Source organism: Triturus cristatus, chromosome 7 (assembly GCF_964204655.1).
Source record: "Triturus cristatus chromosome 7, aTriCri1.1, whole genome shotgun sequence".
Taxonomy (NCBI): Eukaryota; Metazoa; Chordata; class Amphibia; order Caudata; family Salamandridae; genus Triturus; species Triturus cristatus.
Genome location: NC_140590.1, coordinates 1,877,326,857 through 1,877,471,035, shown reverse-complemented (window position 1 = coordinate 1,877,471,035; position 144,179 = coordinate 1,877,326,857). Strand labels below are relative to the sequence as shown.

The 144,179-nt window shown below is 51.2% G+C and overlaps 1 protein-coding gene across 1 annotated transcript; it reads right to left on the bottom strand.

The window, feature by feature from the left end:
* Positions 1-68,410: 68,410 nt before the first annotated feature.
* On the bottom strand, positions 68,411-125,163 carry LOC146813588 (zinc-binding protein A33-like). The gene is made up of 5 exons (XM_085614779.1): positions 125,047-125,163; positions 121,987-122,082; positions 115,752-115,878; positions 112,954-113,123; positions 68,411-68,910 (listed from the first exon to the last, which is right to left on the bottom strand). The coding sequence occupies exons 1-5, from the start codon at positions 125,102-125,104 to the stop codon at positions 68,411-68,413; spliced, it is 951 nt and encodes a 316-aa protein (XP_085470905.1). The 5' UTR covers positions 125,105-125,163.
* Between the last annotated feature and the right edge of the window lie 19,016 nt (positions 125,164-144,179).

The window sequence follows — 144,179 nt, the reverse complement described above, 5'->3', positions numbered from 1 at the left end:
ATTATTGGTACACCTTACAATTTGATCACGAATTAAGGCCTCAGACACATTTTGAAACTCGCATGATACTGCCAAGCCCCTTAAAGCAGCAACATATGTCATAATGTCTTCATCGTGGCTTTTTGTACAACAGAAAAATGTATGTCTTTCAACGACTACACTTACTTTAGGAGAAAAATGTTTTTCCAACATCTACAGAGACATTTCATACAAATTTATGGGTTGTCCATCCCCTGTACCAAGAGAAACTTCTGGTAAGTCATCGTAAATCCTCCTCCCTTCAGTACCTAAATGATGAAGCAAAATTGCTTGTCTCCTTAGTGGTCAATATTGATCTCCACCATTCGCCAACATATAGGTAAAGAAGATATTTTTCCAGCGTTTCCATGGTATGAGAGGCTCCCCAGGTGAAACCAAAAAAACTAGGCGGAGCAGCATGCCTTGATCACCCATTCCAAAAAAGGAAGAGAAAATAACAAATTACCACAATATACTAAATAGCAAACTAAAAACTAAATTAACAATCTAAAATAATTATCTTAAATATTTATTGAAGAAGATGTATGCTCAAGTAGAGTCTTTCTTCCACTGTAAATTCAGTCAAATACTTTCTTAGCAGTCCTATCTCTATTTTTCTTCCCAGGCAGAGTGTGTATTGTGGCAGTCCTATCTCTATGCTGATTGCCCTCCTCTCTTCACGAAACCGGTGGTGCCAGCAGGAGAAATGAGTTTACTCAATAGTCTCTGCCCCTGCGCAGAGTAGGTGGACGCTCATTGCCAAAACCTGTAGTAATCAGTTACACAAATGTAGATTTCTTCAACTTTCTTTTTTATTAAGTATGCATCTTCACATCTTCATAACCTCCAGCATAAAGACCCACTAATAGTATTTCCTAGAACATAGATAAACATCCCATTCTAATGACATCACAAATTCCAGCTACCATCTTGCACCACAGTGCATTACGACAGATTGCCCCATCTAGCACCATTGGGATCTTGTATTTTGAGGTCCTGAAGAATTCCGACGACATATCCAGGTGCAAGTAGGCTGAAACATGTCAACCATATTGAAAGATGTGAAGGACATATATCCCCTCTCCAACACATCTCACTGTTTTTTAACCTCACACCACCCTAGTTTTAATAAATTGCATTGCTATGGCAAAGGAGGTAATTTTATTTCACTGCCCTTTTTACAGACCCCACCACGTCTCTACACCTAGAGACTCTTCCTCCTGGTGGAGGCAAGACTCAAAGTGAAAGCTATCGGCTACTAGTGCATCAATGGAGATAACATACCATTGATGGAAACTAGCTGTTGAGGGTCTCAATACAATTTGCTAAGAAACTCCGGTCCCGAGAATGGTGTGGCTTCACTCCCCTTGATATTCTCGGTATGTCTTAATGAATTTCGCCGTTAGCCCTTCTGAATTGGGGGCTTCCTCTCCTGGAAAACTCTTTGCAGCCTTACTTACCTCCTCACCACTCAATATTGCAATCAGCTGTTCTCTCCATTCATTCCCTCTCCACGTCAAAGTGACATCTTCTGAATATATTCAGAGATGTTCTTTGGCCTCCAGATCATCATCAAAACATATATTCATTGTTTGGCCTGGACCCACCCTGCAAGGTCACTCCCAAACCTTTTGCCTTCACTCCTTCTGTTTTTTCAGAATTTATTTTTGCTGGCATTAGGACTCTATGCACTTTACCACTGCTGACCAGCGACAAAGTGCTTGTGCCCACTCCCTAAAACATGTCAACATTGGTTTAAACCTGTGTGGCACATTTAATTTACTTATACTTCCCTAGTATATGGTAGTATATGTACCCAGGGCCTGTAAATTAAATACAGCTAGTGGGCCTGAAGCACTCAATGTACACCTTCTGAAGTAGCTCTTTAAAACATGTCTCAGGTCTGCCATTACAGTCTGTTAGGCAGTTTTAAGCTTCCATTTCGACAAAATAAACCTTTTCCCAGACCAAAACCTTCCTTTTCAAAACTTATAAGTTTCCTCTAGGCCAGGCCCTAATAGCTCATAGAGAAAAGAACGTGGTATTTAAAACATAGGGCACGTCATTTTGCGTTTTACATGTCCTGGTAGTGGAAAAATCCTAAAGTTGTTTTTCAAATAGAATAAAATTGGTTTACCTTATTACATTTATTAAGTGCTACCTTTGGACTCAAATAAATTGTAATTTAAATCCCTATTTAATGGTAAAGTCAGATTTTAAGTCACAGTTCTGAAAATGCCACTTTAGGGAGTTCACATTTTCTTGTCCTAACCATTTGTGCCTCCTGCCACAATTCTGGGTCACGTGACTGTGAATGTTGGGGTTCCTCCCAGAGAATGAGACAAAGAGAAGTAGGTTTGGGCAGAATGAGCTATTCTGCCAGGATGACTGGGGTCAGAGTTGTTCCCTGCCCCACTTACACTTCAAAGGGCTTGCCTCCAGCACACAGAAAGGAACCTGACACTTGCTTTTTGTCAGTCCAGACTATTTGGGCCCTGGCAGGGGAAGGGAAGAACTTTTCAGAACCATATGTGGAGGTAGGACAGGGTGTTCCCACACATACACAAAGGCTACATCCTAGGTCCAGGAATGACAGCAGCCAGTGATCTGGAATCTGCCTTCTCTCTGGGCAGCTCAGGGACAAGGAACTATCTAACCTGAATGGTCAAAGCTCAGTGTTTATACAATAAACTGACCACTGCATAATCTAACTGATTAGAGATGACAAGCAGGGCAGAAAGGCGGTGGAAATATCCAGCCAGATCCAGAATTCTTTAGATGTGTCACCTCTGTGCACACATCATTGTCATATCCTACATATGTACCTGATGACTCTGAAATGTATATATTCTAGGGTACCCTGGCCAGATTTATGTCTCACGTGCTGCTGATAAATTAAGAGGGAAAGCGTTTTAAGCTGAATGTGCCCTTGTGTCATGAAAACTTGTAAAATAACTCATAAACATGGCCAAAGGGAAATCAATAAAACCAGGTTCATACTAAGTAACTCTCAAAAATGGAGTCTGGTGCATAAATCTATATCAGGAAGTCCGTGACCTACCGGCCAGCCATACCGCCTGAGGTGCACACCTGTCAGACTGACCTACCGGCCAGCCAATCCACCTGAGGTGCACGCCTGTCGGACTGACCTACCGGCCAGCCAATCCACCTAAGGTGCACGCCTGTCAGCCTGACCTACTGGCCAGCCAATCCACCTGAGGTGCACGCCTGTCGGACTGACCTACCGGCCAGCCAATCCACCTGAGGTGCACGCCTGTCAGCCTGACTTACTGGCCAGCCAATCCACCTAAGGTGCACGCCTGTCAGCCTGACCTACTGGCCAGCCAATCCACCTGAGGTGCACACCTGTCAGACTGACCTACCGGCCAGCCAATCCACCTGAGGTGCACGCCTGTCGGACTGACCTACCGGCCAGCCATTCCACCTGAGGTGCACGCCTGTCAGCCTGACCTACTGGCCAGCCAATCCACCTGAGGTGTACGCCTGTCAGCCTGACCTACCGGCCAGCCAATCCACCTGAGGCCAACCAATCCACCTGTCAGTCTGACTTACTGGCCAGCCGATCTGCCCGAGATGCGCGCTTGTCGGCCTGAGTCTGAAGAAGCTCCAGTAACGTTCTTCTCTGCAGCAGCAAATCCTGCTCAGAGGGACATCGAGGGAAAGGTATCCGGCCTCGTGCAGCCTTCTTCAGCTACAGACTACAGCTTCATCTGGGTGCGGATTTTCAACTCTCAAAAAGTTGTCTTATTCTAAAGGTAAAAATCTTCACTGAGACCTTGTTCAGCTGTGTTCCGACGATGACGACTCCTCCTCGGACACAGTCTGCTGCCTTGCCCCCCTGGACTCTACCTTCTTTTCAGCTCCCCATCATGGTCGACCTTAACTTTAGACTTTGCCCTGGTCTTGCACCACTAGATACCTGTGACAGGGGCTTTGTGCTTTAGTAGTGCTGATTGGATGTTTGGCATTCTGGTATCATTTTATTTATTGAAAGGTACTCTATTTTTTAAATATTTTTTTCTTTTGTTGTATTGTGTTTTCACTTTATTACTGTTTGTGTGCTGCATACATACTTCACACTTTGACTCTAAGCTAAGCCTAATTGCTTTTTTGCTAAACTACCAGAGGGTGAAGCACAAGTTAATGTAGTGACTTTTGTGGTTCCCCCTGCCAAGGATTGTAGCTGTTGTTGGAGTGCGGCTTCCACCCCCCTCAACCAATAACCACATTTCTTACAGTCGAGTCCAGAAGAAGACAAATGCCAGAATAATCTCCTCCCTAGTGAAAAGTCGGTCTCATCCCGTGTTAGAATATTGGTAACTGTGGAGGCTTTTGTCAAGTGGTCCTAGGTACTCCAGCTGGCATTGCACCCGGGAGTTTACCCTCCGCATATCTACACACCACTTCATATGTCCCCAAGTACGTAACTTCCCATTCAGTCAGTTCTTTATATTCAGACAATGGTTTGCTTGTGGCAGCCCAGATATTGCCATTAGGGTTAGATAGATGTTGACTTTATAGAACTGCTAATTCCCCTTCTCGCTTGGCTATTTGTGTTTTGGGGACGCTAAGGACACCTGTCTGTTTTGACATCACCATTCCATGAATATAGACCTAAAAAGGCCTCCCATACTTTGGAATGCAGCTTGACTGAGCCAAAGTCTTTATCAAAATATTCAGTAATCTTGTCGCAAAGTCCCTTATTAAACAGTCTGTCTTGTAATGTCAGTGATGGAAATCGCCAGCTGGCAGAATCGCGAAGTGTAGTGGGGGTTTCAAGCTCTACGATCACTGGCGAGTGATTCGATAAGGGGCGTGGCCTGTACTTAATGTCCACTATCCAGTTTGCCAGGCGGGCGCTAATCCGCCAGTAATCCACCCATGAGTGGCTGTCATGTGCAGTGGAGTAATAAGAGTATACCCTGTCCTAGCCATGTTCGTGTCTCGATGCATCAACTGCGTTGAAATCTTCTTGTACATGAAGAAGTGACGTACCTATCTAGCGTGATACACGGATACCAGGTCTCTTCCTTCCAGACAGGCATGAACAGCAAACTGACACCCCTCTCACACAAAGTGGACGAGGACCCATATCGCTCCTTAAACACTGCTAGGTCTAGAAAGAACTGTTGAGTTTTCACAAGTGGGGTATATATATTAATTATTGTACAAAGCTACTCACACACTGTCCTATTGAGCAGCAAGATCCTACCTTGGAGGTCTGAATATGTGCCTTTCAGAGAGAAGTCTCAGATTTTTATAATAGAATTGCCCTTCCCCCCACGGGCATATGATCTGAATAAAGCAGAATATCTAACTGGATCCAGCACCTTGAGACCCTCGCGGGTGAGTAGCCATGCTTTATAAGCCCCTGATTGATTGATTGATCCCATTTAGCTGCAAAGGAGGGTTGTCGCTTAGAGTCTAGGTGCTCTCCTGCAACAAGGCCATGTCTGCTTTCATTCCCTGTAGATAGGCCAGCACTAGTCTTACTTTTTCCCAAAATTTAGCCCACGGACACTGAAACTGATATTTTGTGTTGTGTGTCTTGTCACCTACCAGTAGCCTGCAATAACTTTCATGTCTGACAATCGTGATTTTCTGTGCCTTTTCCAGCAAGTGGATTGAGTTTGATTGCCTTTGAAATTAAACGATAAAACAACATTCACCATAAATGCAGGCTTTCCCCCACATGCTCACACTGTAACCCCCAAATACCAGTATGGGTACCCAAAACATGTGAACCACACACATTTACAAACATAGCTCAGGGGCATACACATGTATGCATCTACTGCCCCCTACCACCTGCAGCTACCCGTTACTAGCCATAATGGCATAGAGGAGGCATGTTTTCAACTGCAAGATAAAACGAATAGAGCATTTAACGAACATATCAACAAGCATTGCATATACTCAGAAACCCACTAACAAAGAGACATTGCACACTAATCGTAATGGATGTATGTGTGGACCTCTGCTGAGAGCTTGCAGGTGCAGTGTGGTGCTTTTTTTTATACCATTTTTTTCAGACTTTAAAGATGTCATCTAGGTTTAAAAAGCAGTGGACTCGCCTTTCAAAGTTTACTTTAAGTTTGTACAGCACGGCATAGTCAAACCCAGCATTGTAAAGGACCGTATTTGGTTCAGTAAGGCCTTACTCGTCTCCCAAACTTCTTTCATGAAATCCAGGAAAAATGACATCCTGGAGCATTAATTTTCAAGTGAGCTCCGATCCATGGCCATATTCAGGACTAAGGGCTTAATTTAGAGGTAGGTAGACGGGACATCCCGTCCGCCTTATTACAAGTGCCATAGGGTATAAATCACCTGCACATTTGTGATGGTGTAACCCATCAGATATCTATGTATATTTCCACAGTAAAACACAGGATCTCCGCCACATGTGTGAGGGTGTAACCCATCAGATATCTATGAATATTTCCCAGTAAAACATTGCTAGAAGCAGTCCCTGCCATTGAGGTTGGAGAACAAAGATGTAACAAAAGGTGCAGTTTTGTCTATCGAGGTGGACTCAGCTATGCCCAGGATGCACACATTGTTACACCAAGATCGCACTTCAAGATCTTCACACCTGGCACTAAATTGAACCACTGACTTTTCAAAGTTGGCTTTTAAGGTTTGGGATCCATCTTCGAGGTTGGCTATTCATGGATCCAGTCTGGTCGCCTGCAGGTCCATTCTCGCCTTCATGTAGTCGAGGAGCTGTGTCAGTGTCAGTCTTCTGGCAGAAAGGTTAAGTTTTAGATTAAGCAGTAGCGATTTCATTCCTTCCATGAAACCCAGGACTGCCTTGTGTTGTATTGTTGCTACTGTCACTACCAGCAAGTCCCATCACTTTTGTGCACCACTCACTCTCAAGTGCTTGCTTTCCCCCATGACATTCACGAGCACCTCTCAGGATTTCTGCCAAATGCTGTAGCGTGATAACAGCCTGAGGTGCTGCCAGATCAGCACGCATGGATTACATCTCAGGTGTGAGAAGGCAGCATAAAAGCCGAGCAGGGGGAGGCACAGACAGGCCCACATGGACTCACCATAGGTTGCGGTCAGTTTGTATCTTACTCCTAAATACATGTTTCCATGTAGTAAGGAAACGCAAAGAGAAGCACTGTTATTGTATATCACACAGCACCTGAGCACACGTCCCAGCACCACCCTGTCACTTCACATGATAATACCTAAGCACACGTCTCAGCACCACCCTGTCACTTCACATGATGATACCTGAGCACATGTCCCAGTGCTGCCCTGTCACTTCACATGATGATACCTGCGCACACGTCCTAGCACCACCCTGTCACTTCACATGATGATACCTGAGCACACGTCTCAGCACTGCCCTGTCACTTCACATGATGATAACTGAGCATACATCCCAGCACCGCGCTGTCACTTCACATGATGGCACCTGCGCACACGTCCTAGCCCCACCCTGTCACTTCACATGATGATACCTGCGCACACGCCCCAGCACCGCCCTGTCACTTCACATGATGATACCTGGGCACACGTCCCAGCACTGCCCTGTCACTTCACATGATGATACCTGAGCATACATCCCAGCACCGCGCTGTCACTTCACATTATTAGGATGCAAACCCGTCCATCACCTCACTCCCAAAAAGAGCTCCTGGGCAGCTCCTGATATGGGTGCGATAGCCACGTCCGTTCCAGTATTGAAAATCAAGTGAGCTATCTCAGTGCAAGCCCCATGTCTCCATCACCAGTTTACTTCTTGGTCCCACACCACAGTAGATGTACGCATGGGTCCCACAGGGCCACCACAAAGGCCTGCACCCCCAAGCACTCATGGTCCCCATTCCCTCCTCCTTGGCATGCCATTGCAGGACAAGCAGCTCAGCGAGGCTTCCGACAGGAACAGGGGGGCAGATTTACAAAGCAGTTTTCCATTTGCAAATGGCCCATCAGTCCGTTTGCAACAACAAAAATGCTTTTTACCCTGTACCAAAGGCAAAATGCAACTTGGTAACTTGCTACCGAATCACATTTTGCTTTTGCGATTTGGTATTAGGAAGGGGCATGTGTAGGGCATCCCTTCCTAATACCAAATCGCACTGAACAGACCACCACTGTGTACACTTCGGCATCGACAAACTCACCGCCCCAAACCTACACCCTGCCTGCCTTGAAAAAACTTGATCAAGGTCACGGAGGAGCACCTCAATTCCACCCTCAACCGCAATGCCCCCCACCTCGACCGATGCCAACCTCGCAGCCAAAGAACTTCACAGATGGATCACCAACTGCGCAGATGAGCTCACCCCCCTCTGCAACCCCGGCAGACAGTGACCCAGGAAGGCCACCGGGTTCACCGCCGACCTCCAAAAATCTAGACACACCTGCAGAAGTCTCGCGAAGAATTGGAGAAAAAGAAAAACTACAGAAGACCGCACCACATACAGGAACGCAATGACAGAATACCACCATCTCATCAGATCCACCAAAAGGACCTTCATCTAGAACAAGATCCTCGCCCACTCGAGCAACTCGAAGGAACTCTTCAGCATCATCCAGCAATTCACCAAAGTCCCCAGCGAAACCTCGGACATCACTCTATCCCAGGACGTCTGCAAGAAACTCGGCTCCTACTTCCATCTCAAAATCAAGTCCCTCTAAGACAACTTCAACGATCTGACACCTGACTCCGAAACCACTCCCTTCTCCAGCAACACCAGACAGTCCACCATCTCCTCCTGGACCCCAGTCACTGCCGAAGACACCGCATGAACCATGAAAGGCATTCACTCAGCAGTCCCCACGGACCCCTGCCCTCCGCACATCTCCCACAGAGCGGTCGGCGCCATCGCACTGGAGCTACAATGCACCATCAACGCCACATTCGAAACCGGCACATTCCCCGACAACTGGAAACGCTCAGAAGTCAAGCGCCGACTCAAGAAGCCCTCAGCAGATCCAAAATAGCTCAAGAACTACGACCCATCTCTTTCCTCCCTTTTGCGGCCAAAGTCACTGATAAGACCGCCAACGTCCAACTAACAAATTTCATCGAAGAGAACTCCATCCTCGATCCCTCCCAATCCGGATTCCGCAGCAACCACAGCACCGAGACTGCTCTACTCGCCTCTACAGATGACATCCGCACTCTCCTCGACCAAGGCCACACCACAGCCCTGATCCTACTCAACCTCTCTGCAGCCTTCAACACCGTCTTCCACCACCCACTAACCCCAGACTCCACAACGCCAGCATACAGGGAACCGCCGTCGACTGGCTCCGCTCCTTCCTCACCGGCAGAACCAACACAATCAGACTCCCACCCTTCCTCTCCGAACCCACAGAGGTCAACTGCGGAGTACCTCAAGGATCGTCGCTCAGCCCTATGCTCTTCAACATTTACATGGCCCCCCTCGCTGCCATCGTCAGACAGCATGGACTCAGCATAGTATCCTACGCCGACAACACCCTGCTCATCCTCTCCCTCACCAAGGACCCCATCACCACCAGACTCTGCTTCCAGTAAGGAATGAAGGACGTCGCATCCTGGATGAGCAGCAGCTGCACAAAGCTCAACTCGGAGAAGACAGAAGTCCTCGTCCTTGGACCCTCCCCTCTGCATGGGGCATCACCTGCTGGCCCACCGCCCTCGGCAGCCCTCCACCCCCACAGAACACGCACAGAACCTCAGCATCATACTTGACTCCTCCCTCTCCATGACCCGAAAGATCAACGCCATCGCCTCCACCTGTTTCAACACCCTCTGCAAGACCTTCAAATGGATCCCTCTGAATCAAGAAAGACTGGCACCCACACACTCATAACCAACAGACTGGACTATGGAAACGCCCTCTATGCTGGGATCAACAAATATCTGCTCCACAAACTCCAGACCATACAGAACACCACAGCCAAACTCATCCTCGGCATCCCTCGACACAAACACATCACCCATCACCTGCGAGACCTCCACTGGCTCCCTGTTGAGAAGAGAGTAAATTTCAATATACTCACCCACGCCTACAAATGCCTCCTCAACACCGGACCCCAATATCTCAATGAAAGAATCTCCTTCTACATACCCAAGAGAAACCTCCGATCCGCCGACCTCACCTTTGCTGAAACCCCGAGCATCCACAGAGCAACAGGTGGAAGAGCCTTCTCCTACATCACGGCTAAGACTTAGGACAAGCTCCCGATCGACATCAGACATGCCCCCACTCTGCACATCTTCAGGAAGACCCTCGAGACCTGGCTCTTTGACTGACTGAAGCTGCTCCACCTCCTCCCCCGCCAGCACCTTGAGACCCTCAAGTGTGAGTAGCGCACATCTCTATTACTGATTGATTGATTGTATGTCTGAATGTTTTGCGTCTGAAATGCAGTCAAAAACATTCACACTTTACCAACTCCTTGAAGGAGGTGGTAACTCATTCGCAAACGGGACCCCTTCCCTTTCGTGAATGGTAGCAAAAATGTTTTTAAGAGCATAAACACTATATTCACTCTTGGGTGAGGCGCTAAGTGCCAAATCTGACTGATAATGGATTTAGTGCTCCATGGCCCCTCGATACCTAAAAGAAGATGGCGCTGGGTCAAGCTCCTCCCCTTCTGGGAGCAAGACCATCTCATGTTCTCTTCTGCACATGGCACAGCCCAACTCTGTGGGTAAATCTGGCTCGGTTTATTTCTTTAGCATGATGTTTTGTTACTTAAAAAGCACTCAGTCTCTCCCTCCCCTTCCCCTGATTTCCCCCTTAACCTTCACCTTATTTTGCTTGGTTTTTGGTTGGTGTTCTTGTTAGCTTATTTTACACATGCAGTTAATGCCCGGTTACTCACCAGTAATCTTCATTACTCTGGGTCCAGGTGTTCCAGTTCCATTTCTCACACATGCAGTTAATGCCCGGTTACTCACCGGTAATCTTCATTACTCCAAGTCCAGGTCTTCCCGTTCCATTCCTTGCACATGAGCAGTCAAACCTCGGTTACTTACCAGTAATCTCCATAACTCCAAGTCCAGGTCTTCCCGTTCCATTCCTTACATATGAGCAGTTAAACCTCAGTTACATACCAGTAATCTTCATTACTCCGAGTCCAGGTGTTCCTGTTCCATTCCTCACACATGCAGTTAATGCCCGGTTATTTACCGGTAATCTTCCTTACTGAGTCCAAGTCTTCCCGTTCCATTCCTTATACATGAGCAGTTCACCTGCTCCACAGAAACCATCACCTAGCTGAGGTCAAAATACTTCCCCCAATATGGCGCTACCTACCCAGCATGCATAAAGGGGGAAGCACGTCACCAGGACAGTCTGAGAATACCAAAGAAAACACTGAACAATCACCATACACAGAAACCTGGGAGGGAGGGACGGGCTCAAGAATGGAACTTAGCCTTGGAGTAATGAAGATTACCAGTGAGTAACTGAGCATTACCTCCTCGCCCGTCTTCCTGTCCCATTCCTTGCACACGAGCAGTTAATGCCCCCTTACTCACCAGTAATCTTCATTACTCCAAGGTTAGGTCCTCCCGCCCCATTCCTTACACGTGAGCCCATACCCAAGCGCATGGTGATTGATCCACACAGAAACCAAGGATGATGCAACCGTCTTGAAATATTTAATCCAAAACAACAGCACAAATCACAGATTTTGTACGGCTGATAAAGCACGAGCAACAAACTCTGCAGACGAAGCCATCCCCAACTGTAGTCAGTAGTGGGAAACAAAAGTGTTGGGAGGGGCCCATGTAGCAGCATTACAAATGTCACGCAGTGATGCACCAATAAACATGGTCCAGGACAAGGAAATACCCCGAGTTGACCGCTCTTCGATAGAAGAGGAAAGAGGACGGTGGCAGCCTCGTAAGACAAGACAATAGCACACTTCACCCATCGAGTCAGAGTGGACAAAGAAGGCTTCAGACCCTTCCCAGAGAGACCAAAGGTGACAAAGAAAGAATCCACCTGCCTCAAAGCACTAGTGCGGTCCAGGTAGATGTGAAGGGCTCTCAACACATCCAGAGAATGGAGTATATCCGCCTCCGGAGAAGACGGGTCAGGACAAATACCGGAAGGACAATATCTTCATGACAGTGAAACTAGGGCAGGAAAAACAGACCAGGATGCAAGTTCGCATGGTCCGCCCAGAAACATAAAAAAGTGGGAGAAGCCAGCAAATCTCCAATCTCATCAACCCTGTGACCAGAAGAAACCACCACCAAAAATAGAACCTTAGCTGAAAGAAACCCAAGGTCAACTGAAATACGGAGTTCAAATGGAGGACCAGTCAATGCCAGAAGCACCAACGGGCCATCCCAGGGGGACCAGAGAGCAGGAGACAGGATGCTGAAGAATAAAACTCTCTAAGAGGCCACTAAGGGAGAGACGGGAGATATCTGAGCCTCTAAAGACCAAAATAGCGGCCCATTGGACCCAACACAAAACCATCCCTTAAAAAGTCTAAAGCCCTGACAGGCTCACAGAAAGCAGGAGACAGACACTTCCCCTTGCACCAAGATTCAAAGGGCCATATTATCAAGAACGGCGATAACATTATCGCCGTTTTAGAGGCAGGAAACTGCCGCTAAAGCGGCGATAAGGGGCCCTAGAGAATTCCAATAGAAGCCCAGGTTTGATGTCCGTCACAACAGAACCTGGGCTTCTATTGGAATTCTCTAGGGCATACCCCTTTGCCAGTTCACACAGGTATGAAGGACCTAGTTGTCGGACTTGCTTCACGGGATTCTGGGGCAGAGAAGTCTCCTTGAACACCTGGGCTGGGCGAGATGAAAATTCAATCCGGTAAACAGAGGTCACCGTCTGTACTGCCCAGGTATCTGAAATTCCCCGCCACAAAAGAAGCAAAGCCAACCTCCAAGCAAAAATGGTGGATAGTCACTGCTTTGAAGGAGTGGAGGAGGCAACAGCTGACTGAGGCCAGGATTTGTCCCCACCAGGTGCCCCCAAGCCATGACCCCTGCCCCGAAACCTCTTCCCCTGGAGGGAGGGCGAACGGGTGCCACCAACTTCCTGTGCTTAGCTGCTGCTTCACCATCTCCTCGAGCTGTGGTCCAACCACCGATGAACCCTCAAATGGCTGCTTTAAGAGGACAGACTTCTGTGAGGCATCCGTCTTCCACGCCCTCATCCGTATATGGTGACGTGCAGCAATGGAAGACCCTGATGCAGCTTCCATTGAATACAACTTATCGAATGAGGTTTAGCAGACCTGAAGTTCCATCAGAGCCAGCAGAGAGGACGTAACCCCTCCCTCATCATCTGCTGCGCCAGAAACTGGAAATCCTTCAATGGTGATTGAACCATATAATTCGTAAAGACCGTTGCCCTGATGGAAAAATTGGAAGCGGCGTAAGACCTCTTCACTGCCCCTTCCATCTTCTTATCCACCGGGTCAGAAGGAAGGGCGCCCTGTGAAAGCCCCATGCCCTGTGAAAGCATCATGCCCTGTGAAGACAGGCCAACCATTGGGTTATCCACCTTGACTGATTGCGGGAATTCCTTGCAAAATCCCTCCAAAACATACTGCTTGATGAGAAATCAAGTGAACGCAGCCTTGTCAATCTCCTTCCACTCACGGGAAAGCACTTTGCGAACAGCAGTGTGAAAGGGCCAAGAGGCAGTGTCAGGGCGCTGGTTTTGTGTAAGAAAATAATCCCCCAACTCTGACCCCACAGGCATAGAAAACCCAGAAAGGCCAGAGAGCTCAGTTCCCTGCACAAAGCAACCCCATCTCCCCTCCTCCTCATCAGGGTCTTCTATGTCCACAGTGGGGTTTACCCATGGAACCTTTGCAGGAGGCCCCTTGGATTCCCAGGCTTGAAAAGCAGCCTCAGCCACCTCATTAATCAGGCGACGTAGCGCTGCCAAAGTTGACAACCCCACAGAGCTGTCAGACGTGGCCCCCATTTCCGGCATGAAAATCCACAATATGGGTGCTTCCTGCATCTCTCCCGTTTCTATGCAACCAACTCTCGCAGCCCCCCGAAAACTTGTGGGACCCGCAAGATGCAGGAAGAATCCTTGAGCATAGAACACTGACTCTGAACACGGGCTGTTGTGGATTTTGGAAGGGGAGAAAACAAGAAGCCAAAGTAGACGCTCATGTAACCACGGGCCACCCGAGGCCAAAAGTGATGAACATGCAAAGCGGCAGCCGTGCGGGGCAAAAATCGATGTGAGAGAGATTGCAAAGTCCCATTTCTGGACCAACGCCCTCTGAGCAGAGCTGTAAGGTCCCCTAAGAGAAAACAAGACTGCTCGTGCAAGTCCGGTAAGGAAAACAACAGTAACACATAATGCGTGCAAAACTTACCTGTGACTTCGCCAGGTATCGTTCTGCAGCACAGAATAACAAGCATTTGCAATGCAATAGGTCTCGCATTATAAAAGTGTGAGCAGTTGGCAGTGCTAATAATAATGCAACACTGGCTATTGGCATTGTAAATGATAATGGCATTTATTTATGTGTTTGCTTTATATAATAGATCAAAAAGGCATTGTCATGAACAATGCCAATAGCTTAAACTTTTGCAAATGCGAGACCTATTGCATTGCAAATGCTTGTTTCAGTACTGCAGGCTTTTTTAAAGTTTTAGTCACTACTCAAAATGAAATCCATTTTATCAGCGTTGCCAGTGCTCCTTTATGTTTAATGCCAAAAATGAAACACAATGTTCTAAGCAGATTGCGAAATAGCATCTCCGGCCCGATCACAATATCTCACTTCATGCTGGACAGTGGGCACCCTGTTTTCATGCAGCGCCAAGACGGGGTGAACTAATGCACAGAATGAGGTTTGTCAGCCTCCGAGGCTCAAAGCATTCCTTGCAATAGTCCACTGTGTCAAGGTATTGCCATGTGTACAGCACACACTCTGCAACAGCAAGTGGTTTCAAAGTTGGGGGTGACTTCCCAAACTTTCCCGAGGTATTCATAGTGTTTGGTGACAGCGTATTTATTTTGATAGCCCAAACAACTGTTTGTGGTTGTGTGTGTGTGTGTTGTGTGTGTGTGTGTGTGGTTGTGTGTGTGTGTGTTAGACCTGGCACCATTGGCGTGGGTCCACCTTTCATTTTTTGCTGTTGCCTCATGTGTTTTTGCTGGTGTTTGATGCTTTGGGCACTGTGGCACTGCTGTCCAGTGCCACAGTGCAAGTGCTCCCTATTGTAAATTGTTGTATGGATTAGTGATTCCATGATTGGCTTGTTTGGTTTACTTGTCAGACCCTAGTACAGTGCACTGAGTGTGCCCAGGGATTGTAAATCCAAATGCTGCTGGGGGGCTTGCAGCACCGGTTGTGCCACCCACAGAAGCAGCCTTGCAAAATGTGTCTAAGGCCTACCATTGCAGAGCCTGTGTGCAGTCTGCTACTGCCATGTTGACCGGGCAAGTGCACCCACTTGCCAGTCCCTAAACCTTCCCTTTTCTTCATATCAGACACCCCTATAGTAGGCCCAAGGGCAGGGTGCATTGTAGGTATAAGGTAGGACATGCCCTGGTGTATGTGGCATGTCCTAATAGTGAATTACAGCCATTTTTGTTTTTCACTATTGCAAGGCTACCTGTTCTCCATAGGCCAGAATGGGCAGTTAGATTATTACATTTTATAATCCTAACTGACTCAGGGAACATGGTGGAAATTCGAGTTTAGTATGCCTGAACTCAGAATGATAAAATACATCTTTTAGTGAAGTTGGTTTTAACTTTCTGTGTTTGAAAATACCACTTTTGGAAAGTAGGTATTTTCTTGTCTAACTATCCAGGCCTGCCTTTGCTAGGCTGTGTATTCCTTGAGTGACAGGGGCTGGTGAATTCCAGGGGGCTGGGGAATTCCCGGAGACAGGGTGAGTCAGCACAGGGCAGAATAGAGAGATCTGCATCTAGAAGGGAGGGAGGAGTTGCACCTGGGACCTGAATAGGACAGTGCCTGCCCCCAACAGTGCTGGCTCCACCCCTGTGGTGCGCCTGATGTCTCTGCCCTGCACTGTGAAAGGAGAAAGGGAATCATGTCAACAGAGTGCTCCAGAACTGGTTTGGACTGGGCAAAGGCCCCTCTGCCCTAAGAGGACAAAGGATTTTGGGGTATAAATATTGGAACCCTGATCCCAAGAAATTAGATCACTTTTGGACTACAAGAAGAAACCTTTGCTGAGGAGAGGAACCTGAAGAAACCGAGGAGAGACTATCCCTAAGCTGAAGTGCTGCTTGGGGGATTGGCCTGCAGTGGTTGCCTGACTGCCAAGGGAAGAAGAAAGGAACTTTGTGTGCTTTATTTCAACTTGTGAAGGATCTCCAAGGGCTTGGAAAAGAGCTGAAGTCTCAGGACCAGTAGACTTCACCAGCCTTTGTGGATTACTGCTGGAAACGCTGTTTCAGTGGCTACAGAGGCAGGGAGCTGTGACCGACTCTCACGACTGGCCCGGTGTCCTGTAGGCACCGCATCGAACAACGTCCGCATCGACCAACGCAAGCTCTGAGCTCACCGACTCCGTCCTGACGCCGTCACCGAGCCGTTGCCTGCACCGTGACTTGTGGACACCGCAACGTGCAACGTCTCGCTACACCAAATCGAAGTGGTCTGACCGACACGATCACTGTTGCTGATTTCGAGTCCTGTGAAAGCATCGGAGTTGGGCACCGCTCGCACCCTTTGCGATGCATTGCCTGACTCGTACCGCTGTCCAGACTGATCGACGTCAGCTCCCGCCATCCCGCCATCCGGCTCTGTCGCCGCAAGCTGCAAGCACCACATCGAAGCACTGTCTCGCCCTGCAACGTACGCCTCGGACCCACCGACTCCGTCAACGGGACGTTGCCTGCACCACATCGAGGGACAACGCGTCCTGCAACGCTTTCTTTTCTGCACCACGACAAAGGCCTCAAGTAAAAGGTACTGTGACCGAGTCTGTCACCATTTGAGTGGGCCCGGACCGATGCGGTCCACTGAATTTGTTCGACTCTGTGTTATTTCAGCAACACTGTAGCCGGACAGGGCTACCGATTCGCACAGAACTTTGATTTAAGCCTTTTTAACAAGAACTCTTGATTTCTAAAAGTATTGTGGATTATTTCTGTTGTTTATGGTCTTGTGGTAACTCTATATAAAAGATACTTATTTTTATAAATATACAACCTGTGTGGTGTCCATTTGTAGTGTTGTCACTTGATTACTGTATGTGTTCACAAATGCTTTACACACTGCCTCTGAGATAAGCCTGTCTGCTCGTGCCAAGCTACCAAGGGGGTGAGCAGGGGTTATTTTAGGAGTGTACCCCCTTACCCTGACTAGAGGAGAGGGTCCCTATTTGTCACAAGTACCTACCTGTGCCAACTAGAGACCCCCAATTCTAACAGTGTGGTTGTGTGGTTGTGTGTGTGTGGGGTTGTCTGTGAGTGTGTGTGGTTGTGTGTGTGTGTGGTTGTGTGTGTTTAGTTGTGCTTGTTTGTGTGGTTGTGTGTGTGGTTGTGGTTGTGTGTATGGTTTTGTGTGTGTGTGGTTGTGTGTGTGTGTGTGGTTGTGTGTGTGGTTGTGTGTGTGGTTGTGTGTGTGTGTTTGTGTGGGTGTGGTTGTGTGTGTTATTGTGGTTGTGTGTGTTTGTGTGTTGTTGTGGTTGTGTATGTAGTTGTGGTTGTGTGTGGTTGTGTGTGTGGATGTGTGTGTGTTATTGTGTGTGTGTGTGTGGTTGTGTATGTGTGTGTGGGTGTGTGTGTGGTTCTGTGGGTGTGTGTGTGGTTGTGGTTCTGTGTTGTTGTGGTTCTGTATGTAGTTGTGGTTGTGTGTGGTTGTGTGTTTGTGTTATTGTGTGTGTGTGTGGTTGTGTGTTTGTTTATGTGTGTGGTGTTGTGTGTGTGTTTGTGGTTGTGTGGTTGTGTGTGTGTGTGGTTGTGTGTGTGGCTGTGTGTACTTGTGGTTTTGTGTGTGTGGTTGTGTGTGTGGTTGTGTGTGTGTGGTTGTGTGTGTGTGGGAGTGTGTGTGTGTGGGTGTGTGTGCGTGTGGTTGTGTGTGTGTGTGGTTGTGTGTGATTATGGTTGTGTGTGTGTGGTTGTGTGTGTGTGATTGTGTGTGTGGTTGTGTGTGCTTGTGGTTGTGTGTGTGATTGTGTGTGTGGTTGTGTGTGCTTGTGGCTGTGTGTGTGGTTGTGTGATGTGGTTGTGTGTGTAGTTGTGGTTGTGTGTGTGGTTGTGTGTGTGTGCTTGTGTGTTTGTGTGTGTGTGTGTGGTTGTGTGTGTGGTTGTGTGTGTGTGGTTGTGTGTGTGGCTGTTTGTGCTTGTGATTGTGTGTGTGTGTGTGTGGTTGTGTATTTGTGGCTGTAGTTGTGTGTGTGTGTGGTTGTGTGTGTGTGTGGGAGTGTGTGTGTGGGGGGTTGTGTGTGTGTGGGTGATTGTGTGTGTGGTTGTTGTTGTGGTTGTGTATGTAGTTGTGGCTGTGTGTTGTTGTGTGTGTGGATGTGTGTTTGTGTTATTGTGTGTGTGTGTGGGTGTGTGTGTGTGGTTCTGTGTGTGTGTGGTTGTGGTTGTGTGTTGCGGTTCTGTGTGTAGTTGTGGTTGTGTGTGGTTGTGTGTTTGTGTTATAGTGTGTGTGTGTGGTTGTGTGTTTGTGTGTGTGTGTGTGTTAGACGGACCGGGAGGGTCGGCCGAGGACAAGGGGAGAGGTCTCCGGGGAGAGCCGTCTCCAGCGACCGTACAGATAAATAACTTCCCCCCCCACAGACAGACACCACACAAGGAGAAGATTTAGCGTTCTTTATATGCACTTCTTAAGGTACGATGAAATAGTACAAGGAGGTCTGGACTCAGAGGTCCCCTCGACTTAGGTCTCTCAGGATAGGGAAAGGGTAGCGGGACAGTCTGTTTACCAGTCTGGTAGTTCGGATGAAATGATGATTAGCTCACAATCCTCGAGCTTGGTGGTTTAGCTGGTACGGGCCGCGGCAGCGCCAGCAGGCCCCGGTAGAGATGGTCGGTACACGGTCCGCGGCAGCGCCAGCAGGTCCCGGTGAGGATGGTCGTTACAACGGGCCGCGGCAGCGCCAGCAGGTCCCGGTGAGGATGGTCGATACAACGGGCCGCGGCAGCGCCAGCAGGTCCCGACGAGGATGGATGTTGCAGAAGGCCGCGGCAGCGCCAGCAGGCAGGACGATAGTTCGCAAGATAGGGCTACGGCAGCGCCAGTAGTCCGTCAAGGCTGAGTTCTCTCGGTGTCTCTCGACTCCAGGATACAACTGCCTTCCTGCTCCGGAGCTGCCCCAGTTATAGGGCAGGCGCCCTTTGATGTCCGGACCCTCGCGCTTGGAGGTCGGAGGGCCCGGGATGAAGGTGTCCAGACACCCAGCAGGGGGTGGAGCCAGCGCCTGGGGGAGCTGGAGGCGATCGGCACCTGGCGGGGGAAGAGTCCTTGACGCTTCGTTCTCCCATTGACCTGCCAAGTGGTCCGCTCACCTCCTGGGTGGATGGTGGTGCCGGGATGTCGGGGCCGGCCAGGCCCAGGGTTAGGGTCGGGTGGAGGCCACGCGGCCTCGTGGTGCAGGGCCCAAGATGGCGGCTTGACCCGGCCGGGGGAGCCGGTGGGGGCTGGGGCCCTGTCATGCGGGGAGGGAGCGAGCCCTTCGTGTGGCCTGTCCAACATGCTTCCCCCCCAGCTGAAGGCGGGGAGAGTCACCCATCTTCTTGGGGACTCTCCTCGTCGAGGCGGAAAAAGCGTGACAGGCCATCTGCGTTGGCGTGGTCTTGGCCCGGTCGGTGCTCCACGGTGAAGTCCATTCCCTGCAGGGAAATGGACCAGCGCAACAGTTTTGGGTTCTCCCCCCGCATCTGCATCAGCCACTGCAGGGGTCGATGGTCGGTTTGTACCCGGAAGTGGGTACCGAAGAGATAGGGCCGGAGCTTTTTGAGGGCCCACACCACTGCGAAGGCCTCCCTCTCGATGGTGCTCCAGCGCTGTTCTCGGGCCAGGAGACGTCGACTGATGAAGGCCACCGGCTGGTCATGACCTTCGGGGTTCAATTGGGACAGAACCGCTCCGATGCCGTGGTCGGAGGCGTCTGTCTGCACCACGAATTCCCGACCGTAATCGGGGGCCTGGAGCACAGGGGCGGTGCACAGGGCGGCCTTCAGCTTCTCGAAGGCCGCTTGACAATCGGGGGTCCAGTTAATCCGCTTTGGTTGGTTTTTGGACGTGAGACCCGTGAGGGGCCCCACGATGCTGCCGTAGTCCTTCACGAACCGCCGGTAGTAGCCGGTGAGCCCTAAGAAGGCTCGGACCTCGGTCTGGGTGACGGGGGGCTGCCAGGACTGGATGGCAGCAATCTTAAGTTGCAGCGGGGCCACCAGCCCGCTTCCCACTTGGTGCCCAAGGTAGGTCACGGACCCTTGGCCAATTTGGCATTTGCCGGCCTTAATTGTGAGTCCGGCCCGCTGGAGGGCCTGTAGGACTTCTTGGAGGTGGAGGAGGTGGTCGGACCAGTGGCGGCTGTATACAGCGATATCGTCCAGGTAGGCAGCGCTGAACTCTTCGAGCCCCGCCAGGACCTGGTTCACAAGGCGTTGAAACGTGGCGGGGGCGTTCTTCATGCCGAAGGGCATGACCCTGAATTGGTAGTGGCCATCGGGGGTAGAGAAGGCTGACCGTTCCTGAGCCCGGGGTGTGAGACCGATCTGCCAGTAGCCCGCTGTTAGGTCGAAGATACTGAGGTAGCGGGCGGCCCCCAGCCGGTCGATCAATTCGTCCGCTCGGGGGATAGGATGAGCGTCGGTCCGGGTGACAGCGTTCAAGCCCCGGTAGTCGACGCAGAATCTCAGTTCAGGTGTGGTGCCGGGGGCAGCGGCCTTGGGGACTAATACAACCGGACTGGCCCAGGGACTGTCCGAGGGCTCGATGACCCCGATCGTGAGCATTTTGGCCACTTCCTCTTGTATGCAGGCCCGTACCCGATCTGGTACGCGGTAGGCCCGGTGTCGGATAGGGGGACTGTCCCCGGTGTCCACGTCGTGCAAACACCAAGGGGTGACCCCGGGGGTGAGGGAGAACAGGGTAGCGAACCGCAGCAGGAGGTTCCGGCAGCCCTGGCGTTGCTCCGGGGTGAGGGCATCGGAGAGCCGGACCCCGTCCACGGAACCGTCATTCTCCTGAGTCTTCAGGAGATCCGGGAGGGGTTCGGAGTCTTCCTCTGCCCCACTGTCCGTAGCCATCAGGAGGCTGAGTTCTGAGCGTACAAAGTGTGGTTTGAGTCTGTTGGTGTGGAGGACCCGAAGGGGGTTCCGGGAGGTCCCCATGTCGATGAGGTAAGTGACGGGGCTTTTGCGCTCGACCACCTTGAAGGGCCCCGTCCACTTATCTTGCAAGGCACATGGTTCGGTGGGGGACATCACCCACACTTGTTGACCAGGCTCGAACTCGACGGAGGAGGCATTGTGATCATACCATCTCTTCATGTCTTCCTGGCTGGCCTAGAGGTTCGCCTTGGCCATCTCCCTGAAGCGCCGGGTCTGATTGCGTAGGGCCAGGAGGTATTTGAAGACGTCTGGAGGGGTCTTTAGGGGGGCCAACTCCCAACCTTCCCTGACTAGGCTGAGGGGCCCTCGCACAGGGTGCCCGTACAGGAGTTCGAAAGGGCTAAAGCCGAGGGACTTCTGGGGAACTTCTCGGTAGGCGAAGAGGAGGCACGGGAGTAGTACATCCCACTGGCGACGGAGGGGCTCTTCCAATCCCCCAATCATCCCCTTGAGAGTGCGGTTGAAACGCTCCACTAGTCCGTTCCCTTGGGGGTGATAGGGGGTCGTGAATCTGTAGGTGACCCCGCATTGTTGCCAGAGGGACTTCATGTATTTGGAGATGAAGTTCGTGCCTCGGTCGCTGACGACTTCCCGGGGGAAGCCCACCCGGGAGAAGATCCCCATTAGGGCCCGGCCAACCACCGGAGCGGTCACGGTTCGTAGGGGCACCGCCTCGGGGTAGCGGGTGGCGTGGTCCACCAGTACCAGGATGAACCTGTGTCCTTGTGCCGTGCGGGGGTCCAGGGGCCCCACAATGTCTATTCCTACCCTCTCGAACGGGGTGGTGACCACAGGGAAGGGTTGCAGAGGGGCTTTCAGCTTACGGCCACTCTTCCCGCTGGCTTGGCACGTGGGGCAGGACCGGCAGTGGTTCAGGACGTCGTTCCTCATTTTCGGCCAGAAAAAGTGGGTCACTAGGCGACTGTAAGTCTTGTCCTGGCCCAGGTGTCCAGCCAGGGGGACATCGTGGGCCAGGTTGAGTAGGAAGTCTCTGAAGCGGAGAGGTACCACCAGCACCCGACCGGCCCCTAGCTCCGCGATTCTCTGTTCGCTGTATAGCAGGTCGTTATCCCAATAGACCCAATGAGTTCCGGTGGCGTCCCCTGCGCTCTGGGCGCTGGCTTGCTGTCGGAGTCCCTCGAGGGCGGGGCAGGTCTTTTGTTCCTGGCGGAACTGTTCTTGGGTGGGCCCCCCTTCTTGACGCCACTGAGCCAGGCCGGGAAGGTCCTGGGGTTGCGCGACTCCTTCGGCCGTTGGTTCTGGGGGGTTGGCCTCGTCGTTGTCCTCTACTGGGGCGACCGGGGGTGGAGGTGCTGGCCATTCCGGTTCTTCTGATCGGGGGACAGCACGGGCGGCCATGGACCGGGTGGTTATGCAGGCCCAGTCCGGGAGGCCCAGCATCCCCAGGTGTTCTCTTCTCTCGACGGTGGCCCACGGGGAACTCTCGAGGTCATTCCCCAGGAGGCAGTCCACGGGGGCATCATCCCGGACCGCCACCTTCAACAGGCCGGAGACCCCTCCCCATTCGAATGGGACGCAGGCCATTTGACACAGACTTTCGGAATTGTCGGCTGAGCGGACGGGGCAGAGAATGTTCGGCAGGATCTGCTCGGGCTTCACCAGGTGACAGCGGACGGCCGTCACACTGGCGCCCGTGTCACGTAAGGCCTCGGCCCGACGCCCATTAATGGTCACCCACTGACCGTATTTCCGGGTGTTGGCGGGTAGGGGCGCCCGCGGGACCATGTCTTTTCCCCCGAGGCACGCTAGAACCATGGCGGCCGGTTCCCACTCTGGCCGGGCCGGCTCATATTCTTCCTGTTCCTCTGATAGTCGTTCTTCCCCCAGGGCGGCGGCAGCTACCTGGCGGGGCCTTGGTGTTTGGTTCTGCGGGCAGCTCGGGTCATTGGCGTAGTGGCCGACTCGCTGGCATCGGTGGCACGTGACGTTGGCTCGGAACCCAGGACGCATCGGGGGGTTGCCCCGGCCGGCCGGGGGCGGGGTGCTGGCCACGGGCGTTGCTGGGATGGTGTCTCTCCCGCGGCCCTGGCCTCCTCCTCCTCGAGGACGGTGCTGGCCTTGGTTGCTTCGGTTCTGCTCGTGTGGCCCTCTCCGGCCCACTCGGGTGCTTTCCCATCGGTCAGCTTCGGCGGCGAGCTGCCGGGGGTCAGTCAATTTACTGTCGAGGAGGTGCTGCCTGAGCTCGACGAAACAGTTGTTCGACAGGTGCTCCCATACCATAAGGTTAAAGAGTTGTTCGTAGGTCGTGACATGGCTCCCCTTGATCCAACCCTCGAAGGCTCGGCTGAAATAGTTAACGTACTCCACCCAAGTTGTACCCGGGATCCGGGTGCAATCTCTGAACCTCTGGCGGTACATCTCGGGTGTGAGGCCGTAGCGGGTGAGGAGGGCAGCCTTCATGTGGTCGTAGGACGACATTTGGTGATCTGGGAGCTGCAGCAGGGCATCGCGACCTTCGTTGACGAACCTCCCCCATAGTCCGGCTCCCCAATCACTCCGGTCGATCCGGTGGGAGGTCATGGCGATCTCGTAGGCTTTGAACCACTGTTGTATGTCGTCTTCTCGGACATACTCTCGGACAACATCCTTGGGGATGTGGACTTTTTTCTCGGTTGGCCCCGGGGTGTGCGGTCGCTCAGGCACCCCCGGTTCTTTATTCTGTTTCCGAAGTTCTATTTCCGCCAGTTTGCGCTCGTGTTCGAGTGTTATTCTCTTTTCCTCAAGCTCTCTCTGTCTCTGCTTTTCTTCTCGTTCTTCTCGGAGCCGCATATGCTCTAGATTTAGTTTCTGCTCGGCTAACTTGAGTTCACCGTCCATCTTGAGTCGTGCCATTTCCAACTCGTGTAATCTGGTTCTTTCTCTTTCCTGGATCTCCTCCTGCGAGAGTTCCGTTCCCCGCTCCTCGGGAGCCGTGGCGTTCCCCTCCGGTGTGACACTGTTTCGGTCGGAGGGCCCGGCGATCCCAGTTTCTGTCCATGACTCAAGGGCGCGCTTCAAATCATCTTTTGTACTCAGGCCGGTGGTAGCAATGCCTAGTTCCATGCAGAATTCTTTTAGTTCGCGGTGGCTGTATTCTTCCAACTTATCCATTTGGAATCTTTCAGTGGAACCGCTATCTTTGGCTGACATCGTGGTTTTGTCGTGGGGTGAGCTACTCTCTGTACGATTACGCGTTGATTCGGATCGCGCCGCTGGCCACCAATGTTAGACGGACCGGGAGGGTCGGCCGAGGACAAGGGGAGAGGTCTCCGGGGAGAGCCGTCTCCAGCGACCGTACAGATAAATAACTTCCCCCCCCCACAGACAGACACCACACAAGGAGAAGATTTAGCGTTCTTTATATGCACTTCTTAAGGTACGATGAAATAGTACAAGGAGGTCTGGACTCAGAGGTCCCCTCGACTTAGGTCTCTCAGGATAGGGAAAGGGTAGCGGGACAGTCTGTTTACCAGTCTGGTAGTTCGGATGAAATGATGATTAGCTCACAATCCTCGAGCTTGGTGGTTTAGCTGGTACGGGCCGCGGCAGCGCCAGCAGGCCCCGGTAGAGATGGTCGGTACACGGTCCGCGGCAGCGCCAGCAGGTCCCGGTGAGGATGGTCGTTACAACGGGCCGCGGCAGCGCCAGCAGGTCCCGGTGAGGATGGTCGATACAACGGGCCGCGGCAGCGCCAGCAGGTCCCGACGAGGATGGATGTTGCAGAAGGCCGCGGCAGCGCCAGCAGGCAGGACGATAGTTCGCAAGATAGGGCTACGGCAGCGCCAGTAGTCCGTCAAGGCTGAGTTCTCTCGGTGTCTCTCGACTCCAGGATACAACTGCCTTCCTGCTCCGGAGCTGCCCCAGTTATAGGGCAGGCGCCCTTTGATGTCCGGACCCTCGCGCTTGGAGGTCGGAGGGCCCGGGATGAAGGTGTCCAGACACCCAGCAGGGGGTGGAGCCAGCGCCTGGGGGAGCTGGAGGCGATCGGCACCTGGCGGGGAAGAGTCCTTGACGCTTCGTTCTCCCATTGACCTGCCAAGTGGTCCGCTCACCTCCTGGGTGGATGGTGGTGCCGGGATGTCGGGGCCGGCCAGGCCCAGGGTTAGGGTCGGGTGGAGGCCACGCGGCCTCGTGGTGCAGGGCCCAAGATGGCGGCTTGACCCGGCCGGGGGAGCCGGTGGGGGCTGGGGCCCTGTCATGCGGGGAGGGAGCGAGCCCTTCGTGTGGCCTGTCCAACAGTGTGGTTGTGTGTGTGTGGTTGTGTGTGTGTGTGTGTGGTTGTGTGTGTGGCTGTGTGTGCTTGTGGTTGTGTATGTGTGTGTGTGGGTGTGGGTGTGATTGTGTGTGTGTGTTTGTGGTTGTGTGTGTGGTTGTGTGTGAGAGGTTGTGTGTGTGGTTGTGGTTGTGTGTGTGTATTGGTGTGTGTGTGTTGGTGTGTGTGTGTGGTTGTGTGTGTGTGTGTGGTTGTGGTTGTGTGTGTGTTTGTTGGTGTGGTTGTGGGTTGTTGTGGTTGTGTGGGTTGTTGTGGTTGTGTGATGTGGTTGTGTGTGTGTGGTTGTGTGTTTGTGTGGTTGTGTGTGTGTGGTTGTGTGTGTGTGTGGTTGTGTATGTGGCTGTTTTTGCTTGTGGTTGAGTGTGTGTGGTTGTGTGTCTGTGTGGTTGTGTGTGTGTGGTTGTGTGTGTGTGGTTGTGTGTGTGTGGGAGCGTGGGTGTGTGTGATTGTGTGTGTGGGGGTGATTGTGTGTGTGGTTGTGTGTGTGGTTCTTTGTGCTTGTGGTTGTGTGTGTGGTTGTGGGTGTGCTTGTGTGTTGTTGTGGTTGTGTGCGTGCTTGTGTTATTGTGTGTGTGGTTGTGTGTGTGTGTGGTTGTGTGTGGTTATGGGTGTGGTTGTGTGTTGTTGTGGTTGTGTGTGTAGTTGTGGTTGTGTGTGGTTGTGTGTTTGTGTTATTGTGTGTGTGGTTGTGTGTGTGTTCATGGGGTTGTGTGTGTGTGTGTGGTTGTGTGTGGTTGTGGTTGTGTGTGATTTTGGTTACATTCGATTTGATGAGAGTTAAGCAGATTTCTGCATTCAAACCACTAGCGAGTAATTGTAACTCTGCAGCTACACATATCCCTCGTAATAAATACAAGAGGAACATTTCCGAGGCTGGTAAATAAGATATACTTCCGACAGTAAGATACTGTCATTTCTTTCCCAGTTAAATAAAAGATGAGTACAAATATGCGCATGTTATAAGGCAAAAGTTAAAGGCCAGAGACAATTGGGAAGCAATCTGGTATATTTTGGGAACCAATGGAATTGTCAGAGTATTCCCCTTTTCCTTGAATGGACAAAATAGATGCACCATTTTTCTCACGATTGGATTTAAAAACCATTATGCTTGCGACTTTGAATCTAGATGACCGTTGTTTTTTTCTTAATTGCAACAAATTGTAAGATGTTATTAAGGAAGCTTTTACGGAGAGGTCAGGGGTTCGAGAGTAAATCCACATGCAAACAAGCATTGGCCGCGCGGCTCTCTAAGAACATCAAATCGGCCGAAAGGGGAGAAAGGAGAGGGGAGAAAGGAGGGGTGAGTGCAAGCCGAGGTGACAAGACGGGCTGGGCGAGAAGGGAGGGGGGAATGCCAGCAGCAGAGGAGCCTGATTAAAGCTGATGAAAAGGGAGGGGGAGAAGGGAGAAGGGAGTGCGAGCAGCAGCTGTGTACGTGTACGCCATTGTGCACTCAAGCTTTAGGCCTGGGTGGCACTTTGAAAACCTGTATACTAAATGCTCTCCGACAGCGCATGCGCGCTGGCTCAGCGAGACCTAAAAAGCACTGGCATAGCCAATAGGTCTCACCTTTGGGACCTTCCAAGTAAAAAAACTAACACTGAAGATATAAGAGTTTACATTTACCACTCGTATGATAGTGTTCGGATGCAACTGGCAGGAAACGGGAGGTAAACTGGTCAGTCTGGAAAGGAACCTCTAAAGAGGTTTAGAAGACAGTGTGCGGTGCAACTGAATAATTTCTAACAGATTTGATTAAAGCCTGCATGTGAGGTGAGGTGGTATTGTTACTTTTAGTCCCGAATGTTTCTTTTTGTTAACTGCTGTTGACGGCTGCCCTGACAGTGCTCTGTGGATGACTCAGGCTTCCTGCACTCAGCAGATAATTAGCTAGGAAGTTACCAGCTCTGCCGGAGGCCCGGTGATTAGAGCTTCCTCAAAAACTTTCCAGAGGCAGACCGGCTGGCTGATAACCGAGTCCGTTTCATTCTGCAACATTTCTTTTGTCAGCCTGTTAATTCTTAAATGCATTTATGAATTAACAGGCTGACAGAAGAAATGTTGCAAAATGAAAGGGACTCGCTGACTAACCAAGAGTGTCTCAGCCAGCCGGTCTGCCCTGAAGCCTCTGGAAAGAAAATGAAGGGATTAGGAGATACAGCGACCCCGGCTCCACCCCTGCCCCCTCCTCCAATGGCCACGCCACAGAGCCCGAGAGGCAGCAATGAAGTAGCAGGAACTTAGTGCCAATATCGGCAACACTCCCCATCCCCCCACAGGAATATCCCGGAGAAATAAACAGACAAAACACCTTTTTTGTGAAGAAAAGTTCTGCAGGTTTATTTGCATAGCAAATATGCCAACATGGTGGGTTATCTTACGGGCGATCCCAGGGCAGGCAGCCCCTCGCCGCCTGCCCACTTGAGCCAAAATTTGCCGTGGCCCTAGCCAACCGGTGTTTGTTAGATTTGGGGGAGGGGATAGCCCCTCCCTCCGGTGGACCGCCAGTCCACCCCATTACTCACGCCCCTCAGAAGGGGGGGTGGAGCGTTGCAGGCAACCCCCGGTTGCTCAGCGCCACAACCGCCCGTAGGACTAACGGGGCACCATCGCTCCTCCAGGGTCCAACACGAGGACCTCCCTGGGGATATTTGGCTGTACCACCTTTACTGTGCTCCTGCAGAGGATACCTTTCTGTACCTTACAGCCTCTAGATCGCCCTGTAACTCTGCCTGCAACACAAAATAATAAGTTAGACAAACTCACCCCCCTGTCCCCTGCCTGAACGCCGGGTAAGCGGTAGGGAGGGAAGCGGCGTCAGGACAGCAGGAAAAGAGGGCGCACAGTTGGCAGGAGAGGTATATGTACCTCGACCCCCGCCCACTCCTGCCCGAAAGTGACATGGGCATGTGGACCCTTAGGGGGTAGTAATCACAGGGCGGCTGCCTTGTGTGCCATCCTATGGCACTAAGGGGGGTTGCCCTCTTAGGAGGGTTCCCTTCGTGGACCCGGGGCAGCCTGAATAGTGCCAATATCGCCAACACTCCCCATCCCCCCACAGGAATATCCTGGAGAAATAAACAGACAAAACACCTTTTTTGTGGAGAAAATTGCTGCAGGTTTATTTGCATAACAAATATGCCAACATGGTGGGTTATCTTACAGGCGATCCCAAGGCAGACAGCCCCTCGCCACCTGCCACCTGATGAGCCAAATTACACAGTGGCCAATCCAATCGGTGTTTGTCAGATTTGGGGAGGGGATAACCCCTTGCACCGGTGGACCACCAGTCCACCCCATTACTCACGCCCCCCTGAAGCGGGGGGCAGAGCGTTGCAGGCAACCCCCAGTTGCTCAGGTCCACAACCGCCCGTAGGACTAACGGGGCGCCGATGCTCCTCCAGGGTCTGACGCTAGGACCTCCCTGGGGGATATTTGGCTTTAGCACCCTTACTGTGCTCCTGCAGCCCTCTGTACCTTACAGCCTCTGGATCGCCCTGTAACTCTGACACAGCACTGGGTGCGGCCACCATCACCCCAGCTCCCCCACCACGATAGGCCTAGTTACATACACCCTGCTGATTCCAAGGCCCCCCCAGATCAAGCAAGAACAGGTCCATTCCCACTCTGGACAGGTGTACCCCATCTTCATCAAACACCCTATGGACTTTGCATGCAGCAAACCATGCCTGATGAAGCCAAATCCCCTTTACTCTGTGAATTTACGCTTGGTGCTGTTAACCCTCCTGCGAGAGGCTTCTACGGCCTCCCCTGACCGGAGGCCTCTAAACGTGGGGTTATCTCCGATCACCATAACTCACCTGCCCCCAATTGGTTGCTTAACTTCCACATGGAGATTTCACTTTTAGCAGCAGTGCCTTCCTACCCATGAAAGTCAAATCATTGCCTCGCAGGTGTATGACCACAATGTAGGGAGAGGAGAAACCCCCTCCCCCCAGTCTATGCTGCAGCTTCTTAAAGTAAAGCAATGCAAGGACGCTAAACACAATTATAGAGCACTGCACACCCTTCTATACAACTAACCAAGCTACTACATAAACCACCATAACACTGCACCCCACCAAACATCCGGTGCCACACCTCGGTGCCTTCGGTATACTCACAATTCGCCTGTACCTAATACGCTTAACCTGTCTTCCGGCCACTCCCCTGGCTGGCTTACGGTCGGATGTACCTATTAAAACCATGGGATTCCCATCATCCCATCTGCAAGCTGTGATCCGCTGACAAGCCAGCCCTGCCCGCTGTGGTTGCTGTCCCTATCCTAACCGAGTGACTGCACCAGCGCTTGCCTGGACACGCATTGCCTGACATATTTAAGCATGCCTACATTACCTGTACAACCTGAAAATCGGAAAGGGACATGCCAAGTATTCTTAATCCATTGTAGCCCCTCTGTGCTTTCACCCCTTGTTACCAGAGCGCCGGGGGAGGAAGCAAATGCTGTGGATTTGAGGATGGAGAACATAAAGCAAATGTACTCGCCCCATCTAACTATGACGGCAAATGTGTTCTGCGAGTAGTGTTCTTGGTGCTTCAAAAACATATTTTCAACACTTGCAGCAACGGCACCTATCTTTGGCGTGACAATCTAAATCAACCCCCTTGGCTGACGGTGGATCTAACGAATGTAGCCCATAAGCCAGCGCTCGCTAGAGGTATACAAGTGTGTCCCACAGGGACAGTGCTCTCGGCTAGTGGAGCCCTGAAGTAAATCATACGCATTACTTGCCTGCCCTATTTGTTTGATTGCCTGCAAGTCCATCACCGCCTAAAAGCGATCTAAAGATGCGAAGTCACCTTGCTACTGTCCCCACCCTGGCGTGAGTAGTCCTGTGCCAAACTTCTGGTAATGTAAACCAGGAAACAGACAAGTGGATGGTGAGAAAGGGAGGACAGTCTGCCCCGAATCCAAACCCAATCTGACTGCGGACTTTGACGGATGTTGTGTAGCCGTGCCGGTGCACCCACCCTGGTGTGGATTACCCAGCCCCCGGGTTGTACTATCGCTGGGATGCAGGAGAGGACATGTAGGATCTTTAATACACTTAGTCAGCCAGAGTCCTCCAACAAGTGCACCCCATACCTTGAGGCCCCCTCTAAGCGCAACCATTCCTACCCTCCTGGCTGGGCCATCTTTGGGGCAGGCAGTCACATAACCATAAGTGAAGTGTCCTGTGGTACCCACGGCTTATGCTGAGGGACATCCCCGTTACTGGCCACTTCATAACATGGCCACTGCACGCTAGCCCCACACCTTCTGCCTGTGAATATAAGAGCTGGGATTCCAGGCTGCTGTCTCCACCTAGCGCAAGTCATTCACATAAAAAACTTCTGCCAGAGTTAAACCATGGCGCAGTCAAGTGGATGGAGGAGGGGCACAACAAGACAGCTAGACTAATGGGCATGCCAACGTTTCTTAATCCCTTGAAGCCTTTTAATGCTCTACTACCCTGTTTCTCCAAGAATAATAACTGTGCATAGCACACCCCGTACAATCGTAATTATTTCTTGATATTTAATAAAGCTGTTAATTGCAATGCAACTTACTGTTACTAATTTTATCGCACTCAAAGAGTGAAAGATTGAGCTAGCTACTCATGCGCTGCACATTACAGATGGGGTTAGCAGCAGGCACATACCCTAGTGAGCTATCTTGTTTAGAAAGGATCTTTGACCTGGGGATTACACCTCGATCTCTATGCCAAATGCAAAAACACCCTAAGAAATGGATTTGTATTCAAATCTGAGACCTATAGATGTATATACCTATAGACCTGCTACATAACATGGTCATAATGCGTACTACCCCCTCTCCTTCTGCCTGCGAATATACCTGCTGTGATTCCAGGCTGATATCCCTTCCTCGTGCAAGTCATGCACTTTAAAACTTCTGGCAGTAAGAACCCTGTCGCGGAGCAGTAGGTGAGGACAGGGGGGCACTATACTTCCAGCTACCTAACTTTGCTGGAAAAATGGCCTTGCCACCATTTCTTCAACATTGTAGCCATTAGTGCTTTAAACACTTGGTTTCCCCCACTGGGGGCAGCAGCCCCCCTGCTAGAAGTCAGATTCCTCCCCCACCTATCTCTATGGTTGTCCGGGCAGGGAATGTTGTTTAACTGAAGCATCCTGTAACATGGCGAACACATGAATGGAGTCAATCTGGATTAAGGGAAGGTTCTTAAAGTGCCCACTATTGCAGTCACTGCACCACATGTGGGGAGACCCTTACACAGCCCATCCTGCTTACTTGCTGTAGTCCTATCACAGTAACCCTACCTGATGACCAACAGTGACCCTTGGTGCTGAACCAACAATATCCCTGGTTCGCTTTGTATCCCCCGGAATTGCTAACCCTCCACAGGAAGTGCCCTTTCTGATGATCCGTGGCCATATCTTTCTCTGAACCTAAACCTCCCTAGTATGCCAATTCATGATTATTCGTGAATACCTTATATGAACCTACCTCTTGTAGCGTTAACTATGATGTTAAATCCAACCTCACTCATGGAAGGGCAACCCACTTTCAACAATCCTTCCGTTAGCCACCAGCAAGGAGCAAGGACTTTTCCAGATGTTTAAAACTTTCCTCGCATCTGTGATTGGTGCGACTTGGCCCTCACATTGTGTGAAGAGCACATTATTCTCAAGAACAAATCCCAAACAGGTAACGCGTGAGCTACTTGTAGCTCCTGAACGCCCATGAAGTGGCTCTCAAATGAATTTTAAACCTGTCCCGCTTACAAAAGATTTATGTATATTGAAGAAGTCCGCACTGTCCACTTCCGGACCCTTCAAGTAGAAACCAGACGGACCAATCGCCAGCCCTCATGCTAAGGAAGAAACACTACATAGCCATGAAAGTGCCACCAAGTGGTCCTGCGAGTTGGCATAGGTGGGCCATTACGTCACTTTTGGAAGTCCAGGGTTTACTTTCTCACCGAGGGATTTCAACTAAACAGGCTGGACTAAGACCGAAAAACACATGACCATAAACGTGCCACCATGTGTCCTTTGAGATTAAACAAGTAAAAAGCTTTATTGCGTCAGCCAGACCAAAAGTGGAGTCAGAGCAGAATGGTCTTTGCGTCGGCCAGAATGTAGGAGGTATATGTGTGGCTAATGCAGGCTCAAAGGTCTGTGCAGATTGGTGTCTTTAAGAAATGAAAACAATAACTGGCCTGCAATGAACCAAGAACTGATAGTGACTTGTGTTGTCCACTTAGGAACACAGCAGCAGCTCACTAACATTACTGCAAATAATATCTGTGACACCCACCAATTCTCATTCTTGAGGTCCTGTTTTGATCTAAGAGATACTTTATATGGACGTTGCGTGGAACCAACACAAACATTTCTGCAAATTAACTAATATTTCTCACACACCGACAGCCTTAAGATTGCACTTGAGGCAAACGGTAATTAATACAATCCACTAAAAAAGTATATAAGCTATCAGGGGGCCCCTTCGGAGGCTGGGGCCCTGGGCCATGTTCCACTTTGCCCATTCCTAAATGTCTCTGACCCAACGCTCCCTGAGATGCAGGTGGTCACCCTTGGCACTGATGCCTCGGAAGGTGCCAGCAAGGCTTGGGTAGGTTTAGTCATGCGCAAGTGCGACACTTCTCTAAACCAGGCCCCCAAATCTGTAAGAATGGCTTGGGCAGCAGGCACTGCAACGCAGAAGATAACCGATGGTGAACTGAATGACCCCTGTGCGGTAAAGCCACGTGAATGATTCCCCGCCTGACACCAACCCCAGAGCCGCTCGAGAACAGCCCACCACACCGTTGGGGTTGTGCCCCAAAATCCCTACAGCCCAATACACTGAGGGTCATTGCACAATGCCCACTACCACCACCAAGCAAGGCTATGCAGACACCCTGAGACGCAGGTTTCCTGATTCATCAGTTCAAAGGCTAGAACATGCAAATGCCATTCTTCCACCTCAGATGTGCCGTGATGTCATAACCCCTAGCCACGGGAGGCCAGTGTCTGACGCATTAGGCCTCTGGGATCACATATGAAACTCCTCTCAAATGGCATACAATTGGCATGGAGTACCCTCGCTAACACATGCAATGCACCGTTTAGAAATTATTTACATTTATAATCCACTTTCCAACAAAAACAAAACAAGGGACATCCCTTCAAACGCTGGGGCACAGTTTGCAAGCAGGCCGCTAAACATACGATGCCACTGCTGCTGAAAACCTGAGCAGGGAAACCCGAACGCCTACCACACATGCACCTCAACTGTTCTGGGCCATGAGTTTTCAGCCCTGTGTGGGCTCAGATTTTCCCAGACGCTTTGTGGGCTGACCGACGACGTCCCCGCAGGGGACCCTCATAAGAGGGCGGCCCCTTTAGTGCCACAGGATGGCACACTGGACAGCCTAGTGTCCGGAGACCTCTTCGGGGTCACGTTCGTCACTTCCGGCTGAGGTGGGGGTAGGGGAGAGGTATAAGTTCCTCCCCCGCCCACCTGGTGGCCTCTTTGTTCCTCACCCTGACGCCGTTACTATGTTTGCCAGGGATCAATCGAAAAGAACTATGAAATTGTCTGGTCAATGTGGCGAAGTAATGCACCCTAGAATAAGACCACAAGGTGCCTATTAGCAATCAGTTGGGGACAGGTGAACTTTAGTGATCTGAATTCACCCCCCGGCTCCCGGGGTCATGGAGCTCGGTCGGGGGAGGCGATGAAGCCTGCACACAAGAGGTTTATCTGCGCTATGCGTAAAATCACTGAGCAGAGGGGATTTGGCTTCATTAGACATGGGTACTACACGTCAAATTCACAGGGTGCTTTGAGGACGATGGGGTACATTTGTCCAGTATAAGCATGGACCTGTTCTTGCTCGATAGGGGAGAGGCCCTAGAAATAGCAGGATGCAAGTAGGAATGCCGGCCTTGGTGGGGGTCCCTGGCTGCGACGGTCGCCACACCCAGGGCTGTGGCGGAGTTACAGGGTGATCCAGAGGTGGAAAGGTACTCAGGGGTACCCTCTTCAGGAGCACAAAGGGTGCTGAGGCCTAATATCCCCAGGAAGTCTTTGCGGTGACCCTGAGGTGCGACGGCCCCCGTCTGTCCTACGGGTGGATGGAAACCTGTACAACCGGGGGTCGCTTGAACGCTCTGCCCCTCGGTTCACCGGAAGTGGGAGGGGCTATCCCCTCACCACAACCGCTAAGCACCGATTGGCTAAGGCCACGATACAAGTTGGCCCATGAGGTGGTAGGCCGCGAGGGGCTGCTTGCCTTTGGATCGCCTGTAAGATAACCCACCATGTTGGCATATTTGGTATGCTAATAAACCTGCAGCAATTTTCTCCACCAAAAAGTTGTCTTGGCTGATCATTTATGTTACCTGTATGTTCCTACGTGAGGGCTGGTGAGTGTGGCCGATATTGGCACTAACCCAGCGGCCATAGCCACCAGCTCGGCCCCACTCGACAGGATGACCGTCCCGCGCTGAAAAAATGCCGCAGACACACCCCTTCACAACCAAGTCAGGACCTGGTACAGCCCGAGCCCCAAGGCTTGGAACAAGCAGGAGGTTGGAGCCACCGGATTCTTTTATTAAAAATAAGGGAAAGAGGAGGGGTGTCGGGGGGGCTGAAATTGGCCAGCACTCACCGCAACAAGAGCGACACAAGTTGTATCCCCAGACCAAGGGACGCAACACGCCTGGTAAGGGGGGGCGCACCCAGCACTTCCGCCCCCTCCCCCCCGCATATTTACCATGGCCTGCTCTAAAACCCACCCGCGTACTGTGCGGCCAGGAGTTGTCCTTGAGTGCGTGGGAACGCCGCACCACACACTTGCATCACTAGGCAGCAACAGGCCCCCACAGGCGAAGGCCCAGGCCATGGCCTGGACAGAAGAAGAAGGCCGGGGGGGCCTCGCGGCGCTCACCCCCCTTATCCCCCATGGTGCACCTGGCCAGCGAGGGCTGGGCCCCCGGAGTCGGGTAAGCTGCATTAGACTGCCTGGAGCCTCCGACCCCCATACACTCCTCTACGGTCTGCAGAAAGCGAAGCGAGCAGGGGAAGGGGCAGCTGACCAAAGCCCCCCTGGAGCTGTTGTGCCCCCCCCCCAAGGTGACCGCAGCGACGGCAATGGGCAGACTTAGCAGCCTTGTCCCCGAAGGGGATGGGGGAGGTGAAAGACACTCACCGCATTACACAGAACAGCTCCAGGAGATTCCATATCCCACGTCCCAAACGGCGTCAGGGCAGCAAGACAAAACCCTAAATTTACTACTTTTGGTATTCACAGAAGGCATTTAGTAGAAGTAAAGTTAGGAGTCCTAACTTTACTACTACTAAATGCCTTCTGTGAATACCAAAAGTAGTAAATTCAAGATTTTATCTCAGATTAGTTCTGTGAATCGGCCCCAATGTAAACAAGCATTGGCATAGCCAATAGGTCTCGCTTTTAGGACCTTATAAGTATTTAGTTATGCAACTGATGCATGGCTAAACACTTATAAGGTCCCATAAGCGAGAGCTATTGGCTATGCCAATGCTTGTTTTTAATCTAACTAACCTTTCAGCCTCATGCCCTGAAGTGTTGAGGTTTCAGATGATGGGTTGGTAACCAGTTGTGCTCGTTTTGCATGCTGAGCTAGCTCTTGTTGATTTCCGCTGCATTTTGTTTTTAAACCTGAACGTTTCTGCAGCAAGCTTCCTGCTGTTGCAGTGTCAGTGTGTGATTCCCCATGAGACTCACTCGGGTCATGCAGCTCTACCGTCTATGGATGTAGAAGAATTTTAGTAAAAGCTGCTCATTTTTATTTTCTGCAAACGTAAGCGCGGTCAGTACCGACAAATGAATGCGCTTGCGTTAGTCAAAGTATTGAAAAGTAATGAGTCGGAATGGAGTCACATAAGCAAAAATGTCCCCTGCTGTCTGTTTAAAGCTCAGGTTTAGAGAGTGGGGTCCGCCTGGTAACTGTATTCAGAGTGGGTGCGGCGTCAGCACGGCTGTACAAATTAGGTGGGTAACAGCAGAGAAACCCCTTAACGCTGCACGTGTTTTACTAAAGAAACCCCAAACAAATGAGCTATGCAACATGTATTGTGATGCCTCGGAGGACACAATGAAAGGTACCAATACAGTGTTGACCATACAGGCGCCTCTCCCAAGGCCGGTAGGGTTGGGACGGTGTCACTAAAACCAAACCTTGTTTGCCTGCCTGCCTCGAGCGTCCGCCTGACCCATTTGCACGCACGCGTATAATGCAGCTGGAGGAAGTCTGATCACGAAGAATCGGGAACGCCAAAAAATGAAGGGGGAAATGTTTTATGATTATGCAGCAGCTGTTCGGTTGTTGCAGTTTTTTCTGTTTTATTGATACTTTTTCCGAGATATTTGAACCCTGCGTTTTGGAACGGCAATTTAGTGTGTTCGTGTTTAGTTTAAAAGGGAATATTGTATCTCGCTAACATTGCTTCTAACAAAGTTGTGTATTTAAAAATAGGTTTCCTTATTGCAAAATAACTCTTTCGCGGTAGGTTTCATAGCTGGTGTTGTTGACCAGTATTTACAAAGTCTTGCAGACATTTTGAATGGCGAAGGGAATAGATTTTTAGGTGAATTGCCGACTATGGAACAAAGAGGGTTGCGTTCTGGTCACGGCACTTCCACTTGGCCATAGTGTGTGATCCTGGGCATCGCACGTCACTGTTTTGCATTTTATCACGTACACTTACCAGCGTTGGTACAAGATGTTTCAAATAACACCACAGGCTGACCCACTTGCAGCCCCGCCTGTAATGTAGCCGGAGGAAGTCTGTCACGACGGATCGGGGAAAATCATAAAATGAAGTGGCAATGTGCGCTAATTACGAAGCAGCTTTTCAGTGGCAAGCGGAGGTCACTGCCAGGCACACGATTTTAAAATAATACAAATTGACCAGAGACCTAACAAGCATTGGCCGCACGGCAGTAAAAGTAACGCTGCGGGGCCGTAAAAGCGAAAGTCATCGCTCTGAAAGCGAAAGTGATCGCGATGACGCGCTAGAGCACGAGTTTTCAAAGTGCTGCTGAAGTCTAGTTGTTCGCGCGTGCACGCTCGCGTGAACGCAAGCGCTAGGCCAGCCAGCAGCACTTTGAAAACTCACCTCCAAAATGTCTCTCTGAGCCAGCGCATGCGCTGGGCTCAGCGAGACCTAATAAACGGTTAATCCTGAATACAAATTACCACCCGTGTGGCCTGTTCAACAAAGCGCTGGAGACCAGTGTTGGACACTCAGAGAAGAACTGGGCACAGTGGCCAGTCACCGCTGTGAGCCGCTGCACTCTGCAGGTGTGAGGGCAAAGTCTGACTCTGCGAGAGGAGCCATAGAAGGTGGTGCAACGTCCTGAGCTTGTACAAATGTCCAGTCATGATTCATGTGAGTGACACGCGTGCTCCTTGAATGAGATGTTCACACCTCACCCGCACATGCAGGAGTAAGTGTTGCCCCTAAGCTCCCGCTGACCCATGAAGTTCTTAGCTTTAAAAGGAGCCCCTTGGCTTTTCAGCGAGCTTGCAGCAGTATCTGGACTCTGTATCTCCAGGGACAGCTGCAGTACTTGTACCAGGACCCTTGACTTGTGCCGGCCCCGGAGGACCAGCTCAATGATTTTCCTTTCACAAACCATTGGTTTCAGGTGTGATAGTCCTGATGGTTCAGCTGTAATGGACAAGACTACAACTCCCAGAATGCTTTATATTGTTAAAGTAAAGCCAGGGGTGGCACATGGTATCACTGATGGCATGGATTTATCTGGTATACTGGGTGTTACGTAGGTACAAAGTGCACTTGCTGTGATGTTTACATGCTGTGTGCAGTGTCTGGATTGCACATTGCCTTGCAGGTTGGTATTTGTGTGTATTTAACAGGAGGTTGTGGGCGGTGTTTGTGATGTGAAGCTTTGTGTGGTCTGTGTTACTGTATCCTGCCAGGGCACTGTGTCCTTTCCTTGTACCTACAGACCACAGACACTGCCCTCTGATAGTCCTTCTTCTATGTCTAAGATTGGCACCAGAGTTTGGCTTTACATGTCTGGAAGAGGTGTGGTGCAGCGGCTAGGGTGCCTCACTCCGGACCACAGGGTTCATGGTTTGATCCCAGACGCCAGCGGCAGGTTAGCCCAGCACCACGTGACTCTGGGCAATAGCTCACTTAGGGCCTCATGTAGGTACCTAAATACCGGTCGGTAATGGCCGAAATTCGGTAAATATCCCATTACCGACCGGTATTTAGGCATTTGCGATGTAGGAGGCATGATTTCAGGATTCGGTAATTTACCGAATCGGTAATGGATTGGTAAAATACCGATTCGGTAAAATACAGATTCGGTAAATTACCGAATCCTGAAATCATATGTAGGGAGCACTCAAAAGAGTGAATATTAGTATTAAGAATTCGGTATTTACCACCAAATACAGGTTGGTGATAAATAACGAATACCTTGCAAACAGCTATAGTATGCTGATTTAAAAGTGCCATGTGGCAGACATACATGCCCTTAGGGCATGTATGTGCGCCACATGTGCACACATGCACGAATCAGGGGTGCAACAGGGTGTCAATGTGACACCCTGCCACCCATGATAATGCCTCCCCTATTACCGATTCGGTATTTACCGAATCGGTACTAGTAACTGGCTTCCCATTCATTCCTATGGGCCTCCATATCGGTATGGTAAATACCATACCGATATTTACCGAATCGGTAATAATTACCGATTATTTACCTACATACTATTTACCGATTCATAAATACCGAATCGGTAAAATTCGGTATTTATGAATCGGTAAATGGTATGTTACCTACATGAGGCCCTTAATCTTCCCGATGGACCCCAGCGACGGGACACCTCTCCGCAGGTAGCTGTGTGCTTTACTAGTGCCAATATCGGCCACACTCACCAGCCCTCCCGCAGCAACATACAGGTTGCGTAATTAAGCAGACAAGACAACTTTTTGGTGGAGAAAATTGCTGCAGGTTTATTAGCATTCCAAATATGCCAACATGGTGGGTTATCTTACAGGCGATCCAAAGGCAAGTCGCCCCTCGCGGCCTACCACCTGATGGGCCAACCTACATCGTGGTCTTAGCCAATCGGTGCTTAGCGGTTGTGGTGAGGGGATAGCCCCTCCCACTTCCGGTGAAACATTGGTCCACCATATAACTCACGCCCCCCCTACGAGGGGCGGAGCGGTCAAGCGACCCCCAGTTGTACAGGTTTCCAACCGCCCGTAGGACAGATGGGGCGCTGTCGCACCCCAGGGTCCACTGCACAGACTTCCTGGGGATATTTGGCCTCAGCACCCTTTGTGCTCCTGAAGAGGGTATCCCTGAGTACCTTTCCGCCTCTGGATCGCCATGTAACTCCGCCTGCAACACAAATAAAAAGATTAGAACATCCTTCCCCCCCTCACCCTGATCGCCGGGTAAGCGGATGGGAGGGAGTCAGGGCGAGGGGACAAAGAGGCCACCAGGGGGGGGCGGGGGAGGACTATATACCTCTCCCTGACCCCCCCCCCCCCACGGCTGGAAGTGACGCGTGGGACCCCAGCAGGGGTCTCAGCCAAAAGACTAGGCTGCCCAGTGTGCCATCTTGTGGCACTAAAGGGGCCGCCCTCTTATGAGTGTCCCCTGCGGGGACTGTGTTGGTCAGCCCGCATAGTGCCAATATCGGCCAAACTCACCAGCCCTCCCGCAGCAACATACAGGTAGAATAAATAAGCAGACAAGACAACTTTTTGGTGGAGAAAATTGCTGTAGGTTTATTAGCATACCAAATATGATAACATGGTGGATTAGTTTACAGGCGATCCAAAGGCAAGCCGCCCCTCGCGGCCTACCACCTGATGGGCCAACTTGCATCGTGGTCTTAGCCAATCGGTGTTTAGCGGTTGTGGTGAAGGGATAGCCCCTCCCACTTCCGGTGAAACATTGGTCCACCATATGACTCGCGCCCCCCCTACGAGGGGCGGAGCGTTCAAGCGACCCCCGGTTGTACAGGTTTCTAACCGCCCGTAGGACAGCTGGGGCGCTGTCGCACCCCAGGGTCCACCGCACAGACTTCCTGGGCATATTCGGCCTCAGCACCCTTTGTGCTCCTGAAGAGGGTACCCCATAGTACCTTTCCACCTCTGGATCGCCATGTAACTCCGCCACAGCCCTGGGTGTGGCGACCGTCGCAGCTAGGGCCCCCCACCAAGGCCGGCGTTCTTACTTACATCCCGCTATTTCCCGGGCCTCCCCTAGGTCCAGGAGGAACAAGTCCATGCCTATTCTGGAGGGATGTACCCCATCGTCCACGAGACACCCTGTGGATTTAACATAAAGCAAACCATGTCTTATGAATCCAAACCCCGTTTGTTCAGTGAATTTACGCATCGCGCATCTGACTCTCCTGCGCGCAGCTCCATTGCCTCCCCAGATCGGGCTCCCTGCCACAGGAGCCGGGCAGTGATCACTGACCACCACCGTTCACATGTCCCTAACTGGTTGCTTCAATTGCAAACTGTGGCCTTACTGTTTTGAAGCAGTGTCCTTTTGCCCAAAGTAGAGGCCTTATCTTTAGCTATTTATGGTGCCTCTCCCCCTATCCAGCAAGGATAGGTCCATGCTTAACTGGACAGATGTTCCCCATTGTCCTCAAAGCACCCTGTGAATTTGGCGTGTAGCACCCATGTCTAAGGAAGCCAAATTATCTCTGCTCAGTGAATTAACGCATAGTGCAGACGACCCTTCTGTGCACAGGCTTCATCGCCTCCCCCAACCGAGCTCCCTGCCACGGGAGCTGGGGGTGATTTCAGACCACAAAAGTTCCCCTGTCCCCAACTGGTTGCTAATTTACACATTGTGGTCTTCGTGGTCTCGTTCCAGGGTGCATTACTTCGCCCCACTGACCAGACAATTTTAGAGTTCTTTTGGATTGCTCCCTGGTGAACATAGTAATGGTGTCAAAACAGGTTTGAGGGAATATGTGAATGGTACCCGTTATTAGACACAGCACCCTTTCGTGGACTGACAACTTACTCAGCACACCCTGCTTGCTGAACCTTCAACCGGTCACAGATGCTCTGTCCCTGCTATCCACCTGTGACCCTTGATACTTACACCAGTAGTGGTGTCAGACTACCAGGTTCTGTGTCACGTGCTGCGCTGCAGTCCCTTTGGTGGATCCACTGGGACCCTTCTGCATCCCTGCAAATGCTTAGTCACAAGCTAATGCCCATTAATGCCCTTGCCCATCCCTCAAAGACACCTGACAGCATGATGTCCCTCGCAACTTTGGTGAGGGGTTATGGGCCCAGCGCACTGTGTTTCCAAGATATATCCTCCCTAGATGCTCCAGATAGTGCGAGTGACTATCCCTGTCCTGGCAGGGCATGCCAATGGCCTGTCCACCACTTGGTGCCTATCCTGCCACAGGATAGGCGACATTAAGCACTGGTGTCCTCGTGTACCTGACGTATAGGAGGGGGGAACAACATGTACGACTACCTGCCCTTTCCCGAGCAGTGGGAATGCCCAAACAATCATTCATCAATCATTGTAGCCAAATTATGCTATGACCCCATGTTCCCCCCAGTTTGTGCACCGCAACCCACTAGTTAAATGGCAACTTCTGCAAATGCCTGGCTCCCCGGCTATAGGACGGGTGTTTTGTCTCCCCTGAGCAACTGGTAGCATGCCCTTGTATACAGAGTGCACCTACTCTGCTGCATCAACCAGACATTTGCGCAGGCAATTCTGTTGTTGAAATGTGTCGAACAACTGAATGGTGTCCCTCTGGTTTGTGTAACTGTATGTCAATTGTGCACCCCCCCATGTGTGCCCTGCCATGATTTGTGTGTCAAGCCACTAACGCTGTCCGACTACTCTGCTCCCTATCCGTGCTACTTTATCAGATCAAGAAGTTTCATAAAATTAAATATGTGCCTTCGATGGATGGGGGCTACAAATAATGCCTGCTCTCTTGAGGGTGAATGATGCACAGATGAGCTGATGGCCATTGTCCAGATGTATCCGCCAAATACCTAAACCTGTAAGCTAGTACTACTGGCTTCGGTGCCTCTGGTTACTTGCCTAAAACCACGAAGGCCCCTATATGGCATTATTGCCTGGCATCTCGGGTGAACTTTGCCCAGAGCTGAATGGTCTTAGTGGGGTTAGACTGGAGGAGGAATGTGTGGCTAATGCAGGCCCAAAATCTGTGCGAATTGATGATGCATCACCATGGTACCAATGGGCCTGAGTATAGAAACTGGCGATGCTGTGATACGACTGATGTAAATGTCTCAGCGTTGGCCAGAATGTAGGAGCTTTATGTGTGGCTCGTGCAGGCCCAACTAATCTGCAGGGCCACTCAGCTCGCTCAGGCAATGTGCTGCATATTGCCTGGTATTTAGCCGCTAGGTCATTGCCTCCTTATATTACTACAAACGGAGCACTAACCTACAACAAGCCCATCTGTTGGCTTTGACATTGCTTCTTAGTTGCCTAAGATAAATAAGCCACAATAATAGCTTTCTAGCATAGCCAACCAAGAGCTAGCCGCCCCATCCACGGCTGCCAAGGTTTCAACTGCTATATGTGGCATTTCCATCATTCCAGTGCACTATGAGTGACATATAAAAGACTATGAATTACACTTTCTTGCTAGCAATCAAACCCTGAGGATGAGGGAGACATACCGATATCAGTAATTACGCCTATGTGACCAACAAGAAACTCTAAGACGACCAAGGTTTAAGGCTGCTATTGAGAGATATTCCTGAGCTTGGAGTGTGCATGTGTGAGACAGTAACATATATACGATCTTTTGGGAGTCAAAGTGCCTGTATGGTGTGAGACTGACGTAACCCAGATGGAGCAGAGTATCACAAATATACACAGTCAGTCTGAACAGCCTGGCACCGTAAGTACTGGAGATGGGCGCCTACAAACTACAAGCCTTGCGTGATGTACACACCTTGCGCTGATGGGGGAACCGGCTTGTGCCGGTTTCGCCTCTTACTGAGCACGCCACTCGCTGACCCATGTTGCCATCATCCAGATGCACCCCAAAGGCCCCCCATAAAGCAGCTGCACCTAGAGAGAGCACTGCCCTCCCCTACTCGGGGACGGGAGGCCCAGAACTGCCCTTCTCTAGCACAGGACACCAACCAGGCGAACAGCCCTAAATGGCTTTGGTGTAGTAGTATACTGAAAATGCAATGATTCTGGACAGGTGGCACATGTGCTTGTGGAGAACACAGTCCCTTATCAACTTGACACCAACCAAGTACAAGTCTCGTATTATTCTTCTCAACCTGTGAGAGCGAAACTAACACCAATGGTCGCAATTCCGACCCCATCATTCAGATTCCCGAGCCCAGTATGCCCCCCTGCAAAGCTTCACCATGCGCCGCTTGGGCCATGTGTTCCACCCTTACGACATCACTAAAAGGTTTCTTTTAGTTGGCAGACTCACCTATTATTTTCATTACTATTAGTGAGCTGCTGCTGTGTTACCCTATTGCAAACGCATCACCACCCCCGAATATTGTATAGAAACACATTTAGAAATTGGTAGAGTTTGCCCGTGCACTGTAGTACTTTTCCCAAAGTGGGCAAGAAAGAGCTGGACTGTCTCAAATTCAGAGCTGATCCAAACAGGGGCCCCCAAATGAGTTTCTACCAAGGGCAACTGCTAATATTACCGCATGTGCTGTTGTGTACGAGTGTGCACTCCTGACCTGGTTTGGGAATGATATGTATTGTGCCCACTGTGGCACCACCGCACCCTTTCGCTGAGTGACAACCTACGCAGTTCACCCTGCAACTGACCCTGTTGCTTAATACCGCCCCTTGATGCCCTTGCCTGCCAGTCACCGCCCTGCCAACATAATGCCCCCGCAGCGTGTTTGGAGAGGAGAGTCCCCTGTACCAGTTTGTGATTCCATCATACCTTTACTGAGGCTCCACTTCAAATAAAGTGTGTGTCACTGTCCTGGCAAGGCATACCCAGTCACCCGCCCCAATCTGAAAATGTGGTAACTATGGGCATTTGCATCATCCGCTGTATTTCATTTCCGTAGTGTTGTGGACCTCAGTATTAGTGAACATCCTACCAGTGAACTGAGACCTAATTGCATCTGTATCCTACATGAGGTCTAGAGCGACATTGCCGTCTGCTGAATCGATTCCCATGAGAGCACTCCCACGTGTGAAGATCACAAGGAAGTGAGTTGAAATGCAAAAGTGCCTGTGATCACCCAGTTGGGTCAAGTGGGAAGCCTGGACTGACCTCCAGTTTTAAGTCTGTGCAGGCCCCGTCCCAGACGGCCAAAACCCATCACGTCCTCCAAGGGACCAGCGTGCTCACCCACCGATACCATGCCCACGGGACACCTGCTGTCCCCCCTATAGTTTAGCCGATATACTTCTCACAGTACAATACACCGATTGCTCGATGCACCCTGCCCCCTACTGAAAATTTGGAAATAAATGAGACATGTGACCACTGCCCAAGATTGCGCTGTTTGTATAATGAGGGGGGGCTCGAAAAAACTGAGTCATCGCACTTACCCACGGGTACTGTCAATGGCACTTGACGAGTGCCCTGGTACTTTTGTTAAAGAAAATGAATGCCTTGCCTTACTGGATTATTTATTATATATATTATATATATTATTTTTTAACTTAAAATGCCCAGTCCTGCTGGTCCTATTACCAGGAAACGTGCACACCGTGACCAAACATGAGTGATGCACCCGGTGTCCCCTCTTGTGTCGTTGCAACCATAAAACCTCGTGTAAACCTGCCCCTGGTGGCACCCCCTGAGTACCTGCACCCGGGTCCCCCTGTGCTTGAGGGAGCTATTCTGTGCCTAGGTGATGTGCCTCCAGACTGGTATTTTGCTGTTTCTATCATTGCATGCGGATAATGATCCAGCAAGAACATCATACCCGATACTCCAGGATTTCTGGCTTTGTCAACGGTTGCTAGTTGCAAAGATAAATAAGCAGCAACTGAGCTTGTAAATAATATTGCAAACTTACACTTGACAGACATCATACCTGCCATGAACATTGTTTTTTCCCGTTTACATTGAAAGCTGCGATGCTGCAATTGCCTTTGGCTACTGGGGGGAAGCACCGACTTCCCGATAAAATTTGTGAGGCTGCTATTGCTGCTGAACATTCGTATAATCGCTTGTAACTGCTTGCGTAATTAGTAACTTCTGGTAACTGTCAGTCCTTCAACTGTGGATGGCACTGGCAGGGAAAGGGGTCAAACATAGAAGATAGCTGCCGAAGTAAAGGATTGCAAGAAGTGACATTTCCATAATTTCTGTGTAACAAGTGTTAATACACTGATTTGAGAGACACCTATACGTGAGCATAATGAAGTAAAGGAGATGAAAGCATGTAGCGATCAGACGATGCCCCCGTTAGAGAACCAAACCCTTCAAGCGATCGTACAACAGCTGAAAAGCACCATAAACGGGAGGGCCCTTTGTGCTGTACGTTTGCAGTTTTTTGTTTTTTTTTGCTCCTAAAATCTGCCCTGTGTAAATTAAGAAAACTAAGGGGGAACCCCCGAAAATTGGCACTGCTTGTCTAAACATGGTTAAAATGCAACACCGGGAATAGCACACTTAACATTGGGAGGATGCCACAGCACCTGGATTTCCAGTTGGCCTCCCATCCAAATACTAACCAGGCCCGACCCTGGCTCGCTTCCGAGATTGGCCGAGATCGGATGCTTTCTGGGTGAAATGTCTGTAATCGAGAGACTGAGTGACGCTTACTCCCGGGCAAAGTTCAACCAAGGAAGACTCGGGACGAAATATCTGAAATGACAAGCATGTTAGCAACAAGACCAGGCGCCCCACACCCCCCATTGCCGGGCCTTGGACCTCCACCCCGGGAGGCCTGGCGACCATGGGAAGCCGAGGTAAGCGCCACCCCGCAGCCCACAGCAATGCAGACCTCGCGGCGCCCAGCATCCCTACTGTAAAGATTACTTATAAATGACTCCACCGAGCAGCGAGCGGGCCACGTGGCGTAGTATAGCACAAACTCGACCCGAAGGATAGGAGCGCTGTGCATGAGCACTGTATTTACATTACATATTCAGTCACAGGGATATGAAGTGATTTGCCCAGAATAACTGGATACGTTAAGGATACGACCGTGAATAGGCATAGGGAAGTCAGGCACACTATTTACTCGATGGTGCGCCGCTGTGTGCTTTGACACATGAGGCGACGCTGGGTGCAGTTACACATCTGGGGGCCGATTCACAGAACTAACTTAAGACAAAATCCTAAACTTACTACTTTTGGTATTCACAGAAGTTAGGATTTTGTCTTAAGATTGTCGTAAGACAAACTTAAGACAGACTTAAGACAGACTTAAGACAGACTTAAGACAGACTTAAGACAGACTTAAGACAGACTTAAGACAGACTTAAGACAGACTTAAGACAGACTTAAGACAGACTTAAGACAGACTTAAGACAGACTTAAGACAAACTTAAGACAGACTTAAGACAGACTTAAGACAGACTTAAGACAGACTTAAGGCAAACTTAAGACAAAATCCTAACTTAAGTATGTCTTAAATCTGTCTTAAGTTTGTCTTAAGTTTGTCTTAAGTTTGTCTTAAGTCTGTCTTAAGTCTGCCTTAAGTCTGTCTTAAGTTTGTCTTAAGACAAACTTAAGACTAAATCCTAACTTCTGTGAATACCAAAAGTAGCAAGTTTAGGATTTTGTCTTAAGTTAGTTCTGTGAATCGGGCCCGAGGTGTCTTTGTGTGCCGTTACACATGAGGTGATGCTGTGTGCAGTTACGCATGAGGTGACACTGCAGTTACACACGAGGCGACGCTGTGTGCATGTACGCATGAGGTTATACGGTGTGCACTTACGCATGAGGTGGTGCGGTGTGCACTTACGCATGAGGTGCTGCTGTGTGCACTTACGCATGAGGAGTGCGGTGTGCACTTACGCATGAGGTGATGCTGTGTGGTTTTACGCATGCGATGACACTGCATTTACACATGAGGGGACGCTGTGTGCTGTCACACATGAGGGAATGCGGTGTACAGTTACACATGAGATGACGCTGTGTGCCGCTACATATGAGGTGGCGCAGTGTGCAGTTACACAGGAGGGACGCACGAGGTGCAGTTACATAGGAGGTGACGCTGTGTGCAAGTGCACATATGATGACGATGTATGCAGTTACGCGTGAGGTCTCGCGGTGGCAGCTACCATGAGTAACATTAACATTAGCAGCTGCCAGTTTTACAGTGCATCCTTCACTTAATTATACAAGGCAGATTTCATGAACTAGTTCCCCGGCTCCAGTAGTAGGTGAGTGAAAAGGTTGGGGGAACCGGGCGAGGGAACTGCGCCTCGTGTGGTTGGTAGCTTGTGTCACTCGGTTTGGGCAGGAGCACGTCCTGTCGCCGGTGGTCAGTGAAGTTGGTGGCCTGGGCTCCCAGCAGTCAGGCTCGTTGCGCGCATTGTTACTTTGCTTTGGTTTTGGTTTACGTTATCCTTGCACTTGCGGTCAGAGAAAGTAAAACATCTGGTTGGCTATAACAGGCATGTTCTGGAACACTTAGCATTCAAAACCGGCAAGCATGAAGTGCATACATCATCATCCGTAAGGGGGATGCAGATGTTTCAGTTCCGTTCGGACAATTGCTCGGTAGTTTGAGAGCTCGACGGGTTAGGCGTGCACCGCAAGGTTCAGGGGCAACCAACAATGGGTCATGATGTGCTGCGTAGCACCGTGCACTATCTCAGGTCATTCTTGTATACTAGCACAGGCCCCATGCAGAGTTACTATTAGGTTCTGATTCCTACACGCCTACACTTTATCACATTATTGTACATTCAGGACACAGGTTATCCGTTTTACCGACGGGCGGCAAGGGGTTGGGGAGGAATTAGGATTGAAGGTTCTGCAGGGAGCCTGTTTCCTGGCCGCAGCAGGTTGTGGATGGTGATCTCCAAGGGCTTAGTAAAGGTCTTAGCAACACACCTGGGCTGATTCACAGGCGGGGGTGGGGTCCCTACCCCACTTCACATCATTCTCCCTGTCGGGTCTGTCGAACAATCTTCGTAAAGGTCTTTAAATGACTGCCTCCCGTGTCTCTGCCTTACTGTGAGCATTATGCGAGCGGTCAGAGCATCAGCAGGGGAGGGGGAGCACGCCTGTCCACGGCGTTGTGGCTGTGATTCCTGATGTGCCTCTTGGAGTCCTAGTCCTGCTTGCTTAGGTGGTATGATGAGTGTTGTTTACTATGCGATGGCTGAGGAGGCTGAACCTGGCAGCACCCCTTGCTAAGCGATGTTCCTGGCGAATTGTGTTGACCCTAGGCCGTAGAGTGAGCCTCTTCAGATCTTGCAGTCCCGCCCTTGCAGAACATAAGATTTGTTTTCCTGCTTCTAGGATACCATCATTAGCAGGAAGTTATCGAACCTCGGAGAACCAAGGGTTGGGGGTTCTGCCAACAGTAGTAAGGGAATTCTGTTAGTTTCAACAGCCTTTGTGTACCATCAATAGCACCAGCAGCGGAAAGCTTCGATTTACCCAGGATTGGGGCCGGTTATGGCATCATACTTTGCAGTCTGAGAAGGTTATATGGATGGCAGGGGATCAGTTACTCCAGTTATGCGAATTTTCTTGCAGTTCTCGGCGAAGTTTCAGACTGCAATGTTGGAGGTTAGCTTGTTTTCAGGCCCGTTAGATGTTTTTAGCTCAGGCAGGGCCAAGTATGAGTTGGATGCCTGAAGCCTGCCCTGGGTCGCATGTTCACAGGCAGGTGGGGCGGCAGAACTTAAACGGGCTTGGGTCCGACCTCTGGCTAGGTTCAGATCCTGGTAGGTCCACTTAGTATCCCGTCCTTCTGAGTTCGATGATACAGGTAACAGTGAATTGAGTAACGATAAAGGGTAATTTCTCCCACCCTTTAGCCTTGGCTGGCAGCAACTGCAGGTTGTGGAAGGCGTCACCCAACGTGTTGGCTATGGGCCAGCACTCCCTGTCTGCTGGGGCGGGAGTGTGCCAGTGCCAAGAGGGTGCGGGTTGCCTGGGTAGGGCCGATATGGATGGGAGGAAGCACTATCCGGACAACCACTAGAGCACGTGTGCAGTTATAGTAGGTTGGATTGATACTTTGATGGCTTGGTATCAGTTGCTTTGGTTAGGCGCATTTTCCTTGGCAGTTGTCAGCGAAATTTCAGAATGCAAGGTTGGTGGTTGGCCTGTGTCATGCTTTTCAGAGGTGTTTTAGCTCAGGCATGGCCAAGCATGGGTTGGATGCCTGTGGGCGGCCCTGGGATTCACTCTAACAGGCAGGTCGAGCGGCTGCACTTAGAGTGGCTTGGGTCCGACCTCTGGTCACAGGCGCACACCTGGGCAGGTTCACTTAGTATCCCGTCCTTGAGCTCCATTTAAACAGGTACCTTTGAATTGAGTTATGATAAGGGGTAATTTCTCCCGCCCTGCAGCCTTGGCTGGCAACGACGCAGGCTGTAGAAGTTTTCTTCCACCTAGGGCGATATGGTCCATAGGAGTGGGGGAACGCCCCAGGGTTAAAAACACTATTGGGCTGCAAAGTATTAGGAGGACACTTGGCTTTCCCAGTATCCATAGAAGAGAGATTTATACTCGGTTCATCTCTGGGTTACTCTGTTCTGTCTGCTCCCTGGTATACTAGCAGAAGTTGGGAGGGCAAGGCTTCACACTGGGTGGTGACTGACGGAATCGATGGACATACTCCGACTAGTGCTAGACTCAGACACCTGAGTGACAGGGGAAGTAAGGCGGGCTTGTTAACTCTTCTTCCACCCGCATTGGCACTGCTTGGCAGGAGTGGCTTGTCAAAGGTATTGTTCTGCAGTCATGCAAAGGTAACATGGGACCAACGCCGATTTTAGGTTTCAGGTAATTTCAGTCAAACCCACGGGGAGTTTAGAGAGGATAGGGGCACCTGTCCTGAGGGGGCATGCTGGCCTCCGGTCCTGTATGCGCTAAGACTTGTTTGGGCTGGACCTGGGAGAGGCCCGGTTATCAGCTTGTTGTAAGCAAATAGGCCTACCTTGGTGGGGGGCCCTGGTAGTGACGGTGGCCACTCCCAAGGCTGTGGAGGAGTTACAGGGCGATCCAGAGTCTGCAGATACCAAGGGGTACTTCATGCAGCAGCACAGCATGGTGCTAAGCCAGGATACCTAGGGATGTCTTAGCGTTGTCCCCTGGAAGAACTACGGCGCCCCGTTAGTCCTACGGGCGGTTGTGGGTCTGAGCAACCGGGGGCTGCCATAATACGCTCCGCCCACCTCTTTCGGGGGGGGGGGGGGCGTGAATAAGTGGACTGGTGGTCCACGGATGGGAGGGGTGGCCCCTCCCAAGATTTGGTATGCACCAATTGGCGACTGCCACGGTGTAATTTAGGCTTATCAGACGGGCATATGGGTTGGCCTGCCCTGGGATCGGATCGCCCGTAAGATAACCCACCATGTTTGCATATTGGTTATGCTAATAAACCTGCAGCAATATTTCTCCACTTACAAAAGTGTCGTGTGGTTTATTTATGTACTTATGTGTTATATGACAACAGTTGCCGATATTGGCACTATGCAAGGCTGCCCGGGGGGGTTGCGCAGCAGCCCCCCTAAAAGGGCGGCCGCCTTAGTGCCGCATGATGGCACTGGGGGCAGCCGGTCTAGTCCCTGGGTCTCGGCCAGGAAAGACGTCCGGCAAATGGTTACTTCCGGCGGAGGGGGGAGGGGGCAGGGGTATTTAGGCTGTCCCCGCCCCTTCCTCGCCCTCTTGTCCCTCTCGTCTCGCCTTGCCCGCCCCCCCGCTTACCCAGCAGACGGAGGTACAAGGGGGGGGTTAGGCTTTCTAAGATGTTACTTTGTGTTGCCGGAGGAGTTACAGGGCGATCCAGAGTCTGCAGATACCAAGGGGTACTTCATGCAGCAGCACAGCGTGGTGCTAAGCCAGGAAACCCAGGGATGTCTTAGCGTTGTCCCCTAAAAGAACTATGGCGCCCCGTTAGTCCTACGGGCGGTTGTGGGTCTGAGCAACCGGGGGCTGCCATAATACGCTCCGCCCACCTCTTTCGGGGGGGGCGTGAGTAAGTGGACTGGTGGTCCACGGATGGGAGGGGTGGCCCCTCCCAAGATTTGGTATGCACCAATTGGCGACTGCCACGGTGTAATTTAGGCTTATCAGACGGGCAGGCGGCATAGGGGTTGGCCTGCCCTGGGATCGGATCGCCCGTAAGATAACCCACCATTTTTGCATATTGGTTATGCTAATAAACCTGCAGCAATAGTTCTCCACTTACAAAAGTGTTGTGGGTTTTTTTTATGTACTTATGTGTTATGTGACAACAGTTGCCGATATTGGCACTATGGTTTCCTGCACCAAAGTCAGCATCCTGAGCCTCGGAGCACTGCACAAACCAGGCGCTCCACCCCCTCCACTGCCGTGCATCTCCCCTCCACCCCGGGAGGCATGGCGACATGGGAATTTGAATGACTCCACAGTCTAAGGGAGCGGGCAACATGGCGATATATAGCGCGACTCGACCCGAAGGATAGGAGCACTGTACGTGAGCACCGTATTTACATTGATATTCAGTCACGGGGAGATTAAGTGATTTGCCCCAGAATCACAGAATGCGGGCGCGACCTCGAGGGAGGTCTTGGAGCGTGCCTTCAGGAGGCACCTGGATTGCACGCTGGCACTCCCCGCTGGAAAATAAGAGCGCTGAAGCTAAGCGTGCCTGTGTGCTAAACGGCAAGCGGTGTGTGCTAAGTAGAGGAGAGGGGGGGGGGCACGACCCGGAACAGTAGCAGAGTGCTTGGACCCCGTCCCCCCATGCACACCCACACGTAAGCCGGGGCCTGGCCCGTGCATATTGACCCACACGCCCTGCCCGCTGGGATCCCGAGGGATCTGTGAGAAATCTTGAGAACAACGTCACGGTGAGGCGGGTAAGGCACAAAGAGATGCCCATGCTGTGCAGGGCTTCCGACCTCCGTGACTCTCACTCCTGGGGGTTGGGGCGGCCCACTCCCGGGATCACGAAACGACAGAGGGGTCCCCTGTTGTGTTTTATTATTTGTCACGTCATGATTTCAATGTGTTCTCGCTCCTCTGCCTTCTGCTCTCGCTCCACTATTCCACGTCGGTTTAATATTCTAGAGCGTGGGCTGTGGATGGTGAGCTGAGGGAAGAGAGCGGAGGTGTTTCTCTGCTGTTCCGGAGCTTGATGGAATAAAGCTTCTTATATTGAATCACGAAGTCTGATATCTTTACAATTGGCGACATGGAGAAGTGAAACGGACCTACGCTGTTTACTTTGGATATTTCCTGACATTTCAACTTGAGAAGACTGCTTTTAAACGACCTCCGTCAGCCATCTGTGGGAAGTGATTTCATTTAAGTGTCATGCCCACGGAGATGTATTGAATGACGCCTAGGTCGTATTCACCAGTTACCTTCTTATCTCAAGCCTAAAAGAATACTGCTTACTCTTTTCCCCTAATTCACTTGTATTTGAATTTAACTGTTAACTCACGAGCGCCTCACCTTCACGCTTCGTCGAGTTCGGGAACACAGCTCTGCAGAGTTCGCCTCAGGTGATTCATCTCCATTCTAAAATTGGTGTCAGCTTACGTCTGACACAGATTACAGCTATACGCTTTTACGCCTGAGGTCACGCACCGTGACCTTTACGTGCAGCCATTTTAGCAGGCAGCAACGCTAATCTTCGGTGATGCACACACCAGTTGATTGTTAAATTTCACTTCCATTTTATTATGAAGATGCGCGCTTCTCATCATTTATTTATTTGCACAGCTGTTTAACTTGATGTACGGTGATGTGTACACCAAATAATTATTAACTTTCACGCAGTTGTTTCTACTTGATGCACTCGATGATGTGCACACCAGTTCAAGTGTTTTAATATTCACGCTTATCTCTTGTTCAGTGATGCACACACAAAATTAATGATTTATTTTTATGCAGTTGTTTTTCTTGCTTGATGCACACGGTGATGTGCACACCAGATTAAGTGCTTTTGCGTGCACACTCTTCTCCTACTTCAGATATTCAATCCCTTCAGTCATTTAACTCTTCCTCCATTGCATTGGCATCCTGCGTAGTTTGGCCTTGAGTGAACATTCACAGATAATTTTTTTTTTAGTGGCTTTGAGTTGCGTTATTCTCCAAGATGACAAGCCATAGTTATTCTATCCAACCTCCTCAAGCATTCTGGCCAGCGGGATCTGACCCATGTATGAAGTGGCCAGAATGGAAAGCCTATTTTCTTAACTTTATTGACACTATCGATGAAGATGGGAAAATGACACCTGAAAGGAAAAAGAAACTTTTATTACACTCTCTTGGTCCAGGAGGACTTAAAGCTTATGAAGAAATGACCAAAGCTTTAGGGGGTGGCGATGTCAATGTTTTTGATGCTATTGTAAATGATTTTGACACTTACTTCGCTCCGAAAGTTTGTATTGGCATTGTTAGGTTTCGTTTTTTCCACAGGAAACAAGAAGCAAATGAAACTATAGATCAATATGTTTCAGCTCTAAGAAAACTTGCTGCTGATTGTAAGTTTGATCATTTAGTTGATCAATTCATCAGAGATCAAGTAGTCATGCATAACAAGGACCCTGCTGTGCAAGACAGGTTGTGGATAAATGGAGATGCAGAATTAAAAGATATTCTGAGTATAGTCAGAAAAGCTGAAATGTCTAGCCGTAGTGCTAAGTTACTTAAACAAGATGCCGCTATTGCTGAAACTTCAGCGGAAGTAGTAGGCAAGATCAAAGCTAAAATTTCAAATTCCAAAACAATTGTTCCATTCAAACATAAAGCTGAGATTAGTAAAAAGAAAGAATTTATTCGTAATAATAATTTTAGATGTTATCGTTGTGACAGTCCTTCACATCTAGCATCCAGTAAAACATGTCCTGCCTTAAGGCAACGATGTTCCAATTGTGGCATTGTAGGTCACTTCACCAAAGCTTGTAAGAGGAAAGGGAGCAGTAGAAAAATTAAATGTTTGGATGAAGCTGACTGTGACTCTAGCGATGGTGAGGGAAGCATCAAGAAACTTACTATCAATGATTCGAGTGATAGTTCTCACAACTTGAATCCAAAAGAGCATTTCATTTGGAATATAAATGATTATGACAATAAGACATCGAAAAAACCTTTATGTATTATGTCTATCGGGGGCATTTCTGTACAAATGTATGCGGACTCTGGTTCGCCATATACTATTGTTGATGAGGTGACGTGGAAATCCCTATTTGCTGCACGTTTGGGTGATAAACTCCTAGAATCTGATATTCAGCCGGAAGGATTTTCAGGAGAGAAAATAGATATGGTTGGATACAGATCCTTGGTTTTTAAATTCAAGAATAGACAGACCACTAGCAAATTGTATGTTGCTAAGAAAGGACCTGCAGTTTTGGGTTGGAAGGACCAGGGTAAATTAGATATAATTCTCAACCCTAATAGCCCAGAACCAGTCATGGTGCTTAATGAGGTTGATTTATTTTGTGAATAAATGTTGAAGAAGTTCCCAAAAGTCTTTAATGGGAACATAGGTAATCTTAATGATTTTGAACATCGAATTGTTTTAAAATCCAATGCTTGCCCTAAAATACATAAAGTCAGACATATTCCAGTTCTTCTCAGGGATGATGTTGAAAATGAACTGAATAAATTAGTTAAGGCCGACATCATAGAACCCATTGAATCTGCCGAATGGATTTCTCCGGTTGTGGTAGCTAGACGTAGTAACGGCAAATTGAGATTATGTATTGATCTTAGGCATTTAAACAATAATATTGTGGTAGAGAAATTTCCCCTTCCAAAAATCTCTGAAATGCTGTCCCTGGTGAAGAATGCTGAGTGGTTTTCGTCAATTGACTTGTCTGCTGCGTACCATCATATTTCCTTGGCTGAAGAAAGTAAACAGTTGACAGCCTTTATCACCCCTTTTGGCTGTTTCCAATATAAAAGACTTCCATTTGGTTTAGCCTCTGCGGCAGCTATTTTCCAGAGGTTGATGTACCACTTATTTGGCCAAATCAAAAACGTCAGATGTTTTCAAGATGATATTCTTGTTTTTGGTGCAGACAGAAATGAACATGACAACATTTTGAATGAAGTGCTTTCCATCTTAGAATCTAAAGGGTTAACAGTTGAACATTCCAAGTGTAAGTTTGCTGTCAAATCCATCACGTATTTGGGCCATACTCTCAGTAAAGAAGGCATTTCCCCCAAACCATCTTTGATAGAAGCAATTCGTGATGCACCTAATCCCAAGAACAAGGAAGAAGTCCGATCCTTTTTAGGACTGGCTGAATTTTACTCTAGATTTGTTAGAAATTTTTCATCAAAAATGTTTTACATTAGACAACTTCTCAAGAATAGAGTAAAATTTGTGTGGGACACAGAGTGTCAATTGGAATTTGACATCATAAAGCGTGCAATCGTTGAAGCTCCTGCTCTCAAAGGATTTGATCCAGATTTAGATAATGTTGTCACTGTGGATGCTAGCAACAGAGGTTTAGGTGGTGTTTTGTCCCAGATTAGAGCTGATGGCAAGGAGAATATTGTTGGTTATGCTTCCCGTGCCTTATCTCCTTCTGAGGAAAAATATTCTGTTATCGAAAAAGAGACTCTGGCATGTGCATGGGCTATGGAGCATTTTCGATCTTTTGTGTGGGGTAAATCTTGTATTATACGTTCTGATCATAAACCTTTAGTCAAGTTACTCACAACAGAAGGAATTTTGAATGCCTCAGCTAGAATTGCAAGATTGTCCTTACGTTTACAAGACTACAATTATCTAATTGTGTATGTGCCTGGCAAAAAAAACGTAATTGCCGACTTTTTGTCAAGATTGCCCTTTGATATGTATGAATGTGACCCTTCTGATTTGGAAGTTGAGCAAGTCGCTTTGGTTCACAATCAAGGTTTGTCTAATTTTGAATGGAAAGAATGGTCGGATGGTTATAGACTTGATTCCATTTTACAACAATTATTGGTTTTTATTAATAAGGGGTGGCCTTGCAAAAGCAAACTTCCTGAAATATTAAAAGCCTTTTGGGGAGTCAGACAAGAACTGTCTGTTACTAATGGGTCTGTTTTCAGAGGTGATAAAGTTGTTCCTCCTGACTCCTTGAGAATGAAAATTGTGAAACTTTGTCATGAGGAACACTGTGGCATTGTTAAAACTAAGCAAAGGATCAAGCAATGGTTTTGGTGGCCCTGCATTGATGTCCTAGTTGAGAGAGTGGTACGTGATTGTTTGCCTTGTTGCAATTCTGATAAATCCTTAGTCACTTTGATGCCTAAGTTAGGAGAGTGTTCCCACCAAACCGTGGCACACTGTTGCAATTGATATTATGGGTCCTATTGGTTTGGAAAGGAAGTATGTGATAGCACTCATTGATACCTTCTCAAGGTGGCCTGTTATTAAAGTGGTGAACAAAGTCACTTCTGAAGAAATTCTGAAGTTTCTTGATAGAACCTTTATTGAAGAAGGTTTGCCTGTCCAAATTATTTCGGATAATGGAGTTCAATTCTTGTCTAATATGACCCAGGAATACTTCAAAAGAGCGGGTATTAAACACAGGACCATGTCTCTTCTGGGAATGGTATGATTGAAAGATTCAATAGAGTTTTGAAGAATTCTATTCAAATGGCAGTCCAGAATAATTGTGATTGGGAAGTAGAAATGTTCAAAACCATGTGGATGTATAGAACCTCTCCTCATGATTCCTTGGAAGTTTCTCCTTTTGAAGTCATGAGAGGTCGTGGTGTTAGAACTAAATGCAACCCTGAGTGGTTATTGGAAGCTGCTTCCAGCACTGTTCCTGTTGAAATCATCAGGTCAAGGATTGTTAACAAATGCAACAAGTACCAAGAAAAGTACAACCAGAAACATAATACTAAAGAAATTCATGTTAAGGTTGGTTCTTGGGTCAGAGTCAAGAAACCTTGGAAAACAAGTAAAGGTGAAAGCCAATATTTCAAGCCTTTAAGGGTTATCAAGGTTTTTAAAAATGCTGTACAATTGTCTAATGGTAAGGTTTGGAATCTCAAAAGAGTAGCCATTTTTCGCCCCTCTTCAAGTTGGTCTAGCAAATCTTTCCCTCTTAGATCAACCCACTCGTCTGATCCTCATTATGAGTGGGACATCATCACAGAGAATAGTACCTTTGCCAATTCTGATGAAAATTGTATTATTGATGATGCTAATTCTTCTAATGTCAACAATGATGTTACTGTGTGTGGCAGTGGTGTTGATGTTAATTTACCATCTAGTGAAGAACAAGTATTGCCGTCTTGTGGAGAACAAAGCAACATTAATTTAAACCTACCACAATGTGACAAACGCATTCGTCATAAGCCCAAATGGATGTCGGATTACGTTTGTGATGATGTATCTTAGTTCTATTGTTTTGTTTAATAAGGAGGAAGATGTGTTGTGTTTTATTATTTGTCACGTCATGATTTCAATGTGTTCTCGCTCCTCTGCCTTCTGCTCTCGCTCCACTATTCCACGTCGGTTTAATATTCTAGAGCGTGGGCTGTGGATGGTGAGCTGAGGGAAGAGAGCGGAGGTGTTTCTCTGCTGTTCCGGAGCTTAATGGAATAAAGCTTCTTATATTGAATCACGGAGTCTGATATCTTTACATCCCCTCCCGGGACCTGGATGCAAGGATGGCGGGGAGACAGTTCAGCATCCCACCCACCGATCCCCAAGTGGGCCTTTGCCTCCCCCAGCGCCGAATACCCAGGTGTCCCACGGGCAGGGCCTAGCGCTCATAGCCCGGCCTCAGCCCGGGGGGAAAGCGTGCCACTGTGGCCCGGGGACACGAGATGGAAGGAGCGCCTGAGCGTACCGGGTCCCAATCACGGGCATCTGGTGCCCCATACACAGGAAGGAGCCTCCAAAATGCCTGCTACCCCCCCCCCCCCGTGGCCGACCTAATCGGGCACAGGCCACTGACCACGTGGGTAGGGCCCCACAGGCCAGGACTGGCTCGCATGCGGGAGCCTCTCTAAGTCCTCCCCGGGACGGATGAATGACAGCGGGGGGCGCAGACACAGCTGCCCCCGCGACTTCCATCACCAGCGCCCACAGAGCCCACTCAGGGCCGGCGCATCCCAGCCGCGACACCCGTGGCCAAGCGGGAGCTGCAGAAACCCCCCCCCCAGCACCCAGCCCTGATAGAACCCCCAAAAGGGAGGAACAGGGCGGGTGGGAGGGATATATGCACTCACCGTGCAAACAGATCCGCAACTCCCGGGCACGACCAGTCGGCGTCAGGGCGAGGGGACAAAGAGGCCGCCAGGGGGGGCGGGGGAGGACTATATACCTCTCCCTGAGCCTCCCCCATGGCCGGAAGTGACGCGTGGGACCCCAGCAGGGGTCTCAGCCAAAAGACTAGGCTGCCCCGTGTGCCATCTTGTGGCACTAAAGGGGTTGCCCTCTTATGAGGGTCACCTGCGGGGACTGTGTCGGTCAGGACGCAAAATGCTGGTATATCATTTCATTTCACGGTCGCCATGGGCTGGTGATGGTAGAAAGGCCTCAGGGTGAGATGAAAGGTCTGGTCCGTCTGTCCCCATGTGGGTCTGTCCTTTGACTCTACCTGGGGGTGCCAGCAGGGGGCGCAGCTCAGTGTGAAGAACTTTACTTTATTCACCTGTGACTGTAAGGAGAGGGAAGCAGACGTCACTGTCTCATGGACATGAGGCCACCAATGACGAGGCTAGAATCTGGCCACATGTGACAGAGATCACAAACCTATCTGCAACAGAGTACAGCGCTATGAAGGTGAGGCTCAGCAACACAGCGCTAAGAAGGTGAGGCGCAGCAACACAGCGCTAAGCAAAATATCAGCAAAACTTAATACTTGTTGAGCCTGCATTATTGGTGAAACGCACGAGAGCATCCGCGGCGTCTTGGCGCTAGACACACACATGCCCGCACACACACACACACACACACCCATCACATTTATTTGTATTCTGACCCCTCTGTGCTGGTTTTCTCATCACCCCCCACCCCATTCACCCCCCTCATGTCAGGACGTCACAGCTCCCCGCAGAAAGGTAAGGGTTACGTTTCCAAGTCCCAGATCACATGATTCAGCCGAGCTGCCTGCACCCCAAACCATCCAGGATGCCCCCCCAAGTGAACTCACCACACCGCCCACCTCCCACCCACTCTGCGCTAAAGAGCCTCCCACCCTTCCCCCGGTCCCACCCCACCCCTCCATGCTGTTGTGTTTGCACTCCCTGACCTCTGCCTAGGAAGGTTAGGGCCCTGGGTTACCACCCTCGTGGTCTGGGGAGCCAGGGGGCCTAGCGTGCGCGCAGCACAATGAAACACACTCCACACCGTTGCTCGGTTGGGCGCGAACTAACTGGCTCGCCCGCCCGTTTATTATTTATGTACGTGCTCACATCGGGGACGTGAGCGCAACCTACGCGTGTCCTCCAGCGCTCTAGCTGAAACGCTAGAGCGCTAACTGTAACATCCCTTCTCAACTCAGTCCTTGACAACAGTTCACTTATTACTTCGCCGCATCAAATACTTGGCACGCAAAGTCTCTCAGCCGACTGCTGGGCCTGGGATTCTCCCTCAGCTCATACCTGGCGGCCCTTCGTGCGCGCGGGGCCGAGGTCTCAGGTGGCACCTCTTGCCTTGGCCCACCACTTGTGCCGTCGGCACCGCCTGGCTCAGACTCTGTGTTGCTCCGAGGGTCGGAGCCGGATGTGTCCCCCGGGGCGTCCCCAGAGTCGTGGTCTACTTCGAGGTCTGCCGTCTCTTGGTCGTCCGCGGGTCTCCTCACCACCTTGAACCACGATATGTTCCGAGTGACCAGGTCTCTCCCTCGACGCGCTGTCACCATGGTTCCTCGGCGGTCGACCACTCTCCAGTACCCTCTTTCATATCGAGTCTTAAACTTTCCTCCTGGCCGGCGCTCTTTTAGGACCACCGTGTCTCCGGCCTGAACTTCTCGGGTCACCGCCCTCCAGGCCTCACTGACTCTGTTGTTACGCCTTTGGCGCCTTCGGAATGCTTCTTCCTCGCTGAAGGGCGGCGCTACCCAGCCGGGGGCTACTGGCAGCCCATCCCTGGGAGCTCCTTGGAACATCAGTGCCCATGGGGCTTGTCAGGTGGAGCAGTGGGGAGTGCTGCGGTATTCCCCAAGGAATCGCTGTAGCTCTTGCTCCGTGTCTAGTTGTTCGGACACGGCAATGCGCAGTACCTTATTGATGGTGCGCATGAACCGCTCCACCTCCCCGTTGGCTTGGGGCCATTGCGGGGTGATGCGCCTGTGTCTGATGCCGTGTGACTTCAGGAGTTCTTTGAACTCGTGCCGTTGGAACGGGGGTCCATTGTCACTCCGCAGTACCTCGGGGTATCCAAACATCCCAAATATCTTCTCCAGGGCGGGCTTCACATGCACGAAGGCGGTGGACGGTAGGGCCTCTGCTATTGGGTATTTCGAATAACTGTCAATGACGACTAGGGTGACTCGCCCATCGGGCAGGCTCCCAAAGTCCACGCTGATTTTTTCCCAGGGGGTATGCCCATGCTCTTCAGTTATGATGGGTGCCGGTGGTTGGGCCTCCCCTGTTAGCTAGCACGACTGGCAGCTGCGGACAGTGTCGGTGACATAGTCGTCCATGCCCGGGGACCAAACTTTCTCCCTCATCCGGGCTTTCATCTTCTCTGTACCCTGGTGTCCCTTGTGGGCTAACTGTGTCGCTCTTCTCCGGAGTGCCCCTGGGACGACGATTCGGGAACCTCTTAGAAGGAGTCCCCCTCTGGTCACGCTCAGCTCATGGCGTACCCTCCACATGTGTTGAAGGTCCTCTCGGTCTCCACTGGCCCACGAGTTCGCCGTTTGCAGAAACGACTGCCAGGTTCCCTCGAGGATGGTGTTCTTGACCTTGCCCATCACGGGGTCTTGATCGGCTACTTCTCGGAGCTCCTCAAGCGTTATAGCCTGGGGACACGTCAGTGCCGCCACCATGTCAAGGTGTTCCTCGGCTTCGTCCTCAGCGTCTTGGCGCTCGGGTTCACTTCCGTGTTCTGGGTGGCGGGACAGGAAGTCTGCCGGGTTTTTGGCCCCTGGCCGGTATACTACACTCAGGTGGTATTGTTGCAAACCGATGGCCCATCGCTCTATGCGTGGGGGCGGGTGTGGTGCTGTTCCCCGGAATAGTGGTACCAGCGGCTGATGGTCGGTCACCACTGTGAACGGGTGTCCACATACGTATAGATGGAAATGATGGCAGCCCCACCGGATCGCCAGTGCTTCCCGCTCGATTTGGGAGCACCGCTTCTCTGTGTCGGTGAGGGCCTTGCTAACATACGCCAGAGTCGCCCATTGCCCCGGTTCCTGTTCTTGTGTTAGGACTGCCCCTAGCCCTACGGGGCTGGCATCCACCAGAATCTCAGTCTTCTTGGTCAGGTCAAAATAGACCAGTGTTGTCTGGTCTAGAAGTGCTTCCTTGATCGCCTCAAAAGCCTGCTCTTCAGTGTCAGTCCACTGCCACGCCACGTTGGTCTTGGTGAGGCATCTCAGGGGCTCAGCCAGGGTGGCTAGATTTGGGACGAACCTTCCGTAGTATGTGGCCATCCCTAGGAAACTGCGCACTTCCGCCACTGACGCGGGGGCCGTGGCCGTTTTGATGGCTTGCGACTTTCGAGGGTCTACTTGGATGCCTTCCTTGGTGAAGATGTAGCCAAAGAATTCAATCTTTTGTTGGAACAGTTGGCACTTCTCTCGGTGTAGGGTGACTCCGTACTCTTGGAGGCGCACAAGGGTGGCCCGTACGTGTCGGTAGTGCTCCTCCACTGTTTTGGAGTAGATGAGGATATCATCACTCACGTTCAGGACGCCGGGCAGCCCGACCAGGATGTCTCTAATCGTGTTCTGAAAGATTTCGGCAGCCGATGAGATCCCGAAATTCAGGCGTCTGTACCGCCGTAACCCCAAGTGCGTGCTGAAGGTGGTAATGTATCGGCTCTCCTTGGCTAGGGTGAGTTGGTGGTACCCCGCATTTAAGTCCAGTTTCGAGAACCATCGGGCGCCGTTCAGATCGGAGACAATGTCGTCCATTGTCGGTGTGATGTGCCTCTCCCTTTTGTACCGCTTTGTTCTCCCTTGCGATGGCCTTGTTTGGGAGGCGCATGTCGATGCATAGCCGGATCTTCCCGGGTTGTCGTGGCTTCTCGGCTATCACCATCGGCGACACCCATGGTGTGGGTCCCGTGACCTTCTCTATGATGCCCTGTTCCTCCAATCGTCGGAGCTCCTCCTCTACCAACGGGCGTAAGTGAAACGGGATGCGCCTGTGCCGGAGGGCTGTCGGTTGTACAGCGGGGTGTATGTGAAGTCGTACAGGCGGCCTTTTGATCTTCCCTAGTCCTGAAAACAGGCCTTGAAATGCTTCCAGCAGGTCTTCGACTTGCCGGTCTTGGACCACTCTGAGGAATGTGATCAGTCCTAGATCCTCTGCCGCATGGCCGCTGAGAAGTGTGTCCACTTCCTGGTTGATGACATGAACGTTGATGACGATTTCTGCCTTTTCTGACTGTACTGCTACCGTCATCTTGCCCTTCAACGGAAGTGGCGTGTCACTTCCATAAGCGAAGATCTTGGCCTTCGATGGTCGGAGCTCCGGCCTTGGTCTGAGGCGGTTGTACTGTTGCACCCCCATCACTGTCACCGACGCACCGGTGTCTATCACAGCGTTCACCTCCGATCCGTCTATCAATATGTCACAGCGTGGCTGAGGTCGCCGGGTGCTTTTGAGGGCCCTGGTGAACGACACGAGGTATGTTTCTTCCCCATCGTCGGACTCAGTGTCTGAGTCTGGGTACTCCCTGGCTTGTTCTCTCCTGGGCCGTGGCTGAGACGACAACGACGTGTGTGACAGTTGCCGTACCAGTTTCCTCACTGGCTTGTCTCGCTTATGGCTGCTCCGTTGCGTCTTCCTGCGACAGACTGACGCAAAATGGTTGTCAATGCCACAGTTGGTGCACGTTTTCCCTCTAGCCGAGCATGCCTTGAGGGGATGTTCGTCGTATCCACAGTACCCACATGGCTTGGCTTGATCGGGGGCCCGCCAGTCGCGGGGCTTTGGCGGCCGTTCTTTTCTCCGGACTGCGTCTGCTTTCTCCACTTTCACCTCCACGGTACTGGCAGCTCCTTTCACTAGGGCCAAATCCATTTCTTCTGCGCGTGCTGCCGACAGGTCGTGAGTCCTGGCCAGGACGAGGATGTCATTCATTGTGATGTTCGGCTTGCGAAGTATCATGCCTCGTAGCGTTTTACTCCTGATCCCCAAGATCAGCTGCGCCCTGATTTCCTCTTTAGCCCGATCTCCGACCAGGTGCGTGTCTGCGAGAACTCTCAGCCTCGCGTGGAACACGTCAACCGACTCTCCTTCGTGCTGTTTCGCTTGGCGAAGTTTGAAGTGCTCGTAATCAGGGTTGACTTGGGGGTCAAAATGTGCGTTCAAGGCCGCAACCGCCGCTGCATAGTCCGTCGGGGGACCCGTTTCGGGCAGGTGCATGAACATAAGGTGAATCTCTTCTCCCGCGTAGTGAAGTAGTAGGGAGGGTTTCACTGCTCCGTCCGTCTCTCTGGACCCAACAAAGTAGTTTTCCAGCCTCCCCAGCCATGTCTGCCACCGCGGGGCGGCGGTCGTGGGGTCTGCGGCTTCTCTAAAAGGAGGCAGCACTCCTGAAGCGGGGTGATGGGGCAGCGCCCCCACAGGGCCGGGCGTTTCATCATCGCCCATAGTGGTGTCGAAACCACCGACGTGTGAGCAGGGGTCGTCGTGCACTCACTTGGTTAGCCGGTTGCTGCACGTGGGCAGGTGCAGCGCGCTGCGCCGTCAGGCGAGGCCTCCTTGGCTGTGCAGCCGGTAGTAGGAGTTCCTGGGGTTCAGTAGTCACCCCTCGTCGCCAGTGTTGTGTTTGCACTCCCTGACCTCTGACTAGGAAGGTTAGGGCCCTGGGGCAGCACCCTCGTGGTCTGGGGAGCCAGGGGGCTTAGCGTGCGCGCAGCGCAATGAAACACACTCCACACCGTTGCTCGGTTGGGCGCGAACTAACTGGCTCGCCCGCCCGTTTATTATTTATGTACGCGCTCACGTCGGGGACGTGAGCGCAACCTACGCATGTCCTCCAGCGCTCTAGCTGAAACGCTAGAGCGCTAACTGTAACACATGCCAAGATCAAGTCGGGGTCTCGCTGATGCTGAAGTAAGGGGGTGCAGCCTGTTATGGGGGGCTGGGGCTGCAGCTTCCACTTGTAGAATGCACGTGAGGCAGCAATAAAGAGACAACACAGTGAGTTCAATGAATAATTCAGCTTTGTGGTGCATTTTATTCACAGACTGAGGTCCTCGGGGACATCTCCCGCCTCCCTCCCTCCCTCCCTCTAAGACATCTCTGCTCCCCCTACCCTGGGGACATCTCCCCCTCCCCCCTCCCTCGGGGACATCTCCCTCTCCACACTCCCTCTTTGTGGACATCTCCCGCTCCCCCCTCCCCCTGGGACTTCTCCCGCTCCCCCCTCTCTCAAGGACATCTCCCACTACCCCCTCCCTTGCTGATATCTCCTGCTCCCCCCTCCCTCAGGGACATCTCCCACACACCATTCGCTTGAGGACATCTCCTGCTCCCACATCCCTCTTGGACATTTCCCGCTCCTCACTTCCTGGCGGACATCTCCCGCTCCCCTCCCTCAGGGACAACTCCTGCTCCCCCCTCCCTCGGGGACATCTCCCGCTCCCCCTCCCTCAAGGATAACTCCCGCTCCTCCCTCCCTCAGGGACATCTCCCGCTCCCCCCTCCCTCAGGGACATCTCCCGCTCCTCCCTCCCTCAGGGACATCTCCCACTTCTCCCTCTCTCTGGGACATGTCCAGCTGCTACCTCCCTCAGGGGCATCTCTCGCACACCCTTCGCTTGAGAACATCTCCCGCTCCTCACTTCCTGGGAGACATTGACTGTTTCCCCTCCCTCCTGAGGGACATCTCCAGCTACCCCCTCCTATGGGTACATCTCCCTCTCCCCCTCCCCCAGACACATCTCCTGCTCCCCCTCTCTCCTCAGGGACATCTCCCGCTAGTCCCTCCCATGGGGACATCTCCCTCTCCCCCTCCCCTAGACACATCTCCTGCTCCCCCTCCCTCCTCAGGGTCATCTCCTGAAACCCCCTCCCTGGGGGACATCTCCCGCTCCCCCCTTCCTGGAGGACATCTCCCGCACATCCTCCCTCCTCAGGGACATCTTTCGCTCCTCCCTCCCTCGGGGACATCTGCCGCCCCCCCTCCCTTGGGGACATCTGCTGCTCCCCCACTCCCTCTGGGACATCTCCAGCTTCCCCTCCCCCACAGGGACATCTCCTGATCCCCCTCCCTGGAGGACATCTTCCACTCCCCCTCCCTCCTTGGTGTCATCTCCTGCTCCCCCCTCCCTGGGGGGCATCTTCTGCTTCCCCCTTTCTAAAGGACATATCCTGCTCCCCCTCCCTTGGGAACATCTCCTGCTTCCCCTCCTTCTGGGACATCTCCTGCTCCCCCTCCCTTGGGGACATCTCACACTGCCCTCTCTGTCCTCGGGGACACCTCCCATTCCCACCTCCCTTGGAGACATCTCTCTCACTGGGGGGACATATCCCACTCCCCCTCACTTGGAGACATCTCCTGCTCCCCCTCCCTCAGGGACATCTCCCGCCCCCACCAGGGACATCTCCCGCTCCTCTTCTCTCTGGGACATCTCCTGCTCCCCCCTCCCTCAGGGACATATCCCACCCTGCCCCCTTGGGGGACATCTCTGGCTCCCCCTCCCACAGACACATCTCCTCCTCACTCCTCCGGGCATCTCTTGCTACCCCCTCCTTTAGGGATCTCTGTCGCTCCCCCTCCCACAGACACATGTCCTGCTCCCCCTCCCTCCTCGGGAACATCTCATGCTAGCCCCTCCCATGGGGACATCTCCCTCTCCCCCCCTAGACACATCTCCTGCTCCCCCACCCTCCTCAGGGACATCTCACGCTACCCCCTACCTGGGGGGCATCTCCCGCTCCCCCCTTCCTGGAGGACATCTCCCGCACATCCTCCCTCCTCAGGGACATCTCTCACTCCTCCCTCCCTCAGGAACTTTTGCCGCTCCCCACCTCCCTTGGCGACATCTGCTGCTCCCCCACTCCGTCTGGGACTTCTCCCGCTTCCCCTCCCTCAGGGACATTTCCCACTCCTCCCTCTCTCTGGGCCGTCTCCAGCTACCACCTCCCTCAGGGACATCTCCCCCCTCCCCCCGGGACTTCTGCTGCTCCACCTGCCTCAGAGACATCTCCCACCCCCCTCCCGGGGGCTATATCCCTCTCCACCTCTCCACTCCCTCCTCGGGACATCTCCCGCTTCCCCTCCCTCCTCAGGGACATCTCCTGCTCCCCCTCCCTGGAGGACATCTTCCACTCCCCCTCCCTCCTTGGTGATATGTTCTGCCCCCCTTTTCCTGGGGGACATCTCACGCGCCCCCCCCTCTCTCTGGGGCATCTCCCGCTTCCCCCTCTCTAAAGGACATATCCTGCTCCCCCTCCCTTGGAAACATCTCCTTTTTCCCCTCCCTCTGGGACATCTCCTGCTCCCCTCCCTTGGGGACATCTCACACTCCACCCTCTGTCCTCTGGGACACCTCCCATTCCCACCTCCGTTGGAGACATCTCCCTCTTCTCCCTCACTGGGGGGGGCATATCCCACTCCCCCCTCCCTCAGGGACATCTCCCGCCCCCGCCAGCGACATCTCCTGCTCCCTCTCTCTCTGGGACATCTCCTGCCCACCCCTCCCTCAGGGACATCTCCCACCCTGCCTCCTTGGGGGACATCTCTTGCTCCCCCTCCCTCAGGGACATCTCCTGGTTCCCCTCCCTCCTCCGGGCATCTACGCTACCCCCTCCTTCAGGGACATCTCTCGTTCCCCTTTCCCCAGACACATCTCCTTTTCCCCCTTCCTCATCTGGGAAATCGCCTGCTACCCCCTAGCTCAGGGACATTTCCCGCTCCCCCATCCGGGGGGACATCTCTCTCTCCTCCTCCTCAGGGACATCTGCAGCTCCCCCTCCCTTGGGGACATCTGCCGCTCCCCCTTTCGCTCTGGGACATCTCCCGCTCCCCTCCACCAGGGACATCTCCCTCTTCTCTCTTCCTCAGGGACATCTCCCACTCCTCCCTCCCTCTGGTACATGCCCAGCTCCCATGTCCCTCATGGGCATCTCCCACTCCCCTGTCCCTCGGAACATCTGTTCCCCCTCCCTCCTTGGGACATCTCCCTCTCCCCCTTCCCTCGGGGTCATCTCCCCCTCCCTCCTCCCTCTGGGACATCTCCAGCTCCCCCTCCCTCCCTCCCTGGGGGACGTCTTCCACTTCCCCCTCCTTCGTGTGTCCACATGGTATTGCGGAATAACAGGGCAGCGCTGCACCCCCCAGCTGAAAGTAGGTGTGGACCCCCCAGGAGGGGGGGGGGGGCAGTCCCGGGGCAGTGGAAGAAATAGGGGGGCAGCCCCCAGTTAAGGGGGCTTAATACCAGGAGAAGCAGAAAATCAAAGAGGGCTCCTGTCTGTCTCTGCCCTGTTACTGACGTCGGTGTGGGGGGGGGGGGGGGGGGCTCTGTTACACCAGGCGCATGTCTGTCTCTGGCCGGAGCAGGAAGAAGGGGTGCATCCCCTCGGTGAAGGTGCCATTGAAAGTGCAGAGATGCTTCAAGGTGTCTGCGTTGTACAAGGAGAGCCGCCCCCCCTCGTAGTCCAGGTAGAGCCCCAGCTTCTGGGGGAGCGGACGGGGGGGCAGGGGGTCGGGAGAGAAGGTGAGATACCAGTTCTGACCATAATAAGGCACAGCCCCGAACCTGCATTTAGGGAGACTACCAGTTACCCTCCCCCCTCTCAGAGCCTCTCCTGCGACCCCCACCCCCACCAACCCCTGCAGCTGCTGCACCTCCCAGTAATGCCTCCCCGAGGTGAACCCCTCCCGCCCCATCACACAGGGGCAGCTAGTGATTCTTTTGGGATTGTCCAGCCGGGGCTGCCGTCTGTCTGTCCATGTCACACGTCTCCCGTCCTCGGACAGGATCAGAGATTCATGAGCCGTGTCTGGATCCAGAGTCACCAGCGCTGCAGAGAGAAGAGAGGGTTAATGACACACTGTGTGACCTCAGACAAGTCACTGTCCCGCCCTCAGAGACCCCAACACTGCAGAGAGAGGAGAGAGAGTTAATGACACACTGTGTGACCTCAGACAAGTCACTGTCCCGCCCTCAGAGACCCCAACACTGCAGAGAGAGGAGAGAGAGTTAATGACACACTGTGTGACCTCAGACAAGTCACTGTCCCACCCAGAGACCCCAGCGCTGCAGAGAGAAGAGAGGGTTAATGACACACTGTGTGACCTCAGACAAGTCACTGTCCCACCCAGAGACTCCAGCACTGCAGAGAGGAGAGAGAGTTAATGACACACTGTGTGACCTCAGATCAGTCACTGACCCACCCAGAGACCCCAGCACTGCAGGGAGAGGAGAGAGGGTTAATGACACACTGTGTGACCTCAGACAAGTCACTGTCCCACCCAGAGACCCCAACACTGCAGAGAGAGGAGAGAGAGTTAATGACACACTGTGTGACCTCAGACAAGTCACTGCCCCACCCAGAGACCCCAGCACTGCAGAGAGAGAAGAGAGAGTTAATGACACACTGTGTGACCTCGGACAAATCACTGTCAATCCCAGAGACTCAGCGCTGCAGAGAGAGAACAGAGAGGTAATGACACACTGTGTGACCTCAGACAAGTTACTGTCCCACCCAGAGACCCCAGCACTGCAGACAGATGAAAGAGGGTTAATGACACACTGTGTGACCTCAGACAAGTCACTGTCCCACCCAGAGACTCCAGCACTGCAGAGAGAGGAGAGAGTTAATGACACACTGTGTGACCTTAGACAAGTCACTGTCCCACGAAGAGACCCCAGCACTGCAGGGAGAGGAGAGGTAATGACACACTGTGTGACCTCAGATCAGTCACTGTCCCACCCAGAGACACCAACACTGCAGAGAGAGGAGAGAGAATTAATGACACACTGTGTGACCTCAGACAAGTCACTGTCCCACCCTCAGAGCCCCCAGCACTGCCGAGAGATGAGAGAGGGTTAATGACACACTGTGTGACCTCAGACAAGTCACTGTTTGTGAGAATTTGCCCTGGTATATGCTGTCCACTAGCTATAGTGGGCACCTTGCACCAGTCCAAACAACCCCTTATGGTGAATTGGTTAAAGACAACCTTTATTGAAAGCTATCCTAGTGGTAGCTATGGAGAGCAGCCTTCAGGCTAAGTCTCAAAGGAATGTAAAGCAACTTGGTTTACCAGATTATAACCTTTTGAATGACCAAATGAAAGGAGAACCACACAAGGAATAAATAAAATATATGTATTTATTACTAAACAATCTCTACTAACCTCTTTATGAGATTAGAGCACAAGATACACAATTATTAATCAATAGAACGACAGTAAATACCACAATACACAGTGGGCTCCAGGGGAGACTAAACCATATACTAAGAAAGTGGTATAACAACCACAACTTCACTAGACACAGTGCCTAGAGCACGTAGAATCACTGGGAACCCAAGGAACCACCCAAAGTAGTGACAGAAGGGACCCACGGAGAACGTGTGCAGTGTGAGAACATAGACGCGAGCTCCGTACAACTCTATGGGAAAGTTGCGGTTGGAGAATTACAAGTTAAGGGCACTTTGGAGAGGACTTCAAGCAAACCCTTTGAAACATAGAAGGTTCCAAGGCTAGCACCCTTGTGAGTACTGAGGTACCCGTGTTACCTACCCCAGAGGAGTCGGGTGCATAGGGGTCAAGTGGTGTCAGAAACCCTCGTCGTTTTCAATGGCGTGACCCAGACTCTGTCCCCTCTGCTTTCAGGTTCTTCTGATCTTCGATTCAGGCTTGGATCACACCGGACACTTTTCTCCTTCCTGGCAGCAGCACTTTGCTGCAGATCGCCATTGAAATCAACGACTATTCCCAACACCATTTGACACCTATGCACTGGCTTCCCTGGGTGAGGTAACTCGAGAACTATGGTGCTCCCGTGGCTGCTTGCCCTAGAACCCCCTAAGTCTAAAGGGGTTTGCTCAAAGTCCTCTCCTAAGTGTCCTTAACTTCTAAAATTCCAACCGCAACTTTCCCATAGAATAGTACGGGGCTCATGCCTGTGTTCTCACACTGCACGCGTCCCCCGTGGGTCTCCTGTGCCACTACCTTGGGTGGTTCCTTGGGTTCCCAGCGATTCTACGTTCTCTAGGCACTGTGTCTAGTCAAGTCGTGGTTCTTAAACCACTTTCTTAATGTATGGTTCGGTCTACCCCTAGGGCCCATTGTATATTGTGCTATTTACTGTCGTTTTAGAACTATATAATTGTGTATCTTGGACTCTAATCTCATAAAGAGATTAGTAGTGAGTGTTTAGAAATAAATACATATATTTTATATATACCTTGTGTGGTTCTCCTTTCATTTAGTAATTCAGGAGGTTATAATCTGTTAAAACAAGCTGCTTTACACTCCTTCAAGACTTAGCCTGACGGCTGCTCTCCATAGCTACCACTAGGATAGCTTTCAATAAAGGTTGTCTTTAAACCTATCATCAATAAGGGTAGTTTGGACTGGTACAAGGTGCCCACTATAACAGGTGGACAGCATATGCCAGGCCAACTTCTCACACAGTGCACATGGCCTGCTTCAAGTCATCAAATGCCTTTTGACAGCTGACTGTCCACTGAAATTTCTTGGGCATTTTCTTAGAAGTTAAGTCATTCAAAGGAGTCACTATGGATCCATACCCTTTGACAAATCCTCTATAGTACCCAGTCAGGCACAAGAAAGCTCTGACCTGAGTCTGGGTGGTTGGAGCAACCCAGTCCATGATGGTCTGGATTTTGCTCTGCAATGGTTGACCCTGGCCTCCACCCAGAAGGTGGCCCAGGTACACAACTTGACTCTGCCCTATCTGGTGGTCTTGATAGTGAGGCCTGCCCTTTGCAGGGCCTCCAAAACATTCCTCAGGTGGACCAGGTGATCCTCCCGGGTGGAGCTAAAGACAGCAATGTCATCTAGATAAGCTGCACTGTAGGCTTCCAGGCCTGTAAGTACTTTGTTCACCAACCTTTGAAAAGTGGTAGGTGTAGTCTTCAAACCAAAGGGCATTACCACAAATTGGTAGTGCCCACTAGAGGTAGAAAATGCTGTCTTTGGCTTTGCATCATCAGCTGGTCTGATCTGCCAGTAGTCAGCTGTTAGGTCAAATATGCTCAGAAACTTGGCTGTGGCCAAAGTATCTATAACTCATCTGCCCTAGGGATTGGATGGGCATCAGTCCTAGTGACTGCATTGAGACCCATGTAGTCAACACAAAACCTCATCTCTCTCTTGCCAACTTTGATGTGAGGTTTGGGCACTAGGACTACTGGACTAGCCCAAGGGCTATCTGAGGGTTCAATTACTCCAAATTCCAACATCTTCTGAACTTCAGCCCTAATACAGTCCCTGACATGGTCAGTTTGCCTGTAAATCTTATTTTTAACAGGCAGACTGTCCCCAGTGTCCACTTCATGAGTGCACCAGGTAGTCTGACTTGGAGTCAGTGAAAACATATGTCTAAAATGGCTGAGAACATTTCTGCAGTCAGTTTGTTGCTGGACAGTGAGGCTGCATTCCAAGGCTACACCATCTACTGATCCATCATCAGGGTTCTGATAAAGCAGGTCAGGGAGTGGATTACTCTCTTCCTCCTGTCCCTCATCAGTAGCCATGAGCAAGCCCATGTTAGCCTTTTCAACATATGGCTTAAGCATATTGACATGGAGCACCCTGTGGGGCTCCTGGAAGTTCCAAGGTCCACCAGGTAGGTAACCTCTCCCTTCTGCTCCCTTCTGCTCAAATATGGTATGGGGGCCACTCCACTTGTCTTGGAGGTATGCTGGGGCCACAGGCTCTGACACACATACTTTCTGCCCTGGCTGGTAAACAGTCAGAACAGCCTTTTGATCATGCCGGGCCTTTTGTAACTCTTGGCTAGCCTCAAGGTTTTTAGTTGCCTTCTTCATGTACTCAGCCGTCCTGGAGCATAGACCAAGTACATAGTCCACAATATCCTGTTTAGGGGGTTTGAGAGATAACTCCCATCCCTCCTTCACAAGACACAATGGACCCCTAGCTGGATGTCCAAACAGAACTTCAAATGGGCTGTAAGCAACCCCATTCTGTGGAACCCCTCTGTAGGCAAAGAGAAGGCAGGGCAAAAGTATGTCCCATCTGCACCTAAGGTTTTATGGGAAACCTTTGATCATGCCCTTGAGGGCTTTGTTGATCCTTTCAACTAACCCATTGCATTGTGGGTGATAAGGGGTGGTAAATGTGTAATTTACTCCACACTCCTTCCACATAGCAGTTAAAGTAATTAGACATAAAGTTTGCAACTCTGTCTGATACTACCTCCTTAGGGAAACCCACTCTGGAAGAGATTCCAAGTAGAGCCCTTGCCACCACAGATGCTGTAGTGGTGCTAAGGGGAATGGCTTCTGGGTACCTAGTGGCATGGCCCACCACCACCAGTATAATCTGTGCCCAGATGCTGGCTGAGGATCCATGGGACCAACTATATCAATCCCCTCCCTCTCAAAGGGGACCCCCACCACAGGTAGTGGTGTCAGGGGGGCCTTTGTTGTACCGCCTGCCTTACCACTGGCTTGACAGGTGACACAGGAGTGACAATACTCCTTGGTGTCTTCAGACATGTGTGGCCAATGAAAGTGAGGGACAATTCTGTCCCAAGTCTTGTTTTGGCCTAGGTGACCTGCTAAGGGAATAGCATGGTCTAGTGTTAATTGGAAGCCCCTGAACTTCAGAGGTATAACCAACCTCCTGGTGGCACCAGGCTTGGAATTTCTACACTCTGAATACAGGAATCCATCATCCCAATATATCTCTTTGGTTCCATTAGCATTCCCAGCAGCCTCAGCAGCAGCCTGCTGTCTGAGGGGTTCAAGAGAAGGGCAGCTCTGCTGCTCCTAACTCAGATCTGCCCTGGAAGGGCTTCCTGTCCCAAGAACGCAACCTGATCAGGTTCAAGCTTAACTGGGACAGTTCCTTAATCAGGACTAAGATCAGCTCCCTCAAGAGACTGGTCTGGATTCTGAGTCAGGGGGGAAGACACTGCCTTACCCCTACTGCTCCTTTTCTTGGAAGGCGCCTGGTCCATTCTTCCAGGATCCAGGGCTAGTTCAGTTTTAGACATTTTTGCCTGTGATCTGGTCATAACAAACACATCTGCAGGGATTCCCAACATTTCTGCATGAGTCCTGAGCTCCACTTCAGCCCAAGCTGAAGTTTCTAAATAATTGCCAAGCAAGCATTCAACAGGGAGGTCGCACTTACCACAACCTTCTTAGGGCCAGTTACCCCTCCCCAGGTGAAATTAACAACTGCCAAGGAATGGTCTGTCCTGACATTGCTAGCATTGGTCACTTGGTACATCTCACCAAGTATGATCTGCTCAGGAGCCACAAGACCTTTTGTCACCATTGTGACACTTGCTTCTGTGTCTCTGAATGCCAAAGCCTCTTTTCCATTTATCAAAGGCTGCTGTCTGTATTTGCCCAGATTACTGGGACTGACAAAAGAGGACATATCTATGCCTTCATCACAGATCAGTACAGCTTGAGTAGGAACTCTGACTAGGCCAGAGTCCACCTCAGATCCCAGGGTTAACCCTACTACACCCTTATTCTGAGCACCACCACTTGGAGCTGAACTAAGGGGGGAACAGTTGCCTTAGGGGCAATGGTGGCTGGAGTTGAGTAGACCTGAGCGGTAAATTCCGTTCCGTTCGCGGAATTTGCGGAATTTGGGTAAATTCGCGTTCCGCGGTGGACACGGAATTGCTCAAATCCTTCGTTCCGCGGCTTTGCGGAATTTTTTGCTTGTTCGCGTTCTCAAAATGCGTGTTCGCAAGATATTTCCCCCCGAGCATGAAAATGGCGTTCGCGAACAGGAAAAAAGCATCGCGAACAAGCAATTCCGCGTGTTCGCCGAATTTTTGCGTGCTCGCGGAGATTTTTACCGTTTCACGGAGTTTTGCGTAGCGCAACTTCGCAAATTCTGCCCACCCCTGGAGTTGAGTCTTTGGACTTGGTACAATCACTTGTCCAATTGGTTTTCTGTTTACAGAATTTACACCATGGTTTCTTTTGGCCGTTTCCTTTGTTAGATTGGGACTCCCCACCAGACGCAGATTGTTGGGGCCCTTGGGAAGACTTCTGGTCTTTACGCTTGTCCCCACCATTATCAGAGTTTTTTGACTCCTGCTTCTTAGGGTCACCACCTTGGTTCTGTACCTTCTGCCTCACCCTGGTTCTGACCCATTTGTCTGCCTTCTGACCCAATTCTTGGGGAGACGTCAGAGTCCACCAGGTACTGATGCAACAGCTGATTTTGACAATTATTAAGGATCTGCTCCCTCATAATCAAATTGTACAATCCTTTAAAATCACACACTTTACTGCCAAGTAACCAGCCTTCCAGAGCCTTAGTAGCACAATCTACAAAGTCAACCCAGTCTTGAGTCTGTGCCTTTTGTATGTCTCTGAACTTCAACCTGTACTGTTCAGTGGATAGGCCAAACTCATCAATCAGTGCGCTCTTCAAGACTTTGTAATTTTCCACATCCTCTTCTCTAACAGTGAGGAGCTTGTCTCTACCTTTGTCTGCAAAGGAGAGCCACAAGATTGCTGCCCACTGCTCCTGAGGGACCCTCTGTACTTTACAGGCCCTTTCCAGTGCAGTTATCCATTTGTGGATGTCATCCCCACTCTGGTAGGGAGGGACAATCTTTTTCAGGTTCCTATGGTCATGAGTATGTTCTCTACCTCTAAGGAGACTGTTGCTGCCACCATGATCCTAAGCTTAGCTTCCTCAAACTGAAGCAGTTTGCACCTTCTCTCATAGGAGGTGTCCCTTCTCTGAGAAGTAGAGGTCCTATTAGAGACAGAGGTCCCTACAGATGTACTAATACACAGTGGGCAAGCAAAGAGAGTAAAACATTTTCATTTCAACAGGCTCCAGGAGGGGACCAAACCATGTACTAAGAAAGTGGTATAAGAACCTTGACTTGAGTCAAGACAGTGTCGATAGGACGTAGAATTGCTGGGACCCGAAGGAACCACCCAAGGTGAGTAGATAGGGACCCCAAGGAGTGCATGTGCAGTGTGGGAACACAGTCTTGTGCTCCATCCAAGTCTATGTACAAGTCAAGGTTGGAATTTTAGAGTTTAAGGACCCGTCCCAGTGGACTTCAAAGAAACCCGGTGGAAGACAGAAGGGTGGAGAGCCACCCCACCCCTGGATACCAAAGTACCAGATTTACCTGTCCCGGGGAAGCCGGGTGCATAGGTCTGAAGTGGCGTCGGAACCCAATGGAGCACTTCGAAGAAGTGCCGCTACTAAAAGGAAGAAAAGTGTCAGTTGGATTCCAAACATGGATTCCCGTCAAGGAGTACCTGAAAGCAGATGGTACAGAGTCTGGGTCACTTGGGAGTGACCAGAGGCTCGGTAGACGAATGTCCACCAATGTCGGGTGCTTCAGGTTGGTTGATGAAGTCCTTTACTCTGCAGCTGCGGGGACCAGGAGACATCGAGGACAAACAGGAGCCGGATGCGAGCTGTCCCACGAAGCATGTTGAGTGCTGAGGGGTCGGTGTCTGGCGGGAGCACCAACAAGCCTTGGCAAGAGCAACCCACACAGAAGGTTGAGGAAGTGTACGGTATGGACCATCAAAGTCCGGGATGCTCACCGATTGCAGGGGAGTCAGGGCAAGCCTGGAGCAACCAGGGGAGCCCAAGAAAAGCAAAGTTGACCCTCAAATGGTCCACAGGCCGGAGGCACAGGAGTCGTAAGAGGACCTCGAGTCATTTCACTAAACAGGCCACGGAGCACTCAATGTGAGGAGGTCGAAGATCTTGGTAGGAAATGGTGCCAGCAGTTGGGGCTAATTGGAGCCCAATACACTTGTTTGCGAAACGCTAACAAGCACATGCACTTGCAAATATTCGCAATTCACAGGGGTCCGGGTAATGCAGCCCCCACAAAGGATTCTGGCCTCTAAATTGTTAAGAAGGCAGCTCAAGCCTTGAGGGACTTAGAAACCCGCCCCCTGTGTTGCTAGACCTTTTGGAGTCCAGAGGAGCTCGGGATCAGCAGACCGGTCAGCAGCTTTAAGGTGCCTGCAAATGCAAGGGAGTGACTCCTTCACTCGAAGGGAGATTATCTTCAGTTGTCCTTGATTCTCCACAGATATGGTGCAATGGCACAGACGATGCAACAGATTCAGTGGGAGATGAAATTGGGCCCAAATGAAGTCCAACAAAGTCCAAGCGTCCAGACGCTCAAAGCTCAGGGGTTTCAGGTTCAAAATCTTGTCCATGTTGAATCTAAGGACCTACAGCCAGGTAAGACCTTAAGTACCCACGGAGAGGTTTGGAGAGATTCAGGGGCCCTCCCAGGGGAGGGTCTAAACAGTGCGAAGGTTACTCCCATGTCCTTTGTCCAGTTTTGCGCCAGAGTGGCAGCCAACGGCGCCAAGGACTAGTTTGAACTGGACTATGCACAGGGACACCAAATATGCCCCTCCTGCAGACTTTCAGGTGCTGGCAAGAACACCCACCCAGCCCTAATACACTAAATCGTCCCTGGGTGGTGGTCACACCTCCCGGTGACAGGATGCCTATTCTCCTGCCTTCCCCTGCTCGAGCTTGGCTCAGCAGCAGGAGGGCAGAAATGTGTCTCTGGTCGGCAGCAACCATTTTGTGCTGTCCGGGACTAGAGGGCTTGTGCCAGGAACACCATGGCCCCCACGAAGCTCAGCTCTGAGGGGTTGAATCATACCTCCCACACCGGTTGCCGGTGTGGGGGTATGATTCCAACATGTTTGATATCAATCAGGATAGGGTTTGTTTCAGCCGTTTTAGAGTTGGTCATCACACGGGCGCATAATGCCCCTCTATGTTAGCCTATGGCTGCATTACTGACAACCCGGGAGAATGGACTCCGTAGGCTGCAAGGGCATCCTGCTTGTGCAGGGGTATTCTCTCACTTGGAACCAAGCACCATGCCTTCAGGATTGTAAAGGGGGGGCTATAGGGGTGACATATAGGTTTTAAGTGCAGTGACCCTTAGATATAGTAAACCTATATCTTTCATAAGTAGTGCATGCACCAACTTACACAGGCTGCAATGCCAGGCCTGTAGTTCCATATTTCATGGTCTCTCATGGGTGGCATAATACATGCTGCAGCCCATGGGGGAAGCGGCGTTTACTTAGCATGCGTTAGTTCGCATGCCGTTACTACGCGGTCGTTAGTACGACCGCGTTGTAACTTAGCATATTTTACTTCGCAATTAGGAACTACGAATTGCGGTAAGGGGGGGAAGGTGTTGGATTTAAAATCCAACACCTTCCCTAGTGTCCGCATAGACTGGAGTTGGAATAGTAAATTATACTATTCCAACATCCAGCACCCCCTTACTGCAATTCGTAGTTCCGAATTGCGAAGTAAAGGTATGCTAAGTTACAACGCGGTCATACTAACGACCGCGTAGTAACGGCATGCGAAGTAACGGCATGCGAACTAAAGTTATATATTCGCCCATGGGAGACCTCTGGGGTACCTATGCCCTGGATACATGTGTACAATATACTAGGGACTGACAAGGGTACCCCAGTATCCAATCTGGAGTGTACCTTAAGTACATGCATTGCAATTTAAAGGCAAAAGCAGAGAGACTAGGGTCCTGATTAGCAGGATCCCAGTCAGACTAGTCAAAAACAGTAACACATGAAGCAAAAAGTGGGGGTAACCATAAGAAGCAGATCCTACTTTCCTACACAACCCACCTAGGTAAGTCTTCTTGAACCAAGAGATAAAAATACACAATTTTGTAAGTGGAAGCGTTAAAGTGGAAGACGAGGAGGATGAGTCAGAAGAGAAGCTTGCATGATCTCCAAAGTAACCGCTTGTAGTTCTGTTAATTAGAGATGGTAGTGCCGGATCAGTGTGATGTTGCCAAGGACTGATCGGCAGCTCACTATTAGACTCATCTGTAGGGTATGTATACTCAACGTCTGTACTGGAAAAGGATGGAGGCAGGACAGGTGAAAGGTCAATAGTAGTGTCCATCACTCACTCACCCACATGGACATTAGTGGAAGAGGATGAAGTCAGCAGATTCAATGAAATTGTGTTGCACGAAACTGCAGGCGTGACCATATTCAGAATCAGCCAGACGGTGTAACTTCACATTGTCCTCTGAGATGTATCTGTTGTCTTTGCGACCAGGTAAAGGTGGTAAAATTACTGTACGAGTACCCTTCAATCCAAGTAATGGAACCGGTGCACGACAAGAGGTACCAAATTTGTTTTTGTTCTCCAGCTTTTCTCGTACCAGATCTCCAATCTTAGGAAGCAAGCTGGCAACCGCAATCAGCAGTGCTGCATCCTTGGAAGAGGGTAAATGTTCAGTTGCGCAGCTGTCACAGGTCTTCTGTAGGTCCTGTAACATAGTAGAATGATTATATACATCAAAGGTTGAGGCAGCCGCCACATCGTCTAGACCATCAAGGTCTGGCATAAAATTTTTATCTTTGGTGGACCTGGTTGCGGAAACGGCTCTGTTGACTGGGTGTGAGTGTTTGATTGGTTCTGATGCTCCGTCCATCACCACCCCCTTTTGTACTGCGGAAACGGCTTACAGTGGATCTTTGGAGTAAGTGTGACTACAAGACCACGTTCCCACAAGGGTCCCGGGTTCAGAGAAGTACTTTGGAACTCATACAAAGCATATCTCTCTGCAATTGTTGGAGAGGGTGAACTGGAGAAATTCCATTCTTTGATTTGATGGAAACACCCGATTGAGGGGGAAGACCAAAATGTAAAGGGATATATATATACCCTGATGAAGGCCATTGTGACCCGGGTGGGCACCTAGTACTGACCGAAATATGTTGGTTCCTGCAGCAGGGATATAGAGGCATTCATCTCCCCGAAGCATCCCAACTTTGACTTTTTAATCCTATAAAGGTGAGACAAGAATAAAGGTAAACTGTGGTATCCCCTGAGATAGTTTTACCTGCACTTGTCTGCACCTTTTGATCCCTTCTTGAGGGAATATTTTTTCCTCCACAAGTTTTCTTTTCTTTTCTCTTCTCTCACTTACTCCCTTCACCACCCTTCTTCATAGAAAAATATTGCGCTCCGTCCAGTGTGTTGGTCTGCTCCTGGACGTTTGATGCGGCCCTATGATGAGGCATGACACTGCAAAGTGTGTGAGGGCACTATTAAGGAAGGCTATGTCTTTCCCTTTCCTCCTTGCCTCTTATATTTAACTTTTGAGTTATCTCACTGTAGGGTCAGGCAGCAGATAGACATTTTTATAGTTGCCGTAGGGTTTTTACATGTAGATATTTAGTCCTTCTCGCTTGTGTGAGTCTTCAGTTTTGGAAGGGGAGTCAGAAAAGGCTCATTCCCTTGTCTCTTCTTTTTGTGATACACAAACATTTTAATGCCAAAGAGCATTTCGTATGGGGTCCGCCCACCCAGAGATCTTCTAGGGAGATTATTTAGTGCACGTTGAACCCCATACAAGTGGGCCAGCCAGGTCCTGACAGTACCTAAGACTCTAGCTGTCAAAGATTGCTTTAAAACACAGTTCATTCGCTCCACTATGGAATTGCCCTCAGGCCTAACTGGAGATGAAAACTGTACCTGCACCCCCACTGACACCATCGCGTCCTTGTACGCTTTAGAGGTGAATGCTGGACCTTGGGCAGAATGGACGGTGCCACAGGCAAACATCCCTACAAAGACACGCAAATCTCTGGTGACATTTCGAGCGTCAGCACTGCGTTGTGGCCAAACCCAAAGGAATATAGTACATGAATCAACTGTAACCAAGATATATTTACATGCAGTATCTGAAGAGAATGGACCACAGTGATCAAGATACACACAACCAAATGGCTGATTGGAAATACAGAGCTGCGTTTGTGGTGGGCGTGAGACCGTAGATGGCTTAATATGTTGACAAATGTCACACGAAAGTACATAATTATTGGTCTGTTTATATAAACCACGCCACCAGTAACGTTGCTGTAAAATAGAGACTGTCGCAGACACACCGGCATGGGCAGAAGCCATGCCTTTGTGTGCGGCAATTATCAAAGCAGGTCTGCGATCCATGTTGGGCATCAGCCGATCCCCAACAGTTGGAATTTTAGCATAAGGAACTTGTTCGGGAGATAAACGATAAAAATACTTTGAAAGGAAGCCCTGCAGAGGAGCAGTTCTATCCTTCGAAGCAGCAATAGCTGCCAAAATTTCATTATCAATCTTAGTCATGGACCTTGTAACTGCTGTTACAGAACACGTGGCTACTGCAGATTTGGCCGCTTCATCAGCCAAAGAATTACCAACAGCATGTGCTCTCACACACTGATGGCCAAGAGTATGGATAACCTGTGCGAGTGGGAGACATTTTTTAAGTTGTGCCACTCGAACCCAAAGCAATTTAAGCTTAATTGCGCTGCCTTTAGAGTCTCTATAGTCATTTTGTGACCAAAAGAATAAGTTGTCATTAAAAGACTGGACACAGTAGTAAGAATTGCATACAATAAGAGTATTCACATTAGGATCAGCAAACTCAAAAGCAGGAACAAGAGCACGCAGCTCTCATAATTGTGCTGTACAGACCCCAAGTGCCTGTGTATGCACTATGGAAGACTTAAATTCTCCATTGACAATCGTACTAGCCACAATAGTGCAAGCTGCTGAATAAGCATGTTTAGAACCGACGGCCGGTTGAACCGATCCATTGGTATAGATGATACATTTGTTCTCATCTAAAGGAAGCAAAGACAACGGAGAAGGATGAACATGTTAATATTCCAAAAATTCCTGTGTCTCACGAGCAGGATCAAAGATAAACTTAACATCTGCCGATGTCAAAGAAGTAGCCTATTGAATCCAACAGGGATGTAAAGCCTCAGAGTTAAGTACACTTGCCTTTGTCACTGCTTCTAAAGCAGGCAGAGGCGTGACCATAAGAATGCGTTTACCTTGTGCTAGAGAGCGTTCTTTCAGAATCGCCATCTGGACTGCTGTCAAAACTTTTCAGTATTGGAAAAACGCATTTCAGCCGATGTGTATAAATGTGATTTGTGAGCAACAGGTACTGTGTCACCCTCGTTGAACGTCAAGTAAGTGAAACCAACCATCCCCGGTACTATACGTATCACCAAGTTTGCGGAATTGTCACGCATCAACAAGTAGTTAGTAGCAAGGAAATCTGATTGCAAAGATTGCAGAATTGAGGTATGTTCCGGAAGCCAGCTGGCCGAAGAAAATGTAGGTTTTATCAACGCATATAGCAGTTTGATACGCTGGGAATATTCGGGAATGTATGTCCTCCCAAAATTTAAAAATCCCAGCAAAGACTGAAGCTTTTTCAGTGAAGAAGGAGATTGCAATTGTGCACATTTTTCCAGAAAGAGGGGGTCTAACCCACTACCTTCACTGTTGAGCTCATAGCCCAAAAAGAGCACTGCAAAATTTGCGATGTGCGATTTTGTGAAATTGAATTTGTATCCATAGTCGGCAAATGACAAAATAATGCGATTGTCTCAGACAAGATGTGGCATCAGTTCATCGTCCGTCAAATAAATGTCATAAATGTACAAGAACCATTCAGGGTTTATGCTATGTAGCAAAGACACAACATGTGCATCAAAAGCCCCGGGGCTAATCTCATACCCCATAGGTAAACGTGGACATTTTTTCAGATTTCCGACTGCCTTGATGGCTGTCCAGTCACTACTCTCAGGAGCCAAGTTGTGACTATAGAAACCATTGGATATATCTAGTGTCATTTTATATTTTTTACGAATTAGTGTGTTCACTAACGTGGAGCTATGTGTGTTTTGTACCGCAAATGTACAACAATGGCTATGCAAATTTCGATAATCTAAGACAATGAGATATGATCCGTCAGGTTTTGATACCGGAAAAAGAGGATTATTCATCGGTGATACGCAGGAATCAATCACTCCTTGATACTCCAACTGAGTCAGAATATCAGAAACGGGAGCCTTAGCTTCTCGTTTGATTGGATATTGCTGCTGTGGCTGTGGCATAGACCGTAACGGGATCTCATGTGCTCGGGAATCTCTATCCCAGCCCACCTGATTACGGTACACCGCTGGGGCATAGGCCAAAGCCCACTCGAATGCAAAAGCCTTTGCATGTTCCTCAGGGACATTACGCGAAAAGCTAGGAAGCATCACGTCTTCCCCTTTGGGAGTGGCTAGCACAAATGGGGGTGGAAAATCTGCCTCTGCTAACAAAATGTCATATGAAGAGGTTAGATTTTCCCAGAAAACCGCTGTGATTGTACGCTGTGTATCACCTTCAATTTGGAAGACTATTTCAGAGAGTCTATCCGGGGGTGCAACTCGTGTATCTGCTGTTTCTACTGTAATTAAAGTATCATTTGCTCTGGCCTCCAGACAGGGACGCAGTACCTCCTGCACTATGGTAACCTCCACAGCGCTGTCGAGCAGAGTCACCACCCAAGTCCAATCTAGAAGACGCGTTCTCACCGTCTGAAGCATATTTCGCTGTGAAAACTGCAACTTTCTTCTACTGATACGGGGGTCTAAATTGAGGCAGATCCTCTTGTTTGGCTTTAATGTCAAACTGTCGAGGTTGATCTCGTCCCTGTTGTGTGGGCTGACCTTTGCCACAATCCTGGCGTTCTCCACCACCGACTTGAGAGCCCGATGTGCCCTGTAAAGAACTAGGAGAGCGCTGATCAGGGACATGAAATCTATCAGGAGTCTTAATTTTCGTGCGGTCGCGTAAGTCATAAGTATGCTTAGAAGACTCTGTGTCAGCAAACCAGCACGCGAACCCTGCTTCTGTTGTTGCTGCCCCTGTTTTTTATTTCTCCAATTCCTTTTAGGAAAGAACGGGTGCCCATCTTTATCAGTCTGTGTCTTTTGTTGACCCTGATTTTGAGTTTGAGTGTGAGTTTCTGGTTGAGTAAAAGGTTTGATTCCCAGACTATTGCGCCCTATGGATTTATAAGCCTCAGCAATAATCTTTGGCAGTTCACATTGCTTGTCAGCGTCTGCTGCAGCCTCCAAGCGTTGCGCCACTTGTAAGCATACAGCATCACCCTTAACATTACCAAGGATCATATCGCAAACAATGTCGAACACCCCCACCAGTCTCATTCCCAACTCCAGAGCCGTGTCGGTCCCATGTTCCTCCTGAACACGCTTGATTACAGATGGGAGAACGGTCATTAAGGGGGGTGCCGAAGCACATCGAATATACCGCTGCAAATACTTTACCCCAAGTGCTACAATCAGCCAATTCGGGAACCAGATTTTTCAGTAGACTTGTTGTCAAAATCCTGTGTTTCTCCACAGGTCTGGTATTTGGAAAAACAGCTTTGAGTTGCCCAAATTTCTCGGCAAGACAATAAGGAAGTTCATCCTTATTCTGAGGACGCTTGCCCATTATGGAATTAACCATGAAAGGACTGATGGTCACACTGCCAAGTGCAGGTGGTTGCGCAGCAGCACCAGGTGGTCCCACCTGAAATTTGCTCAACATGAACTGAATAAAAACTCTATGTAAACGGATCAAAGAAGTATGTAACGCGCGTAGCTCTAAGACCGTAGCAGTGAGATAAGTTGGGTGCAGGGTGTACCCAGCCAAAATGGGACAAGTGGACCCATCTATTGATAATGGGCCTAAACAGACCGGAGTTATTGGGTGTGGAAGGTCACCATTGAACCAGATTTGGTGTTGCCAAGCTATTAGCGGAACCTTGAGTTCTATATGGTCCATATTCCCGCGGTGTCGCGTTGACAGTATACTCGTGAAACTAATTATCTGTTCCATCGACTGCCGGAAAGGTGACCCAAGAATAAAATACCTCGAAACGGAATGAAGGATCTGCTTCCACAACAAAGATAAGCGCAAAACCAGAATCAGGGACTCTGTATTGATTTAAATAGCCCTGAGCGGTGCGCGGTTAGGAGCTGTTATGGCAACCGCCATAATTAATAGTATAGAATAACAACCTATACGTGGCAGGGCAACAAAGGATTAAATGAAAGAGAAAGACCTTTTAAAATTCAAGCTTGAAAAACCTATAAAATTATCACAATAAAGGGGGCTACACTGTCACAGCGGTCTCCGGAAACAGAAGTGAGGGGATTGTGGACAAGCACAAGCACTACTCAAGAGTCTCGCAGATAAGAACCAGACCAAACGGCGGCACCATGTTGCGGGGATTCTGCACATACACAGAACTATGCGCAGGAAAACAGGACCTCCGTGTATAGGGGTTTTACCTTCCTACCATCTTAGTGCCCAAAATCCCAAAACCAACTAGCTATAGTGTCTCATTCGTTCTCCTACATAATCACGAAGCTACAAATGATTAGACAACCCAGAACACAACACCCCGACTCTCTCAGGAATCGCGGTAGCAAGACATACGCTTTCGCTCACACACTCGTACTTGTCCACAATAAGGTTTGTCAGAGTCACTGTATAGTTCAAAATGTTTATTTTAACTATTGTGCTCTATAATGCAGTATACGAGCCACTACCAGCAGCAAAATGCATAAACCTAGAACAGTTAACATTGTTACAATCCCATAGAATATGAAGGGGGATGTCATCATATACAGATAGTGGAAAAAAGACTATAAGGCCTAACCACCCTCCCCTTGGTAAGTTGAGGTTTATTATATAAAGGAAGATCTCTGGGCTTTGTCAGCAGACCCCATACCTTAGAGACTAGATGAAAGATTTACATCATAGGAACAGCATAGCTCTTCTCCAAGGAAAGGTCTCTCTCAAAGTGTGTGTGAACAACATGCATCCCCGTATTATCAAAGCACGAGTTTCCAGCAGTGCAGCTGTGTTAGCATGTTTTGTCTAGGTGCTAGGGGCTGACCAGAACAGAATAACAAGGGCATGTTTATTGACCTTGCACATCGTGTTCAGACAAAACTCCAGGAACAGCAGAGAACGCAGAAAGCAGACAGTTCTCATGTGAGAGGCACAAACAGAGTCTTGCAAAATAAAGTCATGTAGTAATGTGCGCAAAAGCAGCATCATGGCGGCAGAGCTTATGCTAACTTAGCACATATAACACACTCTTATCTGGAGTTTTAGAATCCTGCTTCTTCAGGTCACCGCTAGAGTTCTGGGTTTTCTGCCTCACCCTGGTTCTGACCCATTTGTCTGCCTTCTTTCCCAATTCTTGGGGAGAGGTCAGACTAGAGTCTACCAGGTATTGATGCAATAACTGATTTCGACAATGAAGGATCTGCTCCCTCATAATCAAACTATACAATCCTTCAAAATCATGTACTTTACTGCCAAGTAACCAGCCTTCCAGAACCTTAATAGTACTATCCACAACGTCTACCCAGTCCTGATTCTGTGCCTTCTGGATGTCTCTGAACTTAATCCTGTACTGGTGAGTGGTTAAGCCAAACCCATCAATGAGAGCACTCTTCAGGACTGAGTAATTGTCAGCATCCTCTTCTCTAACAGTGTGGAGCTTATCTCTTCCTTTTTCAGCAAAGGGGAGACACAGGATAGCTGCCCACTGCTCTTGAGGGACCCTCTGTACGTTTCCAGGCCCTCTCTAAAGCAGTTTGCCATTTGTGGATGTTATCACCAACATGGTAGGGAGGGACAATCTTGCTCAAGTCCTATTATCAAAGGAATGTTCCTTAACTCTAGGGACACTGTTGCTGCCACCATGGGGTTCTAGTCCTAACTTTATCCCAGCTCTCTGGACTTCCAGGGACTCCTTGTCAAGGGCCAATGGCTCTTGCCTGACCCTTAACCTAGCTTTCCCAAGCTCAGGTAGTTGGTATTCCCTATCAAGTGAGTGGTCCCTCTTACTAGATACAGAGGTCCCTACTAACTGTCCTGCGTGACTAGACTCTGCAGAGGAAGATCTAGATCTCCTTGGTAAACTCTACACTCTTCCAGGAGGAACAAAGGAGTGGCCCTCAAGGTCCTCTTCATTTTCCTCTTGAATATCGGAGTTGTCCAGGTGGGAACCATCATGTGCCCCCTGGTCCAGGTTAGAGTCAAGGTCAATGAGGGGCCCCCCTCTAGCCCTATCCTCTTCACCTGTCCCATCCACACTTTCCTGTTCATCTGGCCCAGGAGTCTTCCTTAGGTCATCTAACAGTAACACCTCTACCAGGCATTGAGTGTTGGCACTCCCCCCTGTTTTCAGCTTCCTAGAGGCACACAGTGCTTTCAGGTCTTGGAACGAGAGTTCACTGTATCTAGAAAGCAGAGAGCCACTGGCAAGTCCTTTAGCAGACATACTAAGTGTGGTGTGGGATTCACCTACTTAACCTAGTGGGGGGAGCTAAACTCTCTTAAGTTGGGGAAAGGGTGTGATACACCTTGACTTACCCAACCCCAAGTTCAGTAGAACTTACTTTTCTAAGCTTGTATAATATGTGCCTAGTACCAGTGGTTTTTCCGTTAATCAATATGAAGATTTATCTGGTAAAACAATGCAGGCTTGAATCACAACCGCTGCACACCAATGTGGGAAGTTGGCCTGGTATGTGCTGTCCACTAGTAAAAGTGGGCACCTTACACCAGTCGAAACGACACTTATGATGATTTAAGAGATCAAAGATAACCTTAGAAAGCTATCCAAGTGGTAGCTGTGGAGAGCAGCCTTTAGGCTTAGTCTTGAAGGAGTGTAAAGCAGCTTGTTTTACCAGAATGCAATCTTATAGAATAGATTAAATGAAAAGAGAACCACACAGTAGTAATAAAAATATGTATTTATTATATAACACTATCTAGTATGTTACAGTATCTCCTACATGGAGATAGACACAAAGCACACAATACTTTAGCAAAGAAATCACAGTAAACAACACTAATACACAGTGGGCCAGAAGGAAGTGACCCGCTTGGGTCACCCATGTCAGTCACAACCACCTTTCAGCCTTCCATACCAAATGAAGAGTCGGTCAGACAGTAGAGAAGATAAACCAAGATCTATTTATTCAGGTGCACTCGAGCGGAGCCAGGTCTGCCCAGTCTCTTAGGAGTGCTGTAGAGGGGCTGACATCAGCAAACATAGAGATACATTATGTACAATTCAGAACCAACGAAGGCATACCCATAATGGAATTTTCCAGGCAGATGCAGCTAAGCAAAGAAGTACAGTAGAATATGTTTTGATTCTGTGGCTGGGCACACGCTATCTCCTACTGAAGGTCACTCTGTCCGTGCCCTTCACTAGACTAGTGGGAGAAGGCCTCTATCTAGTGGGAAAGGTATGCGTTAATAAGAACAGTGTATTCGTTAGTAGAGCAAGGCCCAACCTTGGAGAAACAAAACGTACCACAAGCCATTTCTCAGAGAACAAGGATTAGTTTTGATCATGGTTCAAAATAGCGGCCAAACATAAAATGGTGAAGTGAATGCTAACTTTACATAGTATAGTGTGCAAGCAAAGAGAGTAAAACATTTTCATTTCATGCGCATTTCTTGTGAGAAATGCGCATGCACGGGCGCGCGCATGCACAGATTTTGCAAGAATTAGCAGACACGGCGACGAAGAGGAGGAGGGCAGCCCGGGGATGCCACAGTTCAGGTAAGTGGTTTAAATTTACTTTTTAGTTGTAGAATTCATTGTTAATAATATAGGAGGGGTGGAGGCGGGTGGTGTAGCGAGGCTACGCGGAGGGCCACAAGGGCCACGGAGTTAGTTTGTACCTCCGTGGCCCTCTACGTAGCCCCACTACGCCCAGGGCTAGAAAACACTCAGAAATGTTAAACCATTGGAAATCAGCCATTTCAATTTTAAACCAATCATTATACTTTACTTTATGGTACATTTTCCAACATGACAAAGTGAAGAGTTGACATGGCATACATTTCTGTGTGCAATGCCTACAACTCACAGCCCTGGCATAGGTCAGTCACCCCTCTAGCTGGGTGCACTATACCAGTGGTGAGGGTACAGGTGCATGAGCCCTGTACCCCTACAGTGTCCATTCTTGGACCCTGTAAGTGCAGTGCTGCCATTAAGAGTATATGGCACTGGGAGTTTTTCATTACGAACTCCACAGCACCATAATGGCTACACTGAAAACTGAGAAGTTTAGTATCAAACTTCTCAGCACATTAAACCCACACTGATGCCAGTGTGGGAATAAATGTAAAATGCACGCAGTGGGCATCTAAGAGATGCCCCCTGAAAACTAACCTACCACTAGAGTCCAGGCTGAGTGGCTGCTTTCAGCTGCAACCACCAGACATGTTTCTAGACCCTGGGTCAAGAGCCTGCTGCTCTCTGGGGCCTGAAACAATGCACATCCTGGGACGAGGTGCCAAGCCTCCTCCCCCAGGATGGGCAGGGTTCACGAAGGTGAAGTTTTAAAGGCTTGCCACCTTTGTGAGCTTCCCCAGACCACTTGCTGCTTTCAGCAACTGGTACCCACTGGTTCTGACCCCCACTTTGGGCGGGAGAACCGGTGGGAAAAACAGGTGAGGAAGAGAGGTGTGTTCACCTCTGCCAACTCCAACCCTCAGGTGGTGGAGGCGAGGTGAAGCACAACTCTCAGTCTACACCATCTTGCACATGGAGGGACTCAGCCAACCAGGGACAGGGTCCTGCCCCCTCCCACTGGAGGGTGGCATAATAGGGGGTTTACCCTCCCCAGGGAAGGGACCCATTGGTCCCTGCCTTTTACCTACCTGTAACACCCCTAAATCTAGTATTTAGGGGCACCCCTGAAACTTGCTTCCTCAGACAAGAAGAAACTACAGAAGGACCAAACAGCCATGTCGCAGCTAACAAGAGGAAGACGCTCACTGACTTGGCCCCAGCCCTACCAGCCTGTCTCTCCCTCAAACCTGCTCCTGCGAAATTCTTGCAACCTCGAAAACCCCGGAGGACCTGCCTGCCTCAGACCTCAAAGACTTTTTCTCCTGTGAACACTGCATTTGTTCATCTGCAACCTCTGGCCTTGGCCAGAAACCCTAAATCCGCACCACTCTGCACCCGCCGTCCATGACCCGAGCTTGAGTGGGCAAACACCATGAGGAGGTCACCCCAGTGATCTTGACCCAAGATCTGGCAACCCCTACCTGCCTCAAGCCTCCAGTCTACGCCTGCAGTCTAAATTCAGAAGGCCACTCTAACCGCGACCAAGAGCTGGTAAGAAGATCCGACCCCAAAAGGCACCCCTGCACCCGACACCCCATGGCCTTGTGTGCCGAAAACGGCGGTGCCTAACCTACCCTTAACTTCCCAACTTACCTCTCGAAGTGTCGGTCGCACCCAGAAGACCCTTGTCTCCCAGCCTGCAGTGCTTTTGATAACCAGAGGTTCTCAATTGAAACCAACAGGGCGTCTGACGTCGAAACAGACCCCGGAACCCGACCTCCCTAGTGCCGCGGAGTGTGCACCTTTGCTTACCTGTTTTCAGGAAATGTCCTAGAGTAGTATCTAGTTATACTACTCTGTGTAAGCCTAGTAATCTCAAAAGATTCCTACCTGCTATTTTACTAAAAAGTCTATTCAAGTCCATGTACTGTATTTACTAAGTATTGCATTTCTCTGCATCCATACTGTAAATCAAACCAACGTGCATATACAATTATCATTCAAACTGTATTCCAATTGCATTACTACTTTAAAGTACTTATTGCTCACCTGAGCCCGTCTTGCTTGGTTCTAGAAAATAAAATAACTAAAAGAATATTTTTATACAAAAACAATTGGTCTGAAGTCCAGTTCTTGAGTGTGTGAATTCATTTGCTGACTGAGTGTGTCCAACAAATGCTGAACACTGTCTTCTAATATTGCCTTACTGCTTGACCACTCTACCACAAATAGAGAGTCAGGTTCTATCTAACTTTAACCTCTGCCCACCTTTGGGGTTCCACTGGACTCTGTGCACACTATACCTCACTCTGGTATAGTATATACAGAGTCAGCTTCCTACATTGGTGGGATATACAAGTTTGCATTTGTTGGACTACTTGGTAGCCACCTGATCACACGACACAACTCTTAAATTGTCTTTAGAATTCTGATTTCTCAAATTGGCATTTTTTGCAAAATTACTAAAAGTCTTGTTAAGGCCTTGGTTAAGTCCCTTTAGAATTTTAGAAAAAGTTAAACGTCACCGTAGCTAAGGTTAGAGGGGATAGAAGTTTTTTTTTTAACAATGTCTCAAAATAAGAAGCCAGCTGTTAGTGAATATATCATAATGACATACCAGGTTGAGGAGCTCAACCTCACCCCTTACCTTCACTTGTCTTTCAAGGCGATAAGGTCCCAAAGTAAAATTAAAAACATAGTCATGGGTCCCCATTCTACCAAACAAAAGCTCTGGGAGCTGTTGGCTGGGTATTCTAAGGACCACCCACCTGAAAATGGTGAAGACCAGTCAGATGATGAAGTAGAGGAAGGGGATGACCAGGTACATCAAACCCCTTTACTTCCTAGGGAGAAAAGGGTCCAAGTACCCTTTACCCAAGAGTAAACCTCTCAGTGCCTCGATGTCACACAGGTGGATCAGGTACCACTGAGGAGATTGAGGACAGCCTCAATGAGAAGGACACCCTCAATGAGGAGGACAGCCTCAATGAGGAGGACAGCCTCAATGAGGAGGACAGCCTCAATGAGAAGGACAGCCTTTTAGTAAGGCTGACCAAAAGACTGGTTATAGAGAGCAGGTTGCTGGCTCAAGAGAGAGAGCAGAGATGGGCCTAGCACCCATCAATGGTGGCAGCAATTTACTTAATAAGGATAAAGAGCAATCGTATGATCCTAAAATCCCCAAAGGGATTGTCCCTAAATTTGAGAAAGGTGATGACATCACCAAATGGTTCACAGCCTTTGAGAGGGCTTGTGACATGAGAAAGGGGAAGAAACCTCTCTGGGGGGCACTCCTGTGGGAACTGTTCTCTGGTAACTGCAGAGACAGACTCCTGACCCTGTCTGGGGGAGATGCTGGGTCTTATGACCTCATGAGGAGAACTCTGATTTAGGTATTTGGACTCACAACTGAGAAGTACAGAAATAGATTCAGGGGGGATCACAAAACCCCTGGATTGACTTTGTAGACTACTCAGTTAAAATACTAGATGGTTGGTTAACTGGACACAATGTGCATGATTTCATTGGACTTTACAATCTGTTTATGAAAGAACATATTTTAAGTAATTGCACGAATGAAAAGTTGCATCAGCATTTGGTAGACCTAGGTCGAATTTCTCCCCAAGAATTGGGAAAGAAGGCAGACCACTGGGTCAAGACTAGGGTGACAAGGACAAACACTGGGGGTGATCAAAATAAGGGGGTCACAAAACCTCCCCAGGGAAAAGGTGGTGAGAATCCCCAAGATAAAAAGCCTGAGTCTTCCAAAGGGCCCCAAAAACCTACACAGGGGGGTGGGTCCCAAAACTCTTCCCAGTCCATTAATAGGTACAGTGGAAAGAACTTTGATCCTTTAAATGCCCGGTGTAACAACTGGAAGAAGTTGGGACACTTAGAGATGCTGCTTGCCCAAACAAGAAGGCCCCTAGTCCTACTACAGCTACTCCTGGTGTAGCAAGTCTCCAGGTGGGATCAACAGTGTGCCAAGAGCAAATCGGGTTACACACTGAAGCAGTTCTAGTTTCAGAAGGGGAAGTTGAGTTTGCCACTGAAGCTGCATGGCCACCCAACTTAAAGAAGTATTTACAATACCCTTGGCTTAATGGAACTAGGATAGAGGCTCTAAGGGATACAGATGCCAGTGTCACTATGGTGAGAGATACACTGGTTTCCCCGGAGCAATATTTGATTGGGAGAACTTGCCCAGTCATCAATGCTGACAGTGTTACCACTTACCATGCAATGGACATGGTGACATTAGACTGGGGGAGGGGGGATTACTGGCCTGAAATAGGTAGTGGTCTCTCCAATGCTACCAGCTGCATGTCTGCTTGGAAATTACCTGGAAACCTCAGCCTGGGCTGAGGTTGAACTAAAAACCCATGCAGCAGTGTTGGATATCCCTGAAATATTGTGTGTAAATACAAGAGCACAGAGCAAAAGGCAGGGTGAAAAAGAAGTGTTGGAGCCTGAAAGAATGGTCCAACCTACCGAGAGAAAAGGTAAGAAGACTGGGAAACCAGCTTCTGTACAGCAAAAGGATCAGGACCCCTCTCCACAAGGAGAGGACTTGGATACCCCTGAGGGAACTGAGCCTATGGAGCTTGACCCTTACCAGGTTGAACTCTTGGGCCCAGGGGGACCCTCTAGGGAAGAGCTGTGCCAGGGTCAACGAGACTGTCCCACTCTTGAAAGCCTGAGGCAGCAAGCTGTTTCAGAAGCAAAGGGAGATGTCAGTGGTACCCACAGAGCTTATTGGGAAGAGGGATTACTGTATGCTGAGGCAAGAGACACCACCCCTGGAACCACCAGGAGAGTGGTAGTGCCACAGAAATACAGGGGGTTCCTCCTAACTTTGGCTCAGGACATCCCCCTAGCTGGACATCTGGGCCAAACCAAAACTTGGGAAAGGCTAGTGAGTCACTTTTACTGGCCCCAGATGCACCAAAAGGTTAAGGAGTTTGTCAGCTCCTGTGTTACTTGTCAAGCCAGTGGCAAGACAGGTGGCCACACAAAGGTCCCCCTAATCCCATCACCAGTGGTGGGGGTACCCTTTGAAAGGGTAGGTGTGGACATTGTGGGTCCACTTGAACCTCCCACAGCCTCAGGGAACAACTTCTTTCTAGTGGTAGTGGATCATGCTACTAGGTACACTGAAGCAATTCCACTTAGGACTACTACAGCTCCTGCAGTAGCCAAGGCCCTCCTGGGTATCTTCACCAGGGTAGGGTTTCCTAAGGAGGTGGTTTCAGACAGAGGTTCCAACTTCATGTCTGCTTACCTGACAGACATGTGGAAGGAGTGTAGAGTGCAGTACAAGTTGACTACACCCTACCATCCACAAACCAATGGCCTTGTTGAGAGATTCAACAAGACATTGAAAGGCATGATCATGGGGCTCCCTGAAAAACTCAAAAGGAGATGGGATGTCCTGTTGCCATGCCTGCTTTTCGCTTACAGAGAAGTGCCCCAGAAGGGAGTAGGTTTCTCACCCTTTGAACTTCTGTTTGGTCATCTGTAAGGGGACCACTTTGTCTTGTAGAAGAGGACTGGGAGAGGCCTCTCCAAGAGCCCAAACAAGACATAGTGGACTATGTGCTTGGCCTAAGGTCCAGAATGGCTGAGTACATGGAAAAGGCATCCAAGAATCTTGAGGCCAGCCAAGAGCTTCAGAAGCACTGGTATGACCAAAAAGCTGCACTGGTAAAATTTAAACCAGGGCAAAAGGTGTGGGTTTTGGAGCCAGTGGCACCAAGGGCTCACCAGGACAGATGGAGTGGCCCTTACCCTATCCTCGAAAAGAAAAGTGAGGTCACCTACTTAGTTGACCTGGGCACAAGCAGGACACCCAAAATCAATCAATCAATCAATCAATCAATCAAGGCATTTATATAGCGCACTACTCACCCGGAGGGTCTCAAGGCGCTTGGGGAGGGGGGGTCCGCTACTGCTCGAACAGCCAGGTCTTAAGCTGCTTCCTGAAGGCGAGGTGGTCTTGGGTCAGGCGGAGGTGGGTCGGGAGGGAGTTCCAAGTCTTGGCGGCCAGGTAGGAGAAGGACCTTCCTCCTGTGGTGGCTCTTTGGATGCGGGGGACGGAGGCGAGGGCGTGGCCGGTCGATCGAAGCTGGCGTGTGGGAGTGTAGAAGTTGAGACGGCTGTTGAGGTATCTTGGGCCTTGGTTGTGTAAGGCTTTGTGTGCGTGGGAGGAGATGGAAGGTGATTCTCTTGTTGACCGGGAGCCAGTGCAGGTTTCTCAGGTGTCCGGAGATGTGGCTGTGTCGAGGGATGTCGAGGATGAGTCTTGCTGAGGCGTTCTGGATCCGCTGGAGTCTCTTCTGGAGTTTGGCAGTGGTTCCGGCATAGAGGGAGTTGCCGTAGTCCAGTCGGCTGGTGACGAGGGCCTGGGTGACCGTCTTCCTGGTCTCTGTGGGGATCCAACGGAAGATCTTACGTAGCATGCGCAGGATGTTGAAGCACGACGAGGAGACGGCGTTGATTTGTCTGGTCATGGAGAGGGAGGAGTCCAGGATGAAGCCCAGGTTGCGTGCGTGGTCTGTTGGTTTGGGTGCGCTGCCCAAGGCGGGGGGCCACCAGGAGTCATCCCAGACGGAGGGCGAGGAGCCCAGGATGAGAACTTCCGTCTTGTCTGAGTTCAGTTTCAGGCGGCTGTTCATCATCCACTTGGCTACGTCTGTCATCCCTTTGTGTAGGTTGGCTCTGGCGGTGGCGGGGTCGTTGGTGAGGGAGAGGATCAGCTGGGTGTCGTCGGCGTAGGAGATGATGTTGAGGTTGTGTTGGCGTGCGATGGCCGCGAGGGGGCTCATGTAGACATTGAAGAGGGTGGGGCTGAGCGAGGAGCCTTGAGGAACGCCGCAGATGACTTCGGTGGCTTCTGATCTGAACGGGGGGAGGCGGACTCTCTGTGTCCTTCCGGCGAGGAAGGAGATGATCCATTCTAGTGCCTTCTCCTGGATTCCGACGTTGCTGAGGCGCTGCACTAGGGTGCGGTGGCAGACAGTGTCGAATGCCGCGGAAAGGTCCAGGAGGATGAGGGCCGCTGATTCTCCGTTGTCGAGCAGGGCTCGGATGTCATCGGTGGCTGCGATGAGGGCGGTCTCGGTGCTGTGGTTGGCCCGGAAGCCAGACTGCGAGAGGTCGAGGGATCCGTTTGTCTCCAGAAAGGCGGCCAGCTGCTTGTTGAAGGTCTTCTCGATGACTTTGGCCGGAAACGGGAGGAGCGAGATGGGGCGGTAGTTTTTGAGTTCGGTGGGGTCCGCTGATGGTTTCTTCAGTAGAGCGCTGAGTTCGGCGTGCTTCCAGCTCTCCGGGAAGGTAGCGGTGTCGAAGGAGGTGTTGATGATGTCCCGCAGATGGGGTGCGATGACAGCGTCGGCCTTGTTGAAGACGTGGTGAGGGCAGGGGTCGGTTGGAGATCCGGAGTGGATGGAGTTCATCGTGCGGCTGGTGTCTTCGGTGCTGATCGGGGTCCAGGCGTGGAGGGTGGTGGTGGGGGGCGTTGGTGCGGTCGTGGGGTGCGTCGGTTGTGGGCTGAAGCCACCCCTGTTGAAACACGAGGCTAATAGGGGTGGTGTTCTTTAATTGTTTTTTTAGAAGTCAGTGAATCAGGGTCACAGGTGCGAGGGGCGCGTAAGCAAGAGGTTAAATAGCGCGCGTAACAAGAACTTGACAGTTTGATTAGTAAAAAGAGGCAAAAGGCAGATGAACAACGTTTACATCCGCAGGTAAAAGGGAGACTTTGGGATGTATAATCAGGCAACAGCACGGGATGGGTTCACAGGCAGTTAATATTTGTTTAAACAATTTTTGCTTTGTGGGGTGAGAGATTGATGTTTTTGAAGTATAAGTTAATGTAAAACGATTGGGTGATGTTTAGCGGGGATTTAGCAATGAGGGCATGTTACGGTAGGCTCGACATCGTGGAGGAGAGGGGCAGGTTACCGCATTGAATTTATTGATTTTGCACAGAGGTATAATTTCTTAACATGGTGTAAATAAGCACAGGGTTTAGTTTGTTGTGTTAATTAAGCAGTCAGAATGATAGATTTTCGCAGGTTATAATAGGTCATAATATGTAATGATGCAAACATTTCCACGAAAGATAAGAATGGATAATGATTATGGGTTTTATTATTATTTTTTGTTAACAGTTTCCCCTGATGAAGGGCAATTAAAGAAGCCCGAAATGCATTGGAAAAAAAACCAAGATATCTGCTGTTCATCCGTGAATTGAATGTCTTATCGCAGTGTAGTAAGAGGCCTGGATGGGCACAACTATTTTGTGTGAAGCAAAAGGATGTTTGGACAACTTCTATTGGCATAAATCAAGTCGAATTGGAAAACTTCAACAATAAATGAAGAATATTGTGAAAAATTTTGGAAAGCTTGCAATACTTTAATTTGTTGCTGTGCCAATGGGTTTGCAGCCTATACAGGCTGCATAATAATGTCTGTATCACAGAACAGCCATAAGGAAGTATTTCCGAAAGCTTCAGAGGGGCTCAGCTCATGCTTGGGCAACATCTCACACAAAACAAAGCACTCTGCCTTCAGGATTGGCAAGGCCTGCCATAGGAGTGACTTATAGGTTTATATGTGTCTGTATATATAGGTGGATATAGGTAGCCTATACCACAGTAAGGGGTGCAAGCACCACCTTACCGAGACTGCAGTAGTAGACCTGTGGTGTCATTTTGGAGTGCTTCCCAGGGGTGGCATAATACATGCTTCAGCCCCTGGTAGGCCTCTGAAGTACCTATGCCCTAGGTACATAGTATACCATATACTATGGGCTTATAAGGCACTCCAGAATTCAATTAGAAATGTACCTAATGTACATTGAAACTATTTTAGAGAGGAAGCAGCTAGGCTGGGGTCCTGATTAGCAGGGCCACAGCCAGACTAAGGTAAAAAAACAGTGAAACACCAGCAAAAATTGGGGGTACCCATGTGAAGCAGATCCTACTCTCCTACACAACCCCCCACGCGCATTAAACTAACCTTGACCAGTTGAGTCTTCATGTTCTAAGTGGAAATACCTAGAGAGTCCATCTGCATTGGCATGGTTGCTCCCAGGTCTATGTTCCACTGTAAGGTCCATCCCCTGTAGGGAAATGGACCACCTAAGCAGTTTGGGGTTTTCAACCTTCATTTGTTTTAGCCATAAGAGGGGCTTATGGTCTCTCTGAACTAGGAAGTGAGTACTAAACAAGTATGGCCTCAACTTCTTCAGAGCCCAAACCACAGCAAAGGCCTCCCTCTCAATGGCTGACCAACGTTTCTCTCTAGGGGTCAGCCTTCTGCTAATGAAAGCTACTGGCTGATCCTGACCTTCATCATTCAATTGTGACAGTACAGCCCCTCCTCCCAATTCAGATGCATCTGTTTGGACAATTAACTTTTTGGAGTAATCAGGACTCTGCAGAATGGGAGCAGTGCACATGGCCTGCTTCAGGTCATCAAATGCCTTTTCATAGCTAGCTGTCCACTGAACCTTTTTGGGCATTTTCTTAGAAGTTAAGTCATTCAGGGGTGTCATTATTGACCCATACCCCTTGACAAATCTCCTATAGTACCCAGTCAGGCCTATGAAGGCTCTCACCTGAGTCTGGGTGGTTGGAGCAACCCAGTCCATGATGGTCTGGAGTTTGCTCTGCAGTGGTTGAACCTGGCCTCCGCCTACAAGGTGTCCCAGGTTCACAACCTGACTCTGCCCTATCTGGCACTTAGTGGCCTTGATAGTGAGGCCTGCCCTTTGCAGTGCCTCCAAAACATTCCTTAGGTGGACCAGGTGATCCTCCCAGGTGGAGCTAAAGACAGCAATATCATCTAGATAAGCTGCACTGTAGGCTTCCAGACCTTTGAGAACTGTATTCGCCAACCTTTGGAAAGTGGCAGGTGCATTCCTCAAACCAAAGGGCATTACCACAAATTGAAAGTGCCCACTAGGGGTTGAAAATGCTGTTTTTGGCTGTGCATCATCAGCTAGTCTGATCTGCCAGTAGCCAGCTGTCAAGTCAAATGTGCTGAGGCCAAAGTATCTATAAGCTCATCTGCCCTTGGTATTGGATGGTGTTGGAGGGAGGACCACCGGGGAGTCGGGGAGACTTCTCCGGGGCACCTTCCTACCGCAAAGTTATAGCCGAGCGCCGCTGAGAAGCCCCCTAGGGGAGGTCCTTCTCCTATGATCGTACTAGGCCCAGTAACACCACCACACAGGACTCCGTATCAGTTGCTTATCTTGGTTCTTTATCAATAGTAGCACATTCAATATTTACAGTGGGATCGAGTGATCCAGTAAGAGTCTCAATGTCCTTGGAGGGATGGGGTAGCGGGACAGTCTTGGTACCAGCCAGGTACGGGAAGGCTCTGCGCCAGACCTTGAGTGCTGGTCTCAGAGCGGCTCGGATGTGGAGAGCCGCGACGGCGTCAGCAGGGCTCGGGTGGTAGTTCCGCTTGGGTCGAGCCGCGACACAGTCAGCAGGGCTCCGGTGGTAGGTCCGCTTCGGTCGAGCCGCGACGAGGTCAGCTGGGCTCTGATGGTACGTTTCAATAAGGTCGGGCCGCGACAGCGTCAGCAGGGCCCCAAAGGTTCGTGAAGGTCTTTAAGCACGGTGGAGCCGCGACGTCGTCAGCAGGGCTCAGAGTGTGGTTTCAGGATGAGTCTTTCTCCGTAGGGACAGCCGCGATCCGATCAGCAGGGCTCTTGACTCCGGGATACAACTGTCGTCTTGTTGCCGGGTCGCCCCAGATATAGGTCTGGAGCCCTTTGATGTCCGGACCCTTGCGCCCAGGGGGGCGGAGAGGCCGGGTAGGGAGCGGCCAGACGCCCAGCAGGAGAGGTGCCAGGCCCCAGAGAGCTGTGGGGCGATCGCACCTAGGTGTGGAAGGACGGTTGGGGGTCCCATCGATACTGCCCTCCGCCGGGAGTGGGAATGGCTCACGTGGTATCCCCTGGGCCAGGGGTTGGCGCCTCGATGTCGGGCCTCGCTGGGACCGAGGCCGGGTGGAGCGGGGTCACGTAGGTGGTTACGTAGAGTCACGTACAATCCAAAATGGAGGAGCCCTGAGGTGCATGGGACCTCGTGCGGCTTAGCGAGGGGGAACAGGACCACGCCACGAGGCCGGCTCCAACACGCGTCCCCCCCAGCTGAAGGCAGGGAGAGTCACCCATCTCCTTGGGGGTTCTCCTCGCCGAGGCGGAAGAATCTGGACAGGCCGTCAGCATTGGCGTGGTCGTTGCCGGGCCGGTGTGCCACGGTGAAGTCCATCCCTTGCAGCGAGATGGACCATCGCAACAACTTGGGGTTCTCGCCCCGCATTTGCATGAGCCACCGCAAGGGCCGGTGGTCAGTTTGGACCCTGAAGTGGGTGCCGAAAAGGTTGGGCCGGAGCTTCTTGAGAGCCCATACCACAGCGAAGGCTTCCCGCTCAATGGTGCTCCACCTCTGTTCTCGTGGCAGCAGTCGGCGGCTGATAAAGGCCACAGGTCGGTCGAGGCCCTCGGCGTCCATCTGGGAGAGGACCGCCCCGACCCCGTACTCCGAGGCATCGGTCTGAACCACAAATTCCTTGCTGTAGTCAGGGGCCTGTAGCACAGGGGCAGCACACATGGCCGCCTTGAGGGCTTCAAAAGCGGTCTGACAGCGGGGCGTCCAGTGCACCGCCTTGGTCTGTTTCTTGGAAGTGAGCTCCATAAGGGGGCCCACAATGCTGCCATAATCCTTAATAAATTGCTGGTAGTAGCCTGTGAGGCCTAAGAAGGCCCGGACAGCGGTTTGGGTTGCGGGGGGCTCCCACGCCTGGATGGCATCGACCTTTAACTGGAGGGGCGCCACCTGGCCACTCCCCACCTGGTGGCCCAGATAGGTCACAGATCCTTGACCGATCTGGCATTTGCTGGCCTTAATTGTGAGCCCGGCTCTTTGGAGAGCGGCCAGGACTTCTCCGAGGTGTCCTAGGTGCGCGGCCCAGTGGTCGCTGAAGACTGCAATGTCGTCGAGGTAGGCCGCGCTGAAGGCTTCTAGCCGGGCCAGGACCTTGTTCACCAGCCTCTGAAAGGTCTCTGGGGCGTTCTTCATACCGAAGGGCATCACCCGAAAGTGGTAGTGCCCATCGGGGGTGGAAAAGGCGGATCGTTCCTGGGCGCCGGGAGTGAGCTTGATCTGCCAGTACCCAGCGGTGAGATCAAAGGTGCTTAGGTAGCGGGCGGCCCCTAAGCGATTGATCAGCTCGTCTGCCCGTGGCAGGGGGTGGGCATCGGTCTTGGTGACTGCGTTCAGGCCCCGGTAATCTACACAAAATCTGAATTCCGGGGCAGTGCCGGGGGCGGCGGCCTTCGGCACCAAGACCACCGGGCTGGCCCACGGGCTGTCTGATGGCTCGATGACTCCGAGGGCGAGCATCTTGGAGACCTCAGTCAGTATGCAGGCTCGGACTCGGTCAGGTACTATGTAGGCGCGGTGTCGCACAAGGGGGCTGTCCCCGGTATCCACGTCGTGGACGCACCAGGGGGTCACCCCGGGCGTGAGAGAGAAGAGGGCAGCGAAGGGTTGCAGCAGCTTCCGGCAGTCATGGCGCTGTTCTGGGGTCAGGGTGGCGGAGAGGTGGATGCCCTCCAAGGAGCCGTCTTGGCCCGAGGACCCCAGGAGGTCTGGTAGGGGCTCGGAGTCGCTTTCGCCCCCATCGTCGGTAGCCAGCAGCAGGCTTAGTTCAGTTCGGGCAAAGTGGGGCTTGAGCCGGTTGGCGTGTAGGACCCGGAGGGAGTTCCTCGGGGACTCCATGTTGACCAGGTAGGTGACGGGGCTCTTCCTCTCAACCACCTTGAAGGGCCCGGTCCACTTGTCCCGCAGGGCGCAGGGGTCCACGGGTGACATGACCCAGACTTGCTGGCCCGGCTCGAACTCGATGGTCGAGGCATTTTCGTCATACCAGCGTTTCATGTCTTCTTGGCTGGTTTCGAGGTTGGCTTCTGCCAGGGCCCGGAACTTCCGAGTCTGGTTCCGCAGGGTCAGGAGGTACCGGTAGACGTCGGGGGGGCATCTTGGACGTTCGCCTCCCAGCCCTCCTTGACCAGGCTGAGGGGCCCTCGGACGGGGTGCCCATACAATAGTTCGAAGGGGCTGAAGCCCAGGGATTTCTGTGGTACCTCTCGATAGGCGAACAGGAGGCAGGGCAGCAGGACATCCCATCTCCTCCTCAGGGGCTCTTCCAGGCCCTTGATCATCCCCTTCAGGGTTCTGTTGAACCGCTCGACCAGCCGTTCCCCTGGGGGTGGTAAGGGGTGGTGAATTTGTAGGTGACCCCACATTGTTGCCAGAGGGACCTCATGTACTTTGAAATAAAGTTCGTACCCCTGTCGCTCACCACTTCTCGGGGGAACCCCACCCTGGAGAAGATGCCCATCAGGGCCCGGCCCACCACTGGAGCTGTCACAGTGCGGAGTGGGATGGCCTCTGGGTATCGGGTGGCGTGGTCGACCAGTACCAGGATGAAGCGGTGTCCCAGGGCGGTTCGGGGGTCGAGGGGCCCCACGATGTCGATCCCCACTCGTTCGAACGGGGTGTGGACGGCTGGAAATGGTTGGAGGGGGGCTTTAACTCGACCCCCAGTCTTTCCGCTAGCCTGGCAGGTCGGGCAGGACCGGCAGTGATGGTCCACGTCTCTCCGCATTCGGGGCCAATAGAAATGGGTCACTAGGCGGCTGTAAGTTTTGTCCCGCCCGAGATGTCCGGCGAGGGGCACGTCATGCGCCAGCTTCAGGAGGAACTCTCGGAATCGGAGGGGAACCACCAACACCCGGCCGGCCCCCAGTTCGGCGACTTTCTGCTCGCTATACAATAAGTCATTGTCCCAATAGATCCAGTGGGTTCCCGTGGGGTCCCCCGAGGCCTGGGCGGCCGCTTGCTGTCGGGCCCCCTCGAGGGACGGGCAGGCCTTCTGCTCTTGCTGGAATTGTTCACGGGTGGGCCCCCGTCGTGGCGCTACTGGGCCAGCTCGGGGATCTCGCTGAGGGAGTCGGCCTCGTCGGGAGAAAGTTCGGATGGCCCGGCCTCATCGTCAGGTTCCTCCGTGCCGGAGGAGGGTGGTTGTTCTGGGCCCGTAGGCTTGTCGGGGGCCGCGGCAGCAGCTGGTTGGGCGGTCATGGACCGGGTGGTGGCGCAGGCCCACTCGGGCAGCCCTAGCATCCCCAGATGCTCTCGGCGCTCCACCTGGGCCCAGGGGGAGCTCTCTAGGTCATTCCCCAGGAGGCAGTCCACTGGGGCGTCGTCGCAGACAGTTACTTTTAGGATGCCGGACACTCCTCCCCACTCGAAGGGGATCCTGGCCATCCGGCACATGCTTTCAGTGTTGTCCGTGGTCCGGACAGGGCATAGGACATGTGGCAGGATTTGTTCGGGGGTCACTAGGTGGCAGCGGACAGCGGTCACACTGGCCCCAGTGTCCCGGAGGGCTTCGGCCCGTCATCCATTGATGGTGACCCACTGCTGGTACTTCTGGGTGTTGCTTGGGATGGCAGCTCGGGGCACCATTTCTCGGGAGCCCAGGCATACGAGCGACATGGCAGCTGGTTCCCACTCGGGGGACCCGTCATCGCGGTTTTCCTCCTCGTCCTCTCCTTCCCCCAGGGCTGCGGCGGCTATTTGCCGGGGAGGGGGCCCAGCGGTCCCGTTCCGTCGGTTCACGGGGCAGGCCGGGTAGCTCGCATAGTGGCCGGTCTGCTGGCAGCCGAAGCAGGTCACTGTTGGTCGGGGTCCAGGCCGGGCGATGGGGGTCCCCCTTCGGCCCAGGGTCGGGGACGTGTGGTTGGCGGCTTGGCCTCGTGGCGGGCTTCTGGGTGGCCCGGCCGGGAATTCTCGACTTCGGTGGGACCCCCCTCCTCCGCCCCGCTGGCGAGGAGGTCCCGTGGTACTCCGTTGGTAGTCCCCCACGGGGTTCCGGGGGACCCGGGTGTTGACCCATCGGTCGGCTTCGGCGGCGAGCTTCCGGGGCTCGGTCAGCTTACTGTCCAGGAGGTGTTGCCTTAGTTCAACAAAGCAGTTGTTGGCGAGGTGCTCCCAGACAATGAGGTCGAACAGTTCATTGTACGAGGTGACCTTGCTCCCTTTTATCCACCCTTCAAAGGCCCGGCTGAAGAAGTCCACGTATTCGACCCATGTGGTACCGGGGAGCTTCTTGCAGTCCCGGAAGCGCTGCCGGTATATCTCGGCTGATAGTCCGTAGCGGGTGAGTAGGGCCTCTTTCATGTGGTCGTACGAGGTCATCACCGCGTCAGGGAGTTGCAGCAGGGTATCCCAACCCTCGCTGAGGAACCTCCCCCATAGGCCGGCACCCCAATCCTTCCGGGGTACCCGATGGGAGGTCATGGCTACCTCGTATGCTCGGAACCATTGCTGGATGTCGTCATTTTTATAGTACTCCTTGACGACATCCTTGGGGATATGAACCTTTGGCTCGGTCAGTGGCAGAGCGTCCCGGGATCCGGGGGTGCTGGTCTCCCCCGTTTTGGATTTTAGTTCGAGTTCCTTGAGGCTCCTCTCGTGCTCGAGGGTTAGCCGTCTATCTTCTAGTTCCCGATGCCATTTCTTTTCTTCGATTTCCTCTTGCAGCCGTAGTTGCTCCAAGGCTATTTTCTTCTCCGCCAGTAGGAGCTCACCGTCCAGCCGGAGTCGGGCGAGGTCCATTTCGTGTGTCCGGACCCTCTCCCGTTCTCGCATTTCTTCGTGGGATAGGCTGGCTTCCGGGATGCTTCGCCCCCCATCTGTCGGGGTTGGGGTCGGCAGGTTTCCGTCCCGGGCCGAGGTCCCTTCGGCTTGGGGTGGAGTGGTCTCGGGTTCTGCCCAGGCTTTCAGGGCTTTCTGCATTTCTTCCTTGGTGCCCAATCCTGTGGTTGGGATCCCTTTGTCCTTGCAGAATTGTTTCAGTTCTTTGTGGGTGTATTCTTCCAGCCTTTCCGGCTGGAAGGTTGCGGCCACGGTTGCTTCTTGGCCGTCCATGGTTCCCTTTTCTTTTTCCGTCTGGTTAGGTAGTGGGTGCGTTACTTGCCTGTACGATTGCGTCTGGCTCGGATCCCGTCGCTGGCCACCAAATGTTGGAGGGAGGACCACCGGGGAGTCGGGGAGACTACTCCGGGGCACCTTCCTACCGCAAAGTTATAGCCGAGCGCCGCTGAGAAGCCCCCTAGGGGAGGTCCTTCTCCTATGATCGTACTAGGTCCAATAACACCACCACACAGGACTCCGTATCAGTTGCTTATCTTGGTTCTTTATCAATAGTAGCACATTCAATATTTACAGTGGGATCGAGTGATCCAGTAAGAGTCTCAATGTCCTTGGAGGGATGGGGTAGCGGGACAGTCTTGGTACCAGCCAGGTACGGGAAGGCTCTGCGCCAGACCTTGAGTGCTGGTCTCAGAGCGTCTCGGACGTGGAGAGCCGCGACGGCGTCAGCAGGGCTCGGGTGGTAGTTCCGCTTGGGTCGAGCCGCGACACAGTCAGCAGGGCTCCGGTGGTAGGTCCGCTTCGGTCGAGCCGCGACAAGGTCAGCTGGGCTCTGATGGTACGTTTCAACAAGGTCAGGCCGCGACAGCGTCAGCAGGGCCCCAAAGGTTCGTGAAGGTCTTTAAGCACGGTGGAGCCGCGACGTCGTCAGCAGGGCTCAGAGTGTGGTTTCAGGATGAGTCTTTCTCCGTAGGGTCAGCCGCGATCCGATCAGCTGGGCTCTTGACTCCGGGATACAACTGTCGTCTTGATGCCGGGTCGCCCCAGATATAGGTCTAGAGCCCTTTGATGTCCGGACCCTTGTGCCCAGGGGGGCGGAGGGGCCGGGTAGGGAGCGGCCAGACGCCCAGCAGGAGAGGCGCCAGGCCCCAGAGAGCTGTGGGGCAATCGCACCTAGGTGTGGAAGGACGGTTGGGGGTCCCATCGATACTGCCCTCCGCCGGGAGTGGGAAGGGCTCACGTGATATCCCCCGGGCCAGGGGTTGGCGCCTCGATGTCGGGCCTCGCTGGGACCGAGGCCGGGTGGAGCGGGGTCACGTAGGTGGTTACGTAGAGTCACGTACAATCCAAAATGGAGGAGCCCCGAGGTGCATGGGACCTCGTGCGGCTTAGCGAGGGGGAACAGGACCACGCCACGAGGCCGGCTCCAACAGATGGGCTTCAGTCCTAGTGACTACATTGAGACCCCTGTAGTCCACACAAAACCTCATCTCTCTTTTCCCACCACTGATGTGAGGTTTGGCACAAGGACCACTGGACTAGCCCTAGGGCAATCTGAGGGTTCAATAACTTCCAAATCCAACATATTCTGGACTTCTGTCCTGATACAGTCCCTGACATGGTGAGGTTGCCTATATATCTTATTTTTAATAGGCAGACTGTCTCCAGTGTCCACTTCATGAGTGCACCAGGTAGTCTGACTTGGAGTCAGAGAAAAATGTGTCTGAACTGATTGAGCACCTGCCTGCAGTCAGTTTGTTGCTGTGCAGTGAGGCTGCCTGCCAAGGCCACACCATCAACTGACCCATCATCAGGGTTCTGTTAGAGGAGGTCAGGGAGTGGGTCACTTTCTTCCTCCTGTCCCTCATCAGTAGCCATGAGCAAGCCCATGTCAGCCCTGTCCACATATGGCTTCAGCCTGTTGACATGGAGAACCCTATGTGGACTCCTAGGGGTTCCAAGGTCTACGAAGTAGGTAACCTCCCCTTTCTGTTCAACAATAGTGTGGGGTCCACTCCACTTGTCCTGGAGAGCTGCTGGGGCCACAGGCTCCAACACCCACACTTTCTGTCCTGGCTGATAAACAGTCAGTACAGCCTTTTGGTCATGTCAGGCTTTTTGCAGTTTCTGGCTAGCCTCAAGGTTTTTGTTTGCCTTTTTCATGTACTCAGCCATCTGGGAGCAGAGACCAAGTACATAGTCCACTATGTCTTGCTTTGGGATCTTGAGAGGTAACTCCCATCCTTCCTTCATCAAACACAATGGACCCCCTTTTGTGGCACCTCCCTGTATGCAAATAAAAGACAGGGCAAGAGTATGTCCCATCTTTGCCTAAGCTTTTCTGGGAGCCCTTTAATCATGCCCTTTAACGTTTTGTTGAACCTTTCAACTAAACCATTGCATTGTGGGTGGTAGGGTGTAGTGAATTTTCAATTCACTCCACACTCCTTCCACATAGCAGTTAAGTAACTTGACATAACGTTTGCAACTCTGTCAGATACTACCTCCTTAGGAAAGCCTACTCTTGAGAATACACTCAGGAGAGCTCTTGCCACCACAGGTGCTGTAGTGGTCCTTAGGGGAATTGCTTCTGGGTACCTGGTGGCATGATCCACTACCACCAGTATAAACCTGTGCCCAGATGTTGTTTGAGGATCCATAGAACCAACAATGTCAATCCCAACCCTCTCAAAGGGAACCCCCACTACAGGTAGTGGTATCAGGGGGGCTTTTGTAGTGCCACCTGCTTTGCCACTGGCTTGGCAGGTTACACAGGAGCAACAAAACTCCTTTGTTTCTTGAGACATGTGGGGCCAGTGAAAGTGAGTGACAATTCTGTCCCATGTCTTGTTCTGGCCCAGGTGTCCTGCTAGGGGAAGATCGTGGGCTAGTATCAGTAGGAAACCCCTAAACTTCAGAGGTATAACCAACCTCCTGGATGCACCAGCCTTGGGGTCTCTACTCTCTGAGTACAGGAGTCCATCATCCCAATAAACTTTATGGGTGCCACTAGCATTCCCAGCAGCCTCATCAGCAGCTTGCATTCTGAGGGGTTCAAGAGAGGGTCAGGTTTTCTGCTCCTGGCTCAGATCAGACCTGGAAGGGCCCCCTGTCCCCAAGAACTCAACCTGGTCAAGTTCAAGCTCCTCTGGGACAGTTCCTTCTTCAGGCTCAAGATCATCTCCCTGAGGAGACTGATCTGCATTCTGAGTCAGGGGGGAAGGCACAGCCTTAACCCTACTGCTCCTCCTCTTGGGAGCCACCTGGTCCATTATTCCAGAATTCAGGGCATGTCCAGCTTTTGACATTTTAGCCTGTGACCTGGTCACAGCAAAGATATGTGCAGGGATCCCTAACACTTCTGCATGTGTCCTGAGCTCCACTTCAGCCCAAGCTGAAGTATCTAGATCATTGTCAAGCAAGCACTGTACTGGTAGGTCTGCACTTACCACAACCTTCTTAAGGCCAGTTACCCTTCCCCAGGAGAAGTTAACAACTGCCAGAGGATGGTCTGTTCTGACATTGCTAGCATTGGTCACTTGGTACATTTCACCAAGTATAATTTGCCCAGGGGTCACAAGATCTTTTGTCACCATGGTGAAACTTGCTCCTGTGTCCCTGAATGCCCAGGCTTCTACTCCATTAATTAAAGGCTGCTGTCTGTATTTGCCCAGGTTACTGGGGCTCACAAAGGGGGACATATCCATGCCCCCATCACAGACAAGAACAGCCTGAGTGGTTTCTCTGACTAGGCCAGAGCCCAACTCAGTTCCCAGGGTCAACCCTACTAAACCCTTAGCTTGTGTATTCCCACTACCAATTGTAACTGCACTAGGGGGAGCAGGTGCCTTAGGGGCATTGGTGGGGGCTGGAGCATTCTCTTTGGACCTGGTGCAATCACTGGTCCAGTGTGTCTTGTGCTTACAGACTTTGCACCAAGGTTTCCTTTGACCTTTCCCTTTGTTGGACTGTGAATCCCCACCTGAAGAAGACTTTTGGGGCCCTTGTGAAGACTTCTGGTCTTTACCCTTGTCCCCACCCTTATCAGAGTTCTTAGAATCCTGCTTCTTTGGGTCACCACCGTGGTTCTGTTCCTTCTGCCTCACCCTGGTTCTGACCCATTTGTCTGCCTTATTTCCCAATTCTTGGGGAGAGGTCAGATCCGAGTCTACCAGGTACTGGTGCAACAGCTGATTTTGACAGTTATTAAGAATCTGCTCCCTCATTATCAGATTATACAATCCTGTGAAGTCACACACTTTACTGCCCAATAACCAACCTTCCAGAGCCTTAGCAGCACAGTCAACAAAGTCAACCCAGTCCTGATTTTGTGCCTTTTGGGTGTCTCTGAACTTTAACTTGTTGTGTTCAGTGGTTAGGCCAAACCCATCTATCAGAGCACTTTTCAAGACTTTGTAATCATCAGCATCCTCTTCTCTTACAGCGAGGAGCTTGTCTCTACCTTTGTCTGGAAAGGAGAGCCATAAGATTGCTGCCCACTGACCTTGAAGGACCTTCTGTACTTTCCAGGCCCTCTCCAAGGCAGTTATCCATTTGTGGATGTCATCCCCACTCTGGAAGGAAGGGACAATCTTACTTAGGTTTCTATGGTCATAAGACCTCTCTCTGTTACTACGGAAATTGCTGCCACCAAGGGACTCTAGACCCTCCTTTTTAGTAGCTCTGTAGAGCTGCAGGGCCTCCCTATCTAAGGCCATCTGCTGCCTTCTGAGGTTGAACTTGTCTTGCTCATACGTCAACAGTCTCTCTCTCCTCTTCTGGGAGGTTTCCCTCCCTCTGTGAGAAGAAACAGAGGTTCCAATAGAGGAGTTATACTGAATAGATCCCCTTGACAGAGATCTTTCCCTTCTAGCCCTGTGTTCAGGCCTACCAGGAGGAATGAAGGCAGGGGCATTATTGTCCTCATCCTCATCCTGATGGTCTGTGTTCACCAGAGTCTGGTCATTGTCACCAGTCTGGTCAGCATCAGAGTTAGGGTCAGGGGAGTTTCCACCCCTGGACCCACCCTCAGGTACTGCCCCATCCACACTGTCTCCATCTACAGGCCCACTAGGACTTGTGATATCATCCAGTTTCAGTATCTTTATGAAATCTGGGTGGATGGACTTTTGCCTGTCTTCAGCTTCCTAATGGTACATAAGGCCCTAAGCTGAGCAAAGGAGAGAGCCTCATATTTATGGGGAATGAGCTCACTGGTTCCTGGTAGGGACTCAGTGGTTCCTGGCTGGTTAGACATTACTAATTTGGTGTGGTGTATTGCACTACCTACACTAGTGTGGCCTACTAAACTCTCTTGAGTTGTAGAAAGGGTGTGCTATCCCTTAACCCACAACTCTAAGTTCAGTAGAACTTACTGTAGCTAAACTTGATATTATATGTACCTCAGGTACCTTTAGTGGTTTTCAGTTGATCAATTCAATTGAGATTATCTGAGAAAACAATAGCAAGCTGGAATCCCACACGCTGCACACCAATGTGAGAAGGTGGCCTGATATATGCTGTCCACTAGTTCTAGTGGGCACCTTGTATCAGTCCAAACAACCCCTTATGGTGATAGGTTAAAGACAGCCTTATGTGAAAGCTTTCCTAGTGGTAGCTATGGAGAGCAGCCTTCAGGCTAAGTCTTGAAGGAATGTAAAGCAGCTTGTTTTACCAGTCTATAATCTCTTGAATGATCAAATGAAAAGACAACCACACCAGGTATATATTCAAAATATATGTATTTAAGATAATACACACCCCTCTAGTCTCTTTATGAGACTGGAGTTCGAAGTACTTCAGTTACAAGTGTTTAAGCATCAGTAAAAGCACAAATACACGTTTCGGCCCTAGGGGCGTACCAAACCATATACTAAAGAAATGGTATAAGAACCACGACTGAAATAGGCACTAGGCCTATTGCCTCTAGAATCACTTGGACCCCAAGGAACCACCCAAGGTAGTGACACAGGGGACCCACGGGAGCCGTATGCAGTGTGAAAACACAACCGCGGGTTCCTATTATCTTCTAAGGGGAATGTCGCGGTTGGAATTTTAAAGATTAGGGACCCTTCTAATCGAGTCAGGACCAAACCTTTTTGGACTTAGACAGTGCTAGGGCTAGCACCCACGAGAGTACCGGAGTACTCGAGTTACCTTACCCAGGGAAGCCGGGTGCATAGGTGTCTTTTTGTGTCGGGTCGCGTCGTCGATTCCAATGGAAGCCTGCAAAGAACTGCTGCTGCCGTGAAGAGGAGAAGTGTCCGGAGAGATCCAAGCCTGGATCTAGGATGTAAGGAACCTGAAAGCAGAGGAGACAGAGTCTGGGTCACTTGCCAGTGACCTAGGGCAGGATGGACCAATGCCCACAGATATCGGGTGCTTCAGGTGAGTTGATGGGTGTCTTGACTCTTTAGCCACGAGGTCAAGGAGGCGTCGATGAAGTCCATGAGCCGGATTCAAGCTGTCCCACAAAGTCCGTCGAGTGCTGCAGTGTTGGCGACCAGAAAGGACCCAACAAGCCTTGGCAACGGCAAGTCTCAGGAATGCAGAGAAAGGACTGCAGTGTAGACCAGCAAGGTCTGATGGACTCACCCAGCGAGGTAAGTAAGGGCAAGTCTGGAGCAACCAGAAAAGCCCAAGCAGAAGTGGAGTTGCCTTCGTGGGGACCTGCTAGCCAACGGGCTAGTGATCGCGAAGGAGCCTCAAGCGGTTGCACTTGGAGCTGGCCAACTATCTTCAGTGCAGGAGGTGATCAAGGGTGAGGCTACTCGGAGGCCAAAGCACAACTTCGAGGATGACCAGGAAGGTAGTAATGCTGCAAAAGTTCACGGTGTCCAGGGGTCATGGTTCCACATTACCCACTATAGCCATGGACCTTAGCTTTGCTGTGGACTCAGGGTATTCTCGGGGAAGTCTGGAAATCCACCTCTGGTGATGCAGAGACTTCAGCTTCTGGTGGGAGCTTCAGTAATGCAGACTGGTCAGTTGCTTCTTTGGTGCCTGCCAAGCAGGGGAGTCACTCCTTGACCCCAAGGGAGATTTCTTCCATCTTCTATTTGTGGTAGAAAGTCGAAGGTCCAGGATATGTTTCGGAGGTTCGTCCAGGGTAATCTAAAGTCCTAGGGACTGGATTCCTATACTTATACTAAGTTTAGGGGATGGACTAACTCTAAGGCTCCACCTATGGGTGTAACTGGGGTGGGGTGGTTACACCCCTTCCCCTTTGTCCAGTTTCGCGCCAAAGCAGGGGCTGAGTGCCCCTGCAACCGGTTTGACTGGGCTATGCACAGGGACACCTTGTGTGCCCCAGGCAGTGTCTCAAAAGCATTCTCTGAATGCACCCACCCTGCCCCACTACACATCTGCCTGTCTGGGGAGGTGGTTACCACTCCCTGTGACAGGAAACCTATTGTCCAGGCCTCCCCTGCCGGAGTTTCCCTCAACAGCAGGCGGCCAGAACCGTGTCTGTGGCAGTGGCATCCATTTTGTGATGCCAGGGCTTTGGAAAGTTTTAACCGGGTTTAGCCAGTGTGAACATGTCTCTCCCTCTAGAAGGGTGGAATGCTACCCCCGCTGCCAGAACTGGCGGAGGGGGGTAGTATTCCAAAGCGTTTGACAGCAAACACGATATGTTTTGATGCAGCCATTCCAAAGTTAGCACTTACCGCGAGGTAATAATGCACTTAAGAGTATATGGTATGGCTGTATCACAGAACAGCCATAAGGAAGTATTTCCGAAAGCTGCAGAGGGGCTCAGCTCATGCTTAGGCACCCTCTCACATAAAACCAAGCACTCTGCCTTTAGGATTGTCAAGGCCTGCCATAGGAGTGGCTTATAGGTTTATATGTGTCTGTATAAGGTAGTGATATAGGTAGCCTATACCACAGTAAGGGGTGCAAGCACACCCTTACCCAGGCTGCAGTAGCAGACCTGTGGTGTCATTTTGGAGTGCTTCCCAGAGGTGGTATAATACATGCTGCAGCCCCTGGTAGGCCTCTGAGGTACCTATGCCGTGGGTACATAGTATACCATATACTAGGGGCTTATAAGGCACTACAGAATCCAATTAGATGTGTACCTAATGTACATGGAGACCATTTTAGAGAGGAAGCAGCTAGGCTGTGGTCCTGATTATCAGGGCCACAGCCAGACTAAAGTCGAAAAATAGAGAAACACCAGCAAAAAGTGGGGGTACCCATGTGAAGCAGATCCTACTCTCCTACACTGGGCACCTAAGAATGTCCAAAGTGCTGAGTGCAGCTGCCCACTGGAGTCAAAGGACCGGGTGCATCTGTCCTCTCTCTCCTTCCTCTCTCAGCCCCTCCCGGGCTCTGCCTCCATCTTACTTTGTCTTTTTAGAACCACAAGGGCAAGTTGTTCACAAGCGGTGCAGGCTCTGGCAAACCTGAACTACTTTCAGAGTTTGTTCTGGTCTGTCCAAGAGCAAAGGTGTTTTTCAATATATGCAAAGTAGGGGCCTGCAAAAAACACATTCAAAACAAGCACTGCTCTGTGCAAGTCTTGAAATTAAATGTAAATGTCCAGAACAATCTATATTTTAATTCAAAAATCAAATGTGTGTGTAGAAAGTTAAAAGGTAAATTTCTCTCACCTCTGTGGAGACAAAGAGTCTCTCTCAGATGAGGCTGCAAATCTCTCCATGGAGAGGAATCTTCTGTTCCAGGCTCATTCCTCACCCTGGGGCAGGTCTGTCCAGGGAGACGTCCTTGTCTGTCATGAAGGTTGCACTGGGAAACTGGTACAGAGGAGGGACAGACAGTTACAGAGAGACAGAGAGAGGGGGGAGGGAGACAGAGAGAGAGAGATAGAGAGAGGGAGGGAGGGAGAGAGAGACAGGTACAGAGAGATGGAGAGAGGGAGTAGGGTGAGACAGGTACAGAGAGACGGAGAGAGGGAGGGAGAGAGAGAGACGGGTTCCAAGAGATGGAGGGAGATACAGGTACAGAGAAATGGAGGGAGGGAGGGTGAGAGAGAGAGATACAGGTACAGAGAGATGGAGGTAGAGACAGGTACAGAAAGATGGAGGGACGGGGGAGAGAGAGACAGGTCAGAGAGATGGAGGGAGGAAGGGAGAGAGAGAGAGAGATAGGTCAGAGAGATGGAGGGAGGGAGGGAGAGAGAGAGAGAGAGATAGGTCAGAGAGGAGCCAGGGAAGAGGGATGGGCAGGTACAGAGATTCAGAGGGAGAGACAGGTACAGAGAGATGGAGGGAGAGAAATGTACAGAGAGATGGAGGAAGGGAGGGAGGGAGAGAAATGTACAGAGAGATGGAGGGAGGGAAATGTACAGAGAGATGTATGGAGGGAGGGAGAGAGAGAGAGAGACAGGTACAGAGAGATGGAGGGAGGGAGAGACAAGTACAGAGAGATGAAGGGAGGAGGAAGAGACAGTACAGAGACATAGAGGGAGGGAGAGACAGGTACCGAGAGATGGAGGACGGGAGGAGGGAGAGACAGGTCAGAGAGGAGCCAGGGAGGAGTGAGAGACAGAGAGATAGAGGGAGGGAGAGACAGGTACCGAGAGATGGAGGGATGAGAAAGAGATAGGTACAGATAGAGTAATGCAGGAGGGAGAGACAGGCACAGAGAGATAGAGAGAGGGAGGAGGGAGAGGGAGGTATTGAGGAGGGAGGGACGAGTACAGAGCAATGGAGGGAGGGAGGAGGGAGAGACAGGCACAGAGAGATAGAGAGACAGACGGAGGGAAGAAGGGGAGATAGAGAAAGGAATGAAGAAGAGAAAGGGAGTTGGCCGAGAAACAGTGGAAGCGAGAGAGAATGGGTGTCAGAGAAGAAGAGAAAGAGAAAGCAAGAGGAGTCCAGATCAACCTGATAAAGTGGTTCATGCAACAAAGTGTTGAAATGTTTGATGGGATCTGAGAGTGACTCCTCTTCGTGGGTCTGGCAGCAGAATATCGTGGAATAAATATTGTCTGACAAAGATATTCTGCCATAAGTATCCAGTGGCGGCTCCTCCGCTAAGGCGGAGGAGCGTTGCCCCACTACTCAAAAGGAAACTAAAACGATGATAACATATCGGTATTATCATTTTAGTTTTCAGTGACTCGGGGCTAGCCGGAGCAGGTACAGGAGTTGTTTGCACTCCTTAGGTGCGCTAGACTGCTTAGCCGGCCCGCTTGGGTTGGCCTAACAGTCCTGCGCACTTTGTATCTTCTCTGCCAGGCTGATCACACTGCCTGGTGAGGAACATGCAAAGGCTCCCTGTCCCCGTCGCTCAGACCAATCACAATGCTGCATTGCAGCCCAGGTGCTTCCTTCTGGTTCCTGCTGCCGGACCGGAGACAGGAAGAAGAGGACAGAGGAGAGGCAGCGGCCGGCAATCCGAGGTAAGTGTTTATTTACTTTTTTTCATCCGCCCTACCCTACCACGCCCCATCACCCGGGTCCGGTAGCAGCCGCTACTGTAAGTATCACACATTAGAGTTAGAAAATTAACACTCAAAGAGATTCACTTTTTGTAAATGATGTTTTAGACATGATATTATAGTCAGGCATTATTTTTGTCAATGACACTCTGACACACAGCCCTCTTTGTGTTTGTGTGTCTTTGCACAGCTGTAGATAGAAGTGCTGTCCACAGTAACACAAGAGCATCAGAGGTGGTGGAGGTACCACAGACCAGGGGATGAAGGACTGTGAGGGGTGTGAGCCTGAACAGTCTAGTGCAACACAACATGACATGTTAGGAACATATTTGCATGTGAGAGTGTGAGGTGGAAGGGGTTAAGGCAGGGGCGTACCCACCAAGCGTGCAGCAGGTGTAGTGTCACTGGGGTCCAGGGCTGTGAGCTTGAATAGTCTAGTACACTACAACATGACATGCTAGGAACATATTTACATGTCAAAGTGTGAGGTGTGAGAGGTGTGAGGCAGGGGTATACCTACCAAGCATGCAGCAGGTGTAGTGGTATGGGGCCCAGGGTTGTGAAGGGCCAAGTGTGCAGCAGGTGTAGTGGCACTGGGTCCAGGGCTGTGATGATGTGAGCTTAAACAGTCCATTACAATACAGCATGACATGTTAGGAGCATATTTACATGTGAGAGAGTGAGGTGGGAGGGTGTGAGACAGGAGCGTACCTACAAAGCATGCAGCAGGTGCAGTGGCACTGGGGCCTGGGGCTGTGAGGGGCCCACTGCACCACAATTGTAGCTGCTTTAGAGCTCTTGGCATCTTTGATCCAACACTGGTATGAGGCACTCCTACCCAAGACTAAATCATCCCTGCATCTACAACCCCCGCCCTCACTTTCAGCATCTACTCTCCCAGAGTGACGCTCACTAACATGGCTGAACCCTAACACACATGAAGACCAGTCTATGCCACACTGGATCTATCTGTCCACTAAAAGTAAGAGAAGCTGTTTACCTGGATGGAGGCACAGAGAGGTTTTCAGAAGAGAGCGTGGAGGATTCTGGGAAGACCCCGGACCATCTCCAACCTCATCTCGGAGCCCAGCACAGCTCTGCACCCTGGGGCTGTAGAATACTGCTCTCTCCACTGCAGGGGCGAGGAACCGGAAGAGAGGGAAGGTGGAGAGAAGAGAGAGGGAGAGGGTGAGGGAGAAGGAGAGGGTGAGGGAGAGAAAACAAAGAGGAGATATTAAGTGAAGAAGGAAGGGTGAATTTCTTTCTGTCCAAACTGCAGGGCCCTAATTTACTTCCAGTCACAATAACAAAGCCCTTCAGCACTTTACACCCTCGAATACAGCAGTCACAGAGTGTTAAACATATGTAGCTTCAATGCGTTAATAAAACTATGGGGTATATTAACAATACCCCTGCAGCACTTTTACACCACCAGAGCGTCACTTTTGTGACACTCCGGAGGTGCTGTGTTCCGACCCATATCTACAAGGCTACACAAAGCCATCCTGCATGGCTTTCCATCGCCTTGTAAATATGGAGTAAGGCAATGCCTTACTCTGCGTGGAAGGGGTGCTCCATGGGTGTTGCTGTGGGTGTTCCCAGGCAACACCAATGCTTTTTGACACTGCCCCAGATTTACACATAGTGTAAATCAGTGGCAACACCAAAACTAATGCCTTCCCAGAGCAGGTGTAACGAGGAGAAATGTTTCCACATGTGCCGCATTCTGCAACACACATAGAAAGAGGAAAACACCTCCTTTGATTGTTTTTGTGCAGGAAGGTAGCTCACCCCTTCCCACCCCCAAGAACTGGCCCCTTTATACTTCTATTTCTACAAGTTTGGGCTGGTACCCGTTGTATCCCTGCTCCCAATGGTATTGTATTTTTTATGTTTTTCTTGTGATTTATTTTTATTTACTGTTATGAGCTGCACTCACTTTGTTAATGTCTCTCTGAGCGGGGCTGGCGTTAGCCCACTGGGACAGGCCGGGCACCCCCTCTTGAAAACTCAACACAATGACTTCCACTAATATCATGAAGTGGAATGTCTGGGGCATACACACTCCATCCCAGCGGTACACTTTGTATTCATACTTATGCCACAGATAGACACATATAGAGTTTCTACAGGAATACCATATTACAGAACTAGAGGGTACGTGTTTGCAGAAGTGCTGGAGGGACAAGTGTATTCCACTAACTACTCCACCTATGCCTTGGGGGTGCTGGTAGGGATTAAGGAGGTGGTCTTATTCACGGCCACACAAATTTCATAGATCTGGAGGGTTGATACGTTTTAGTGGAATATTCAATGTTATTGATGCACACGCTTAAGAAAAATTATACACATTAGAAACAATCATCCAATATGGACTTCAGTTCTTCTTGTTTATTCATCGAGGATTCTTCCACTCCCAACGCGTTTCGTCGTTTGAGGGGTATAACCCATACGACTTCCTCAGGGCTGGAAGCAACATAAATATCAATTGTAACGGATTGTAATAATAATGAGCAACTGATATCCGACGCGGCATTGTCGTCAATAGGGTAAGCGTCTGAGATGTGAAGTCCTTTTCGCTGTGTATACTAGCGTTTTTGATCAGTCGAGTGGTAACACCATGTTATATAATGTTTTGTAGGACATTTCGTTTTGGGGCCATAAATATTTTGGCTGTGTCATAAAGACTACGTACGATTCTGATATTGGAGGATATTATTAGCGGCTATACAAGAGTTTGTGCATCTCTATCTCACGACGTATGGAGTTTCACCTGTGTAGGGGCATATGTTAATGTCATTGGTACATTAAGTGTACGAGTGAGTAAAGAGAGAGGAAGATTTTCCTTTACTTCTACTGACTACACTTGTTCTATCTCACATGATCAATATATCCTGGTCAGCTGAAGAAACGTCTAACTCCAGGTGAGATGAGAAGGTGGCTGGAGTTTGAAACTAGGAGGAGGGGCTAGTGGGAACTAAAGCAGTGCAGATTTTAGCGACAACTGAGGTGTAGTGCAAAGTGTGGGCAGGCGCTGCCGAGCTCCACAGACACTCAGGACACTGTAAGCCAGAGACTCAAGAAGGGAACAAATCTAGGCAGGAGAGAGCGGGGCCTACACCCAGACCGGAAGTAGGAAGAGAGGAGTTTGTGGACTATTAGTAGCCGTCAGAGCCTGGCAGGCAGGGCCTGTGGGAGGTACTGACTGTGTCTATGTTTGTGAGGTGACATCATATGGTTGCCGTCCATGTCACACATGCACAGTGAGGTCAGATCGCCTGTGCTGTGGGTGTGCGACCCTGTGCATAATGTAGCCAGAAGTTACTTCAATTTTCAGGTTCTGTGATGACAATCAATATCACTTTACTGTGCTGTTCATTGAAGAATAGCTCAGTCACCCATGCCTTGATAGTGTTCCCTTGGGATAGTTCAGTCACCTCATCCTGTGATAGTTCTCTCTTGGGATAGCTCAGTCACCCCAGCCTGTGTTAGTGCTTTCTTAGTATAGCTCAGTCATCATATCCTGGGTTAATATTCTCATTGGAAAGCTCATTCGCCCCATCCTGTGATAATACTCTCTTGGATAGCTCAGCCACCTGTTCCTGTGTTAGTACTCTCTTTGGATAGCTCAGTTGCCCAATCTGGTGTGAGTACTATCTTGGGATAGCTCAGTCACCCATACCTGTGTGAGTACTCTCTTGGGATAGCTCAGTCACCCATACCTGTGTGAGTACTCTCTTGGGATAGCTCAGTCACCCCATCCTGCCCGAGTACTCTCTTGGGATAGCTCAGTCACCGCATCCTGCGTGAGTACTCTCTTGGGATTGCTCAGTCACCCCATCCTGTGTTAGTACTCTCTTGGGATAGCTCAGTCACACCATCCTGCGTGAGTACTCTCTTGGGATAGCTCAGTCACCCCATCCTGCATGAGTACTCTCTTGGGATAGCTCAGTCACCGCATCCTGCGTGAGTACTCTCTTGGGATAGCTCAGTCACCCCATCCTGTGTTACTTCTCTCTTGGGATAGCTCAGTCACCCCATCCTGTGTGAGTACTCTCTTGGGATAGCTCAGTTACCCCATCTTGTGTGAGTACTCTCTTGGGATAGCTCAGTCACCCCATCCTGCGTGAGTACTCTCTTGGGATAGCTCAGTCACCCCATCCTGTGTGAGTACTCTCTTGGGATAGCTCAGTCACCCATGCCTGTGTTAGTACTCTCTTGGGATAGCTCAGTCACCCCATCCTGTGTTACTTCTCTCTTGGGATAGGTCCTTGGAGAGAGTGACTGAACCTTTATGATTCAGTATTACAGGTGCTGCTCTCACAATGTTTGAAGTTATTTCGCCGCTAGGTTTGCCCTCCGTTGCTACCCGGCTACGTTCTGCCGCCATTGCAAATTACACATGACTCAAAATCTCAGTCACTCGACAGCAGAGCTATCCCTCAGCATAGAGAGATTACACAGGTTCAGACACTGGAGCTACAGCTCGGGTTACAGAGATCTAACAGATACAGATGTTGGCGCATCTGTAAGGTTAAACAGTTCTTCCGGGCTATGGCCTTGGACAGAAACTTGTATTTATGGCCTTAAAACTTCATCTATATAGATGATGCGATGGCGCCAAATAAATCATAAAGAATCACCATAGCAGCAACTGCCCTCTGGCACCAAGCAAACCCCAGCAGCAACTGCCCTCTGGCACCAAGCAAACCCCAGCAGCAATGCATGTCCCCATCTCAGGACAAATTACCTTTCAAAATCATTTTATCCCCAGACACCAGATTGGCATTTCTTGAAAAGTACAGATTATAGTCCCGAATGTCAGCTTTACATTTAAGTAATAAAAACATACTATTCCCAGTTTTTCTTCACAACAGCACTGCCCTGCCTCCTCAAAGTGCTCCAGCCCCCTTGTGAGCGGGGAGCAGACTGTCGCCTTTGCCCCCCATGGCTATCCCCCAGCTACACCGATGAAATGAATGTGTGAGGGCCTTAAGACCCTCATAACGGCACGGTGGGAGCCTCATGCTGCCCATGCGAGGCTCGTGTGATTCTCACATTAGCTTCCTGGTCACCTCAGGTCAGCCCCTTGCAGACCTTCATACAAACCCCATGAAGAGACTCGCGGGATCCTTGGGGGGCTTTTTGTGGGCTTTGCGTAGATTCATGTTAAAGACATGTGCCATGTATGTTGGCATCAGGGGAGTACATGATGGCTTTGTGTAATCCATATGTCAGCCTCATTTTAGCCTCATGTAAGCATTATCGCAGCCTCTTACTTGGTTTTTAGGTGAGGCCATGTGACCTAACTCAGGGCATCACGTGAACCTCATGTTAGCCTCATTTGAGACTCTTGTAAGCACCATGTATGCCTCATCCATGTCATATCAGCCCCATGTCCGGCTCATGTCAGTCTGAATTGCTCATCCTTTCAGCCTCACAGGGGCTCATGTCAGGTTTCTGTGGCCCTTGTGTGGGCCCTGCAATGCCCACTGTGCCATCTTGATTGTTTCTTACATTTTCTGGACTTTCCCCTGATTTCTGTGTATCTGAGTGACAATCTGTGAGTCCACTGGAGGCATCATCATGACTTATCTCTCAAATATCAGCTTTAAATATGCCTCCATCACTTCACCTCACTTCAGATCACACACCTCATGTCACTGTCTCTCTCACTGTCTCTGTCCCTCACTTTACCTCTGCTGCATAATGTCCTTCTCAGGCCTCTGCCTCCAGCAGTGTCGCTTGATCCACCCCAGAGACACACTATCAAGAATGTGTACTTACTCCTGCCCAGGGCTTAATTTGAGCCAGTGGTTCCTGGTGCTCAGCACTGGCATTAAATTGTCCACAGCGGCACCTATGACAGGCTGCCACATGGTGGTGCTGTTTGTCTAAGTCAGAGATGAGAAGAACAGCTATTTATTAATTCATTATAATGACTGGGACCTGCTGCCCAAGCCATTCTGATAGCTCTGGGGCTGGAATAGTCTGTTTGGTCACACGTGTAGGAGTGCGATGGTTAGTAGCGTGTTGGTGCTGTCACTCGCAGGGGCAACGGGTGGTGCAAGCTGCAGTGGCCCTATGACGAGGCCCCTGACACGGATTGTCTTTGCATGTTATGAACTGCTCCTGCGTGTGCCCTCATGACCCCAGATCACCATCCCTGCAACTCTCAGCACTCGGAACACTTAATACGAATAATCACCATCATCATCACTGACCACAGCGCCCCCTTCAGGAGCCTCCACAACACTTCACAGCAAACCTCTCTGACTCATCGTCATCATCATCACTGACCACGGCGCCCCCTTCAGGAGCCTCCACAACACTTCACAGCAAACCTCTCTGACACATCATCATCATCATCAGTGACCACGGCGCCCCCTTCAGGAGCCTCCACAGCTCTTCACAGCAAACCTCTCTGACTCATCATCATCATCACTGACCACAGCGCCCCCTTCAGGAGCCTCCACAACACTTCACAGCAAACCTCTCTGACACATCATCATCATCACTGACCACGGCGCCCCCTTCAGGAGCCTTCCACAGCTCTTCACAGCAAACCTCTCTGACACATCATCATCATCACTGACCACGGCGCCCCCTTCAGGAGCCTCCACAGCTCTTCACAGCAAACCTCTCTGACTCATCGTCATCATCATCACTGACCACGGCGCCCCCTTCAGGAGCCTCCACAGCTCTTCACAGCAAACCTCTCTGACTCATCATCATCACTGACCACAGCGCCCCCTTCAGGAGCCTTCCACAGCTCTTCACAGCAAACCTCTCTGACTCATCATCATCATCATCACTGACCACAGCGCCCCCTTCAGGAGCCTCCACAGCTCTTCACAGCAAACCTCTCTGACTCATCATCATCATCACTGACCACAGCGCCCCCTTCAGGAGCCTCCAGAACACTTCACAGCAAACCTCTCTGACACATCATCATCGTCACTGACCACGAGCCCTCAGAACACTTAATACTAACAATCATCATCTTCATCGTCCAGGTGAATGCAGATATTAAACAATCTTTAAGACAAAACTTTGAATCAGACATTACTGCTGAGGCCGCCGGCCACCTCCTCACTGTCATTCTGTGGTTACAATGTAGAGTCAGGGCCTCTATTTCTTTTCATTTAGAGTTTTTCTAATAAAGTCTAAGGCAGAGAGGCCCTTTCACATGCCACGGGGGGGTCTTAGGGTGTCTGAAAGTCAACTCCACACTTCTTACCCAGACGATAGAGCACGATGTTTATGAATGTGTTGACGGCAATCATCACTCCCAGGGTTATCGCCTGCTTCCTTAAACGAGGGATCTCATCGCCACCTGGAGAAGAAATCACAGAATCCTGTGTTTAATTTTACGTATCATATCATAGGATGCCTTGTAATATCCTCAGTTAGTGTGTCAAATCACTCCCATGAATGTCAGTGTCACTGAGTCTCTGTGGGTACCAAGACTGGTCACTGAGTTTCAGTGTTTGCCAAGACTGGTCACTAAGTCTCAGTGTGTGCCAAGACTGGTCACTGAGTCTCGGTTTGTACCAAGACTAGTCACTGACTCTCGGTGTGTGCCAAGACTGGCCACTGAGCCTCCGTGTGTGCCAAGGCTGGTCACTGAGTCGCAGTATGTGCCAAGACTGGTCACTGAGTCTGTGTATGCCAAGACTGGTCACTGAGTCTCAGTGTGTGACAAGACTGGTCACTGAGTCTCAGTGTGTGCATAGACTGGTCACTGAGTCTCCATGTGTGCCAAGACTGGTCACCGGGTCTCCACTTGTGCCAAGACTGGCCATTGAGTCTTGATGTGTGCCAAGACTGGTCACTGACTCTCAGTGTTTGCCAAAACTGGTCATTAAGTCTCAGTGTTTGCCAAGTCAGATCACTGAGTCTCAGAGTGTGACAAGACTGGTCAACGAGTCTCGGTTTGTACCAAGACTAGTCACTGAGTCTCGGTGTCTGCCAAGATGGGTCACTGAGTCTCAGTGTGTGCCATGAATGGCCCTTGACTCTCTGTGTTTGCCAAGACTGTTCACTGAGTTTCAGTGGGTACCAAGACTTTTCACTGAGTTTCAGTGTGTGGCAAGATTGATCACTGACTCTCAGTGTGAGCCTAGACTGATCACTGACTCTCAGTGTGTGCCAAGATGGTAAGTGGCTTTACTTATTTGCCAAGATCAACCAGTGGCTCTCAGGATATGCCAAGCTTAAACAATGAATCTGAGTGTGCACCAAGACTGATCAGTGTGCATTTGCTTCAGGCAAAACATCTGTGAGGAAAGGAGAGTGACCCTTAGTGTATGTGCTATGGCTGGAAGTAAGTCTCAGTTTGATGCAATACATGTCAGTGACTCTGTGTGGCTCCGGAGACTGTCTAGAGACCCTCAGTGTGTGCCACATCTGGACTGAAACGTACTGTATGTACCAAGTCTGTATTGTGACACACTGCATGATCCTTATCCAGCTGCCATTTACTGCGTATATAAGGCTGGACTGTGGCTCTCTCTATGTACCATTTGTTGACGGTTGCTTCTTGTGCATGCAAAAGCTGAACTGTCTATCAATGTGTGTAAAATGTTACCACGGACACTCAATTCGTGTCAAGGCTGAGCAGAGAGATTTGGTGTTTTTCAAAGCTGGACAATCTGTGCTGGTGTGCATGTCTGGGCACCAATGCTGAGTATAGCCTCTTAGTGTGTGCCAATGCCGGCCATCGCCTCTCAGTGTGTACCAATGCTGGGCATCGTCACTCAGTTTATGCCAGTGTACACCATGCCCTCTCAGTGTGCATTAATGCTGACCCTCACTTCTCAGTATATTCCAGTGTCCATCGTAGCCTCTCAGTGTGTGCCAGTGCTTTCCATCGCCTCTCAGTTTATGCCAGTGTACACCATGCCCTCTCAGTGTGCGTTAATGCTGACCCTCGCTTCTCAGTATATACCAGTGTCCATCTTAGCCTCTCAGTTTATGCCAGTGCTTTCCATCGCCTCTCAGTGTGTGCCAGTGTTCACCATGCCCTCATAGTGTGCATCAATGCTGGCCATTTCCTCTGTGAGTGCCAGTGTCCACCATAGGCTCTCATAGTGTGTCAGTGCTGGCCATTGCCTCTTAGTGTGTGTCCGTGTGCACCAATGGTGACCAGTCCCTCTCAGTGAGTGCCATTGCTGACCACTGATTGTCAGTGTGTGCCAAGAATGAGTCGCTGTCTCATTGTGCATCAAGACTAGTGACTGATTGTCAGTGGATGTGCATTAAAATATCAAATATAGAAATATTGACCTGCACAAAATGTAAACTACCGACATACAGATTGCATGTGTGTTGCGGAGCTCAGCACGGGTCCTAATGATTGGGGTCCTTCTGAGTTTGTTTCAGTTCAGGACTTCACACTGGAAGGGTCTGCTTCCAGAACAAATCCTCTATACAACACAAACTCACCTCTGCAGCATAGTGCAAATCTGTGCATTGTGCAAGACAGCCTAATGAGAGCACCAGAGCGGATACGACAGCAGCTGCAGCAGGTCAGTCTTAGCAGATACAACTCTGCACTGTTTTATTCCTTCTCACCTGTGCAACATACCAGTAAATGTGACTGCTGCATTGTGTGTGCTGCGATTAGGTGTGATTTCTACATTTGTCCTGCACAGACCGTGCACTGACTATAATTAATTTACTCCAGACAAACTGCATCACGCACACTACTAGATAAGGTGAACAACCTTTACAATGCAACTATTACAACGCACTACACTTACAACAAAATTTTTACAACGCAACATCCACTACAACGCATTCCATTACATCGCATGACACTACAACGCATGTTTAAAAACTACCTTTACAACGCATTCCATTACATCGCATACTACCTTTACAACGCATACCATTACAACGCAATCCAACACTTACCCTACTGTTGCACCCCCTGGAGTTAGAATAGTAATTTTTACCCCTATACTATCCAATACTTACCTTAAATGCAATTTAATATTATGCGTTGTAATGGTATGCGTTGTAAAGGTAATATGCGATGTAATGGAATGCGTTGTAAAGGTAGTTTTTAAAAATGCGTTGTAGTGTCATGCTATGTAATGGAATGCGTTGTAGTGGATGTTGCGTTGTAAAAAATGTGTTGTAAGTGCATGCGTTGTAAAAGTGTGCGTTGTAACGACATACATCCCTAGATAAAAGAGGGGGTTCTTCAGCTCCCCTGTCCAGACTGTATAACACTAACCATTGCCTTCAGATGATGTTTAATCCCCTCCGTCCAAGGAGAATGCATCAGAATTACCTGTAGAAGAGATCTGATTCCTTCTCTGATTCCTTCTCGGAGCCCTCCTCGATGCCATCGGAGCCTTCACTGATGATCAGGATACTCAGAGGAGCAGGATGCAGTGAGAGGTACTCAGGTATGAGTGCGTCTCTTGAGTCGCTAGGGAGGGATCTATAAAACAGATACAGGAAACTCCACTTAGAAAGTGCTGATGGCAGCATTCTGCAATCTGTGTGTGAGGGGAGGTGAATGATGGGGGTGCAGATCTACATGTCACTGTGCACCATATGTGTGTATGTATGTGTGTGCATGTATGTGTCTCTTGCAGGGTTATGTGTCTTCTTTTGGGGTGGGCAGAGAACGTTGCTCCACCAGCGGAGCGGAGTTAGCCAGCCACCTCTGCACCCTGGCCCCGTCTCTGCTTCTGAACCCCATCCAGGTAGGGTGAGCCTGCCCTGGCCCCGATGGACCCGGTCCCCAGCACCTAGACCCTCGGATGGCTTGCAGGAACATGGGGCTCCCACACCGCAGGGCCCGCCGAACGGAGCTCAAGCCCCAGGCCCGGTCCAAACTTCCAAACCCTAGGCCAGGCCGGGGAGAGCCTCCCTGGGCCCCGATGGACCCCCTGTCCCCAGCACTGGGACCCTTGACTGGCTTGCAGAATGGGGGCTCCCGCACCTTGGGGCCCACTGGACAGAGCTCAAAAACCCCAGGCCTGGTTTCAACTTCTGAATCCTAGGCCAGGCTGGGGAGAGCCTCCCTGGGCCCAGATGGACCCCCGTCCACAGCACCCGGACCCTCGGCTGGCTTGCAGAACATGGGTTCCCGCAGCCTGGGGCCTGCCAGACCGAGCTCAAGTCCCAGGCCTGATCCCAGCTTCCAAACCCTAGCCTGGCCGGGGAGAGCCTCCCCAGGCCTCATGGACCCCAGTGCCCGGACCCTCGGCGGGCTTGCAGGACAGGGGTTCCCGCACCCTGGGGCCCGCCGGACAGAGCTCAAGCCCCGGGCCTGGTCCCATCTTCCAAACCATAGCCAGGGTGGGGAGAGCCTCCCCAGGCCCCGATGGAACCCCGTCCCCAGTACCCGCACTCTTGGCTGGCTTGCAGGACAGGGGGGCTCCTGCACCCCAGGGCCTGCCGGACAGAGCTCAAGCCCCGGGCCCGGTTCCAGCTTCCAAACCTAGCCAGGCCGGGGAGAGCCTCCCTGGGCCCTGATGGACCCCCGTCCCCAGTACCCAGACCTCGGCTGGCTTGCGGGACGGAAGCCCCGGGCCTGGTCCCAGCTTCTGAACCCTAGCCGGGCTGGGGAGAGCCTCCCCATGCCCCGGTGGACCCCCTTGTCCCCAGCACCCAGCACCCAGACCCTCGGCTGGCTTGCAGGAATGGGGATCTCCTGCACGCCAGGGCCTGCCGGATGGAGGTCAAGTCCCGGGCCCAGTCCCTGCTTCTAAACCCAGCCAGGCCAGGGAGAGCCTCTCCGGGCCCCAGTGGAGCCCCCTGGGCGGGGCGGGACATCTGCAAGTCGCTGCCATCCCAGGCTGGACCCAGGCATCCCCTGCTCAGGGCTTCTCCAAGCTCTCCAGGGGCTCCATCACCGGCTCGGCCCCCTTTCGTGCAGGGTTTTCCTCTCCGGCCTGCCCAGGGATCCCATTTTCTTCGACTATTAAGTGGGGGCTTACAGAACCCTAGGGAAGGACAAGAGTTGGAGTTAGCCAGGGCCATCTGGTTACCCAGCCCGCAGGCCTCTCTGGTTGCCCAGCCCGCTGGCCCATCTTGTCACCCAGCCCGCAGGGCCATCTGGTCGCGTAGCCAGGTGACCAGATAGCCCAGGATGACCCAGCTCCCAGATGGCCTGAGACAGCCAGACCCAGTCACCCTTGCAGTCCGACGACGGCGAGGGTGGCCAGGCACTCTGAGGCCACTGCTCATTCTCCGGGGTTGCTTGCCTCCCTGCTTCCCACCGGCCCAGTCCAACTGGTCACCCTGCTGACCCGCAAGGGATGGTGGCCCCCGTTCTCACACCCTGGTGGGGCAGGGACGGAAGTGGAAGCACCCATGCTGGAAGGCACGTGGTGGGGGCAGCCTCCCACAGGCCTGCCTCACCCCCTCTGCATCCTCTGCGGCAGAGAAACCCACCCCCGGGTGTGGTGGAGGAGGGTGTCCGCGGGCGCCCACGCACGGAGAGACAAAAGCTTGACTCAGAGGATGACTTTCAATAGATTGCAGCAAGGTAGCTGCTCTGCTACTTACAAAACCCTGACCCAGAATCAGGTCACCTACGAATGATTTAGCACGGGGTGCCCCACGAACATGCGGTGCACTAAGGGTGATGGAGGCGCCCCCTTACATCAGTGTTCCGGTCCCCAAGCGAGCGGGTCTACGCACCGGCCCCCCAAAAGGGGCCAGCTATCCCAGGACAACCGAGGCTCCACGGCACCGTGGTATCGTTACGGTTTAGTGGGGATTTTGACTTAGAGGCGTTCAGTCTTAATCCCACAGATGGTAGCTTCGTCCCATTGGCTCCTCAGCCAAGCACAGACACCAAACGTCTGAACCAGCGGTTCCTCTCGTACTGAGCAGGATTACTATTGCAACAACACATCATCAGTAGGGTAAAGCTAACCTGTCTCACGACGGTCTAAATCCAGCTCACATTCCCTTTTAGTGGGTGAACAATCCAAGAGACGACATCGAAGGCGCTTGGATCCAGAAGCGAGAGCCCCACGGGGCTCGCCCTTGTAACGCCCTGAACGTCTCAGGATCGTTTAACAGACACGACAATGAGGACGCAACCACTTGTGAAGGGTTAGTTCTTTTAATGAAGGCAAATAAAATACAAAGAACAAACAAAAGTTATAGTCACTGGAATCCTCCAGGCTAAGTACGTTACCAGCCCACAGCACGGATGGTCCTAACCGTCCTCTGCATAGACGCCGATCCCGGCGTATGCCAACAGAGGGCAGAAATGAAATGGCCGACAATGCCAATCGGTAGGCTGTGAGGGGCACGAAGAGTGTTGGGGAGAATCGAGGAGTCAGGGAAACACCCAGCCGGGGTCTCTACCTGAAGGGAGCAGCCGCTCAACCTCTTCCTCAGACTGCACCGGGACGCGGAGTCACCTCCTGGTGATGCGTCACCGATACCCCAATCACAAGCAAGAAGACTGAACCGAGAGCAGCCGCTCGATCGATCCTGTGGACTTCCGAGTCTGTAACGCGGCAAACACCTCCTGGTGTGCGTTACAGCTGGCAGTCCCTGTGTCTCTGGTCGGGCTGGGAGTTACGACTCCAACCAGCAAAAGCGCCACTGCGCTTGGACTCAGCCGAGTCAAAAAGCGAAGCTCAATGGTTGACCGGTAGAGCTTCCGGGTCCTTCACAGGTGACGATGGGGCAAGACACGGCCCAGGGAGTAACGACTCGACCTACCTCCGTTCTTGCCTTACTGGAGCACCACTCCGGAACACTGCTCTTCACGAAGCAGGTACGTCGGTGTAAACACAATATCCGACAGCCTTGTACCTCCCGGTTCCTCCCTTTATAGGGCATGTTTTCCTTGATGTTATGTAACAGCTCTCCTGTTTACATAAGGGCGTGTTTCCCTTGAGTTATGTAACAGCTCTCCTGTTTACATAAGGGCGTGTTTCCCTTGAGTTATGTAACAGCTCTCCTGTTTACATAAGGGCGTGTTTCCCTTGAGTTATGTAACAGCTCTCCTGTTTACATAAGGGCGTGTTTCCCTTGTATGACAGGAATTCTTGACAGTACATCCTCCCTCTCAGCGGCTCCCCACGGGCCAGCGCTGGCAGGAAAACGCCGATGGAACAAGGAGACCAAGCGCGGAGCATGAACCCCTTCAGCCGGTTCCCATGAATGCTCCTCCGGGCCATAGCCTTTCCACGCAACCAGGTACCACAGCTTCCCCCTGCGCCATTTGGACACCCGTATGCCCGACACTTCATACTCCACCTCCGACTCCACGCATACCGGCCTAGGTGTCCCAGACGGCTTGGAGGGTGCTGGTTTGAGCAATGATACATGAAAGACAGGGTGTATCCGCAATGACTGGGGCAAGCACACCTTCACGTTCACGGGACCCATACACTTGGTAATTCGATAGGGGCCCATGTACTTGGGATGGAACACACTGTTCTTTCGAAACCTCATGTTTCTTGTGGATATCCAGACGTAGTCTCCAGTGCGGTACAGTGGCCCGGGCCTTCTCTTCCTATCTGCCGCAGCCTTGTATCTTCTCTTGGCCTCTATTAGGACAGCCCTTGAGCGCATCAATGTGTCTTTTATGTGTGCCACCCTGTCCGCTGTGGCGGGAATCCTGTCCTCTCTGAACGGATGTAGAAATGGCAAGAACCTGGGATGTTGGCCATAGTTGCTATAGAACGGAGATGACTGTGTGGAGCTGTGAGTGGCGTTGTTATAGGCTATCTCTGCAACCCATAGCAAGTCGACCCATTCTTCCCTGCCCTGGTCCACAAAACATCGCAGATACTGTTTGAGCGTTTGGTTCAGGCGCTCGGTTTGGCCGTCCGTTTGAGGGTGGTAGCTGGTGGACAGGGTGGTCTTAACATGCAGCGCAGTGCACCAAGTCTTCCAGAATTGCGCAGTAAACTGCGACCCCCGGTCCGACACGATCACCCCAGGTAATCCATGCAGTCGTACCACATTCTTTAGGAGTAGTGACGCCAATTCCCCGGCCGTTGGGACTCTCTTGCAGGGGATGAAGTGCCCCATTTTCGTCAAGTAATCCACCACCACCAGTATTGCCGTCATCCCCTGGTCTACCGGTAGGCCCACCACGAAGTCCAGTGATATGCTATCCCATGGTCTATCCGGGGTCGGAAGTGGATGTAAGAGCCCTTGGGTTCGGCCATGGTCGGCCTTCATGGTAGCACACGTAGGACACTCCTGTCCCCACCTCCTGACATCCACTCTCATGGTTGGCCACCAGAAATGCCGTCCCATGCTAGCCACCGTTTTTTCAAAGCCCAAATGACCTGCGCATGGAGAGTCATGGCACCAGATGAATGCTTGTTTCCTTAGCCTAGGCGTGGGTATCAATAGGCACCTGCCCTTCAGGGGTATCCCGTCCTTCAGCTGCCATTCTCTGTGACTGAGGAGCCACCTCCGCCATGCGAATGACCTGATCCCTCTCTTTATTCCCCTCAGGAAAGTATCCGGTTGGATAACCCCCAATACCATCCTCGGGGAAATGATGGAACGCTCGGTTGCAGGCAATGGTTCCTTAACTGCAGATTGACGGGACAGGGCGTCCGCCTTCCGGTTTTCCGTCCCCGGCCGATATGTGATGCGGAAGTTGAACCCCGCAAAGAAGATCATCCACCGCAGCTGCCTGGGAGAAAGGTGTCTAGTGGCCGTCATGAACTGTAGGTTCCGATGGTCCGTGTACACCGATACCACATGTCTTGCCCCCATCAACCAATGCCTCCATTCGGTGAAGGCGTCCTTGATTGCGAGAAGCTCCTTCTCCGCAATATGGTAGTTGCGTTCGGCGTCGTTGAGTTTGCGGGACATGTACGCAACGGGATGAAGCACCCCTGTGTCGTGGTTGCGTTGGGACAAGATAGCCCCCAGCGCCACATCCGACGCGTCCGCTTCCACCACGTAGGGGAGATCCGGATCGGGGTGAGCCAACACCGGCGCCTTACCAAAGGCGCTTTTCAGGGCCTCAAAGGCTTTGTTCGCTTCAGGGGACCAGACAAACTCCTTGGACTTCCTCAGTAGCTGTGTGATTGGGGCCACCACTCCTGAAAATCCATCTATAAACCGCCTGTAAAAGTTGGCGAAGCCAATGAAACTTTGGACGTCCTTCACGCTTTGGGGCACCGGCCATTCTTTCACCGCCTTGATCTTTCGTTCTGCCATCTCCTGTCCCTCTGGACTCAGCATCACTCCGAGGAATTCCACGGATGTGACGTGGAAGTCACACTTGCTGAGTTTACAAAACAGCATGTTTTCCCTCAGCTTTTGGAGCACAGCTTTGACGTGGTGTACGTGCTCCTCCACACTGGACGAATAGATGAGGATGTCGTCGATATATACGACCACGTAGATATCCAACTCCTCTCTGAATACCTCATTCAAAAAGTACTGAAAGGCTGCCGGGGCGTTGCACAGACCGAACGGCATGACGAGGTACTCAAAAAGGCCGAACCTGGTCTTAAAGGCGGTCTTCCACTCGTCCCTCATGCGCACCAGATGGTATGCCCCTTTCAAATCCAACTTGGTGTAGATACGAGCTTTCTTGACCTGTTCCAGAAGTACACTGATGAGAGGCAAGGGGTACCGATTTTTTATGGTTATCGCATTCAATGCCCTAAAGTCCACACAGGCTCTCAGCTCCCCATTAGCCTTCGGGATGAAGAAGAGTGGCGAGGCGGCCGGAGACTTGGACGGGCGGATGAATCCTAGCTTGAGGAGTTTATCCAGGTACCCCCGGAGATGCACGTTTTCAGGCTCCGTCAGGGCATACAGCCTGCCGCTGGGAACGCTGGCCCCTGGCACCAGGTCGATCTGGCAGTCAAACTGTCTATGTGGTGGTAGCACTTCCGCCTTCACCTCATCAAATACATCCTCAAAACTGTGATAAGCCTGGGGGAGAGCCACATCTTTTTCTGCCGCTGTAGCCACCGTCTGACTCCCGCTCTCATCTGCGTCAAGGGATTCCGTTCTTATTCCACAATGCAGGATGCAATACGGTGACGTCATTTCGATGCGATGTGTTGGCCAATCCACAAAGGGGTTGTGTTTCTGTAGCCACGGCAATCCCAATATGACGCCATATTGGGGCGCTCGGATGATGTTAAAATCGATTTGTTCCAAATGGTTCCTCCCATATCTCATCGGAAGGACCCCCGTGTGCTGTCCGATGGGCCCCGTCACCAATCGCCTTCCGTCTACCGCATAGACGTCTTCGGGTACTGCTTTGGGAAGAAGCACTAGCCCTAGCCTGCATGCCTCGTTGTGGTCCATAAACATGCCAGTGGCCCCTGAATCCACCATGGCCACAACGGGTATCCACTGGTCATGCACTCCCACGTGTACCGTGATAAACAGGTGTCGTTGTCCCTTAGTGACCGAGTTGGAAAGTGAAGGGATGGATGAGTGACTCCGAGATGCCCCTTCTCTGGTCTTGGAGTCCTCTAGTTTTCCGCCGGTATGTCCACCACGGCTGTTACCGACCGGTTGGCCCGATAACGTGACGTCTTCGGTTTGGCAGGGCATTCACGTACGTAGTGGCCTTTTTTGCCACAATATAGGCACAATCCTTGTTTACGGCGTGACTCTTTCTCCGTGGCTGTGAGGCTCGCTCGTATTGCGCTGATGTCCATGGGTTCTCCCTTGGATGCGGTGGAAGTTTCAGGACTTCCCACCGTCACATAGGATGGAAGGGATTTTCCTTTTCTCCCATGATCCCCCTTTCTTTCACTTAGCCTATGTTCCAGCCGTAATACCAGGTTGATAAGGCCCTCACATGTCTTGGGTTGAGGGTCAATATGAGCCACGGCGTCCTTGAGCTCATCGCACAGCCCTTGATGGAAGAGCGCCGTCTGTTTAGCAACAGGCCACTTGGTTTCCGCAACCAGCCTTCGGAACGCGTTGAGATACTGCACCAGGTCGTTGGATCCCTGTCTCAACTCAAGCATTTCACGGTCCGCCGTGTACGAGTCAGCCCTTCTGTCGAATACCTTCAGGAATTCCTCGCGAAAAGCACCCCAATCACATAAGAGGGGGTCGTCCCTGCTCACCAAAGGTACGGCCCATTGTGCCGCGTTTCCAGCCAAATAGGATATAAGGAAAGCCACACGAGCCTGACTCGTGGGGAACGCCTTTGGTTTGCACGATAAATGTAGCGCCACTTGTGTGAGGAATACCTGCACTGTGTTAGGATCCCCACTGTACCTCTCTGGTGTTGCCAAGGGGATGGCTACCGGCATTTCCACTACTACCGCAGGGGTCTGGTTCGTGAGGGAGGTGCTGGGCGTGAGCGGGTCCAATTGGATAGCATCCAGTCTGGCTTTTACATCGGCTGTTTCTTGCCTAGAGGCAGCCACTTCAACTTGCATGGCCGCTAAAGCAGCCAGCACATCATCAAGTGTTGCCATGTCTGTTATCGACCGGGAGACAGTTAGTGTTATTAAGGTCGGATATTTTGTAACGCCCTGAACGTCTCAGGATCGTTTAACAGACACGACAATGAGGACGCAACCACTTGTGAAGGGTTAGTTCTATTAATGAAGGCAAATAAAATACAAAGAACAAACAAAAGTTATAGTCACTGGAATCCTCCAGGCTAAGTACGTTACCAGCCCACAGCACGGATGGTCCTAACCGTCCTCTGCATATACGCCGATCCCGGCGTATGCCAACAGAGGGCAGAAATGAAATGGCCGACAATGCCAATCGGTAGGCTGTGAGGGGCACGAAGAGTGTTGGGGAGAATCGAGGAGTCGGAAACACCCAGCCGGGGTCTCTACCTGAAGGGAGCAGCCGCTCAACCTCTTCCTCAGACTGCACCGGGACGCGGAGTCACCTCCTGGTGATGCGTCACCGATACCCCAATCACAAGCAAGAAGACTGAACCGAGAGCAGCCGCTCGATCGATCCTGTGGACTTCCGAGTCTGTAACGCGGCAAACACCTCCTGGTGTGCGTTACAGCTGGCAGTCCCTGTGTCTCTGGTCGGGCTGGGAGTTACGACTCCAACCAGCAAAAGCGCCACTGCGCTTGGACTCAGCCGAGTCAAAAAGCGAAGCTCAATGGTTGACCGGTAGAGCTTCCGGGTCCTTCACAGGTGACGATGGGGCAAGACACGGCCCAGGGAGTAACGACTCGACCTACCTCCGTTCTTGCCTTACTGGAGCACCACTCCGGAACACTGCTCTTCACGAAGCAGGTACGTCGGTGTAAACACAATATCCGACAGCCTTGTACCTCCCGGTTCCTCCCTTTATAGGGCGTGTTTTCCTTGATGTTATGTAACAGCTCTCCTGTTTACATAAGGGCGTGTTTCCCTTGAGTTATGTAACAGCTCTCCTGTTTACATAAGGGCGTGTTTCCCTTGAGTTATGTAACAGCTCTCCTGTTTACATAAGGGCGTGTTTCCCTTGAGTTATGTAACAGCTCTCCTGTTTACATAAGGGCGTGTTTCCCTTGTATGACAGGAATTCTTGACAGCCCTCCAGCCTCACCGGGTAAGTGAAAAAACAATAAGAGTAGTGGTATTTCACCTGCGGCCCGAGGGCCTCCCACTTAACCTACACCTCTCATGTCCCTTCACAGTGCCAGACTAGAGTCAAGCTCAACAGGGACTTCTTTCCCCGCTGATTCTGCCAAGCCCGTTCCTTGGCTGTGGTTTCGCTAGATCGTAGGTAGAGAAAGTGGGAATCTTGTTAATCCATTCATGCGCGTCACTAATTAGATGACAAAGCATTAAGAGAGTCATAGTTATTCCCACCGTTGACCTGCGCGTCATTGAATTTCTTCACTTTGACATTCAGAGCACTGGGCAGAAATCAAACCGCGCAAACGCCCACCTTGGGCCTTCGCTATGCTTTGTTTTAATTGAACAGTTGGATTCTCCTGGTTCGCACCAGTTCTAAGTCAGCTGCTAGGTGCTGGCTGAGGCAGAACGCCGGCCCGTGCCCCCGGGGAGGGGGCACGGGGAGAGGCGACCACCACAGCTGGGGCAATCCACAGAAAGGGCCCGGTTCACGTCCAGAGTCACCACCGCCCCGGAGGGTGGTGCCTCATCCAGCCGCGACAGCACCCAGCCCCACTTCGTGCTGCAGCCCGACCGACCCCACCCTTAGAGCCAATCCTTATCCCGAAGTTACGGATCTGACTTGCTGACTTCCCTTACCTACATTGTTTCAACATGCTAGAGGCTGTTTACCTTGGAGACCTGCTGCATATAAGGGTACAGACCAGCACAAGCTTTACACCATCTCCATCGGATTTTCAAGGACTAGCGAGAGCCTGCTAGGGGAAGTAGCCTGCCCACCTGGGCAGGAGGGCTCGCTGGAGGGGCGGAGAGGTGTGGTCGCATTGGCACTGGCAGGCTCAGCTGTGTCCCCCGGAAGGGAGAGGTGGGCCGAGGTGCAGCCTGAGCGAGACACAGGGGTGCCGAAGCCTGGCAGCACCCCTCGGAACAGTTGTTCAGAGTTTCTGCAGAAATGCGCTGGGTGGAGAGGGGTGACAGTGTGGCACGCTGGCCTAAGAGACCTGCAGGGTGGCAGCATCCAAGGGCCTGGCACTACCTGACCTCTTCTGCTCGGGACCGACCACTGGGGGACACAAGCTGCCGGGGCTGCTAGGCCTTCACTCTGCTGAGTAGGGTGAAGGGCCTCCCGCCAGGCGGTAAGCCCTGGAGTCAGACGGTGTCTGTGGGGTGGAAGCTCTTTGCTTGAAACAACAGCCAAGGCTGGCCAAGCAGTCCATCCCTAAACAGACCTAGAGTGGCCAATCGATCAGAGTATGGCCGGGGCCTCCCTTGGCAGGCTGCCCTGCACGAGGGATGCCGGCTATGCATCCCCGCCTGCTCCCAGGGCGAGCAGGCTCAGAGAAAAGGCTCATCGAGAAGGGGCTGGGAGGTTGGTGCGGACCTGGGCCCTTGGGGGCCCCGGCGGGCGAGCCCGGGACCTGCCTTCCCCTGCCTCGGAATGGCCGGACCTCACGGAGGTCTGACTGACCCTCTCCCCAGTAATCTGGAGGAAAAATACCCCCCTTTCTTGTAATCCGTGCACACCGGGTGACAGAGGGGACCCAAGGCGCAAATGTGCCCAACCTCCTGGAGCCCTCGCTGGGATCAGGGAGTCAAATGAGACCTTATCAGTAGTTCCAGGGAAGCCCGGCCATCTGGTTGCCCCATTGGAAAGCCTGGCATGCGACTAGAAGGCCGAGGGGATAGGTGCGACCAGATGGCCGAGGGGAACCGGGCTCAAAGTGTCGCCATCTGGTCGCTCTGTGCCCTAATGAAAGGGCGAACGGGCATCGAGGCATGGGGGGCCGGAGAGATGACGGGCCCTCCGACCCGGGGCCCACGGACACCTTGACAAGCAGGCGAAGTGGGGGAGGTCTGCACCGGACTGACAAACCCAGTGTTTGGCCCCTGGCAGAGAGGCAGGCTAGAGTACGGAGCCCAGGGCTGGAGCACCCGGCCCAATGCCTGGCGGGACCCCTGGTCCCCATCTTGGCTCTCTGGCCCAGAGGCTCAGGGGAATCCTCCCTGGGCCAGTGGGACCCCATCCCAGGTACCCTGCCACACGGCAGGCCCGAGGATGGAGCCCAGGGTGGGGAGGGCGCCCTCCGCAGGTCCCTCAGGGGGGCCCTTCAGAGCCCTTGAACCCAGCCATGCATGGGCAGGCTCCATGGGCCGGGCAGAACCCCGTCTCGGGCCCCTGACAGAGCGGCAGGCCAGGAGACTGAGCCTGGGACCCCTGGATCCCATCGGGGCTCCCAAACAGAGGTGAGGTCTCCCCGAGCCTACAGGCCCCCATTCTGGGCATAACACCACACTTTGGGACAGGGGACAGAGGCTGGGGGGGTCGTCCTGGCTCGTCCGGTTGCTGGCTGAGGACCGCTAGGCTGAGATGGGTTTTGGAGTACCCTGTCCCTAGAAATCTGGAAGAAGGGTACCCCCCTTTCTGGTAACCTGTGCGCACCGCAAGACTGAGGGGACCCAAGGCACCCCCGACCTCCTGGAGCCCTGGCTGGGATCGGGGAGGTAAACAAGCCCTCATCCGGACTTCCAGGGCAGCCCAGCCATCTGGTTGCCCCATTGGAAAGCATTTCATGCAACCAGATCGCTGAGGGGGAAGGCGTGACCAGATGGCCAGATGGCCATGCCCAAAGGATGCCAATCTGCCCTCTTGAGCCTTCGCGGGAGGGCTCTAGCCTGCCCTTTGGAGAGCTCGGGGGCTCTGAGACCTCGGCCTCGGCCTCAGGCCCAGGGCTGAGGACGGGGCTCCCCAACGGACCTCCGACCCGGGGTCCCCCAGGCACCTTGACAGGCGGGCGAAGCAGGAGGGAGGCCTACCCAGGCCCAGCGGACCCCCGTACTGGGACCATGGTGGAGCAGGAGGACGGGGCCCAGACGGAGCTTCGTGGAGGCCTGAGGAAGGGCCCCTGCCAGAGCGCTTGAACCCAATCTGAGCTGGGGAACGCCTGACGGGCCCCGGTCCCATGGCAGAGCGGATGATGGAGCCCAGTGTAGGGAGCGCCAGGCCAGATCTCATGGTCCCGGATGCCCAAGGGTGGACTTCCCAGGCCCGATGGAGCCTGTCCCAGGCACTTTGCCATGTGGCCGGCCGGAGGACAGAGGCCCGGACAGGGAGGGGAGGTTTTTGCCTAGCCCTAGCCCATCTGGTTGCGGGCTGAGAGGTCCCAACCCGTGAGGGTTTACGGTGTACCCTGTCCCTAGTAATACAGAGGAAGAGTACCCCCTTTTCTGGTAACCCATGCGCACTGCGAGACTAAGGGGACCCAAGGCTCAGATGCGCCCAACCTCCTGGAGCCCTGGCAGGGATCGGGGAGGCAACCAAGCCCTCATCGGTACTTCCAGGGCAGCCCAGCCATCTGGTCGCCCCATTGGAAAGCATTGCGCGTGACCAGATGGCAGAGGGGAAAGGCGTGACTAGATGGCCAGGCCCGAAGAATGCCAATCTGCCTGCCCGAGCTTTCAAGGGAGGGCTCCTGCCTGCCTTTTGGAAGGTTCGGGGACTTTGCTTCCCGGGGGCTCATCAAAGCCCTTAGCTGGGTCTCGGGCATGGGGGTGAGAGGGGGCCCCGACGAAACTCTGATCCAGGGCCAGCAGGCACCTTGACATGCAGGTGAAGTGGGGGAGGCCTGTCCTGGCCCAATGGACTTCCGTGACGGGCACCAGGACCCTTGGCTGGCCACAGGACGTGGGCTCCCGCACCCCAGGGCCCACTGGAGCCCAGGCCCTGGAACTGGTCCCCGCTTCTGGTGAACCCAGCCAGGCCAGGGAGGGGGGAGCCTCCCTGGGTAGAAGGAACCCCTGTCCCGGGCAGATGGACCCCTGGCAGGCCACAGGACGGGGGCTCCCACACCCCAGGCCCTGCCCGAAGCCCAGGCCCCGGGGCCGGTCTCTGCTTCTCAACCCAGCCAGGCCGGGGAGGTCTGGGAGCCTGACCAGGCATGAGGGACCCCCGTCACAGGCACACAGACCCTTGGCTGGCCGCAGGACGTGGGCTCCTGTTCCACTGATTTTTTGGAACTCCGCATAGTGGCACTGCCCAGGGTTAGTCTTCTTGGTTGCTTGTGTTCTATATTCGAGGTTGGTTGTGTAATGAATGGTTGGGTTCCTATGAGAGTCCAGCCCAAAGTCTCCAAGAATTTATCAAGGTCTTCTTGATTCACGTACCCTTATGTCTTGCTGTCTCTTGACATCCCCATTGCTGGGGGCTCCAGGAGACCATATTTATTGTACCCTTGCTTAAGACATGTGTAATCAGAAAGAAAACACCTTCTAATGACATTTGTTTCAAACAAAGAATCAGCTAAAACATAAATCAGGAGATTGTCGCGCATGAATGGCCCATTTGGTTTTATTTGCTGCTTGTTGTATGGCTCTTGCTTGCTGGTATTGCACGAATCAGGTAATTATTGGTCGGTGAGTTTGCAGTGGATGCATTTTGCTGCTGGAGTCTGTGTGCTCTCCGGAACTCCTGCAGCCCATTGAAAACAGCTGTCAGGAGTTTGGGCATCATGTTCTGCAGAGTAAATTTGATCATCTCCCTCTGACTTCTCCACTACACCTTACAACCAGACACTTTACCAGCAGGACCTATCTTCCAGGTCAGCAATCTTGCTTCTCATTGCCCATATTATTGGCCCCCTTTCAGGAAGACCAGCCAGTTGTTTCCACATCTGTTATTCCATTTTCTGTGGTGTTAAGACCGTGGTGAAAGGACGTCAGCCGTGTCTACACTTATTTTACCTCTTCTGAGACTTCTGCAAGTTTAGTGTCCATTTTCCCTCCGTATGTGCCAATATTGGATAGTTCTGCCATTAGAGTGTCGAGGATGAGACTAGAGGTAGGGGCAATTGCTTCAGTTGATGAAGACTGATTGCTTTCACTCTCACTGTCACGGCTCCTTGAGGTTGTCCCTTAGAAAAGTAACTGCTCACAGTATTCAATGAAGACGTGTGCACTAGACTCTGTTTGTACACAGATCATCCATTATGTAGCCTGATGAAGTTCTGTGGTATGGGTTCTGTTAGAATCTGTTCTTGTGGTTACTGGCATCTGACAGTTTCTGATTAATATAATCCATGCAGTGTGCGAGTGACGCGTCATTCAGATTCTAGGTTGGAGGAGGGATTAGGGCCATCCCTCGTAGTAGGGTAATCCCCCTATTTAGATATAATTAGGACTGGGCAGAGTGGGAACTCCGTGAAGTGACCAAAATGCTCCGCCACACTACACGGAGTTCTACAAGTGGCGGAGTGCGCTAGGTTGTGCAGTTTGCACTGATTTTTAACACCATGTGTTTGTCCCGCACTAGATAATCAGGGCAAACAGCACCATGCAAAGCCTCTCTGCTTTCAGAGAACAAAGCGAAAATGAGTATTAAAGGGGGGACCCAGACCCCAGAACTTTAGATCACTTTGGGAAACAAGAAGAATCTTTGCTGAGGAGAGGAACCCGAGAAACTGAGGAAGAGACTATCCCTAGCTGAGTGCTGTCTGGGGGATTGGCCTGCAGTGGTTGCCTGACTGCCAAAGAAAGGAGAAAGGACTTTGTGCTACTTTCAAATCAACTTGTGAAGGATCTCCAAGGGCTTGAGATAGAGCTTGCCTCCTGCTGAAGTCTCAGGGACAACAGACTTCACCAACCAGCTCCCCAAGAGTTATTTTCAAGTGCCTACTGATGTGCTGGGCCTTCTGAGGGACTGCGTGTTGCAAGGAGCTGGAAGCGCAACTCACGAAGAAGAAGAGTGTCTCCGCTGCAGCCGCTGTCGTCACATCACTGGAGAAGGGTGTCGCCGCTGCAGCTGTCGCTTCGCATCGCAGAAGTGCCTCGCATCGCTGGAGAAGAGTGCCGTCGTCGCATCAGACACCGTCGCATCATCGGAGAATCGTGTCGCCACCGCAACCACTGTCGTCGCATCACTGAAGAAGGGTGTCGCTGCTGCAGCTGTCGCATCACATCGTCAAAGCGCCTCACATCACCGGAGAAGAGTGTTGCCGTCGCATCACACCAGAAGCGTGTTGCAGGGCCTGTCGCGGCTCAGAAGAATTGTTGAGTTGCCGCACGGCCGTCGGGTGTGCACGCATCGTGTCGCAACAAGAAGAAGACGCCATTTTTGTTTCATTGCACCGGATCTTCATCGCATCACGGCGTTGCGGGTCACACTGCCACAGAAGCACAGTAAGAAACTGATGCATCACCTCCCCACGCCGAGAAGAACCGACGCATCCCCTACGCATCAGTAGGGACCTGACACATTACCGTTCTTGCGTGTAAGGAACCGACGCATCCTCTTCCCTGCAACACTTTCGCTGTATAGCGTTACGCATCCAAAGGTACATTGAACTTAAAGTGTCGCATTTACCATCTTAAGAGAACTGAGCTATTTCAACCATTTTTAAGTACAGTATTGTGGATTTTTGTCGTTTGTGGTCTTGTGTTAAATCAATATAAAGAATACTTATTTTTAATAAAAAAACTGGTGTGGTGTCCATCTGTAGTGTTGTCACTTGATTACTGTATGTGTTCACAAATGCTTTACACACTGCCTCTGAAATAAGCCTGCCTGCTCGTGCCAAGCTACCAAGGGGGTGAGCAGGGGTTATTTTAGGAGTGTACCCCCTTTCCCTGACTAGAAGCAAGGGTCCCTATTTGGTCAAAGGTACCTACCTCTGCCAACTAGAGACCCCCAGTTCTAACACATACATACATAAATGCGTGCATACATACATGCATGCATACAAGGTGCTAATTAGCAAGGTGGGTTCGCACTTCATGGAATGAAAAATATAGTTTTCTAAAAAATAAAGAGCCAGGATCTTGTTTCTGCAAATGCGACCGCTCAGCAGAAAAGGAATCAACACCACAGATCTGATGACAATCACACTGGAAACAACCAGCAGCTTCAGCACATCTCACCGAGGGGGATCTCCGACTGTGGCTGTAGTTATGGAAAAGCCCTGCTCACAACAGCACGTAGCCAACATGAGACTGACATGAGCCTCCCACGGGCTCCAGGGGGCTGGCATGAGGCCAGCAAGAGGCTGACATGAGCCTCATACGGGCTCCAGGGCAGCTGACATGAGGCCCAGAGGCTGACATGAGCCTCACACGGGCTCCAGGGCGGCTGACATGAGGCCAACAAGAGACTGACATGAGCCTCACACAGGCTCCAGGGCGGCTGACAGGAGGCCAACAGGAGATTGATATGAGCCTCATATGGGCTCCAGGACGGTTGACATGAGGCCAACAGGAGGCTGAAATGAGCCTCACAAGGGCTCCAGTGCAACTGACATGAGGCAAACAAGAGGCTGATATGAGCCTCACACGGGCTCCAGGGTGGGTGACATGAGGCCAACAAGAGACTGAGACAAGACTGACATGAACCTCACACAGGCTCCAGGACAGCTGACATGAGGCCAACAAGAGGCTGACATGAGCCTCACACGAGGCTCTGGTGCTGCTGACATGAGACCAATATGAGGCGGACAAGAGCCTCACACGGGCTCCAGGGCGGCTGACATGAGGCCCAGAGGCTGACATGAACCTCACACGGGCTCCAGGACGGCTGACATGAATTCAACAAGAGGCTGACATGAGCTTCACATGGGCTCTGGTGCTGCTGACATGAGGCCAGCAAGAGGCTGAGACAAGGCTGACATGAGCTTCACATGGGCTCCAGTACCACTGACATGAGCCTCACATGAGGCTTCAGGGCTCTTGACTTGTAGCTGACATGATCCTTACACCGGCTCCCGGGTGACTGACATAAGGCCAACAAGAGGCTGACATGAGCTTCTAACAACCTCAGTGCCCAACTTTCTGTGTATCTTGTCGTCTGAATTTTATTGTGGCCTAGTGTCAGGTATGTGTGCCAAGGCCTAGGTCTGTCCATGACAATATAAGGCCCAGGATCTGTCCTGTGACCACCATGTATGCACTCATAGTGGGCAGAGGACCATTACCACTGTGCAGGATTCAGTACATAAAGGCGTAGCAGCATTCTAGAGTGTTTTGTGATCTAATCTTTGAGAAGACCATTTATTAGGGGTGGGCAGAATTGGTGGAGTTTAATTCCACGGAATTCCACAAAGGGGGAGAGTGGGCATTTGGCACAATTTTCTTAGCGCAAAATGCACTATTGCATCTGAAAATGGATGTGAGGATGCATTTTGTGCAGTGGGTACCCCTCGGTGCATGCACCAGAGCCGTGGGACCCAGGGCAGATCGTGAGAGGCAGTGTGCTTTTCTTGTTATCGTGTGTTTGAACCACACCCCCATTTTTCATGTCATAGTGTACTTAAATGACATCCCCATTTTTCTGTGTCAAAAAAAGAGTGAGAAATATGAAGCAGTCTGGCAGTCACAATACTGGAGAGAGGACAGATTGTCTCTAATGTAATGAAAGTGTGCTCCGCCTCCTTGTCCAAGGGAGATGTTCAGGGTGACTTTTTTAGTGAGATCTTGTAAAGTTTAACCAAATCAGCACATCCTAAAACCAGTCCTCTACACTAGCAGGTTATGTAATGAGTAGATGTTAGTGTCACTGAAGTTGGGCACACGTTGGGGTGGGGGATTTGAATATGACAAGAAGACAGGGGTACTGCACATGCAGTTATGTCATGAATGAGATGTCATGAGCGGGGAAGGTAGAACTGATGTGAAATGGGGGTTTCTTTCTGCTTTCCTTTGATGGTTAAGTGAGAAGATAAGTGGACCCATACTTTGCGTTGGTCCAGGTAACAGAGATGAGTAACAACCCAGGCCATGCTGGAAGAGGGAAGAACTTTGAGAGTTCTTGAGTAGCAGGGGAGCTGCATGGCGCAGAAGGGGGTTGAGTACAGTCACAAATAGCATCAAAGGTCATTACAGGCTACACAAATACCAACAACAGTCATATAGAGCAGACACACTTAAGGGTTGATTCTGAACTGGCAGGGACACTGGTTAGTTCAAGCTACAGTGGCCCATTGATGAGAGCCCTGGCACTTATGATTTTACAAACTAAGCACTGGGCACAAACATTTGAGGCTGAATCTGAAACAGGATCCAACAGAAGTGAGACTTCAAAAATAAGACGCAACCATTGTGAGAGCCTAGAAAACCAGGTGCAGTGATTTAACATTTGTATCCTAGGGATTCCAGACAAGCTGGAGGTGGAGACTAAGATGCAGAACCACGCAGCTGGATCACTAGAGCAGCCCCAGGAATGGGAGCACAAGATGTTTTGGAAGCAAAGAAAGAGAGAGCCAGACACTCAGGATTTTGGAGGTTGCTCTGAGACAGAAAAAGGTCAAGAACCGGGTTCAGTTTGAAGGTACTTATTTTCTGATCAGACCTATCTGTTCTATAATCGGACAAAAAAAAGAGAGTTGATAGCATCATCAACCAGATATAGACAGAGGGGCAGGGCCAGACCCGCAATCACAGCCGAATGACTGATAATGAATGAAGGCATCACTAAAACACTGGCCAATGGTAAAGAGTGTCAGAGTCTAGAGGCTCTAATCAAAGAGTCCGCATTAAGTATGTATTGTTTGTAGCACAAACAAGCTTCATGCCGAGGAAGAGGAGAGGGAACCGATGGATGAAATCTCAATCTGTCTTCTTTGCTGATAAAATATCGGCAGCCAATAATAACTGAAATCTTTAATATAGTTTGGCAATGTCTCCACCAAGTGTCTCTTTCACAACCTTTAGCAGCATTTTTCATCATATGTAAGGCGAAGTCTTGTTTTTTTAAGGTAAGATTCTTAAAATTGTATCTTACATGGAGGTTAGCCCTATTATTCTTAATACAGAGAAAAGCCGATGGCCACAGTCGGATCCGCCTGACGATCCTTGCCCCTCCGCATCCTCACCTCGATCTATGAGGTGATAAATCCTACTTTGAATCAATTATCTAAC

Excerpts from the sequence above, each read along its gene's own strand:
- LOC146813588 (XM_085614779.1), bottom strand. The coding sequence starts at position 125,104 with ATGGCATCGAGGAGGGCTCCGAGAAGGAATCAGAGAAGGAATCAGATC. Across the intron at positions 115,879-121,986 it reads CATCGTGCTCTATCGTCTGG|TGGAGAGAGCAGTATTCTAC; the intron begins GTAAGAAGTGTG and ends TCGCCCCTGCAG. Across the intron at positions 68,911-112,953 it reads GACTCTTTGTCTCCACAGAG|CGCTGGTGACTCTGGATCCA; the intron begins GTGAGAGAAATT and ends TTCTCTCTGCAG.